Source organism: Porites lutea, chromosome 2, assembly GCF_958299795.1.
Source record: "Porites lutea chromosome 2, jaPorLute2.1, whole genome shotgun sequence".
Classification (NCBI taxonomy): Eukaryota; Metazoa; Cnidaria; class Anthozoa; order Scleractinia; family Poritidae; genus Porites; species Porites lutea.
The window spans coordinates 48,272,108-48,399,308 of record NC_133202.1 but is presented as its reverse complement, the minus strand read 5'-3'; the positions used below and the strand labels follow the sequence as shown (position 1 = coordinate 48,399,308).

Below are 127,201 nucleotides of genomic sequence, written 5' to 3'. Positions count from 1 at the left end.
TACCGGAACTAGTTAGCAAAGTGCCATCAACACAGCTGGAAAGAAAGCCTAAAAATCAGTAAGGCTGCCAAGTTTGAAGTGATATGTTGCAAATCTCCGAAAATACTAACGTTTGTATGGCGGGGGCACCACCATCATACAAACGTCTGTAACATTTCCCAACTTCATGGAACAATATCTTTTCGCTCTCTTTGGACGTATCATCTTCAGACACTTGTTAAGTTGCCTTAGGTCCTCCGTCCAGCTGCAATGTCGATGGATATTCGCTTGTACTGCTGTTTATCAAAAGTAGAAAAAGCCGTGGGAGGGTGATTAATGTAATGTTTTCCTCAGACTTCATAAGCTTATGTCAAACGTATCTCTGGGTACGAATGCATTTGAGTGGGGAATAAAGCTCTCCAGCATCTTCAAAAATCAGAAACATGTTGAAAGAACCATTTTCAAGTCTTGTTTACTTACTGGAAGCATTGCAAAACAAGATCGCAGCGACTTTGAACAGAGAAGAGCCAACAGCGTACAGCTATCACTCTCTTTCTTAACGGGGTAACTGTAAATACACACGGTCACAAAATTTATTTATTTGTTTGCTGTCAGCTTTTACGCATGGTTTTATATGTTACCCAGATTCATGTAATGGCTGAAAATCTTTGTAAGTTCGTCTTAGCTTTTCGAAAAGATCCCTTTATAGTTAAAAGTTTGTTGCTTTAATCATCATGGAAGGCTCCAAACTAACTGAAAAAAGTTAGCACACTTCTAAAAAAAATCCATCGTACATACCAAAATTATTCGCATTGGGATTAATTTTGTACAAAACCATGACTTTTGGCTACTTAAAACGAGCTGAATTCACCAAAGAACTTAATGAATTGTTCCATAATCGTGTTTACCATTGTTTCAGGGAAGATATCTTTGGTCCGACTGTATATCATAACTATATTTGTGTTGGAGGGGGGGGGGGGGGGGAGGGGAATAATGCGAACCCCTTCTCTTAACGCAGGACAAATTTGATAACTCGGCATTGTTTTTATTTAGTTATGCTTAGTAAGGCCTGCCACCGTTTCTACGGATCCGGATAATTTGTCCACTGGGAAAAGTACTTTTCGAAACCACTCGCTCTAAAATCAGACTTTTGTTTAAAGTTGGTGTGGAATTTAAAAAAAAAATGGGGACACAGAAAGGAGACTTGCAAACTTATCAGAAATGGCATTAACGTCGCTATTTCAAATCATCCATTGAATTGTGAGTATTCACGAGTGTACACAAGTTATTGGATGTTCCTGGACGTAGCAAAGACACTTGAAATAAAGCGGAAATAGATGGACATGGCACTCATACTGTCTCAGAATTCCAGTGTGGACCAGTGATTGATATAAACAAAATGCTCCCCATAGAGACTTCACTTGGCACATGATAAAATCGGGAGACTGCGGAAAGGTTAAAACCTCCGAGACGCAGGCCTCATCAAAGATGGTTATCTAGCCCCTTCTTCAAATCAAATTAATACGTCGTTATATATATAATTAGTATAGGCACGTTCTCGGATTTTCCTGAAGAAGACAAAAACATCTGGACGAAAGGATACTGATGTCTCCTTACGGATCTCCTTGGCCGTTTCTTTTTTCAATATTACTTTCAGGTAAATGTTTGGGCACAAAAGTCGAGCTTTGCTTGCAAAGAGCGCTAAAAGAAAGATACAAAACCTTGGTTTTGGTGATAAATGTTGGTCACCCAAGATGTTATATATACCCATTACGTCTAACATCGTGAAACAAAATTGAGAGAGGGTCGAACTTGCAAGCGTGTCAGGTCTGAAGACAAAGAGGACGAGCAGAAGGAACGCTGTCAACTAGCACTATTCCAACATTTATTTTTGCAGCCGGGTCCTTACCGACCGAGGGTGATAGTCAGAAGGTCATAGATTCGACTCCTATTGGAAGCACTCGGATTTTTCCTTCCGAGCCGCTTGTGTCACTAATTGAAAAATCATGTTCCTCGGGTATTCACCAGACTCAAAATTCACCATGACATCTCTATCATCGTTTATTGAATATTTAATATTTGGTGTTCATTCAAACGTTTAATTTCATGAAGTAATTGATTATTTTTTCACTTTCTTACGGGACAAAAAACCAAAAAAGCCTTACGACTAAACATCAAGTATTTATTTAAGCCAGGCCCTTTGTTCATTAGAAGAATGACATGCCAAAATTGCTTTTTAAAAACAAGTTCAGCGACAAAAATAGATGCAATTACCTATAGCTTGTGTACCAGAGTATTCAAAAGAGCCTTGGCCTCCACCTTTACCAGCAAGGTACCCAAACACACGACTTCAAGCGCTGCTCATGTGTCAACCTATGTCACGAATGGTGTCTTCATCTGTACCCTAACTAGTGTCACAGCAAGTAAATCGACTTCAGCCTCTACCAGCGTGTCAGCCACTGTGTCTACAAGTGTCCTGCCCTTTGCCTCGAATTATGAGACGCCAAGTAACTCGAACATTTCCTCTCCTAACTTTCCAATCAGTGTTTCAGGAACTACCTCTTTCTTAACACAGACAAATGCCTTAGCCAGTAAGTCAACCTCTACCGCTGCTAACTTGTTAACCAATGTGTCGCCAGCCGTCTCGCCCTATACCCCTAACAGTCTAACGCTCACTTACTCGACCTCTTCCTTGACTACCTTGTCAACTAGTGTGTCGCCAGGTTTTTTTGTCTCTACGTCAAACATCTGGACACCCCGTATTTCGACCTCTGCCTTGGCTAACGTCTCATTCCGTACATCGTTAAGTGCCTCCGCCTTTGCTACCGCTAGTGTTCCACCAAGTTCATTCACTTCCACCTCTGATAAAAGTGCTTTGCCAAGTTTCTCGGTCTTTACCCCGATCAATGCAACGCCCAGTAACTCAACCTATACATCAGTGAACTTGTCAACTGGCCCGTCGTCGTCAAGTGTCTCGGTCGCCACATTGACCAGTATTACGCGCAGTAACCCCACCTCTACCTCAGCTAAATTGTCAACCAGTGTGTCACCAGGTGTCTCCGTTTCTAGACCGACCAGTGGTACGTAGAGTAACTCGACCACTCCCTCTCCTGACTTCTCAATAAGTGCGACACCAAACGTCCTGGTATTAACCCCGACCAGTTTGACGAACAGTAACTCAAACTCTACCTCTGTCAACTTGTCAACCAGTGCGTCGCTAAGTGACTCGGGTACTTCATCGACCAGATTACTGCGCAGTAACCCGACCTCTTCATCAATAAACTTGACAACCATAGCGTCACCACTTCGCTCGGCCTCGATCCCGCCCAGTATCCCGCCAAGTAACTCCAACTCTTCCTCTACTACGTTATCAAACAGTACATCGCCAAATTTCCTGTCCCTCAATTCAACAATCGTGACGTTCAGTAACTCAACCTCCACCAGAGCTAACTTGCCGTCCACTAAATCACGAAGTGTGTTGGTCGCCACATCGATTAGTTTGACGCCTAGCAACACGACCTCTCCTTCTGCTTATATGTCAAACATTGAGTCCCCAAATGTCTTGGCATTCACACCTCCTTTCATGCCCATTACCTCGACCTCTCCCTCAACTAACTTGTCAACCAGTTCGTTACCAAGAGTCTCGGCAACAACCCCGTTCAGTCTGACGAACAGCAACTCAAACTATTCCTTTGCCAACTTGTAAACCAATTCATCAGCAAACGTCTCGGCTATTACATTGATCAATTTGACGGAAAGTAACTTGACCTCAACCTCCGTCTCGGCCGCCACTTCGACTAGTTTGACGCCCGGTTACTCGACCAGTGTCTCAGAATATACCTGGACCAGTGTGACACGCAGTTTGTCAAACAGTACCTCTTCTAAATTGCCAAACAGTACCTCCGTCCTGAGTGTGATGCCCATTGACTCGACCTCTACTACCTTGTCAGCCCCTGCTGCCCCAAGTGCACGTTTTTTTACTTCCATCAGATTGGCCTTTACGCTGACCAGGTCGACACTTAAAATCCCGACCTCTGATGATTTTTTAACCAGTGCGTCACCGAGGTTCTCATCATCAACCCCGACAAGTTTGACAGCACGTTTGACGAACGACAACTCGACCACTACATATCCTAACTTTTCAACCAGTACTTTGCTAAGTGTCTCAGCCTTTACCCTGGCCATTGCGACACCCAGTAACTCGCCCTAGACCTCAGGTCACTTGTCAACCAGAGCATCATCAAGTGTCTTAGTATCTACCCGCCTGCGTTTGATGAGCACCACCTCTACCTCTACATCTGCTACCTATTCAACCACTGGTTTTCTCGGTACCTCGGCTGTTACCCCAATCAGTGTGACACCCAAAAACTCACTCTTTGCCTCAGCAAAGAATCCCAGTACTTTTTGCAAACGTATCAAGCGATACGTCGCTAGGTGTCTCGGCCTAGAGTTTTATTCAGAGAAGCGCACCCACTTCCTCTGATAACCTGTCAACCAGTGCGTCATCAAGTATCTTGGTATCTACCCTACCACGTTTCATGACCACCATCCTTACCTCTACATCTGCAACCTATTCAACCACTGGTTTGCCAGGTATCTCGGCCATTACCTGAATCAGTGTGACAACCAAAAACTCAGCAAAGACTCTCAGTGTTTTGTCTAGTGTATTGGCCTCTAGCTTGATCAGCGTCACTCAAAGTAATTCGTCCTCCTTTTCTACTAACATTTCAATCATAGCGTCACAAAATGTCACGACATCAACTGCTACTACTGTTTTGTCCTCAACATCGCCCAGTTTGACCCCTAGCAACTTGACCTCTACCTTAACTAGCCTTTCATCGAGTGCCTCGCCAACTGTCTCGGTATTCAAAGTTACTGGTTTGGAGCCCAGGAGCTTGACTTCTGCCTCAGCTAAATTATCAACCATTGTTTTGCCAAATGTATCGGCCACCACATCGAGTACTTTGACGCCCAGAAACTTGCCCTCAGCCTCGTCCAACTTGTCAACCAGGTCGTCTCAAAGTGAATCGACATCAACCCCGATCATTTTGACAAAGGGCAACTCAACTTTTGCACCTGTTTACCCGTCAGCTACTGCGTCGCCTAGTGTCTTGAATTCCTCAAAGACGAGCTCAGCGACTAGAAACTCGACCTCCACCTGAACTAACTTGTTCCCCAGTGCGTCACTAAGTATGTCTTTCTCAACATCGTTCAGAATTACGTCCAGTAACTTCAGCTGTCCCTCTACTTTCTCGTCAAACGTTGCATTGCCAAGTGTCCCGGCATTCAAACCGACCAGTATGTTGCTTAGTCTCTCGGCCTCTACCTCAGATCGCTTTTCAACTAGTACGTCACTAGTTGCCCGGACACCATCATCAATCAGTCTCACGAATACCAACTCGAACTCTACTTTTGCAAACTTATCAACCGTTGCGTCGTCAAGTGTCTTGGCCTCCAGTCGTATGCAGAGTAACTCGACAACTTCCTCTTCTAACGTGTCAAGCAGTGCATCATCAAGTGTCTTGGTATCTACCCTCCCTCGTTTGATGAGCACCATCTCTGTGCTTACATCTGTAACAGTTGTACCTGGTGCTTTTCCAGGTGTCTCAGCTTTTACCCCGGACAGCAGTGTGGCACCCAGTAACTCGACCTTTACGTCAGGTAACTTGGTAAGTAGTGCCTCGCCAAATCTCTCGACGTTTCCATCTATCCATTTGACGCCGATTAGCTCGACCTCTATATCAGGTGACCTGTCAACTAGTGCATCACCAATTGTCTCGTCATCAACCTCGAACAGTTTCAAGAACAGCAACTCTAAGTCTATTTTTTAACTTGTTAAGCAGTGTGCTGCTAAGTGTCTCCGCTTCTACATCCATTAGTTTGACCCCTATTAGCTCTATTTCTTCCTCAGCTATTTTGTCGAACAGTTTCTCGCTTAGTGTCTCGGCCTCTTCCCCGACCAGTATGACGCCCAGTTCTTTGACTTCTACTGCTTACCTGTCAACCAGTGTGGCACGAAGTGTCCTGGCTTTCACTCTCATAAGTGTTAGGTCCAATGATTCTACCTTTACCCCTGCTACCTTGTCAACCAGTGTGTCGTTAAGTGTCTCGGGCTCTGCTCCGACAAATTCCATGCCCAGTTATTTGGCCTTTTTTCGCCTGCTTACTTATCGACAAAGGTGTCGTCAAGTGTCTCAGACTCTAACGCGACGATTATCGTACCCAGTGCCTCGATTACGTCCTCTGCTACCTTGTCAGGCAGAGATTCGTGAATCACCTCGGTCTCCACCTCGATAATTGTTGCACCCTATGAATCCACCTCCAACACCTCTAACTTGTCGACCAAGTGTTACCAAGTGTCTTGGTCTCACCGATCATTTCCACGCTTAGTGATTCAACCTTTACGTCAGCTAACTTATCAACCAGGTCGGTGCGAAGTGTCTTGGACTCTTCCGGGCCAGTGTCATGGCCAGTAACTCGATCACTAATTCTTCTAACTTTCCAACAAGTGCAATACCAAGTGTCTCGGCGTTTACCGAGGCTATTGTGACGCTCCGTTTCTCGAATTCTACTCCTGCTATCTCGCCATCAGGTGGTTTCTCTTTAAGTGTCTCGGCATTCACCCTCACAAGTTTAACGCCCAGTGACTCTACCTCGATGTCTGCTAACTTGTCAACTAGAGGGTCCACAAGTGTCACCGATGGAAAAGGTAATTTCGACAACACTTTTAAAATTAATCGAGTGTTTTCTCTGATAGCGTTGTGTAAGGAATGGGTTCATTATATCTGTTTAGGTCAAACCCAGAAGAAAGATGCCGTTTTAAATTTATCCAAATAAGTGTGTTTATGGGGCCTCGGATTTAAATGGTATATCCTAGAAATTATACCCCTTCATTCATACTTTTGTGCTGAGTTCATATTTCATTCTCAAAAAGTAAATCATAATGATTCTGGTATTTTATGTAGTACAAACAAGACCTTATCAGGTGAAACTTTACCGGGCTGTTTAAGGGTAAATAAAATTTGAGCAAAAATTATGCACCAATGACATCACAGCCAATAGCATCACGGCTTAACTGACAGAAGACCAATGACATCGCGACTTAACTGACCAATCAGGTGAATAAGCAGAGTTTAATACCATCAACTGACATGATACAACTCACTGACTCTGAAGATGACTACCTCAAGGTGTTCCAAACATCAGTCACTGTCAACGAAAGTCCTTTTAAGGATTACGTTCACCGGGATCTTATAAACGAGGAAATTGTGGGTCCTATTCCCAGTTGCCTCAGTTGCCTTTCTGTTCTGCCTTTCTTTGAAAATAGCAAAAACAAACTTTTAAACCGCAAATTTAGGAAAACGTAGCAAAAATAACAGCTGAAAATACATTTCGTTTTAGCGTAGATTGTTTTAAAAGGTGAAATGTATGTTTTCTGGTCCTTTAAAATTACTTTTAGTAAACAAGGTGTAGGGGTCTTTTAGTGCTGGCCAACTTTTAGTTGGATCATGACGAGGTCTTCTTTAACAAACTAAAATCTGATCGAAAGAGGCCAATTAATGTATCTCATTGGTAGCCAGAGTAAGAAAGTAAAAAAGAAATTGAAAATCACAAGCTTTTCAAGGAGAGCTGGAGGAAAGTAGCTAAGCACCGACAACAAGTACGACAAAGAAGAAAGCCCTTTCCTCTTTCGTAATCGTAGTTCTATTCGAAAACAGATCATGTAAAGAAATGTGTTAAAATGTTGTATTTATTTACTTACAATCGTTTTCTAAAATTCGTTTATCGAATAGCAAAAACAGTCTCAGTGTCCATCTGTACCATCGTACAAGTAATGCTTTGAGATTTCACAACGATTTCAAACTAAAGGCACTACATTTTCAAATGTATATAGCAATATAATATAGTTAAATATAATCAAGAGTATCCATGTGTTATTATGAATGTCAAGCTGTGTAGGTAACAGAAGTTCCAAAGTGGACGTTTTGCCTTACAAAATACTTGATCGAACCCCATGAAATACAAAATTATATAGGGCCAACAAAAGAAAATTACTCCCTTTTAATGTAACAGAAAGCCGCTCAACTCATACATACCTACAAACGAAATCAACACTAACTTCCTAACTTGCAAACACTTTCTAATCCAAAGAAAAACTGCCCAAAAATCATTTCAAATAAGAATGTCTTTTCACAACATGATTAATTGCCTATAATTCCTTCTATCAAATGCTACCCAGCGTGATGTCGAAATTGACACTTTCATAGTACAGCCAATGGATAGACGTAATCTTTTAGGCCTTTTAATTGACAGGAACTTGTTGTTTAGTAACCGTATATCTTCAGCTTGTAAGAAAGTGAAATTAAGAATATACAAGGCCGCCATTTTGCGATATCAGACATACTGCAGCCTCGTTTGGGACTTTTGTAGAGGCTCAGACCGGAGAAAGCTTGAGAGGGTCAATGAACGGGGTCTGCGGCTGTATTTTGCAATTGGACATGATCATATGATGAGTTACTTACGCGTGCACGGATGACTAGTCTTTACAATAGGCGCCTGCAGGATATCGCAATCCTCAGCGTGTCATTGTCAAGTCATAACTTACGAAATTCAGACTTCTTTATTCCTAGATTCAATACCGTAAAATACGGCAGACACAAGGACAGGGACCTAGCCACATTATAGGCTTTCAAAACAAGTATTGGCAAGAAAGTCTTTTCAAGTTTCATAGCTGAGAACAAATGTTGAAATTCTAACTTGTGTAGTACTCGAGACCGTTTTGATAATTTACTTTTAGATTATTTAGAATGTAGACTATTTTATCGTTATTATTATCTATTTATTTATTCACGTTTATAGAAATATGTTAACGATGTTAATGTAATTTTGTAGTGAATATTTATTGTTAATATTCTCAAATGTAATCTTAAGCTTATTAAACAGATTTTATTAACTAGGTGTCCCCGATTAGTAGGCTGCTTGTGGCCACCTAGAAAATTTTGACACGTTAATAAAGTTGTTCATTCATTCATTCCTCCACTGCTAATGTTTCAGCCAGTGCATCGACCAGTGTCTTGGCCTCCACATCATCCGATGTTTCGGCGAGTGTCTCGGCCTTCACCTCTCTTAACGTGTCAGCCAATGTGTCGAAACGTGCCTGGGCCTCCACATCACCTAATGTGTCTACAAGTGTCTCGGCCTTCACCTCTGCTACCGTGTTAGCCAGTGAGTCGACCAGTGCCTTGCCCTCCACATCACCCAATGTGTCGGCAAGTGTCTCGGCCTCAACCATTGCTAACCTGTCAGCCAAAGTGTCGCCCAGCGCCTCGACCTCCACGTCGCCCAGTGTGTCAACAAGTGTCTCGGCCGCAACCTCTCCTAACGTGTCAGCCAATGTGTCGACCAGCACCTCGACCTCCACATCGCCAAATGTGTCAGCAAGTGTCTCGGCCTTCACCTCTGCTAACGTTTCAGCATTTGAGTCGACCAGTGCCTCGGCCTCCAAATCTCCCACTGCGTCAGCAAGAGTGTCAGCCAATGGGTCGACCAGTGCGTTGGTCTCCCCATCACCCAATGTGTCGGCGAGTGTCTCGGCCTACACCTCTGCTAACGTGTCACCTAATTTGTCAACCAGTGCCTCGGCCTCCACATCGTCCACTGTGTTGGAAAGTGTCTCATCCTCCACATCTGCTAAAGTTTCAGCCAATGTGTCGACCAGTGCCTCGCCCTATACATCGCCCAGTGTTTCGGCAAGTCTTTCGTCCTTCACCTTTCTTAACGTGTCAGCTAATCTGTCGACCGGCGCCTCAGCCTTCACATCACCCAAGGTGTTGGCAAGTGTTTCACTCTCCACATCTGCTAACGTTTCAGTCAATGTGTCGACCAGTGCCTCCACCTCCAAGTCGCCCAGTGTGTCGGCAAATGTCTCGGTCTTCACCTCTGCTAACGTGTCAGCCAATGTGTCGACAAGTGCCTCGACCTCCACATCTCCCAGTGTCTCGGTAAGTGTCTTGGCCTCAACCTCTCCTAACATTTCAGCCAATGTGTCGACAAGCCGCTCGACCTCCATATCGCCCAATGTGTCAGCAAGTGTCTCATCCTTAACCTCTGCTAATGTGTTAACCAATGTTTCGCCCAGTGCCTCTGCCTCCACCTCGCCCACTGAGTCGACGAGTGCCTCGGCCTCTCCATCGCCTAATGTGTTAACAAGTGTCTCGGCCTTCTCCTCTGCTCTCGTGTCCCCATTGCCCCCTGCGTCGGCAAGTCTTTCGGCCTTCACCTCTGCTAACGAGTCAGCTAATGAGTCGACTCCTGCCTTGGCCTCCACACCACTTAGTGTGTCCGCAACTAGCTCCACCTCCACCTCTGTTAGCGTGTCAATCAATGTGTCGACCACTGTCTCGGCTTCCACGTCTGCTCAAGTGTGTCACCTAGTATGTCGATCAGCGTCCGCCTCCAAATTGCTACCCACAGCCTCCCCCTCTGCTATCGGGTCATCCAGTGTGTCTATCAGTCCCTCGACCTCCGCATCGCCCAGTGAGTCCACAAGTGTCTCCGCCTTCACCTCTGCTAGTGTGGCTTCCAGTGTATCGACCAGTGCCTCGGCCTCCACCTCTTCTCAAGTGTGTCACTTAGTGTGTGGCTCAACCTCCATATCGCAGTTTGTGTCGGCAAGTGTCCCGGCTTTCACCTCTGCTAACGTGTCAGCTTATGTGTCCACCAAAGCCTCGACCTCCACATCGCTTAGTGTGCCGGCAAATATCTCGCCTCCCACCTCTGCTGGGCTGTCAGCCAATTCGTCTATCAGTGTCTCGGTCTCCACATCGCCCAGTGTCTCGACAAATCTCTCGTCCTTCACCTTTGCTAACGTGTCAGCTAATCTGTCGACCGGCGGCTCGGCCTTCAATACACCCCCAGTGTTAACTAGTGTTTCACTCTCCACATCTGCTAACGTTTCAGCCAATGGGTCGACCAGTCCCTCGACTTCCACATCGCCCAGTCTGTCTGCAAATGTCTCGGTCTTCACCTCTGCTAACGTGTCAGCCAATGTGTCGACCAGTGCCTCTGCCGCTACATCGCTCACAGTGTCGACAAGAGTCTCGGCCTTCACTGCTGCTACAGTGTTAGCCAATGAGACGACCAGTGCCCTTGCCTCCAGACCACCCAATTTGTCTTCAAGTGTCTCGGCCTCAACTTCTGCTACCGTGTCACCCAACGTATCGACCAGTGCCTCGACCTCCACATCGCCCAGTGTGTCGGCAGGTGTCTCGGCCTTCACCTCTTCTAACCTGTCAGCCAATGCATCGACCAGTGCCTCTGCCTCCACATCACCGACCGTGTCGATAAGTGTGTCGGCCTTTATCTCTGCTAATGTGTCAGCGAACGAGTCGACCAGTGCCTTGGCCTCCCTATCACCAAATGTGTCGGCAAGTGATTTGGCCTCCACGTCTACTAACTTGTCAGCAAATGATTCGACCAGTGCCTCAGCCCCCACATCCTCCACTGTGTTGGCAAGTGTTTCACCCTCCACATCTTCTAACGTTTCAGCCAATGTGTCGACCAGTGACTCGACCATCACATCGCCCAGTGTGTCAGCAAATGTCTCGGCCTCCACCACTGCTAACGTGTCAGCTAATGTGTCCATCAGTGACTTGGCCTCTCCATCACCCAATGTGTCGACCAGTGTGTCAGCCTCCACATTGTCCACTGTGTTGGCAAGTGTTTCACCCCCCACATTTTCTAACGTTTCAGCCAATATGTCGACCAGTCAATCGACCTTCACATCGCCCAGTGTGTCGGCAAATGTCTCAGTCTTCATCTCTGCTAATGTGCCAGCCAATGTGGCGACCAGTGCCTCTGCCTCCAGATCGCTCACAGTGTCGACAAGCGTCTCAGCCTTCACCGCTGCTAACGTGTTAGCCAATGAGACGACAGGTGCCCTTGCCTCCACATTGCCCACTGCGTCTGCAAGCGTGTCGGCCTTTATCTCTGCTAATGGTTCATCCAATAAATCGACCAGTGCCTTTTCCTCCCCATCACCCAATGTCTCAGCAAGTGTCTCGGCCTCCGACTCTGCTAACGTGTCAGCCAATGCGTCGACCAGCGCCTCGGCCTCCACATCGCCCACTGTGTTGGCAAGTGGGTCACCTTCCACATCTGCTAACGTTTCAGCCAACGTGTCGCCCAGTGCGACGACCTCCACATCGCTCAGTGTGTCGGCAACTGTCTCGGCCTTCACCTCTGCTAACAACTCAGCTAAACTGTCGACTAGCGCCTCTGCCTCTACTTCGCCCACTGTGTTGGGAAGTGTTTCACTTTCCACATCTCGTAACGTTTCAGAAAATGTGTCGACCAGTGTTTCAACCTCCACATTTCTTAGTGTGTCGACACGTGCCTCGACCTCCACATCTCCCAGTGTCTCGGCAAGTGTCTTAACCTCAACCTCTCCTAACATGTTAGCCAATGTGTCGACCAGTCCTTCGACCTTCCTCTCGCCCAGTGTGTCAGCAAGTGTCTCAGCCTTCACCTCTGCTAATGTGTCAACCAATGTTTCGACTAGTGCCTCTGCCTCCACATTGCCCACTGAGTCGACAAGTGTCTCGGCCTCCAAATCGCCCACTGCGTCAGCAACTTTGTCTACCTTCACCTTTGCAAACGTGTCAGTCAATGTGTCGTCCATTGCCTCGACTTCCACATCTCCCAGTATGTCGGCAAATGTCTCAGTCTTCACCTCTGCTAACGTGTCAGCCAATGTGTCCACATCGTCCACTGTGTTGAAAAGTGTTTCATCCCCCACATCGGCTAACGTTTCAGCCAATGTATCGACCAGTGTCTCGGCCTCCATCTCTCCTAACGTGTCAGCCAATGTGTCTAGGGGTGTCTCGACCTCCAAATCGCTCCGTGTGCCGGCGAGTGTATCGGTCTTCATTTCTGCTAACATGTTATTCAATGAGTCGACCAGTGCCTTGGCCTCCCCATCACCCGATGTGTCGGCAAATGTCTTGGCCTCCATGACTGCTAACGTGTCAGCCAATGTGTCGAAACGTGCCTCGGCCTCTCCATCGCCTAATGTTTTGACAAGTGTCTCGGCCCTCTCCTCTGCTCTCGTGTCCCAATTGCCCCCTGCGTCGGCAAGTCTTTCGGCCTTCACCTCTGCTAACGAGTCAGCTAATGAGTCGACTCCTGCCTTGGCCTCCACACCACTTAGTGTGTCCGCAACTAGCTCCACCTCCACCTCTGTTAGCGTGTCAATCAATGTGTCGACCACTGTCTCGGCTTCCACGTCTGCTCAAGTGTGTCACCTAGTATGTCGATCAGCGTCCGCCTCCAAATTGCTACCCACAGCCTCCCCCTCTGCTATCGGGTCATCCAGTGTGTCTATCAGTCCCTCGACCTCCGCATCGCCCAGTGAATCCACAAGTGTCTCCGCCTTCATCTCTGCTAATGTGGCTGCCAGTGTATCGACCAGTGCCTCGGCCTCCACCTCTTCTCAAGTGTGTCACTTATTGTGTGGCTCAACCTCCATATCGCAGTTTGTGTCGGCAAGTGTCCCGGCTTTCACCTCTGCTAACGTGTCAGCTTATGTGTCCACCAAAGCCTCGACCTCCACATCGCTTAGTGTGCCGGCAAATATCTCGCCTCCCACCTCTGCTGGGCTGTCAGCCAATTCGTCTATCAGTGTCTCGGTCTCCACATCGCCCAGTGTCTCGACAAATCTCTCGTCCCTCACCTTTGCTAACGTGTCAGCTAATCTGTCGACCGGCGACTCGGCCTTCACAACACCCCCAGTGTTAACTAGTGTTTCACTCTCCACATCTGCTAACGTTTCAGCCAATGGGTCGACCAGTCCCTCGACTTCCACATCGCCCAGTCTGTCTGCAAATGTCTCGGTCTTCACCTCTGCTAACGTGTCAGCCAATGTGTCGACCAGTGCCTCTGCCGCTACATCGCTCACAGTGTCGACAAGAGTCTCGGCCTTCACTGCTGCTACCGTGTTAGCCAATGAGACAACCAGTGCCCTTGCCTCCACATCACCCAATTTGTCTTCAAGTGTCTCGGCCTCAACTTCTGCTACCGTGTCACCCAACGTATCGACCAGTGCCTCGACCTCCACATCGCCCAGTGTGTCGGCAGGTGTCTCGGCCTTCACCTCTTCTAACCTGTCAGCCAATGCATCGACCAGTGCCTCTGCCTCCACATCACCGACCGTGTCGATAAGTGTGTTGGCCTTTATCTCTGCTAATGTGTCAGCGAACGAGTCGACCAGTGCCTTGGCCTCCCTATCACCAAATGTGTCGGCAAGTGATTTGGCCTCCACGTCTACTAACGTGTCAGCCAATGATTCGACCAGTGCCTCAGCCCCCACATCCTCCACTGTGTTGGCAAGTGTTTCACCCTCCACATCTTCTAACGTTTCAGCCAATGTGTCGACCAGTGACTCGACCATCACATCGCCCAGTGTGTCAGCAAATGTCTCGGCCTCCACCACTGCTAACGTGTCAGCTAATGTGTCCATCAGTGACTTGGCCTCTCCATCACCCAATGTGTCGACCAGTGTGTCAGCCTCCACATTGTCCACTGTGTTGGCAAGTGTTTCACCCCCCTCATTTTCTAACGTTTCAGCCAATATGTCGACCAGTCAATCGACCTTCACGTCGCCCAGTGTGTCGGCAAATGTCTCAGTCTTCATCTCTGCTAATGTGCCAGCTTACGTGGCGACCAGTGCCTCTGCCTCCAGATCGCTCACAGTGTCGACAAGCGTCTCAGCCTTCACCGCTGCTAACGTGTTAGCCAATGAGACGACAGGTGCCCTTGCCTCCACATTGCCCACTGCATCTGCAAGTGTGTCGGCCGTTATCTCTGCTAATGTTTCCGCCAATAAGTCGACCAGTGCCTTTTCCTCCCCATCACCCAATGTCTCAGCAACTGTCTCGGCCTCTGCCTCTGCTAACGTGTCAGCTAATGTGTCGACCAGTGCCTCGGTCTCCACATCGCCTACTCTGTTGGCAAGTGTCTCGGGCTCTATTTCTGCAAACGTTTCAGCCAATGTGTCGACCAGTGCCTTGATCTCCAAATTGCCTAGTGTGTCGGCAAGTGTCTCATCCTTCACTTCTACTAACGTGTTAGCCAATGTCTCGACCAGTATCTCGGCCTCCACATCGCCCACTGTGTCGGCCAGTGGCTCGGCCTTGACCGCTGCTAATGTGTCAGCCAGTGGGTCCACCAGTACCCTGGCCTTGACATCACCCAATGTCTCGGCATTTGTCTCGGCCTCCACCTCTGCTAACGTGTCAGTTAATCTGTCGACCAGTACCTCGGCCTCCACAACGCCCAATGTTTTATCAGGTGTCTCGGCTTTTATCTCTGCAAACCTTTCAGTCAATGTGTCGACCGGTGCCTCGACTGCCACATCGACCAGTGTGTCGGCAAGTGTCCTAGTTTCCAACTCTGCTAATGTTTCAGCCAATGTGTCGACCAGTCCCTTGACTTCCACATCGCCTAGAGTGTCGTCGCGTGTCTCGGCCTTCACGTCTGCTAACGTGTCAGCTAATCTGTTGATCAGCGCGTCGGCCTCCACATCGCCCACTGTGTTGCCAAGTGTGTCTCTCTCCACATCTGTTAACGTTTCAGCCAATGTGTCGACCAGTGCTTCAACCTCCACATCACCCAGTTTGTCGGGAAGTGTCTCGGCCTTCAACTCTGCTAACAACTCAACTAAACTGTCGACCAGCGCCTCGGCCTCCACATCGCCCACTGTGTTCGCAAGTGTTTCACTCTCCACATCTGCTAACGTTTCAGCCAATGTGTCGGCCAGTGCTTCAACCTCCACATCACCCAGTTTGTCGGGAAGTGTCTCGGCCTTCAACTCTGCTAAAAACTCAACTAAACTGTCGACCAGCGCCTCGGCCTCCACATCGCCTACTGTGTTGGCAAGTGTGCAACCTTCCACATCTGCTAACGTTTCAGCCAGCGTGTCGCCCAGTGCTACGACCTCCACATCGCCCAGTGTCTCGGCCTTCACGTCTGCTAACAACTCAGCTAAACTGTTGACCAGCGCGTCTGCCTCTAGTTCGCCCACTGTGTTGGGAAGTGCTTCACTTTCCACATCTGCTAACGTTTCAGCCAATGTGTCGACCAATGCTTCAACCTCTACATCACCCAGTTTGTCGGCAAGTGTCTCGGCCTTCAACTCTGCTAACAACTCAACTAAACTGTCGACCAGCGCCTCGGCCTCCACATCGTCCACTGTGTTCGCAAGTGTTTCACTCTCCACATCTGGTAACGTTTCAGACAATGTGTCGACCAGTGTTTCAACCTCCAAATTTCCTAGTGTGTCGACAGGTTTCTCGGCCTTCACAGCTGCTAACGTTTTAGCCAATGAGACGACCAGTGTGCTCGCATCTGCCTCACCTAATGTGTCCGAAAGTGTCTCAGCCTCCGCCTCTGCTAACGTGTCAGCCAATGCGTCGACCAGCGCCTCGACCTCCACATCACCTACTGTGTTGGCAAGTGTGCAACCTTCCACATCTGCTAACGTTTCAGCCAGCGTGTCGCCCAGTGCTACGACCTCCACATCGCCCAGTGTGTCGGCAAGTGTCTCGGCCTTCATCTCTGCTAACAACTCAGCTAAACTGTTGACCAGCGCCTCTGCCTCTACTTCGCCCACTGTGTTGCGAAGTGTTTCACTTTCCACATCTCGTAACGTTTTAGAAAATGTGTCGACCAGTGTTTCAACCTCCACATTTCTTAGTGTGTCGACAAGTGTCTCAGACTTCACAGCTGCTAATGTTTTAGGCAATGAGAGGACCAGTGCCCTTGGTTTTACCTCACCAAATTTGTTGGAAAGTGTCTCGGCCTCCGCTTCTGCTAACGTGTCAGCAAGTGCGTCGACCAGTGCCTTGGTCTCCACATCACCCAATGTCTCGGCAAGTGTCTTGGCCTACACCTCTGCTAACGTGTCAGGCAATCTCTCGAGCAGTGCCTTAACGACAACATCTCCAGGGTTTTCGGCAAGTGTCTCAGTCTCCACTTCTGCTTACGTGTCACCCAATGAGTCGACTAGTGCCTCGGCTTTCACATCGCCCAACGTGTCTCCAAGTGTCTCGTCCTTAACCTCTTCTAACGTGTTTGCCAATGTGTCCACCAATGCCTTGGCTTTCACATCACCTAATGTGTCGGCAAGTACCTCGGCTTCAACGTCTGCTAACCTGTCAACCACATTTTCAACCAGTGCATCAACCTCCACATCGCCCAGTGTGTCGGCAGCTGCCTCGGCCTTCATCTCTGCTAACGTGTCAGCAAATGTGTCGACCAGTGCCTCGGCCTCCATATCACCCACTGTGATAGCAAGTGTCTCAGCCTCCACTGCTGCTAACGTTTCAGCCAATGTTTCCACCGGTGCCTCGATCTCCGGAACGCATAGTGTTTCGGCAAGTTTCTCAAATTTCACCTTTGCTAACGTCTCCGCTAATGTGTCAACCAGTGCCTTTGCGTCAACATCGCCCAGTTTTTCTGCACCTGTCCTGGCCTCTACCTCTGCCAACGTGTCAGCTAATGTGACCACCAGTGCCTTGGCTTCCACATCACCAAGTATTTTGGCAGGGGTCTCTTCCTCGACCTCTGCTAACTTGTCAGCGATTGTGTCGGCAATTGCCTTGGCCTCCACCTCTACTATAGTGTCATCCACATCGCCCAGTGTGTCTTCAACGGTCTCTTCCTCCACCTCTGCTAGCGTGTCACCCAGTGTGTCGACCAGTGCGTCGACCTCTATATCGCCCACTGTGTCGGAAAGTGTCTCGGCCTCCACCTCTGCTATCCTTTCAGCTACTGTGTCGACCAGTGCTTTGGCTACAACATTGTTTGGTGTGTCAGCAAGTGTTACCGCCTCCATCTCTCCTAACGTAGCAGCCAATGTGTCGACCAGTGCTTCGGCCTCAACATCGCCTAATGTGTCGGCAAGTGTCTCGTCCCCCACCTCTGCTAGCTTGTCAGCCAGTGTGTTGACAACTGCCTCGGCCTCCACATCGCCCAGGGTGTCGGCAAGTCTCTCAGAATCCACCTCTGCCCACGTTTCAGCCAATGTGTCGACCAATGCCTTGACCTCCACATCGCCCAGTGTGGCGGCAATTGTCTCGCCCTCCACCGCTGGTAGCCTGTCATCTAATGTGTTCACCAAATCCTTGACCTCAACATCGTTCATTGTTTCGGCAAGTGTCTCTGCCTCCAGCTCTGCTACCCTTTCAGCCAGTGTGGCGACCATTGCCTCGACCTCCACATCGCCTAGTGTGTCGGCAAGTGTCTTGGCGTCTTCTTCTGCCAGCGTTTCAGACAGTGTGTCGACCATTGCCCTGACCTCCACATCGCTCAGTGTGTCGGCAAGTGTCTCAGCCTCCACCTTTGCTAGCGTGTTAGCTACTGCGTCGACAATTGTGTCGGCTTTCACATCACCTAATGTGTCGACAACTTTCGTGGCCTTTACCTTTGCTAACATTTTACCCAGTGTGTCGACCAGTGCCTCGCCCTCCACACCGCCGAGTGTTTCGGCAAGTATCTCAGCTTCTTCGTTTTCTAACCTGTCAGCCGATTTGTCGACCAGTGCCTCGCCCTCCACTTCGCGCAGTGTGTCGGCAAGTGTTTTTCCGTCCACCTTTGCTAGCCTGTCAGCCAGTGTATCGACCAGTGCCTTGGCTTCCACCTCCCCCAGAGTGTCTGCAAGTGTGTCGGCTTTAACCTCTGCTAACGTCTTATTCAATGTTTCGAGTACTGCCTCGACCTCCACTTCACCAAATGTGTCGGCAAGTTTCTCGCCCTCCATCTCTGCTAGCCTTTCAGTTAATTTGTCGTCCAGCAGCTCGGCCTCCATATCGCCCAGAGTTTCTCCAAGTATCTCTGCCCTCACCTCTGTTAGCCTGCCAGCAAGTGTTTTGACCAGTGCCCCGGCCTCCACATTGCCCAGTGTGTCGACGAGTGTCTCGGCCTCTACCTCTCCTACCTTTTCAGCCAGTGTGTCGACTAGTGCCTTGGCCTCTTTATCGCCCAACGTTTCGCCAAGTGTCTCAGCTTCCTCCTTTGCTAGCGTGTCATTCAGTGTTTCGAGCAGTGCTTCGGCCTCTACATCGCCCAGTGTCTCGACGAGTGTCTCGACTTCCACCTCTGCTAGTTTGTCGGCTAGTGCGTCGACCAGTACCTCGACCTTTACATCACCCAGTGTCTCGGCAAGCTTCTCGGCCTCCGCCTTTGCTACCCAGTCAGGCGGTTTGTCTACCAGTGCTTTTGCCTCCACATCGCTTAGTGTGTCATCAAGTGTCTTGGCCTCCACCTCTGCTAGCCTGTCAGGCAGTTTGCCTACCAGTGCTTCGGCCTCTACAGCGCCCAGTGTGTCGACGAATGTCTTGACTTCCACCTCTGCTAGTTTGTCAGTCAGTGGGTCGACCAGTGCCTCGACCTTTACATCACCCAGTGTCTCGGCAAGCTTCTCGGCCTCTGCCTCTGCTAGCCTGTCAGGCGGTTTGTCTACCAGTGCTTCGGCCTCCATATCGCCTAGTGTGCCACCAAGTGTCTCGGTCTCCACCATTGCTAGCCTGTCAGGCAGTTTGTCTACCAGTGCTTCGGCCTCTACATCGCCCAGTGTGTCGACGAGTGTCTCGACTTCCACCTCTGCTAGTTTGTCGGTCAGTGCGTCGACCAGTACCTCGACATTTACATCGCCCAGTGTCTCGGCAAGCTTCTCGGCCTCTGCCTCTGCTACCCAGTCAGGCGGTTTGTCTACCAGTGCTTTTGCCTCCATATCGCCTAGTGGGTCACCAAGTGTCTTGGCCTCCACCTCTGCTAGCCTGTCAGGCAGTTTGTCTACTAGTGCTTCGGCCTCTACATCGCCCAGTGTGTCGACGCGTGTCTCCACTTCTACCTCTGCTGGTTTTTCAGTCAGTGAGTTGACCAGTGCCTCGACCTTTACATCGCCCAGTGTCTCGGCAAGCTTCTTGGCCTCCGCCTTTGCTAGCCTGTCAAGCAGTTTGTCTACCAGTGCTTTTGCCTCTACATCGCTTACTGTGTCATCAAGAGTCTTGGCCTCCACCTCTGCTAGCCTGTCAGGCAGTTTGCCTACCAGTGCTTCGGCCTCTACATCTCCCAGTGTGTCGACGAATGTCTTGACTTCCACCTCTGCTACTTTTTCAGTCAGTGGGTCGACCAGTGCCTCAACCTTTACATCACCCAGTGTCTCGGCAAGCTTCTCGGCCTCCGCCTTTGCTAGCCTGTCAAGCAGTTTGTCTACCAGTGCTTTTGCCTCCACATCGCTTAGTGTGTCACCAAGTGTCTTGGTCTCCACCATTGCTAGACTGTCAGGCAGTTTTTCTACCAGTGCTTCGGTCTCTACATCGCCCAGTGTGTCGACGAATGTCTTGACTTCCACCTCTGCTAGTTTGTCGACTAGTGCGTCGACCAGTACCTCGACCTTTACATCACCCAGTGTCTCGGCAAGCTTCACGGCCTCTGTCTCTGCTACCCAGTCAGGCGGTTTGTCTACCAGTGCTTCGGCCTCCATATCGCCTAGTGTGTCACCAAGTGTCTTGGTCTCCACCTCTGCTAGCCTGTCAGGCAGTTTGTCTACTAGTGCTTCGGCCTCTACATCGCCCAGTGTGTCGACGCGTGTCTCCACTTCTACCTCTGCTGGTTTTTCAGTCAGTGAGTTGACCAGTGCCTCGACCTTTACATCGCCCAGTGTCTCGGCAAGCTTCTTGGCCTCCGCCTTTGCTAGCCTGTCAAGCAGTTTGTCTACCAGTGCTTTTGCCTCTACATCGCTTACTGTGTCATCAAGAGTCTTGGCATCCACCTCTGCTAGCCTGTCAGGCAGTTTGCCTACCAGTGCTTCGGCCTCTACATCTCCCAGTGTGTCGACGAATGTCTTGACTTCCACCTCTGCTACTTTTTCAGTCAGTGGGTCGACCAGTGCCTCAACCTTTACATCATCCAGTGTCTCGGCAAGCTTCTCGGCCTCCGCCTTTGCTAGCCTGTCAAGCAGTTTGTCTACCAGTGCTTTTGCCTCCACATCGCTTAGTGTGTCACCAAGTGTCTTGGTCTCCACCATTGCTAGACTGTCAGGCAGTTTTTCTACCAGTGCTTCGGTCTCTACATCGCCCAGTGTGTCGACGAATGTCTTGACTTCCACCTCTGCTAGTTTGTCGACTAGTGCGTCGACCAGTACCTCGACCTTTACATCACCCAGTGTCTCGGCAAGCTTCACGGCCTCTGTCTCTGCTACCCAGTCAGGCGGTTTGTCTACCAGTGCTTCGGCCTCCATATCGCCTAGTGTGTCACCAAGTGTCTTGGTCTCCACCTCTGCTAGCCTGTCAGGCAGTTTGTCTACTAGTGCTTCGGCCTCTACATCGCCCAGTGTGTCGACGCGTGTCACCACTTCTACCTCTTCTGGTTTTTCAGTCAGTGAGTCGACCAGTGCCTCGACCTTTACATCACCCAGTGTCTCGGCAAGCTTCTCGGCCTCCCCCTTTGCTAGCCTGTCAAGCAGTTTTTCTACCAGTGCTTTTGCCTCCACATCGCTTAGTGTGACATCAAGTGTCTTGGCCTCCACCTCTGCTAGCCTGTCAGGCAGTTTGCCTACCAGTGCTTCGGCCTCTACATCTCCCAGTGTGTCGACGAATGTCTTGACTTCCACCTCTGCTACTTTGTCAGTCAGTGGGTCGACCAGTGCCTCGACCTTTACATCACCCAGTGTCTCGGCAAGCTTCTCGGCCTCCGCCTCTGCTAGCCTGTCAGGCGGTTTGTCTAACAGTGCTTCGGCCTCCATATCGCCTAGTGTGTCACCAAGTGTCTTGGTCTCCACCATTGCTAGCCTGTCAGGCAGTTTGTCTACCAGTGTTTCGGCCTCTACATCGCCCAGTGTGTCGACGAGTGTCTCGACTTCCACCTCTGCTAGTTTGTCGACTAGTGCGTCGACCAGTACCTCGACCTTTACATCACCCAGTGTCTCGGCAAGCTTCTCGGCCTCTGCCTCTGCTACCCAGTCAGGCGGTTTGTCTACCAGTGCTTCGGCCTCCATATCGCCTAGTGTGTCACCAAGTGTCTTGGCCTCCACCTCTGCTAGCCTGTCAGGCAGTTTGTCTACTAGTGCTTCGGCCTCTACATCGCCCAGTGTGTCGACGCGTGTCTCCACTTCTACCTCTGCTGGTTTTTCAGTCAGTGAGTCGACCAGTGCCTCGACCTTTACATCGCCCAGTGTCTCGGCAAGCTTCTCGGTCTCCGGCTTTGCTAGCCTGTCAAGCAGTTTGTCTACCAGTGCTTTTGCCTCCACATCGCTTAGTGTGTCACCAAGTGTCTTGGCCTCCACCTCTGCTAGCCTGTCAGGCAGTTTGCCTACCAGTTCTTCGGCCACTACATCGCCCAGTGTGTCGACGAATGTCTTGACTTCCACCTCTGCTAGTTTGTCAGTCAGTGGGTCGACCAGTGCCTCGACCTTTACATCAACCAGTATCTCGGCAAGCCTCTCGGCCTCCGCCGCTGCTAGCCTGTCAAGCAGTTTTTCTACCAGTGCTTTTGCCTCCACATCGCTTAGTGTGTCACCAAGTGTCTTGGTCTCCACCATTGCTAGACTGTCAGGCAGTTTTTCTACCAGTGCTTCGGTCTCTACATCGCCCAGTGTGTCGACGAATGTCTTGACTTCCACCTCTGCTAGTTTGTCGACTAGTGCGTCGACCAGTACCTCGACCTTTACATCACCCAGTGTCTCGGCAAGCTTCTCGGCCTCTGTCTCTGCTACCCAGTCAGGCGGTTTGTCTACCAGTGCTTCGGCCTCCATATCGCCTAGTGTGTCACCAAGTGTCTTGGCCTCCACCTCTGCTAGCCTGTCAGGCAGTTTGTCTACTAGTGCTTCGGCCTCTACATCGCCCAGTGTGTCGACGAGTGTCTCGACTTCAACCTCTGCTAGTTTGTCGGTCAGTGCGTCGACCAGTACCTCGACATTTACATCGCCCAGTGTCTCGGCAAGCTTCTCGGCCTCTGCCTCTGCTACCCAGTCAGGCGGTTTGTCTACCAGTGCTTTTGCCTCCATATCGCCTAGTGGGTCACCAAGTGTCTTGGCCTCCACCTCTGCTGGCCTGTCAGGCAGTTTGTCTACTAGTGCTTCGGCCTCTACATCGCCCAGTGTGTCGACGCGTGTCACCACTTCTACCTCTTCTGGTTTTTCAGTCAGTGAGTCGACCAGTGCCTCGACCTTTACATCGCCCAGTGTCTCGGCAAGCTTCTCGGCCTCCCCCTTTGCTAGCCTGTCAAGCAGTTTTTCTACCAGTGCTTTTGCCTCCACATCGCTTAGTGTGACATCAAGTGTCTTGGCCTCCACCTCTGCTAGCCTGTCAGGCAGTTTGCCTACCAGTGCTTCGGCCTCTACATCTCCCAGTGTGTCGACGAATGTCTTGACTTCCACCTCTGCTACTTTGTCAGTCAGTGGGTCGACCAGTGCCTCGACCTTTACATCACCCAGTGTCTCGGCAAGCTTCTCGGCCTCCGCCTCTGCTAGCCTGTCAGGCGGTTTGTCTAACAGTGCTTCGGCCTCCATATCGCCTAGGGTGTCACCAAGTGTCTTGGTCTCCACCATTGCTAGCCTGTCAGGCAGTTTGTCTACCAGTGCTTCGGCCTCTACATCGCCCAGTGTGTCGACGAGTGTCTCGACTTCCACCTCTGCTAGTTTGTCGACTAGTGCGTCGACCAGTACCTCGACCTTTACATCACCCAGTGTCTCGGCAAGCTTCTCGGCCTCTGCCTCTGCTACCCAGTCAGGCGGTTTGTCTACCAGTGCTTCGGCCTCCATATCGCCTAGTGTGTCACCAAGTGTCTTGGCCTCCACCTCTGCTAGCCTGTCAGGCAGTTTGTCTACTAGTGCTTCGGCCTCTACATCGCCCAGTGTGTCGACGCGTGTCTCCACTTCTACCTCTGCTGGTTTTTCAGTCAGTGAGTCGACCACTGCCTCGACCTTTACATCGCCCAGTGTCTCGGCAAGCTTCTCGGCCTCCGCCTTTGCTAGCCTGTCAAGCAGTTTGTGTACCAGTGCTTTTGCCTCGACATCGCTTAGTGTGTCACCAAGTGTCTTGGTCTCCACCATTGCTAGACTGGCAGGCAGTTTTTCTACCAGTGCTTCGGCCTCTACATCGCCCAGTGTGTCGACGAATGTCTTGACTTCCACCTCTGCTAGTTTGTCAGTCAGTGGGTCGACCAGTGCCTCGACCTTTACATCACCCAGTGTCTCGGCAAGCTTCTCGGCCTCTGCCTCTGCTACCCAGTCAGGAGGTTTGTCTACCAGTGCTTCGGTCTTCATATCGCCTAGTGTGTCACCGAGTGTCTTGGCCTCCACCTCTGCTAGCCTGTCAGGCAGTTTGTCTACCAGTGCTTCGGCCTCTACATCGCCCAGTGTGTCGACGAGTGTCTCGACTTCAACCTCTGCTAGTTTGTCGGTCAGTGCGTCGACCAGTACCTCGACATTTACATCGCCCAGTGTCTCGGCAAGCTTCTCGGTCTCTGCCTCTGCTACCCAGTCAGGCGGTTTGTCTACCAGTGCTTTTGCCTCCATATCGCCTAGTGGGTCACCAAGTGTCTTGGCCTCCACCTCTGCTAGCCTGTCAGGCAGTTTGTCTACTAGTGCTTCGGCCTCTACATCGCCCAGTGTGTCGACGCGTGTCTCCACTTCTACCTCTTCTGGTTTTTCAGTCAGTGAGTCGACCAGTGCCTCGACCTTTACATCGCCCAGTGTCTCGGCAAGCTTCTTGGCCTCCGCCTTTGCTAGCCTGTCAAGCAGTTTGTCTACCAGTGCTTTTGCCTCGACATCGCTTAGTGTGTCACCAAGTGTCTTGGCCTCGACCTCTGCTAGCCTGTCAGGCAGTTTGTCTACTAGTGCTTCGGCCTCTACATCGCCCAGTGTGTCGACGCGTGTCACCACTTCTACCTCTTCTGGTTTTTCAGTCAGTGAGTCGACCAGTGCCTCGACCTTTACATCGCCCAGTGTCTCGGCAAGCTTCTCGGCCTCCCCCTTTGCTAGCCTGTCAAGCAGTTTTTCTACCAGTGCTTTTGCCTCCACATCGCTTAGTGTGACATCAAGTGTCTTGGCCTCCACCTCTGCTAACCTGTCAGGCAGTTTGCCTACCAGTGCTTCGGCCTCTACATCTTCCAGTGTGTCGACGAATGTCTTGACTTCCACCTCTGCTACTTTGTCAGTCAGTGGGTCGACCAGTGCCTCGACCTTTACATCACCCAGTGTCTCGGCAAGCTTCTCGCCCTTCGCCTCTGCTAGCCTGTCAGGCGGTTTGTCTACCAGTGCTTCGGCCTCCATATCGCCTAGTGTGTCACCAAGTGTCTTGGTCTCCACCATTGCTATCCTGTCAGGCAGTTTGTCTTCCAGTGTTTCGGCCTCTACATCGCCCAGTGTGTCGACGAGTGTCTCGACTTCCACCTCTGCTAGTTTGTCGACTAGTGCGTCGACCAGTACCTCGACCTTTACATCACCCAGTGTCTCGGCAAGCTTCTCGGCCTCTGCCTCTGCTACCCAGTCAGGCGGTTTGTCTACCAGTGCTTCGGCCTCCATATCGCCTAGTGTGTCACCAAGTGTCTTGGCCTCCACCTCTGCTAGCCTGTCAGGCAGTTTGTCTACTAGTGCTTCGGCCTCTACATCGCCCAGTGTGTCGACGCGTGTCTCCACTTCTACCTCTGCTGGTTTTTCAGTCAGTGAGTCGACCAGTGCCTCGACCTTTACATCGCCCAGTGTCTCGGCAAGCTTCTCGGTCTCCGGCTTTGCTAGCCTGTCAAGCAGTTTGTCTACCAGTGCTTTTGCCTCCACATCGCTTAGTGTGTCACCAAGTGTCTTGGCCTCCACCTCTGCTAGCCTGTCAGGCAGTTTGCCTACCAGTTCTTCGGCCACTACATCGCCCAGTGTGTCGACGAATGTCTTGACTTCCACCTCTGCTAGTTTGTCAGTCAGTGGGTCGACCAGTGCCTCGACCTTTACATCACCCAGTATCTCGGCAAGCTTCTCGGCCTCCGCCGCTGCTAGCCTGTCAGGCGGTTTGTCTACCAGTGCTTCGGCCTCCATATCGCTTAGTGTGTCACCAAGTGTCTTGGTCTCCACCATTGCTAGCCTGTCAGACAGTTTGTCTACCAGTGCTTCGGCCTCTACATCGCCCAGTGTGTCGACGAGTGTCTCGACGTCTACCTCTGCTGGTTTTTCAGTGAGTGAGTCGACCAGTGCTTCGACCTTTACATCGCTTAGTGTCTCGCCAAGCTTCTCGGCCTTCGCCTCTGCTAGCCTGTCAGGCAGTTTGTCTACCAGTGCTTTGGCCTCCACATCTCTTAGTGTGTCACCAAGTGTCTTGACCTCGACCTCTGCTAGTCTGTCAGCTATTGGGTCGACCAGTGCCTCGTCCTCGAGGTCGCCCAATGTGTCGACAACTTTCTCGGCCTCCACCTTTCCTAGCGTGTTAGGCAGTGTGTTTACCATTGGCTTGGCCTCCACATCGCTCAGTGTTTCGGCAAGTATCTCTCCCCCCACCTCTGCTAGCCTGTCAGCCAGTGTTTTGACCAGTGCCTCCGCCTCCACATTGCCCAGTGTGTCGACGAGTGTCTCGGCCTTCACCTCTGCTAGCTTTTCAGCCAGTGGGTCGACTAGTGCCTCGGCCTCTTTATCGCCCAGTGTTTTGGCAAATGTCCCAGCTTCCTTCTTTGCTAGCTTGTCATTCAGTGTTTCGAGCAGTGCTTCGGCCTCTACATCGCCCAGTGTGTCGACGAGTGTCTCAACTTCCACCTCTGCTAGTTTTTTAGTCAGTGCGTCGACTAGTGCCTCGACCTCTACATCGCCCAGTGTCTCGGCAAGCTTCTCGGCCTCCGCCTCTGCTAGCCTGTCAAGCAGTTTGTCTACCAGTGCTTTTGCCTCCACATCGCCTAGTGTGTCACCAAGTGTCTTGGTCTCCACCTCTGCTAGCCTGTCAGGCAGTTTTCCTACCAGTGCTTCGGCCTCTACATCGCCCAGTGTGTCGACGAATGTCTTGACTTCCACCTCTGCTAGTTTGTCAGTCAGTGGGTCGACCAGTGCCTCGACCTTTACATCACCCAGTGTCTCGGCAAGCTTCTCGGCCTCTGCCTCTGCTAGCCTGTCAGGCGGTTTGTCTACCAGTGCTTCGGCCTCCACATCTCCTAGTGTGTCACCAAGTGTCTTGGCCTCCACCTCTGCTAGTCTGTCTGCTATTGGGTCGACCAGTGCCTCGTCCTCGAGGTCGCCCAGTGTGTCGACAACTTTCTCGGCCTCCACCTTTCCTAGCGTGTTAGGCAGTGTGTCGAGCATTGGCTTGGCCTCCACATCGCTCAGTGTTTCGGCAAGTATCTCTCCCCCCACCTCTGCTAACCTGTCAGCCAGTGTTTTGACTAGTGCCTCGGCCTCCACATTGCCCAGTGTGTCGACGAGTGTCTCGGCCTCCACCTCTGGTAGCTTGTCAGCCATTGTGTCGACCAGTGCCTTGGGCTCGTCATTGCCCAGTTTTTCGGCAATTGTCGCATCTTCCGCCTTTGCCAGCGTGTCATTCAGTGCTTCGGCCTCCACATCGCCCAGTGTGTCGGCAAGTGTCTCCACTTCCACTTCTGCCAGCCTGTTAGGCAGTGTGTCGACCAGTGCCTCGGTCGTCACATTTTCTAGTGTGTCGGCAGGTGTCTTGGCTTCCACCTCTGCTAGCGTGTCAGCTGTTGTGTCTATTAGTGCCTCGGTCTCCACATTGCCGAGTGTGTTAGCAAGTATCTCGGCCTCCACCTCCGCTAGCGTGTCAAGCCGTTTGTCGAACAGTCCCTTGGCCTCCACATCACTCAGTGTGTCGCCAACTGTGTCGGCCTCCATTTCTGCTAGCCTGTCAGCCAGTCTTTCGACCAGTGCCTCGGCATCCACATCGCCCAATGTTTCAGCGAGTGTCTCGGCACTTACCTCTGCTAGCTTTTCAGCCAGTCTGTCGACGAGTGGCTCGGCCTCTTCATCGCCCAGTTTGTCGTCGAGTGTCTCGGCCTCTACGACTGGTGGCCTGTCAGCCAATGTGTCGACCACTGCCTTGACCTTTACATCGCCCAGTGTGTCGGCAAGTGTCTCGGATTCCACTTTTTCTGGCCAGTCAGCGAGTGTTTCGACCAGTACCTCGGCCTCCACCTCTGCTAGCCTGTCAGCCAGTGTGTCGACCAGTGCCTCGGAGTCCACAATGCTCATTGTGTCGGCAGGTGTCTCAGCCACTACCTCTGCTAGCTTTTTAGCCAGTATGTCAATCAGTGCCTCGGCCTCCACATCGCTGAGTGTGTCGCCAGGTGTCTCGATTTCCACCTCTGCTAACCTGTCAGCCATTATTTCGACCAGTGCCTCGGCCTTTACATCGCCCAGTGTGTCGCCAAGTGTCGCGGACTCCATCTCTGCTAGCTTGTCAGCCAGTTTGTCGACCAGTGCCACGGCCTCCACTTTGCCCAGTGTGTCCGCTAGTGTCTTGGCCTCACCCTCTGCTAGATTGTCAGCCCGTTTTTCCTTTAGTCAGATCATTTCTATAACTGCTAGTTCAAGCATTTTACCTTCAACTCCCAGTAAGAGTTGGTATTTGTTTTTTTAAGTGTTGTGGTTTTGATGTGTTTGATTAGACACTATTGACTAGGTAATTGTCACCTATAATTTTGCCGAATTTGACCTGGTCGTAATTGCAGTCGGTCTGAAATGCAGTCGGCTGTTTTGCATCCTACCTGTTTCCTAGGATTCTTCTGTGTTGCGTTAATGGCCATCCATTTTCCCCTTGTGGAATAACTTGCGGTTTTGTTTATGTTTTTTTATTGGCTCATGACCTTTTATATGGTACATAATTTTTTTCCAAACTATTTTAAAAAGGGCACTGCTGGAATGTTTGTGGATGTCAGTAGCATCAGCTTTTTATCCACTATGATCTTAAACAACGATCGTCACTGAGGTAGTCAACGTTAACTCCTGGCTAAGAGCTAACAAGTGTAACCTAAATGTCGCTAAAGGGTACAAACCCAAGCTGGGGTTTCCATCAGTGCACATATCGTCTCTTGGACTAACAATTGACGAGTCCCTCTCCTGGTGCAAGCATATCATAAATATTTCAAAAAAGATTTTTTCAGGAATCGGCGCCTTGAAACGTGTGAGACCAAACAATCATTTACGCATTCTCAGCTGCAAAAATGAATAAGACTTTAGTTGATCCCCACTTTATGTACTGCTGCAGTGTATGGTATGGTCTGATCTACACTTTAAACGATAAACTTCAAAAATTACAAAACCGCGGACCTACGGTAATTGCCAAATCTAGATATGACGCTTGTATAGATCCCTTTCTTGCTTTGATGGGATAGGATTCAGATATCTGACCAAAACAAGGGGAGGCTATCGTGTTCAAAACGCTAAAGAAGCAAATGCCCCTCCTCCCCCCCACCCCCATGTACGATATGTTCTCTTCTCGTGACATTTTGTTTTACAATATCCTTCACTCTGGTAACATCTTGCACGTCTCCAAACCAAGCACTAACTTTCTTAAGCTCAGTTGTTTGTATTCAGGGGCTGCCCTTTGGGATGGACTGCCATCAGTCAGGACTACGTAAGCCATTATACGGCAAAAACGCAAACTAGTATTTTAGATTTTCATTACCTTCAAATACTGATTTTTAACCGTGTCTAAATAGAGTACTTCTATGTCTATGTGTATGCACCCGCAATTGGCGAGTTATATTTTAACAGAAAAGCCCTACTGTAGCAGATTAGAACGAAAAAGATAGTTGAAGTAATCTTAAAAGATAGCTCTACAACATGTTTACTTATTTATATTTACATATTTAATATTGTTGAGACGTTGTAGTTTTGCATGGTGAAAATGTTTATTAACCAGCCTAATGAAAAGTGCGGTTTAAGCCTTCATAGAAGGAAAGCTAAATTTCACACGAAGCACACTCGCTTAAAGTTAAAATTTCCTTTTTATTCTGCTTTTTCTTTCTCCTTTGAAGCAATTGCACCTGCGAGCAATCTTTTTCCGTTTGGGCCACCGGAGAATGATGCTGAGCTCATAGCGGAGCCATCTTGTAATGACGAAGTGATCTGCCAAAGTATCAGAGCGGGCCGTTTTGGATTTGAATTCTTCCAGAGGAGACGTTTCAAACTGAATGTAGGTATCGGTCTAATTGTTATTGCTGCCTAAAGGGCTGCAGGGTCTTGGAATTTGGGCCCCTCCTTCTTCTATATATCCTGCTTTAAGGTTTTTACTACGTTTCCTTCATTTGTTCAGATTGTTCTTCATATTTGTATCTAATTTTATACACAACTAAACAAGACACGTCTCTCTTAGTACCGGGAAAAAAAGCCAAACGGCATCTTCGTAGCTTTCGGTAAGCTAGGGGACTGTTAAGTGCTTTAATTGACTTGTTTCTTAAAACAGATAAAGAAACAGGCGGTCATAACTGGAGCAAAAAGCCCACTTGTCAAACTATTTACAAAGAGGATATCTTACATATCCGCGCGGAGATACGAAATTCCTTCTTGAGTCTTAAGCGAACGAGTGAAATATTCTCGATTACTCAAAGAGAATAATCGTATCTCCAAGCGGCCATGTATTGTTCTATTTTTTATACAAACACCAATGAGATACCAAACTATTTCGCTTTGATATCATTTGGCCGCGAAAGGTGCGGTTTATAATGTAACCATGACAACGGTGATCTTTACAAGGCTGAAGATCAGTATCAAGTTTTCGTGCAAAAGCTCACCTGGTATTTCATTAGTGGTTATGTAATAATTCACATTCTTTTACTTTAGATATTTAAACACAGTGATGTTAATACAATTCCTATCGACGCCCAAAAATTTCATAATAGCTTCTTCGAAAATCACATACTCTTAGACAAAACTAAACCTTATTCTATTCAAATCGACATCAATTTATATAACAATTAAATTCGACTAAAATATCACTCATGGGTATCACTTCTCCTGCTTTGCTAGATATGTTTCAATGGTAAAATCCAGTTTAACGAAAGATGGAGTGTGCGGTGGCCCCAGAAGTTCGGTATTTACAGATGGCTACGTTCAAATGCGTTCATTGCACCATTCTGGGCAAGGGTAGAACATAGAGCATTTAACACAGGAAATTCCAAGGTTTATTATCACGCTTACGAGCAAAGCAACCAGAACACGGATCAAACAAGTAACATACTCCGTCTGGCCTCACTTCATGTTCAAGATTACACTAACGATGAAAAATTTAGAAACTTTGAAGCCACTTGGGTTCTGGTCGTCACTTGGGTAAATGTCTGCCCTTACGACGAATGTACGGAACGTTGTAGTTTGGTAAGTCATGATTTTCACATTAATTACATTTTTCAGACCTTTTTCTTACGCACTGTCATTCTTTGGGACAAACGCTAGCTTTTGAGTCGGTGGTTTGACCGTTTTTCATGCCTATTTTAGATGCTCCAAACAGTAAGCTCTTTAATTCAGCAACTTTAGATTGATGATTAGTTTTCGAATACACCTTGACACGGTTTTCGTATGAGAATCTATTGTCGAATAATCTCCGTAAAACGGCTTTTCTGAAAAAAATATGAATTTTATAACTAAAGATTCACTCCTAACGGTTCTACAGATAAAAATTGAGGGTGTTATATGCAGCTGCATGCGCTAGAACAACTTTGTATTCTTTTTTGTCTGTAAACATTATTTTTTCTTCCTTTCGACTAAAATTTCCCGGGAAAAATTGCAGACAAATATATGGAAAGTCTAATACAAGCGTCTGGAGAAATTTAAGCACATTTACGACCCCAAAAATTTGTTAGTAAAATCCTTTGCTGTAGCTTTAGTTTGCAGTTTAGTTTTTTTTTCAGAACAGCTGTTTTACTCAAATTATTCGACATTACATTCTCCTCATACAAACACTGTAATTTCTCACGCGGTTGCCTACTCGTCAAGATGGCTTTCAAAACCGTGACAAGGTCTATAAAACTTCCCTCGCTGTACTACATTAATGTTCATTGATTGCTTTGTTAGTCCTGTACTAGCCCGCGAATAGGGCCGTCTCTCCTTGTTCTTTCGTCGCTGCGGATGTGTTCCGCGCACGCAGGACTAGCGTCTTCGCCATTTTTTATGCCAGGTGTTGGATCTATGTTATTAGCGGGAAAATGGTAACGTGAGAAACAAGACAAACTTAGCTCAATGGGAAGCGCTTGTTGATTGAGTGGGGATTAAGTGCACTATTTTGAAAGACATTTTTGCCACAATTTTTTTCGACCTTATGCCTTCGTTTGGTGAACATGGAGACTTCAGATTGCCATGTTTTTGGGTGGAATGATTGGCGAGATTAAAATAGCGACCACGTCTTAGAAGTTTTCTTTTTAATTTTCTAAATATCCTCAACATATTTCCAACATGATCGTGGAAACAGTGACAAGATCATTGTCCCGTTTCGCCCATAACTAGCAGGGGGAGTAGCGTTCATGCATTTGACGGCTTGTGTTAAAATTCATCGCCAGTTTCATTTCAGTTTCAAAATGGCATTTACTGAATAAATCGTCTTATAATTTGTGACTATATTACCTTCCAGTTTTGTTTTAAATAACGTATTCCGGGGGGGGGGGGGGGGAGGAGGATACTCAACAAAGATTTATACAGGAAGGCTCCGCCCTGAGGTCCAGCCCTTACCTTTCAATATTCTATTTTTGACAACAAAGGTGCCCCTTTCTAATACTATAATAACCCGCAACTAAGAACCTGTTTTTTAAGAACCTGTTAGACTAAAAGTCGTAAATTAGTCCCCCTCCATACCAGAACCTGTTTAGCCTAAATTTGAAACAGGTTTTTATTTTCTAAAATCTATATCAAAAAAAATTCTGTGCGCTTGGGAAAATAAGATAAGTCAACATTCAGGATCCTCTTTGGAGACATAAATGTCTTGATGATCGCTCCCACTACAATGTATTGGATGCAGATTTCATATAAGTAATAAGCTGAATATAAGACTAAATACTCTTAGCCTCAACGTGCTTTTTCTTCAGAAAATAAGAAGCTATTTAAGAACCTACATAGCCTAAATTTGTGCTAATTACCATTTATGTGAGAACCTGCTTATGCTAACTTGGGAAAATGCGGTTATTAGTCGTACTTGCTGTCGTTATTAGTCGTTTTTATTGTACTTGCCATTGACAAATGTTACGCCATTCACATACCTAGTTTAGAACTTTGCATCCCTTTTATCTGCTGTAAAATGCACTGAATAAGTAAATACGAATACATCACTAGACCAGGACGTTTTCTCGGGTTTTTCGCAATTATAAAACGCATCTGTTGGCCGATTTGAGCCTTTTTACAGACCGAAATGACAGACCAGTTCTATCAGTTCATATACTTCAATTGATGAAATCCCAGCCCTTTCATATGTAGCCGAAGACTGACAAAGGTACTCCTTTCGAGCGTAGCCTCCCCGTTTTAAAATAATCTTGCTTAGGCTTGCTTGTCGGCCTCCAGTCGTTTTCTGAGTGCAGAGTGACTGAATGAGTGTTTGAAAGTGTGATTTCCTATGAGTCCTTTTTAACTTGCTGGCACAGTTTAATTGAATCCAGTCAATTGAGTCTTACGAGATCATTGGTTCGAATCCCGTTGAAGTCCCGGAATTCTTTTCGGATTTATTTGCCATTACTTAAATTGCAATTACCACTGTGACAGTCATATCTTCGTTAAAAAAAATTGTATTTTCGCAGTTCACATCATCTTCATGTAAAATTTAACTTGCTACAAAGTTGTTTACAGTTTTTTAAATCTTCCCGGCTCTACATTGTTTATAGGGATGTCAAGATGTCGAAAATAGCTATGAACAGGTTAAAGATTTATCGCTGTACCACTGGCTAAAATAATGTCCTGGCTTTTATGTTTTGTAGAGGAACACTTTTCAAGCAGTCATCATAACAGACTGGGGTAATACGTTTCTGATGTACAACTACCCTTCAGGAGGAATCGAGTGGACAGTTAATGCTCCTGTGTAAGTCATACATATAAAGAATCAAAGGCCTAGGCCAAACGTCGAACGTTTCATGAGACGAACCAAACTTAGTGAAAAATTCGACGTCTGGCTCAGTTAAGTTCGTCTGAATGAGTTTGGATCGCCCAACACGTTATATCCGTCTGCTTCCTCTGGATAGAACGTCTGAAGATCATCTCCGGGACAAACGTTGATCTTCACATGCAACGAACTAGACTAGTAAAGTAAATGCTATTTAACCTCGTTCGGGAGAAAATTTATTAGAATTGCTTTTTGGTCTGATTCAGTTGATTGGTTCGAAGCGTTCTAAGTTCGAAGTGTGACCCGACAGACGATCGTCACTTAATTTAGTTCGACCCAAACTAAAATTTGGCTCGTCTCATGAAAGTTCGACGTTCTAAGCCGAACGTCGAACTTTCATGAGACGCCTTACACATTACTAGGTTATTGCTGTTAAGTGAGCTTGAAATGTTTAGAGGGAGCACTTCTTTGTTGTTGTTTTTGTGGCTTTTAGGCTGTTTTTAGTGTCTTTTTGGGACTTTTGTGCCTTTCTGCTGGGGGTTGCAAGGTTTTGTTTTAATATTAAAATACGTTTTAACTCAGTTTAAACGTTGGATCAATTCATATTCAATAGTCAAAGAAATGTAATAATATACACTTAATGTCAGATCCCGAGGGAAACAGTTTTGTTTTCCCGAGAGTCCTGATGTTGGAAAAATCAGGACTCGAGGGAAAGCAAAACTAACTGGTTTCCAGAGGGACCTGACATTAAGTGTTTTGTTAATTATTTCTAGACTTTCACTTCAACGTAGTTCAACAGCAACAAAATAATACGCTTAAGCGGAGCGAATCAAAACAGTCGACTCGGTACTTATAAGAACACACGGAATGATTTACAAAGTACTTTCCTTATATTATCTGCGTCTTTTTCCTCCACTAGCTGCTGTTTCTCTTCTAGGATAACTTTGAAAATCGTTGCTTTTTAGTTTGGGCTTCAAGTTTTTTGTTGTGTTCATTCACGAAAAAGAAGACTGGCAGCCAGTGGCAGGACCTGGCAGTGTTTTTCTCGCCTTCTGTCACGCCACTTTCCAACAAGCTTTGATCACGTGCTGTAATGTATCACGATTAGGATACATTTAAGCAATAGACCACACTTTCTATGGGTTTACCGGCGTAATAACCCACGCTCTTTTGGGAGAACATGAGAAAGGCTTGTAAATTATGAGCCGAAGGGGAGTGATTTACAAGCTTTTCGAGTGTTCTCCCAACATCCCAAGTCGGTTATCACGCTGGTAAAACCATAGAAAGTGTGGTCTATTGCGTTTATAAAATATCTTTAAGTTTTTTATGAGTTTACCGGTATAATAAAACATAGGTTTTTAACCAATCAGAACGCGCGAACTATCGTTGTTATTTTATAATTGGAAATTATCTTTCCTGCAGATCTGAATATGCTGAATGGACAGATGTGTATGGTATTCCAGTAGCCGGATGGAGCGCTGAAGGCATTCACAATCTCAACTTGGAAGGGTGAGGCGTGCTAGTTACCCTGTGGCCCGCGCCGCAGACGAAACTAAACTCTGTTTAAGTCTGTCTGTGAAACAGCGCCGAAATCCTTTTTCTGGCCACCCACCGGTGTACTGGGATTTGAGTACGCGCCATAATTAACCTGTTCAAAATTCCATCTTCGATTTGCCCATCAAGGTGAAGGAAATTCGAAACGCTCTTTAGGTAATTCGTTGATTCCGTTGGGGCCCAGAACAAGGATATCAGCGATGCTTCGCAGACGTTACTAACCGGGGACTTGAATTACGCCTGCGACACAGGCTAGTTACCCTGCAGTGAATTATTTTTCTGTAAAAGCTCAAGAGTGACAAAATGTAAGATAAAAATCAACTACAGTGTACTTGTATTTACCTGGAAGAAACTCTGTTAGAGTGGAATCCACGGAATGCTGTCTTTTCCTTCACGACTTGACAATAAGTCACGACAAGGAAATGAACGTATCTTTCAAAAGTTCTCTTAATTTGGCAAAACTTTCCTGTGGCAATCTGATTGTTTTTAAACAAAGATTTAATTTATCTTTAATTTATTGCAATACTTCTCATGCCCTATGCCCTTTTGTTCAAAATAAAGGTTCAGGTAAATGTATGTACTTTTTTATATACATGCATGTATACCTGCGCCATACCTTTTAAAAGCGGTAGAAAATACGGACTTCAACGATGTTAAAATGCTCCATCACTGGGTCTCTATTTGGCTCATTCTGTATGCAATTCTCTTCCCTTGAAATTGATGTACTATCCAGATTTTCTCCAAACTTGGCACAAGTGAAACCCATATACATGTGTATAGGACACTGCAATAAAGAGATGGGGTCACCATGCTTGTTTTCGCCCTCCGTGCTCGTAATTACCATACTAATGGTATGATGATTCCATGATCCCATACTAATGGTATGGGGTTTAAGGCCTGGGTCAAAGGTGTGTTCGAAGCATACGAATGATTGGCAATATCTCTCCCTAGAAGACCTATAAAAAAAACTAATTTTTCCCTAAAAGTAAATCTTGAGGTTTTCTTGTGCCTTCACCTTTAATTTTTGTCACCTGACATGACACGTGACCAAAAAGTGAAAATGAAGGAAATTGGCGAATATCATTGTGGCGAATTTACTTTGTTTGGATAAACAAATTTGCATTTCTGAAAGAGGATAAACATACCAAACTATTATGTTTGGAATGAATGTACACGAAGCTTAATATCAAAGTTTTAAATAATTCAAGATTAAATTTACCCTCTAATTTTTTTATTGAAGTGCAATGGACGGTCATTCCAAGCATAAAGTGTTAGAGATATTTAATAAGAATTAGAAAAATGCTATCGCTCGATTTCTATTTTTTAAACCGGTCACCATTTGGTCTAAAATTAAAGATTTTTTGGCATATGGTCACATGACATACCACGAGACATTACAAATTACTTGAAATATTGCCAAACTCAAGCATTAATGACAATAACTGCTTTATTTACCCGCAACAGCCTTTAAAGCGCAAAGTATAGTGGGGCCGAGCAATGCCTGAAATAATATCAACCAAACATAATTCGGTTAATAACGACAACTGAACGGAGGCAATTCACGCAGGTTTGTGGAGGATCTGAAGTCGGGATTACCGTAAACAATTCCAGCCAGCGATCAGGGCAAGACTTGGACTCGGGGCCTCCTTTGGGCAAACCACTCGGCCACGCTATCTCCTGTTCAATTTTTTGCTAGTTCCTGGAGTGGCTTGTTGTGTTGTGCTGTAATATTTGACTTTTTGTGATCGCTAAACATTTGATAGACACAAAATATTATACTATTGTTTTATACAGGTCAGGTACTTTGCTGGGAATGTATAACCTGGACAACGGGATTGGAAATACAGGCACGTTGGGCAGATATTTTTGGAGAATAGAAAACCAGGAAAGAGACAGTGACATAAAAAAGTGCATCGATTGGATTACTTTTCAAGACGACGTGAAGTTTAGGTCTTGGTATGCTCAGCAGTTTCGATCTCGACGTTTTAACCGGCGTCTGGCATGTCCGTGCACTATAGGGCAGGCACTTCTGGACAGGGGACGATTCTTTCTGGACTTTTCATACTCGTCTTCAAACTTTTGTTTTAGATCCAGAAGTTCCAGGTTCTTTTTTCATATCAGTGATGATCTTGGCTTTGTCTTTTTTCGGATAAGACAACTCTGCTGTTACACAAGCCCTTTCAGTGACCTTGGTTTCCTTATAACTGGTCCCCCCGACGGAGGTCACGTTATAGCGGAACGACTTTTTAGCGTGAGAGAGGTTACAACAGACAAAGACGCCGAAACATTTTGCTGTGCTGATCCAGATTTGTGCAATGAATATTACTTTTATCGCCCAAGTGATGATTGCTCTTTTTACCGACCTCGTAGGAGACGTAAGTTTTTGTTGTTGTGCTACCCCTTTCTTTAAACAAGGATGTCTTATTTAGTGCCATTAGAGGCTGAAAAGAGAGTATCGAGGTTGTTTTTTTATTCGTATCTAGAGCCTAAAAAAATTGTTTAAAATCTCTAGAAACTGATGCTTAAAAGGTTCAGTGCGATTACTATAATCGGGGCCACCTAGACAAAGTTGACAATTCGGATTACAGGAAAATAACAATATATAATTTGTTTCCGAGAAAGTTAGGCCCGGTTTAGACGGCGCTCCACTCATGTGCCGAACCTAACTGATGAATTAACTACGGCAAAAGTGCGGCGTCTGAATCTACCGAGAGACTCTGAGACATTCCTAAAGCTCTTTTATTACAAATTATATTTTTTGGAGACAATTATAATGTTCGAATTTGTGAAATGTACCAATGTATTTACATCGTCAATGTATTTTTAGCATAATTCATGCTCAAAATGCATTTCGCGTATTTCCTTCACTGCCCAAAACCAAAACGTTTACTGCCAGGAGCTGTGCAGTATCGTAAGAGGTAAAGCTTTTAAAAGGTCGAGTACTCTGTTTCTCCTCATTTAATCCCTTAATAACTTGCCATGTTGTTCCAGGTTGGTTCTGGGGTGATCCTCATTTTAAGACACTAGATGGTGGGAATTATACGTTCAACGGCCTTGGTGAATATGTAATGATCGATGCACAAGATGGGGTATTCCAATTACAAGCTAGGACACGCCTTGCCCAACAAAATTCAACTAATGCCACAATTTTCTCAGCCGGTGCTGCTAAAGAAGAAAACACAAGCATCGTTGAAGTAAAAGTCAAGAAAGGAGGTGAGACATACTGGGATACACAGGAGAAGTCAGATTGACTGAATGACCTGATTATTCTTTTCTGATCGGTCACACTGAGGCCACCAAATTCACACTTTGCTCCCTGTGTGCTCAACGATTCAGCCTTTTTGAATATCCAAAAACTTTTAAAATGTCTTTTAAACGTTTTATTTTTTTTTAGGTGGAATCGACATTTTGATTGAAGAAACGATTTACCCTAACTACGCCAGTCTGACGAATCAAACTATAGATGTCGGCGGAAACCTTTCGTTCTCGAAACCAGAAGCAAACTGTGTAGAGGTCTTTTTTCCCTCAACAACGTCCGTGCAGTTCTGCGAGAAAAGAGAAATGCTGTCCTTTGTGGTTACTCTTAGCGAAGATTACAGAAACAGCACCAGAGGGTTACTGGGTACTTGGAATGATAATCCTAATGACGACTTCACATTGCCTGATGGGACGGTATTGTCTCCATCTTCAACCTCAAGGGAAATTCACTTCGACTTTGGCGTTAAATGTGAGTTGTTGTTGTTATTATTATTATTATAATCTCTTCTGTCACAGTCTTCAGTGGTTTTCTTTATGTGCATCATCATACACTGAGCACCTTCCTGAGGATTCGTGCAGACCCCAGCATGCAGATCTTTGGAACTCTGTCACAGTAGCTCTCTCTGATAATTTTTTGATGTTTTCTACCATCCCCTTCTTTACTGTACCAAGCGCACTAACAACCACAGGGATCACCAGGTTTTCATATGCCACATTGTCTGTATTTCTAGTTCTAGGTCTTTGTACTTGCCTTTCTTTTCCATTTCCTTCAGTGCGATGTTTCCATCTGTGGAACAGTCAACGTAAATCAGTTATTATTATTTTAAGTCAGGAATGAAAACAGTTTTTAATGTTTTTATATTTGATCAAATATTTTTCTGATTGTTATTACATATTTATTTATTTATTTATTTAGATTAGCTACATGGTGATCTGTCTCACATGGAGTGTTCCACTCTTTTACAGATTATCCTTATGGCTTTGTCTGTGTGTACATTTAGATTTATTTGCCATTAAATTGTAATAAATAAATAAATAAATAAATAAATTATTGTCTCTTCTATGATAGTCTTTGCTGGTGTTCTTTTTGTGCATCAGCCGGGCGCAAATAATGCACTTGGAGCATCAGTCACTCAAGTCAATCATTCTGTTCATACACTGAGGACCTTTCTGAGGATTCGCGCAGATCCCAGCAGGCAGTTCTTTTGGATCTCTGTCACAGTAGCTCTCTCTGATACTTTCTTGATCTTTTCTACCATCCCCTTCTTTACTGTACCAAGTGCACCAACAACCACAGGGATCACTACGGTTTTCATATGCCACATTCTCTGTATTTCTAGTTCTAGGTCTTTGTACTTGCCTTTCTTTTCGATTTCCTTCAGTGCAATGTTTCTATCTGATGGAACAGTCATATCAATCAGTTTGCAGGTGGAATTCACTGAATCTTTAACAATGGTGTCTGGTCTGTTCCTGTTATAGCGGAGCTCCTTGCGCGCGCGAAGCGCGCGAGCGAAGCACCATAACTAAGAGAAACTATCCATCCGAGAAATTTTGGTTATGACGTCAGCGTACGTCCGTCCGTACGGACTTTCCGGGTAGTGGAAAGAAGTCCGCATCGACTCTTGGGGTAGGGGAAAGTAGAGATTTTTTTGGCGGGAAATCGCATGGCGCAACGTCGCGCAGTATCGCGCAACTGGTTTTGAAAAAAGAAATTTCAAAGCAACTTAGCAAAAAGATTTTTCGACAGAGCCTTTATAACTTTTTATTACAACTTACGAAAGCTATTATGTCAACAAACAACAGCAGAGAGATTTTAGCGTGTAGATGACAGGTTTTAAGCAGAGAGCAAAGAGAAGGTGAACGGCAGAGAGCAAGAGTCAACTCCCGTAGAACAAGCGAAGACGATCGCCAAAGAGAGCGCGTTAGAAGTAGAAGAAGACAACATTTTAGCGAAGAAAGTCGGCAAGTAGAAAGAGTCAGAGCGAGAAGAAGGAGAGAAAATTATAGTGAAAAACGCCGGCAAGCAGAACGAGACAGAGCTAGAATGAACAGACAAAGGCAACGCGAAAGAGAAATACAAAGGCAAAGAGAACGGCAGCAACATAATGACATGATGACAGAAAGTGTTGTGTTAATGTCACTATGGCCCCGCGTTATTAACATTTTGATTTCAAACTGATCTCGGACGCGAAAATTCAGCCAGTCATTTCAAAATACAAGCAGGGAAGACAGAGGCTTTTCACTTTTCTCACCATAGTAACGCGTTGATCACGCTTTACGGCCGTCCAATTTTTATGCTCTGATTGGTCAAAATTTGACAGGTGAGTTCATGCAGAAAATTTATACAGCATCTTAAACCTTGTTTACTTTGACAGCTGAAGCTGACAGAGTATTTTGTCAACTTGTCATGTTTTTTACTGTCTTTTCCCACTGGATGCTTAAAATGAAATACAGCTGCTATCAACAGTCTTCTTTGATTCATGGCTGGTTTGTTTATTGAATTTTTGGTTGGGAAATGCGCCGGTAGTCAAAGTTGGAAATCCGATTTAGGATGCATCGTTTTCGTTTTTCACCTTGCTGGATGCGGGGTTGAAAAGTCCCTCAAGCGATTCTGACCTTACTTGATAGCTTTCAAGAGCTGCATCTCGAATGGTAAGCCTGAGTAATTATTGTATACAGTGTATGTTTGTTTTTTTATATCTAATTTCATGAAGTCGAGCGCAGTTAATGAGGCTAATTTATGCACGTTTGTATTAAGATCTGAGACAATGATCTGATCTAGTATATATAAGCTTACAGAACTTTAAAAAGCCTTTAGTCGATATTTTCTCTCCGCATGTAGAATGAAAAAACGTTCCGAAGAGTATTTAGTTATAATTTTGACTGTAGAAAGAAAGCTTTGAGCGATTTTCTTGCCTCGAGTTCATCTCTGAAAACAGTAAACACCAGGAAGCCGGCTAAAAGCTTTAGGCTTAAGCGTAAAGACTCAGGATTTTTAGAGACGCTTTAATACTTGTATTCGTGTTCGTGAATGAAAATTGTTGTCTCTGTAAATGTTTCACCGAATTACATTTCTTTTATTGATTGTTAGTAGTCTCTTGCAATGGCTTTGCTGTTTGTTTTCAGTCGTTCACAGACAACGCTTGCAGGAGTACTCAAAATGCGCGCGTTTGTACATCGTTATAAAGCCATTAAATAAAAAAGAAATAAACAATAAATTCTTTATTATGTTGAAGCGTAACTCTTTCAATGTTCACTGAAAATTTGGTGCTTGTCAAAAGTGACAACCGGCTGGCCGTATAGGTGATTTTGGAAATTTTTTGAACGGTTTTGTTAAAAGCCCACGCGTGCTTCGTACGGTTCTGAATATTGAATGAGTGCAATTTGTCTTGAAAAATTGTGAAATACCGCATTTTGTCTGAGGTCTGTATGATAAACACAGCGCCTCATATTACTGTTTCACCTCAGATGCATGTGATGCATAAAAAGTATGAAATGTTGGTTTACACGCTCCCAGAGTTGTTGGCAAGATTTTTTTAAGTAGACTTGTCGAACGCAAAAAATTCGGCCTGATTTGCTTTTTCCATGAATTCGTTTTCCAGGCCTAATCTACTGTGATCAAGAGCTATTATGGCTCTTAAATGTGATCGACGATGATTGCTATTTTTTGGGTGTATATATACCGGCTATCAATTCGATGTAAGATTTTTTTTCACTCTAAAATCACTTAGCCTTAGCTTTCCCTAAAAAGTCACATATGTGCTATTAAGTTAACTGATTTGTGGATTACAAGTTTATTGTTTGATTTAAATTATAAATTTATTAATGGGAGCTTCGCTTTTAGCCCTGGCTAAATCTATATATTAGTTCTATCAGTATTGACTGGCATGTCCCACATGATGGTTATGTTGTTGTTGTTGTACCATCTGTCTGTAATCTCGATATCATGATCTTTACAGATGCTCCAATGGAGCAATGGATATGCTGCAGCATTATTGTACCTGGAGATGTACTCTGTTTAGGCTAATACCTCACACCCAGATACAATATGGTCTACTGTCTCTTCATGTTGCGAACACATTTGCTCTCCACTTGCTGGCTACATATTACATTCTGGTAGTTTCTGGTGTTTATTGCCTGGTCTTGAACTGCGACAAGTAGTCGCTCCGTTTTTCCTTTCAGATTACTTGAAAACCATTTGTAATTATTATTATTATTGTTATTATTATATACGATATACTAGTGTAATTGCAACTGATTTTCTCTCTCAACTTCCGAGTCCAAACCATGGACTTCAAACGTGGAATTTGTTATGAGTGCCGAGCACCTATTTTAGTCGATGAAAGTAATTAAATACGGCAGTTGATTCAGAGGTCGGATATGATGGTGCCGCATTAAACTCCAGTTGTTGTAAATATTCCCAGTCTCTGGGAATTTTTTTTTATCCAATATGGTAAAGGGTTTCTATAATTAATGCATTATATTCGGCACATGTGAAATGCGACTTCTGAATCAAGTGTTGAACCTAACTCGAATTTTCGACTGTTTCAGTCGCAGATTCGACAAAGTCGTATTTAATTTGAAACTGTCGAGTTTAGTTAATTCATACGTCCATCTCAAAGCAGTTACCTCTCGAATGAAATTAGGCACATGTGAAAATCGACGATTAACCTGGGTAATGATAACAACGTCCAGTATTACCAAACTATACCGGTAGATACGCTATGATACATACCGCATTTTCTATATTCATGTAAACTCTGTTTTTAATTTACCACATTATTTTTTATTAGCTATATGCACAACACAGGGAACAAAAGAAATTTTTAAAAAAGGAAAAAAAATAAGGTTACGAAAAATTTGCTTCAAGGTCATTCGAAATCGGACGCTCATAATCAGTTAGAATTAAAAGCTATCACCTCTATCCACTGGACCACCTCGGTAAACGCTGACAATTCAAGTTTAAAAGAGGTATATATTCCTTCTCTATGGTGATTGACAGTTTTCAAGATTGACTTTTTCGTTTTCTTTTTTTTAATTTCCGTGTAGAATTAAATCTTTTTAACTGATCGAAGCTAGAAGTAAAGCTCACAATAAACCCATTAATACTCTTTCAGGCTTGATCCATGCCAGGAACGTTTAAGAAATTTATGAACTATCGATCGCGCGGCTACCGACTCTCCCTGCTCGTAAGGTGTCTTTTCATCGGTCGCGGAAAACATTAACACAACATTGTTCATCATTATTTCCATTGTTTTAGGTTAGGGTAGAAAGCCATTTGGCTTTTAGGGTTAGAAGAGCTGCTACATGACCTCTCTCCCTGGAATGAAGAAAAACAATATGGCCGCCAAATACATCCTTTTGGTTTTTATAGTTCTCCTTTATTAACAAACGTTGAACATTTATTTCGGCAAACAAACAGTTAAGTTGAGAAAGGATTTCAAAGTCTCAAGAGTAGGTCTCCTTTTCGATTTTAATTTGCAATATCGGCCAATTTACGCAACTTTTAAACTTCTGGCTTAGTTTTTGTTTGCTTCTGCTTTGAAAGTGGAATAATAATTACTCAGGGGTAATACAGTGTAAAGATTTGTAGAGAAAAACAACAAAAACTTGCCAATTTATGGCGAAAAAAGTACTTTAAATACGAACTAAAATATTCAAAACGCTCTGATCACGTGACTGATGACGTCATGTCCCTCTTTTGGTTATGAAAAATATTATCAGGTAAAACATTAAGGTGATGTTACACGAGACGATTTTTAGCGCAACACAGTGTTACAACATTGTTGCGAATAGTTACAACGTCGTTCCAACATTGCAACGCTCTGTTGCGCTAAAAGTCGTCGGTGCGAATCGTCTCGTGTAACATCACCTTTAGTTTCCTGCAAATTTTCTCTGCCATGTGATGAAACGTCAACTATCTACAGCTCTCGGCCTGGTCTCCCGATTTTTTCGCTCATGTCCATTACCCCCTTAAATTTTAAATGCCGAACGTAAACTGGTTATTTTTAAATGCCCCACACAACCAAAACCTCAAATATGCTATTTGTTTTTAACTCAATAATGAAATCTAGTCACAGCAACAAAAAAACCTTATTCGGAAATAGTCACGTGACTGATGACGTCATCACCCTAGGTGTGACATGGGAAGATATTTTATGGCAAATGTTACCTCGTTGAGGTCTGACATTCTTCTACATATAAAATTGTCAAAGTTAAAGCTTTTAATTATAATTTACTTTTGTAATTATAATAGTAATAAAAATAATAATGATTATTACTATTATTATTATTATCATTATCATTATTATTACATAATTATATACACCTGACTGAAAAAACGTTGTCGCTTAACCTTGCCCGATGGGACCCAATTGATTTATGCGTAGAACTTTATTAGCATTGCAAATTTAAAGTTCTTTCCGGAAAAGTTTATATTATCGAAGCTTTCCGCGCCGATGCATTCCAGAAAAGGTCAAAAGGTTTCCAGTTTTCTTGGCGATAAGCTCTTAATTTCACCTGTGCAGGGCACATTAGAGATCCCCGTACAGTGGAACCTCGTTAATACGGTCACCAATCGGTCGAAAACTTTTGGCCGTATCACCTGGGCAGGCTCAAATTTGATGACTTGAGGGCCGTTATGACGAATACACCTTACATTGCATTTGCATTTCTTGAACTGTTCTCATTAATAAACAAACGGAATGTAGATATCGTGTTCTGCAATTGAAATAAACTACCTAAAATTTTCGTTCAGTACAGAAAATACTTTTTAAATCCCAACAAGTGCACTTTATGTGTTCTGTAGCCTAAAGACAGTACGAGAACAGGCTCAGAGTAGTAGGTCAATAAAATTGACATGTCACAGGCATTTTAATTTTCTAAGTTTCGAACAAGTGGCCGTATCAGCGGGGTGAAATTATAAGATTATACGTTTCTGGGAAACTGCCCACTTACCCCTCCCCTAAGCCAACATTTTACCTTAAGTGCGAAGTAAGTGTTCTTACTCAGGGTTAAATGTTGGCTTAGGGGAGGGGTAGGTGGGCAGTTTTCCAAAAACGTATAATGATTCAGAGATTCTACTGTTTGGAATTTCAAAATGTTGCGGTTGACCGTATTAATGGGTGACCGCATTTTCGGGTATTTTTTTATAAGGAAATGTATGGCCGCTTTGCCCGGCCGAAAAAAAGTGGCTGTAATAACGAGGTGGCCGTAAGGCGGGGTTCCACTGTAGTTAAAGAACGTAGCCATATCGCTAACGCACTCTAGAAAATGATAGATAGGACCTAAAAGCTTTCTTGGAAGACATATAAAAGACAACGGCATGCCTTAAACAAAGTCCTCTTAGGATTTGGATCCGCACGAGCAGCTGCTGTTGAAAGAACTTTCATTTGCTTTGCTTATGAACATATACCCGTAAATTCTTGAAGCAACATCATTCATGATTTATACTCAGTTTAAGCGACAACGTTTTTTCAAAGAGGTACATATATAAAATTATCTTCTTCTTAAAGGTTCAGCGCTACTTTCTCAATAAACTTTAAACGTTGATTAGTCCGGCAACTTTCTTTCTTGCCTCGGCCTCGTGTACTTAAGAAAAAAAATCCCATCTTTCTTGTTTAACGCTTTTATTTTCTTTTTCTCAGGGCAAATCAATCAGTCTCAGTCATTGTTTACGTATGCTCAAAATGAAAGCGTAGATACCTTTGCGAAACCGGACTTTTTGCCCATGTTCATTGAAAACATAACGTGGTTTAACGCATCTGTGGAGAGAGAGGCCAGGACTCGATGTGGAGATGACATCGAGTGCTTATTCGACGCTGCAGCCACCAACGACGTGTCCGTTGGACTGGTAACCAAAAATATAAATACTCAGTTTGAGAACGAAACAAACATTCTTGGTAAGTCACCCGTGGAATTGTGTTGCTAAGTGGTGGGGGGTGGGGGTACTACCATATATGGGCTAGATAGGAGTGTACCGCTCCATAGGGTGTGGCTTTGGAGGGTTTCCAATGTTACCTATCGACTTTTATGTTATGTTTCGATTTTTTCTAATCTTTTTAAACTAAAACAAACATTACTTCGCCAGTGGATTTTGATACAATGTTTCTAGTTAGGCGCAATTGTAACAATTGTAACATAAATGTTTTCGGGCATGTTTGGCCCTGGTTGAAGTGGTTGCCAATTTAAAAACGTCGGACGGAGAAGGGCAGGTTTTTCCTTAATGTGTTTGTGCTTTATTATTTCCTAAAAGCAAGATCTTAGTTGAATTCATCTTAATGGTGATCTACAATTGTGGCAAACAGTAGCCATCCCGATTTCTCGAACCCGGGAAGAGAAATAGAATTGTTTTGAATAATGAGGAAAAACCAAGGGTAAAAATTATAAGGGAAAAGAAAGTCAATATTTGTGGGCATCGTCGAGAAACAGACGGTTCGTGAAAACAATATTCTACAATATTTTGTTCTCTTCCTGTAGAAAATTTTCCACCGGTGATAGTAAGTGCTTCGGATGTAATAAATGCAACGCTTGATGGCAATGTTCAGTTTAATATTACTGCGGAGGACGAAGACACTGTAAAGTTTGAAGTGATTAACAAACCTGAAAGTGCCACTGAAAAACAAAGTGGAAACGTGCTCTACTTTTCTTGGAATGTAACGTCGTCACAAAAGGTACATAACTTTAAACAACAATCAGCGCAGCCTGCGAAAACATCCGTTTCTCCTCGCTCTTCGCCGCTGGGGACGTTTCGCGCGAAGGAACGTCTGCGACTCAGCAACAGAAATTCCATACTGATGACGTAAAATCTGTCCGGAATTCGGTCAGAAGCGCTGATTGGTCGACGGAGTAGTTACATTGTTTTAGCTATTGTTTACGAATGACAGAAAAAAGACAAAAGGCCACAAAGGTCAAATGTAAACTCGAAGAATCTCGAGCAAAACAGTCAATATAGTGGAATATACTCTTCTCTAGAAGAAGCGTTTGAGTTTTGCTGGAGCTCGTTGGCAGATGAACACAACACTTTATCAAAATCCACCAGAAGACACGTAAAATTGGACAAATTTGTATTTGGAACCCCATGACCACCGGCATTATTATGTAAACATTGATTTGTGTCATCAGTGTGGAATTTCTGTCGCTGAGTCGCAGACGTTCCTCCTCGCGAAACGGCTCCAGCGACGAACAGAGAGGAGAAACGGATGTTTTCGCAGGCTACAATCAGCGCGACCCAGTGTAATCTGCTTCACAAACATTCTTTGAGTTGTCATGCAACGGTCCACGGAGGAGGATCGTTGCGTGACGACCCAAAGAACAGCAGGGACTAGGGCCAGTGTTACGAAAGCTAAAGCGCGCTTAAAAGTTTGTGAGGTGCTTTGGTTTATAGCATCGCTAAGTATTCTTATTGGTTGTTTGTATTTTGGCGAGCCCGTAACACGACTCAAATAAACAACATGTAAGACACTCAACGATACAGTAAACCAAAACAACGAGTGGCGTAGATTATAGGAAAGAAGGAGGAGAGTTAACTCTAACCGCTATTCGTAGAATGTTCAGGCATGAAGGGAACTAACGAGAATAAAATTAATGGAAGTTATTTGTGGTATTAAACGAGGCGGGGGGGGGGGAGGCTATATCAGCACCACCTCAACAATCACAGACTTGTTTTTATGACCTCAGTATGAACTCCCTCAACCATAGACACAACTTATTTCCCAGGTTCTCTTTCTTAGCGGTAGGGATGGGAAGGGGAGGCCCCTGGGAACGAGGTTGCCATAGACGAAGGCAATTGCACTAGAGTCCGGGGGGGAGTACTTCCTAGTAGTAGGCTAATGGGTATGTGCTGCTGGATGGGGTCGCATTTTCACGACTGGATTGACTATTATGGGGTTACTTTTTAATAAGAGTTACTAGAATGGGGTCGCACATTTTCAGGATTTTGGGGATCAGAAAATTCAGGTAGCTAGGGATTTAAAAATAGAAAGTCTTACACCACATTAATATCAAATGTGTCAGTTCATTTCAGGCTTTATAAGGTACATGTGGATGCATAAACAGAAGGTTGGGATTGCGAAAACTCCTTTTTTTCCCAAAGTGACTGAGATCGGGGTCTGTAATATGGCCGCAGAATTGACCATAAAGGGGTAGGGACACTGAGAGGGTTTTTCAAGCTTATCGAGTTTGTATGAAGGTGTTTACTATGACAATCCGGAATAATCTGCATATTTGACGATGATATTACCAATAAAAGATTTTTTTTCCAAGTAATTTATACTTTAAAGCTCGTAGTTAACGAAAATGATAATCTTTATTCAAACTGCTGTGACAACCTAGCCAAAAAATGAAATTCAGATTTTTAATTTTTGTTTTTGTTGTTGCTTTTCTCTGGTCAGTTCAATCTATCAATCGTTGCTACTGATGACAAAGGTGCCAGCGCACTTTGGAATCCAACAATTAGGATGTGCGCCTGCAACAACGATGGACAGTGCATAGAGCCAGAAGAGGGTGATTCCATCAACACCGACATCAAGTTTATTTACATGGGATGTGCATGCCAAGGAGGTTATACGGGAAGGTTCTGCGAAAGTGAAATTGATGCCTGCGAATTGAATGGTCAACCGTGTTACGAAGGAGTTGGATGTATTGATCTTCCCCCACCAGCAAATGTCAGTGGATATACTTGTGGGCCCTGTCCAACAGGATTTACCGGAGATGGCGCTCAATGTTTAGGTGGGTATGGCTATTATAAATCAAATTTATCCTCGGTTAAAATTTTATTTTCCTTTGATTTTGATTATGTGCATGTACGGTAAAGCGTTTAAAGAGAGAGAAAAAAATAGAGAAATTAAACCAGGACCACATAGCCGTGAAAATTTATTAAGCGTGCCAGTATTACTTCAAGAGACCTCTTTAGAACGAAATAAAGCCTAGTAATGCATCAAACAATTCCACCTGCGCCCAGCCTCCCCCCCCCCCCCCCCCAAGGCTACTGCGGGGCATTTGCCCGCCTTGTCAGTCCCGGGGATGGAGCATTTGCAAATTTTGCACTGCCCGGGGGCCGGGCATTTGCCAACCCCCGGGCCATTCCCGAGCTTTTGACACGCACGCGGTTTCCTATCAGAATATAACTACACCGAAGGTTTTACTGGAAAAAAAGCAGATTGGTTCATCTGTCAAAGATAGGAATGAATTGTAGAGGGTTGTAAAAGCATGTTCTCGATTTTACATGTATTTACGCATTTCGTCATTGTTTTCCGAGGCAGAATTACATTCGAATTACATAGTGAAATTGGAGCTATCGATGTGAATCAACGTTTTTTGGTTATTGAATCAAATTTCTGTTGATATTATTTGAAGAACATCCTTTCATATTTATAAAACTATTCATAACATATAAGTTTACAGCACTCTATTAACCTTAATGTCAATAATTTTATATCAATACTAAAACCATAAACTGGTGCATGTCGTCGCGGCGTGAAGTCTTAATTAGAATCCTCGCGCTATTACAAAGGAAGACGTTAATTGCAAAAAAAATCTCACATTAAAATGCTTAAAATGGCACTCTTTGACTGTGCGATCAATGAAAAATGTTGAATTGTTGACGGAGGACGGGGCATTTGCCCTCTTTTTTCGTCCCCACCCTGGGGATTTGACAGCTCAAGACTCCCCACCCCCGGGAATTTGCCATCCAAGGCAAAGAAAATGCAATGCTAGGGGGTCAGCCGGGGGGGGGGCTGGGCGCAGGTGGAATTGACTGATGCATAAATGCCCATCTTAAAAGAAAAAACAGAGCCAGAGAAGAGAAAGAAGAAGGGAGGAGAGAAGCCGAAAATTTGCGTTGTGCGTAATGAATACTTAAATTTAGCATCAGGGGCTGAAGGCAGCGCAGACCCGAAAACGGCTTGATTAACTGCAAAAGGCGTTACTTAATTCTGGCAAAGAGATGAATTCCGAGCAGCTAATGAGTTGAAAGAATTAAAACATTTGAGTCCTTTCAGAAGGAATAAACACTTACCATGTTGGGAGATGCTGTAACAACATATTAAAACGGTATGCATATTAAAAGACTTTTAGTTAATAGTCCACTTAAGGAAACTTCTCTAGTATACAACCTGTTAGCGTTTACATTATTGGACTTTTTCCTTAGACATTGACGAATGTCAGACAAGCAACTGCGAGCAAATCTGTGTCAATACACCGGGATCCTACTATTGTACTTGTCCCAATGGATTCACCATTAAAGCGGATAGACGAAGCTGTGAAGGTATGGGACTTCCTACTAAGATAACTTTGTTAGCACATTCTTTTCACAAAATGACCAAACATTATCCAATTAAAATTGGCCTTACAAACTTGCAAAAGATTGCAATGGATTGCACTGATTGTAGTTTTTGAAAAGCTGTCAGCCTAACGGGCTTTTCAGATTTCAATTTTGTGGTTTTTAGCATTGATGTAATGCTTCGGAAACATATTTGGGACTTTTTTGGAATATTTGTTTACCAAGAAGCTGTGACTGCGTTATTTAAAAGTAATTTCTTCGCTAACGTTTGGTTTCATCGCGAATGAAGACGCGTAATTTTTGACGTTGCCCCCTTCGTTTATCTGGGGATGAAAGCCTGTTAATGTTTCTCTTTGTTTAGAAACTGTAACGGACTCATGTGGATACACCCTAAAAATGCGGACTATGCAATCAATTACATTGCCGGTAAACTATTTGTGTTCTCATTGGAATGTCTTTATTTACTGTATAGATATCAATGAATGCGAGCCATCAAATGACTGCATGCACCAGTGTGATAACACGCCGGGAAGCTTTAACTGTTCATGTAATCAGTTTTTCGTGGTAGATCCAATAGACTGGAGAAAGTGCGTGGGTATGAATCGTACTTCTTTGTTTGTAATAGAACCTATTTATTAATTTGCCATGAGAGCTTTTCTGCTAATAGCAAAATTGAAAGGGTGAATATGTAACCGTTGAACCAATGACGAGTGATAAAATCAACGAGATGATCACAATAGTTTTGTTTTTCTTACTTTTTAGCAACGAACCCCTGTTCTCCAGATTTTGGCTGTGACCATGTGTGTTTCAAGGATGCTAATAATCAGCCAAACTGTGACTGTTTTGCAAACTTCGAACTTCAAACGGATGGAAAGACATGCACAGGTACTCGATATTATAGGGATTCTGCTTTTCTGAGTAATTGAGGCGCGAATCAAAGTCGACTTGGCAGAGGTTTCAATCATGTTTCTTTACTAAGCACCCCTAATATTATGCATAGCAAAGAATTTGAATTATTCAGCATAAAAGTGGCAAAACAGTTATTCAAGTAGTAAGGAGGGATAAATTCAAGGTACGTGTAAGTATTGTCTTTAATACCGACGAGAGAGGATAGAGCTTTGTCGTCTCTTTTTGCCGAACCACCACCGTAACAACATGCTACTCGCAATCGAATAATTGTATCAAATTCTTTCAACCTCTCTCGTATTTGTATCAGGCTATGCAAACACGGAAAACTTTTCGTATTCCTAAAACATATAACTGGATATCCCGCTTTGACTAAGGGCTGTTGCAAGCAATGCCCAGGGCCCGCGGAGCAGTTTTTAAAGTGCGGGGGCTGGTGGTCAAACAACCACCTACTTTGAGGTGGGGGTGGGAGGAGCAAATTTGTCTGTTCTCTCTTTGTGGCTGTTTCGAACTGTCAGATTACTGAACCTTTCTTTTGTCATTGTTGAGCGGAGTCATGTTTATAAATTTCAAGCCGCTGAAAAGTACCTTTCTCCTGCTGAGCGTGATTGCACATGATGGATCCTCCACTAGAAGTTCGCAGATCATGATATTACACTGTAGGTTCCCGTAAACCCTTCATTTTGTCTAGTATGTTATGGAAATGCGTCAGAGACCACTTCATCAGCCGGTATAATTCGGTTTAAGAAACCGTAGTTCGTGGAGTAGACTTCAGATTTAATCAAGAACCTTCGTCAAAAAAGACTATTCCGCATCGCTGCAAATGCTACATAGCCTTGCTGATTTTAGTTGAAAATGCAGAGCTCTTGGACTAAGTGCAGTTTCTTGAAGTTAGGCATTTTGAGGCTTACTACGCATCAGACTGATGGGATCAAAACGGACCAATAATAAATATAGATGCTGGAAGATTCTTATTCCAACAAAAATACCATTTTTATGAAAATTTATATTACAGTAGAACCTCTATAACAAAGTCCTCGATCTAACGAGCTATTTTATTATTATTTTTTTTTGACTCCAGTAATATTAAAATATAAGGCAATATGAAAAAGAACCTCGTTATAACGAACATATTTTGCCAGCCCCTTGGCGCTTCTTTATATAAAGGTTCCACTGTACTTAATTTTATTTATTTATGTTTCAAAAAGTCGGGGGGGGGGGGGGGGGGGGCTGGCCCGCCAGCTCCTCCCCCTGCGCGGGCCCTGATGCCCCCTCCCTCCTATCACCCAAATAACCTATCCTGAACAGGTTTCCGAATGCTCTTTCTCGTCTATACTAGATTTTTCCTTACCCAAAATCCAACTTTACGTAGAGACCAGACGGTGTATCATTCAAAGCACGATAACCCATTTCAGTGCGTAGCTTGTAGGTACGTTGGTCTCAGGGAACTCACTTTTTCACCACAAAAAATCCAGAATCGATTTTCTGCAGCTTGTAAATGTAGCTCATTTTCACTCACCCACACGTCGCCAAGGCTTAAACACTAAGGGACGTGTTCTGTGCATGTTAGCCCTTTAGATGGGATATACTTATATTAAGCATTTTTTTCTCAGACATCAACGAGTGTGATCCGGATAAGCGTCTCCATCGATGTAGCCATATCTGTAAAAACATCCCTGGGGGATATGATTGCTCTTGTCCAGCAGGATATCGATTATCCGGCGATGGGTACACTTGTGATGGTAATATTTTGGTCTTTTTTTCCAATAACAAAGTAACAAATTCAGTTCTAAGGAAGCGTTAAGGATCACGGTTTTAGAGAGCATATCTACCTTTTTGTCTATTTAACAATTATACCACGAGTGCGCGTTGGATATTAGATGGGAGATAGCCAACGAGGCGCCTAGCGCCGAGTTGGCTATAATCATCTCAGTCACATCCAAAAAGCGCGAGTAGAATAATTGTGTTATTAAAAACGCCCACAAAATATCGAGAATCAGGCTTCCCGACTTTATTTGTGAAAAAGAACCGATTTTCAGTTTGTTGTTAATTTTGAGCAGACGCGTACAGTTACCCTGTTTTGAGAGCATGGTATAATGGCTTATATATCAAGATAGCTAAGCCAATCAGAGCTCTAGAATTGCATTATCCAATGATTCAGTTTTTAATAAGTCCAAATCTCCCATAATGCGCTTTATTTATTCCGCCTGCCCCCAAATTATGCACAACCTTTTTTTTTCAAATGTTCCAGGTAAAACTGCATATTCCGTAGACTACTAAAAAAAAAAACTTTATGCAGCCTTTTGCGAGGGGGGGGGGGGGGGGGGGGGCGGTGGGGTAAACAGAGTGCAATATGGGGGATTCCAAAATAGTCAATAAAGATGTCCCTTAAGTTAGTGTTCAATTAGCAAAAAACTGAAGCATTCTACCGATTTTTTTTTACTTTGCAGATATTAATGAGTGTGTAGATGACAGGTTGTTTAACTGCACGAACACTCAAAGGTGCATCAATGACATCGGTACTTACAGATGTGACTGTGGACAGAACCTTTTTTTTATTGATGGACGATGCAGAGGTAATGTTGTAATGGGGACACATATGGCCAATTACTTGACCTACAGTATCTGTATTAGACTAAAATAACAAACGTTCGATTAAAAAAATTCCAAGAAGCCTTCTTAAGATTGGAAAAAAATATTTTATCCTACGAAGAACTACTACAGTCACTTTCAGTAAAATGTTTGTCGCTAGAGACGGGTGAAGAAAATCCTCGACCGAAATCGAAGCGATGATCTTCAGAACTCTAGTAATCGTTAGCATGAGCTAGATCTGACTGGGAAAAATCGTAAAAAGCTTTCAAATAATGAGTGTCCTTGAATTGCCGGGTATAGAGATTTTTGCTATTTAAGATTTTATGGCCACGGCCCGAAACCTTTTGAACAGTCGAAAGGGGCTTCACTGAACGAAGAAGGTAAGAAAGTTAAAACCCGCGACGTGATATTCAGCTTATTCCTTATATGATATCTGCATTCTATTACATTGCAGTTGGAATGATAAGACATCTATGTCTCCAAATAGGATTCTGAATGTTGACTTATCTTATTTCCTCAAGTGTACAGAATTTTTTCATAGATTTTAGAAAATGAGAACCTGTTTCAAATTTAAAGCTAAACAGGTTCTTGTATTTAAGGGTCCTAACTGGCAAATTGTAGCCTAACAGGTTCCTAAAAACCAGGTTCTTAGCCGTGCGTGTTTATAACAGCGATAATTGTTATTACGTCATAGTTCTGGAGATAAACGAGACAGCCCCCACCCCTACGCTTGCTGAGCCGCGAACGCCATCAGCAGAAGAACAACTGGAGGCGGTGCAGATAACCATTCTTTATAATAGCACTGTAAGTATTTTTTTTCTTGTATTAATTGTTAGTAATTGTGTGTCTTTCTTCAAACGATTTAATGCGAGAAAAAATATACATATGCCAGTCAGATTGCAGGGATCACCAGTGATTTGAAAATGGATACACGCTGGGAAAAAAAGTGCTAAAAATCGGCCACAAAATGTGTCCAAAGTTTGTTTAAAAATATGCGTGGAATGTCACAAATATCTCTTAAACTATAGAAGATAATGAGTTGAGACTTTCACTTTCTATTTGTCTTAAGTTTTTCTTTCAAATTCTACATTTTTTGGGTTAGTACTGCGCATGACCAAAAAGTCAATTTTGTGACGTCATCAGTTGTGACGTCACAAAAATGAAATTTGAGATTCCAAATCGGACAAGTTCTTTAATTTTATGTGCACTATATTTGTGCAAAGTATCACACTTTCAGGTTTAATTCTCTTGGAGGAGAAGTCTTTGGGAGTTTTGATTTTTTAATTGGCCACTAGAGGGTCACGTGACTCTCTACCAACAAAACGCCTATTCCAAAATTTTCCTGGAGTGAAGTATTGTTGCCTGTGTTAATTTCAGTGTCATGCCCTTAAAGGAAAGAAAGTTATAGCCCCAAGAACTCCAAAAATGTTTTGTGCCTATCACGCCCCCACTCAATCTTTTGGGCGATTTTTACCACTTTTTTTCCCAGCGTGATATAATAAATCGCTGATATAATGTAATTATTGTAGCACGAAAGTAATATGGCGGTGTCCAAGTTGTGTACCTTTCAGAGTTACTTATCGGGACACTAATTATCTTTTTACTCTCTGTTTACTTGTTGTTTGATAGTTCAAATGGGATTATACAACAGACCAGGCTTTTAAAGAAATAATGGCGTCCGTTGCGTCCGAATATTGTAATGTGAACAGGACAGAATGTGCATTAACCGTTACACGGCAAGGAAGGTAACTTAGTAATTAACGGATCACGAAAGCTGTTGTAGTTTATTTTCAAGATCTAGGTTGCAAAAGTTTTCCTGATAATTTGGTAAAACTATCACTCAAAAAGCAAAATGGACAAGTTTGTTATCCCACACATTTTTTCTTTAGATTAATATTTGTGTGTTTGATTACGGCCTCGAAAAGTTACGGGCGGGACTTTTTGAGACACGGGCCTCCCGCGTTTCTTCACCTAGTTTACCTCTGAACGCCGGCTTTTGCTTATTAACACGAGAGAGCGTGTTTCAAACGATATCTAAACACAAATAATTGGGTGGAGTAATATCGACGTTTTCTAAGTCGACTTTTTAAAGTTAATTGTTATTTAAGAAATTAACTGCGATAATTTATTAGTCCCCACGCAGCTGTTTTAGTGTTTTCATCGTAGAACACTTCGGGAGGAACATTACGCGACGACACAAAACGGCTACGAGTAATACTAATAATTCATTTATTTATTATTTACTTATTCAGTGGATTATGACAATATTGATTGATTGATTGATTGATTGATTAAGTCATTAATACGTCTTTTTGTTGTTTTTTGTCGGTTTTTTTTTATTTTTTTTATTTTTTTTTATCTCATCAGAATCGACCTCTATTTATCTTTGCGAGTTCATCTTCTCCCTGGTTATCCTAAAAACGCTTCGGGTACTTTTCTCGTCGCTTTTTACGTTCAGCAGCCAGCGGGACTTTTTATTGGAAACCAATCAGTACTCCCTAGCAGAGCACTGGTTGAAATTATTCAACTTTATGAACGACAGATTGAAGCCGCTATTGGCGCCAATATAACTGGTGTGGAAGCTCTTTTCAAGCCTACATCCACACCTACAGAAATGCCTGTCGGACCAACCAGCAGTAGTGATGACACCGTGTGGATTATAATTGGTGTTCTTGGTGGATTGGTCCTTCTACTTTTGATAATTTTAATTGTCATGTTTGTGCATAGAAGGTAAGATATGTTGACATATAGGAAATAAGAAATATTGGTAATCAGTTTTTCATATCGTGCAGTTTAAAATGACAGTTGAAACTCAATTAAGTGGCCACCCTTAATTAAGCGGCTAGGAATCATAGCCCCGAAGTAATTGTAGAAAAGAATGAGAAATTAAACCACTATTAAGCGGCCACCTTTTGTGCCAACGAGAGTTCTCCCCATCAAGCGCGTGATACACTTAGTTAAGCTTCAATTTAGAATATGATGAAAGAAAATACAGTCTGAGATAGAAGGTGACGACCGATTGTTGACCAGTAATGTTTCTCCCGTCGCGCGTTTGTGTCAAAATAAACTGATGTTTCTGCCAACGATTATGCTACAGTCGAATCTCTCGACTAACGGCCGCTTTCTTCTGGCCCCAGGGTGTCCGTTGTGGAGAGGTTCAACTGTAATTTACGATGAACCACCTCCATCGAGAGACCAACCTCCAATAAGCGGCCACTTGCCGGTACCCCGAGGGTGGCCGCTTCAAGATATAGAGGTTCAACTCACTGTTTGAAGTTCCCTGGAATCATTCATGCCTGCTCAAAGCTGTACTACAAAGGAAGCTCACTTAACGTAACAAAAAAAAAAACTTACTATACAGCCTACTTTAGGTCATTCGTCTGAAATAGAAACTACAGTGAGATTTTTGTCAAAGTTTGCCGATTGATTTCTTTGAACACCAAATTTTATATGACTATAATTATTTGCGAATAGACGTTTTGAACACGTTTCTGACGATTTTTTTTCTGCTCTGAGAATTAGTCTACATTTTAGAGAGGAAAGTCACTGTTCATTTTCAAAGAAGAGAAAAAAATCATCGGTCACTAAACTTATTTAAAAGAAGATGAAGATTTACCTCTGTTAGGATTGGGAGCCCAGCCTTAAAGCAAAAGTCGCTGAGAGATGTTTTTGTTGTTCTTGCTGTCTTTTGTTTTGCTTGTTTGTTTGTTTGTTTGTTTGTTTTTTTTTTTGCGCACTTATAACGCTTGAAATGGAGATCATCGGACTTAGCGATAAGTGGCAAATTCCAGCTTAACCTCATGTAAGTTAATCCGGATTCTGGAATCTGGGAAATGTTTGCTCGTGGATAGGCCTGTCCAGATTGTGCTCGGCAACTTTCGGGAAACTTCTGGCTTTTGGAGCAACTTTTTGAGCTTCTAACAACCTCGAGCAATCTTTTTCCTTTCTGAGCAATTTTTGAGCAAAACATAAGTTTAGAGCACGTATCAATCACGAAATAGTCAACGATTTCATACAAAAATTTTATTTATGCGAATTGTATTCTCTTGTAAATGATTATCCATCTTTGAACACATAACAAAGTTTTGCAGGCCTAAAAAGGCAATTGTTGCCGTATGAATTTAATTACTTAGTACCCTTAAAATTTCTCCTATAATTACGAGCTAACTTCAAGCTATTTTTCTGGACCGATGTTAGTAATTATTGTGGAGAACAAAAAACTAAAGCAGAAAAAATTTCAAAAAATAGATAAAATATGCAGAATTTCGGTAGCAACGTTTTGCGTTTTTGGCAATTTTGCAGCAACTTTTTGGCATTCCAGTAAGCAAGTTTCCAGCATTTTACGAGCACCATCGGGACAGGCCTGCTTGTGGAATCAGGATTGCATCAAATTTTTGCTGTGCAATCTGGAATCCTGGCCACTGGAATCCCGAATACAGCTCAAGGAATTCGGAATCAAACTAATGAGTGGAATCCGGAATACAAGTTCCAATGATTAAAAATCCAAAATCCAGTACCTAGAATCCTGGATCCACATCGAATCCAGAATCCAAGACTGTCTTGGATTCCTTTGAATGGGGCGACCAACCATTAATATCTAGATTTAGCCAGGGCTAAAAGCAAGCTCTGGTTAATAATACTTATAAACAAAAAAAATAAATCGTGCAATGCTTAACGGGGACGGCAATAGAAATGGCATCAAGATCAATAGATCTAATTAACAAAAAAATAAATAAATCTGCACGTGCAGGACACCTTTTTTTTCTAATTAGCAAAAGAACAAATTTGCATGCTTTCTTGTCTTTCTTTGCCTTTGTTTTGCAAGACTACAATACCATTTTATGCGACTAAAACTTACACATCATTTTTATGGAAGAATTGTCGTATGTGCTTACCAAAGATTTTGTTTACCGTGTTCTTGTTCGCTTTTATTTTTTCACTGCCGCTCATTTTTACCTTGCTGGCGCTCGCATTTCTCATTTTCTCACAGCCTCACCGCTATGAAATGTTCATGTTTTTCGCTATAACGACTTGTTTATTATTATACGCATAATTATATCCTACGGTGTAATATTCAGTTCACTTTCTGACGATTAACTAAACATCATTAGTAAAAACAGCTTTTAACCCCTTTCATTGGTTCTGTTTTTATCAGGAGAAAAGAAACGACCTTAAAAAGAGACTGGCGAAGATCAAACTGGAGTCGCGATCTTGGAGGAGAAGGGCTTGAGGAAATTTTTGAAATCTTTTATAACAACTGATTCTCTTGACGAGATAACAACATAGAAGACTTAGGAGTACTCTGAATAATTCTGTTCAGGCTATTTATAAATTTTGCTGTTTCAAAGAAACAATTTTCTTAAGTCCCGTTTTCGAAGGACTATTAGTGTAAAAGTTGCTTATAAGAAAAAGTTATTTACGTGTGCGCTTGTTGATAACGATTGCTCTGCTAAGAAGTTAAAGCACCTTTTTAGACTATTGAATATAACTTAAATTAGGGTGCGTCTGTCTCTTTCTTATGTTTGGCCTAACTTTGTTAACGAAAGAGACGATCCTCAATTAACAGTATTTAAACGAGTCAAGAAATTCTGTCTTGAATGAGTATATTCAATTTGTTTTTGGTTCTCAAGAGACTAGTCTTTTTCGTCAAGAGAGCCTGCTATAACATCCTAGTACTGGACGAGAGATACAAATGAATTTAGAAGTAAAAATAAATTATACAGTAAGTTAGAGCTATTTTATGTTAGAATTATTAGCTACGCATAGCGGGGAATTAGTTCTGACTGGCACTCAAGTAATTAGTGTGAGAAACATCATAACCGTGCAGGACGTTTTCTTGTTTCACCTAGAATGATGCAAAACATGAAAATCTCTATCTAATTAACATCGAGATGTGTACAAAAAGTAGGATTTACAGATACGATCAAGAGACTTTAAGATTGCTATTTCAGGCATTGTCGGCAAGTATAGGTATTTACTATAACCCTGCACGTCGCTTAACCCTTTAAACCCTAATATCAAAAGTGAAATTCTCATTCATTGCCCCCGAACGTTTCCCATAAATGTGGAGGGGAATACTTTTTGCAGAATCAGCCAGATTCATCTTGTGTGATGAAGTCCTTAATTCTTGTCACCGATCTGTTTTATAAAGCATTAATATTACTAGGAGTATGTTGATACTGAACTCTTTAAGGGCTTACAGAGTTAAATGCTGCATTAATAATATATTTTTTATCCTTGGCATAAACTACGCTTATGTATTTTGAAAGCTATACCTGGAATATACTGTCTGTATGAGCTGTAATCAGGTGAAAATATACTGGCTATCCTTCTGAGCGTCGTTTGGGTTTATTTGTCTGTTCAATTGCTATGGCGTAGAATCCAAGTTTGCTCTGTACCCTGCTTCGAGCTTCTGCCCTCTCAGGGTCCCCCCATTGGGGAGGGGGTTTTAAGGGTGGGGTGAGGATTTACAATTTCCATTTTTCCAGGCTAACCTATCATGTAGCTCCAAGAGCCCCCGTCCCATATAACGTTTGCCTCAAATCCCATTCCTAGTGGCAATTTAAAGTAGTAGCACTAAGTGAGAATTCTCTCTTGGTAGCACCGAACAAGTATTTTGCCAAGAGCCCTTAAGGGTAAACAGTGGTTTTGAGTCGTGACGGTCCTGGAATTATTTTTTTGAAAAAATATACCATTTGCGTCTTTTTTTGAACAGGGCGTGCCCTTTCTTAAACGATAGCCGTAACATGTGATCTTTAATCTCCAGCCAATGTACAGTAGAAGCTTTGCGCAAATTGGCAGTGAAGCGTTCCCTCGTCGTAACATAACAATACATTGCCGGAAACTGTAGATATCCGAGCTTGCAACGTTGTTATTGTGGGAATTAATTTTATGGACCCGCCTATGTTGTTGGAAATATTCTGAATTGTTAGATTAATGCAAGGCCTCTAGCGTCTCTTCATCAAACTCAAACCATAAACCTTGGGCACTAGACTTAAGCTCAATATGGAGCTTTTTTCACATGACGTCACGGCGGCCATATTGGTGTCTTAAAACAATGAAACGGCGGCCATGTTGGTGTTCCAAACACTGATCCGTTGGGAGTTGAACTCTTTTCTCATGTAAACAATTTCTTTTGTTCCCATAAATTTGCATAGATCCTGGCCACGTGAGTGTAAACTCTCTATTGAGTCTATTCAATGACACTGACCTCCCTTAAAATATGCTCTGTTCCAAGGAGTGCTGTTTTGGTTTTTTTTTAAAGCTTGATACTACCTGGAATGTAGGTGGTAGACTTATCGGTGCCTTTCTTAATTCCCAGTAGTCCTGATAGTTTTGCATTGGCGTATGACTACATGGATTAATTGCGTTCTAATTTAGTGCTTTCGGGCAATCTCTAGTTCCAGCTTAATATCACGAGACAATTTTTCTGACACCTTGATGGAAGTATTTCTGTCGCAAAGTAAAGCCACGTTAACGAGAATGCATTGGTTTTCTTGTTTAGTCTACCATAACTCTAGCAAAGGTTCGGTTACAACTCGGGGGGTACTCAACAAAAATTTATACGGAGAGGCTCCTAGCTTAATCTCCTTCAGCCGTTATTAGGGTCGTCACGCAACGCTCCTCCCACTAGTGGGGAGGAGCGTTGCGTGACGATCCTAATAACGGCTGCAAAGGAGACTATTCCTACCCTAAAAGTCCAACCCTTACCCTTTATTTCTAACAGAAAAGGGACTCTTTTGTATACCTCTATTGAAAAATGGTACCCTTTCACATACTGATTTTGAACTTGGCTTCCATTTTTCATGCTGTAAATGCACCGTCTTTTAAATTTGATTATTATTCATTCAAAATATTTTCCCGATTCTGATTGGCTAAAAGCACACGTTTAATTCACCATAACCAGTTACTGATGACCAAATTTGGAAGAATTTTGTGTTTAACGAGGAAATGACGTCAAAAATGCAGCGTTTTCGCAGGTTAAGGCACCGTTAACCGAGAAGACCCGGCGACGACGTTGAGTTGTTTTTGTTGTGAACTTGAAAAATGGCGGATATTTCACTCGTTTCAAGTGTAAGAACTAGGCGAAAAAATAGCTAAAAACATGGCAAGAACAGCAAGAAGACAACTCGAAGGGCGGCATCTGCTATTTGGAGAATATTTGCGGAGCTGGACAAACCTAAACGTGTACTATCGAAGATGAACTTAACATCGATGGATCGATGGAGGTAAGCAAGTTTTAGCCATGTTTTTAAACTAGGAACTATTTTGAATGAATAATAAAACAATTATTGAATTCGGCTTTCGTATCATATGAAGAATTATGGAGATCTCGGAGGGTGTTATCCGCCTCGGCCTACGACCTCGACGGATAACACTCTCCTCGATCTCCATAATTCTTCATAAGATACTCAGCCTCATTCATTAATTGTTAAATAAATCACTAAATCAGGTATTTAATTTATTCGTTTTGACATCATGCCAGTCAAAGCAAAAAAAGGGGCACATTGACCCTAATCATGAATGTCACAACGACACTGACGTCCTCTTGTATAGTTGCTACAGAACTCTACTGATCCTCGCTGCAATTGTTAACAGCAAACTCTTCGTTTCTTCATTTGGAGTTCGTTTCTAAAAAACTGGTATGTCGGAAGAGTGAAATAGATGTTCCTCTAAACAGCTTTCCAAGCTTTGTAGAAAACATAGCTGAAAAGTCGATTAGATCAGGAAAATAATCTCTGTAGACTACCGACTAAACAATCTTTCAACATCAAAGCATCCAGATCAATTTTCCAATGAGAAGAATATTAATGATCGTCCTAGCTTTTGGTGCTAGAGACGGCGATATGCTCCTCCGGACATCTGAAGGAGAGATACTTGAAGAATCTCGTTCAGAAAGTGGGCCAACACCGATCACAGACATGGAAACAGCCACAGAAACTGAAGTTGACGTTGGCGGTGTGATAGCTGAAGGCCAAAAACTGCTTGACGGTGAAATCCCCAAGGTAAAACTGCGGGACATGCTTGCACTGCCTTGAAACAAAGAGTTCAATATTAGAACACCGAAATTTCTCAGTTAAACTCTTTGCCAAAAAAGCTATTTTCAAGTTGTTTGTTTTGGTTGTAATTGCAAACTGTAAGGCGGGCTATTTCCAAAAACGGAGTTTTTTTTTCCTCTGTTTTGGGAAAATACGCACCCACACGTCTATTTTCTAACTTTTGAACCCTACTCCTGTCTCCTCTAAACAGAAAAAGGAAGCCTCCTCCCCACCCCCTATTCAAAGTTGTCTTGGTCTAAAAACCAACGTGTATAATTGCCATACTATCCTAAACAACTTTGAATAAGGGGAGGGAGGAAATCGGGCATTCATTTGGCGGAGGTTTCAGTTTTTGTCAGGATGATAGGAAAAAATGGGCGTTTTCGCGATTTGTCTTAACAGGTTTTGTCCGGGGTTGTACCTTTGAAATAACAGTAAAATTGTTGAGCGATGATAGCCCCATTTGCACGATGATGTCTTTTTACTACTAAGACCAGAATTCATTTCAATTTTTGTTGCATATTCAAGTTTGGTAATCCCAGTAAGGTTTAAATAAAAAACTTTAGCCTTGTTATGTACAAGAAAGCAAAAACTTGAAGGATTCCGGTCTGAAAATGACGCCACCGTCCAAGCGGCCTATTTCCCCTTTTTCCCGTTGGTCACACGGGCTAGCCTCCGACACAGACGTTCTTACGGGGTTCGTCTCGCGTTCCTGCCCGAGGGGCAAACCCCAACGAACGTCTGCGTGGGAGGCTACACAGGCACGCGAGCTCGTCAGAATTAGTTGAAAAAATGTTATGTTAATGTCATTGAATAAATAACAGTTATACCCTGAAGTGGAGGTAGTTGGCGGTTACCTAGCAGCGAAGCGGCAAGGTAAATGTACTAAAACAGTGGGATAATTGAGCACTAAAATAATGGTTTTTAAGTCATTTATTGCTGCCGACGATTGCAATATGTCACGCAAATGATAGAACAGCCGCAACTTTTTTTTCCCGAGAAAACAATGAAGCCATTTGCTTAGTTCTTAGGAGGGCATTTCTTCAAAAAGAGTTGTGAATTCTTTTTGCATTTGAAACCATCCAGTAAAAAAAGTGGTCTTAAGCTTATTTCTGAAAACAAGACTTAATTTGCATTTGTAAAAGGAAATTTCTCACCGGTTTCATCGATTCATTAATTCAGGTTAAACGGACAAAGCATTACGTGTTAAAACCTGCCAAACCGAATTTCATCGCCTCTTCGATTCGTTTACTTGTGAAATTTCCTCGTTTGTTACGGCTGCAAACCGGAAGGACATTTTGCTCGTAATTGTCGCTCGGTGATGAATAGCACTGCAATTCCCAAATTTGAGAAGCCAATCAGAACCCGCGAAAAACACTATCCACTGTTTTAGTATATACTTAAAACTAATGACGCATTTCTCCACTGCATACTCGAACAGATAAAAAAAAATAATTCCGTAAGATGTTCAAAGTTTTCAATCTACGGTGGCTCTAGGTTCCACTTTATTTTCAGCATTTTCATCATTTTTTGGGATTTTTTTTGAGTGTATGTAGACAGTTAAGGGTTGTGGGTGAGGTTTTTTGTTTTGAAAAAAAAAAAAACGTCTATTTTCGCGTTTTTATCAGTCACACTGTCTACTTACCTAAAAGTGTCGCAGAGATCCTGCTTGCTGCTACTGATCTGTTAGTGCGGTTGATATTAACATTAATCCATGGCAAAAGGACGCGAACATTTGCATATACCCCGTAAGTGTTCGGAGCTGCACACCCTCTTCCCCAGCTAATGATTCCTTCAAGAAACCACCTGCCGCTAAACTCACAGACCAACGGTCCGCCACTGTCACCTTGACAGGCGTCTACGCCACCGAACCTGGTACCTGCGCAGAGCATAGTGTCATCAAGTTGGTTCGGGTAGGCTAGCAGGCAAACTTGTTTGGAAACAACGGGTACTTGAGCTTGCATCAAGGTGTTTGGTTGAATTCCTCCTGAATACAGTGTACCCCAGCCAGTGATCCAACATGTTTTGCCAACAAGGGATAGATTCATATCCGGCAGACAAGCGGCTCCTACTTGATTGTTGAGGTTAACTGCTTTTGCCAGTTTTAGAAGAGCGATATCGTTGCTGTAGAAGAGTTGCCTGCCGTATTCCTGGTGTACGATAATTTCTAAAACATTTATATCCTGTTCTGAACCCACAGTACCATTTACTCTAAAGTGGGCTCCCATTCTAGTAAAAAAGAAAAAAAAAAAAGGTCATAAAGACATGCATTATAATAATTATGATGATACTTAATTCCTCGCGAAGCGCCGAGCCGCGAGGTTTATAATCTCGTCGCGCGCGAAGCGCGCGTGTATAACACGAGCATCGCAAGGTCGCATCGCATCGCAATGGACGAAACTAAACTCTAGTTAAGTCCGTCTGCGAAACAGAGCCGAAATCCTTGTTCTGGGCCCCCACCTATGTACCAGGATTTGAGTACGCGCCATGATTGGCTTGTTGGAAAAACCATTGTTGTTTGTCCAATCAGGATGAAAGAAAATTCGAAACGCACTTCCAGTAATTCTTTGAGTCCGTTGGAGGGGGGAGGGGGGGCAAAACAAGGATCTCGGTGCTGCTTCGCAGACGTTACTTATCGAGGATAAATTATGTCTAGGACGCAGGCTAGGAGAAGCTATAATTATGATTGCTTGGTATAGTAAGTTTCAATTCGCCGCGGGTAAGGGCACTCAAGACATTCTTGGATTCAGGATTCCAGGTACTGGATTGCAGTCTTTGACATTGGAACTTGGATTCTGGAATTCAAAGCCCAGGATTCTGGATTTCAAAAGCAAGACTTTCCCAGATTCCAGTTTCCACAAGTAAACATTTTCCGGATTCCGGAATCCGAGTTCCCTTACATCATGTTACATGGGGCCATTCCAGGCATGTATTTCAATTTTTCCTTGGATGAATAAACTAATAAACTGTTTACCAGGCATCTGTAGTCCAGGCCACGGGCCCGGTCCTGCGGCCTAATTGGTGTAATTTAGTCGTACTCACATATAAGGAAAAATATTTGCAAGAGGACTATAAAGAGATAAAAAATGCCATATGAGGTTAAAAAAGAAGATGCTAAGGGACTGGTAGAATATGTTCACTATAGCATAGGCTCAGTACTTTTAGATCTCATCTCGGGATAGCAGTTATCTGTAAATAGGCAAAGTGGTTTGTTAGTTTTGCCTTGGTGTCCTGTACGAAGGAGTTCGTTACATGGGTTTTCAATTGTTATAATTACCAAGTCGATGTCGTTCTTTGAGTTCATTTATTAAGAGTAGTTTTATGATAGCTTTAAGGTCCCTGACATTACTGAAGAACTACTAAATGGTAGTACTGGGTTTCGACAAACGAGTCGTAGTGGACTGGTCACCTTTCAATCATATACACGTATGAATAGCACAACGGACACCGTTTTAGGGGTTGGTTGACAGGGGTGAGGCCTGGTTTCTTTTGATATCTTCCGTTTCCTTTGCAGGGAGAGCGTCCCTTCAGGTCACGCGGGACACAATTTTCGACACTGATTGACTAGTGGAAGAATAGACCCCCTTTACTACTATAATAATGTTCTCACCTGACAAACATGTCTGACGGCCTAAGGACTACAACGCAGTGAGCAGCTGTTACAACCCACAAAGGATCGACCAAAGTGCCTCCGCAAAACTGCGTACGGCCTCGGTGTGTCAGTAGCATCGCCTGCCATGGCCATGAGTTCACAGCTGCTTCTGTACCGCCGACGATACGTGCTTGAGTCAATGGGCGTGAGCCACAATCACCTAAGTGAGTGAGGAATCCAAGTACAAGTAATACAAAGGAAGACATAAAATCAATTTTTAGCTCATACAAAATTATGACAGAATACAATCGGCTAGTTGTTTTTTATTTTCTTATTTATTTGTTTATCTTTCACAAGTGCGTGTACAGTTAAAAAAAATTATATTACCTGCGCCGACAAAGATCTGTGACTTTTTTTGACAACGTTCCTGCTCGTTTTAAAAAGCGTTCTTGTCGAGTCTTTTACACTATACTAGCGACATCTGCCACTAAAAATTTTCTCTTGATAAATCTTCTTACTCAAAAGCTATTACCATGTTTTTTTAAGGAGAATGTAGGGTATTTGTAACGAAGCAGTAAGAGGGATGCTAAGTTTATCCTGTGTTACATGACCAGGAACATTGCTATCTCTCACGAAGCTTATGCTTAGTGCTAGAGTTAGAGTTGCGCGTTTCCGGAAAGGCTATTCCTCCAACGGGCCTGTCGACGAATTTCAGGGTTAGAGGAGGCGTTTAGCAAATAGAGCACATAGAGCGCAAGAATAGTAATAACGGGGTTAATGGGGAATAAAGTAGATGGCCTGGACCCAGTTTAAACAATTTACGTGGTCATTACACCAAGTACACAGTTCAGATTATTGCTATTATACCCGGGATACAGACCTGTTTTGTTTTGTTTTGTTTTGTTTTTTCAAAAGCATTTTCTCCATTATATTTAATTAGTCATTTAGGGGCATTCGAACATGGAATTATTAATAGGCACAGATACATGTAATAAACATAAAAAAATTCTGTCGGCCAGGAAAAAAATTAGTTAGGCTGCAAAACACTTGTTCACACCCTCGCTCCAGACCTATCGTTTGACCGATCGCGCGAAAACCCGCGCCTTGAAACTAACTCGGAGGAAAAAAACACGACTGTCTTGCAGTCTAGAAAAAAGTGCGAAACCATGTGGGCTTGATTTTCTTGTTTTACTAGGCAGTCTATAATGCGAGAATAACTGGTGCATAAATAGTAATTGCTTAACTCTTCGGAGCTTTTTTGTAACAGTAATGCTATCATTGAAAAGCTTCTGGAAATCTTTGATATCAATTTGCATTAACTTTGCGATTCTATTGTTACTTTGGTACTTGTCAATTACGAAAGTGTAGAGTTTTTTATTCTCCACAAGTTAAGCGACAGGTTATCGACAGGATATGAGACCATATGAGATGGACAGTTCTCACGGTCAGCTAGCCCAAGCACGTCTACAATTTGGTTATTTAATTCGCTGGTGATGGGCTTGCTAGTAAAAGAAGCATTGCAATAGTTGAGAAAGAGTTGTTATAGCGGTAGAACGCCGAGAAGAATAAAGTCACAGAAGTACAACAGTAGAAGAACCGAGTCTCGGTTCCCTCGTTAACCAGCCAAGTGAGAACCATTCAGCCCCCAACACCATTAAAATTAACGGAATGTGAAGGCGCCAAATTGAAAAGTATTATTAGAGACTTGTTGGATAACTTATAACTTAGAAATGTCAGCTGGTTGCTGCAAATTGGATGCATTTTCTCCATAGCGTTATTCGTACATTTGCTATAGTACACATGGTGAGAATTTCTTAAACATTTTTATTTTGCAGCTGTCTAAGACCACGCGCGGTTAGCAAACTGTGCGCGCGCTTCGCGCGCGACGAGATTATAAAGTCGCTACGCTCGGAAAACAGTAATTAAAAATTATTCTAAGAAATCGTGATGAATAGTGGGAGAATATCTACCGAGCTACGTTTAATTATATTGCACTGGTATCCAATATCGCCTATAGTTCATCACAAGGAAACATAACCAAAGAAGGAAAATTCTCCTTTTTCCTCACAACTTTTGTATTTGATTGGGCTGGTTAACCACAAGAAAAAGATTTATTTTGATCACTCTCAAGGGGTTAACTATGACAATTCCAAAGAAAGCCGTGAAAGCCAACAAAGATGTTTATTCAAGTCAGTGTGATGGGCATGAATTGAAATATCATTGATATTTCACATTTTAGGTTACGATATGTTAAGAGACTTATTTCGTCATTTGTCATGATATTCGATCACTTTCCAAAAGTAGTTTTGAAAAGCCTGAAAGTGAAAAAGAAACAAACAAACAACACCTCCCTGAAAGTGGCCTGTGAATACAGCCATTTCTGAAAGTACTTGCTATAGAACTGTGTCAAAATAATTTGCCGACACTTATGATTCAGACCCAATCCGTGAATTCACTTATTTGGTGAAAAAGTTCAATATTACTTGTCACAAACCGCATATTACCAAGTGCTACCTAATCCCACGACCCTAGCGAAATCAGAAACAATGATGAGTCATTCTGACATCTTATCGTAATCGTATCAGGAACCGAATGGAGAAACGTAGTACCGTCAAATTGTACTTTATCAGAAATTACTTAAAGTCAAAAGGATTGATTGATTCTTGATCAGTTTCGCCACTCTTCAGTTAATAGGTCTGTAATTATGTGGGAAAACGTCCTAGAAAATAAAATCTTCGAATCGTTCTTATTAAGTTTGCAGCACTCAAGTTACTAAAAATCACGCGCCTTTGATACTGGGACGCATCTGATTATTGGCGTGCTAAGGTTCAGTTCAATCCGGAAATATGAAGGAGTGTAGCGCGGTTTTTATGATTACATTCATCTCCATTATTTCGAATACTCCTGGGACTAGCCAAGTACGACAAAGAATTTCATGAAATTAAAAGATTTACATTTGTTGATTTCAACAGGCATTTACATTAACTTTACAGACAAAACCAGCCTCACGGGCACTCGCTTAATATGGACACCTCATAACAACGGATAGTTTGCTTTGTCCCTAGGGAAAGAAAGCCCTTATATCTGCTCTAAATTCAACCCTCTTTATAATACGGACATTTTCTCTGCCCCCCTCATTGTCTGTATTAAAGTGGTTTGACCCCAGTAAAAATTCAAGCCCAAGTAAATATTTTGACAGACGGAACGGACTTTCATATCCATGGCAGCCGCACGTACAATGGAAAAGCTAAAGAATTTCGATTGATTTGCAACAGAAAGAGCGTAATCTAAGCAAAGGTGTCAAAAAAAATAATGTAACAAAGAAATGACCAGCTTGTAGTTGTTTAAGCCGTGCATTCAAAGTTTGCTTAATTTAATCTTTAATTATAGTAACTGGAATAAGAAAAAATTTTGAAGTTGGAACCAAAACATGTGACTGTCCGGTAACTTAACGTCAGTGTAATTATCCGAGATTCAAATGCTGTTTTCAACAAGGCAAAAGTACCAGTTGACTTTAGACGAGTTCGACACAAAGACACTTACCTTGTACAGCAACAGGTACAAGTCGTAGAAGAAAGACCAAACACAATGCCCCCAGTCTGTTTTGTTTGGCCATAATTTCGGTGTGGACCATAATTTCTTCACCTGCGGACTTTGTCTGTATATGAAGTCATCGGTGACACTTGGATGACTTCTGTTGATTTGCCTCGATTGACTGAAAATTGAGTCATGACGACATTTCCAAATGCACTGCTTCAGTTACAGTGACGTGTGTTTTCTTTTCACTTCTTTAAATGTTCAGGGTAACAACTGAACATTTATCAGTGACCATCAATTTTAAGCAGTGAGCGTAAGGAGTACACAGTTGTTTTCCCACGGGAACAGTTACACTGTATATCTGATGTAAATATCGAGTACCTCTAATAAGGACGTCAATTAATGAAAATGGAATAAATTAGTGACAATACTTGAAAAGTCACAAAAGATGAACATTTTTGGGATTTTGTTACCTTACGCACAGATTCGCAAAAATGGCAAATCGACACAAAAACAAAAAAAATGCTTGTGCTCTTTTGAGAATAGTTGTGACATATGGACTGATAAGCATAGGCTTGTTCTTGTTTTGATACTTTACGCAGCTAATTCAAGCCAGATACATGCACAACAAAAAAGACGTAATCACAAAGATCGTCACGTAATCCTCTCAATTTCCTGCCGTGTTGGATTAAAAGGATAACGCTAACATTTTCCACGACTACGCTGTGCTGGTCCGTTTTTTACAGCTGATTTGAGAAAGATTTATTACAGTGTAATAACTACAAAGAAGATCATAGCAGTTAAAGATTGACGCAATGATTAAACTGTAGTCAGAAAACGCGAAACCGTACGCGAATGCCGGTTATTTCGACCAGCGGTCAATCTACCGTTACAGAGAAGAAAGCGAAGACAGAATTGAGGAAAAAATGGAACCTTAATTGAAAAAGACCGAAGGTCTTCACTGGAAGGTCTATACATCAAGACCGTAAGAGGATCTAAGAGTATCCCGTAAGATTTATAATATATATGCTTATCTTATGCTTACGAGAAGACAAGGTTTAAGTTCTCAATTATGAGTTTGTTAAAAGGTTTCTCCAAGCTACACCGTCGCGACATCACTATAATTATACTTACTAAAATAGCCATAGTTTGTCAAAGACAACAGTTGTGGTTTTGACGGTTGAATCGGCAGCAATCGAGCAACCTCAGCAAACCGATACAGATAGACTTAATTGAAAACAGGTGAAGCAAAATTAAAGATCTATATTTTATTTCACTACAACATTAGGAAAAAAAATATCAACAGGTTATGTACATGAAATGAAGAAAATCCAATAGATTTTTTAGTTACCGTTGTCTTTGCCGAAAAGAGAAAAATAACCCGGTGAAAAAAAAATTCCCGACCCGTCCCGGCTAGTAGTGAAGCTTCTATGGTGCATCTTTTCATGAACGTTAACAATTTCTTAAATCACTTAGGCAACTTTTTTAGGCCTGTTTCAAACGTCGTGCTTCTGCCGTGCTAAGCTGGCTCGACTGTAGCTCGACTGCAGCACGACATTAGCACGCCTTGATTTCAAACATCGCGCTACTGCCGTGCTAAAGTCGAATTTAATTCGATCAATTTAGTTCGGCACGGCAGCCAGCACGACGTTTGAAACAGGCCTTATAGGCAATCCTTTAGATCCACCTCAAAGGTGAACTGGAATCAAACCATATATTATTCAACTATCATAACTGACTGCTGTATTAGTTGTCTTTTCGTTCAAGGCTGCGCTGTTGGAAATGATTTCAACATTCATGTTGTTTTCCGTTATTGCGTCTTCCTCAAGATAGTAATTCCAGACTGGCCGTTTCCTTGAATGTCGTTGTGGTAATACCTTTTTCCTGCTGAAATAAGATCAGTGGCAGTGTGAGGTGACTGATTTACTAATAAGAGAAACCCAGTATTTCCCCGGTAAACCACAGTCAGTTGATTTAACATTAGAACTCTTCGTTTACTTTTTAAATCATCTCACCACCAAATCTTATTGGTCCATATAGTGAACTCTTATTAATACTAAGTAACTGCAGTAAACTCCGGTAACTCGGACTCTGAAGGGAAAAGAAAAAAAGTTCGAGTGATCTGGATCGATTGTGTATTCGATTGCCACAATTATTAACACTTTGATACTTACTGCCGTTTTAGAACTTCAGTGTATTATGAGCACAGTGCAATTTTCACTGTTTCATCAGAAAAGGTAACATGATTTTGCATTTAAATGATAAAACGACACTAGATGGTTGCACCAATTAAAATCAAATTTCTGTAGCGTCAGTTTTAGTAGTTTTACCAGTTACACAACAAGAAGAGCCACTGGGATGGTATCCGAGTGGAGATACAAGAACCAGAATTCGAGTTATAGGAGTAAATTTCAGTGAACTTTTGATCAAGGGAATGGAAATTTAGTTCGGTTTAGCGGGAAATTCGAGTTATCAAAGTTTGAGTTAACCGAGTGAAAATGACTAACCCAAAGGGATGGGGATTTGTTTGAGTTATCGGGGTTGTACTGTAGCAATAATGGATCGCTTTCTCAGGATTCTGCTCCTAAGTAAAAGTTTTTTCCCTGGGCTCGATTACCAGCCGCTGTTCGGGAAATTAGCCCGCGTTCCTCCCCTGAACAGACTCTTCTCTTCTCTTCTCGGGGAGGGCCGAGAGAGCGGTGGAAAACGAGCCTACTATTTCCCTTATTCTCCTATTTCTCCTTGGACTTCCACTCCCACCCCCCCCCCACCCGCCCCCCTCCAGCCTTTTTCCTACTGTTCCCTCTTACTCAATCACGACCTGATAAAAACCTAAACAATACATGTCTTACCTGCTAAGCTTAATGATAACAATAGTCACAACAGGTAATAACAAGACTAATCCTCCACCAAGAACACCGACAATAATCCATTTCCAATCGTCTTTGTCGCTGGTTAGTTGTACGGGTCTCAAAGTATCAGCGCGTGGCGTTGAAGGCGGCCCGGACAGAGCTTCCACTTTGGATATATTTGCCCCAATGGCGGAGCCGATCTCTGATTTGTGCTTCAGAACAATGTCCAGTAATGTGCTGCTAGGCAATGCTGATTGATTTCCGACGAACAGTCCCAATGGCTGCTGTATGTAAAAAGCAACCAAAATGGTATCTGACGCATTGTTGGGGTAACCAGGAAGCAGATGAACTCGCTGAGACGAGTAAAGGGCGAATCTGATAAGAGGACATGCGAATGAACCATCAGATAAATAACTAAAACAGATCGCCCTTATTATTTAGTTTGGTATACACCTTATTCCAAAATTGTGGTAATCAATTTGATCTGCGGAATTCAAAAGAACCTTTACCTGGAAACGAGGCGTTGAGGGTCAATTATCATAAAAACAGAAGAACAACTAAATTTACAACACCATTTCAGTATGAGGTGCATTTGTATAGTAACTACGATTAACAATAGTAATCAGTGGCCACTGAACTGTTAGCTTTTCTTTCAAGAAAAAATTCTAAAACTGTAACATTTAAAGCAACGCGATACCGAAAGCATCTATCTTTATTCGACACTTATAAGGTCAAAATAGCCACCTTAATTTATAATATATACAACCGCATAACTCCATCATGCTTGGAACATATAATCCAAAGGAAAGAGTCTAAGTATGACCTCCGTCATCAACATCGTGTTAGCGTACAACGTTTTGAAACTTATTATATGAAAAACTCTATTTCTTACAGAGGATCCATTGTTTGGAATCTTTTAGAGCCATCCGCTGTCAGCGCCAGGGACTTTGCCAAAAGGGCAAAAAAGTCTCACGCCTTCAGAAACTTGAACTTTAATGAAGAGTCACCGCAAATGGGTCGTCCCCAAATTGACAGTGATTTCGTCTTTTATCAATTCTATTCATATCTTTTATTGTACATATTTCACCTTTTAATGACTACATTCAATTTAATAATTTTTATCATTTTATTTTATTAACATTTTTTACACGGCCCCATAAGCTATATTAGCTTTAAAACCCACCGTGTTTAAATAAAAGATGTTGTCATTTTTTATTTATTTTGTTCATCATTTGTGGAACCCGTCCAGTGAGGAAGGGAAAATAGGGGACACACAGGTCCCATGTGAGGTGTCGTCCCTACTCAATCCCTCCCTCAGATACCAGAAAGAAGGGGTATGGGGAGTCGTAGGCAACGTTTTGGCACCTAGTGGTTCATTTACGTCCCACTCATCAGTGAAAGTATCTATTTACCTTCCTTGTCCTGTAATTTTTAATGCGCATGATGTACTGTTAAAATTGCAGTACTTTGTTGCAACAGACGCCATTCCAACTTTGAAAGAATTGTCCGTCGTATAATCCCATTTAAACTGATAAAGAAAGAAACAAAGTAGACAGTTAGGAAATCAAGAAACATATGAAATTGTCCTCTCCTTGTTTTAAACAGTCAATTAACGGTTACACAACGAATAATTCGTTTGACCTTTATGTTTGGATTTTTCGAAACTCCGGATCAGAAGCAACTTTTAATGAAAGTACATGTGCCGAGTGACTATCATGATTTCGGTTGAGCAAAATTTGTCTTTGAAATTGTGAAAAAAAAAACAGCCCGGTTTTCCTATCGAATTAGACCATCAGAGAGTTTGGGAATAATGACAAAGATATAGATTGTTTACCATTTACAAAAGTTTTCCGGGAATTCCGGTTGGAAAGTGAATGAAACACGACTTTTTGGTTCTTCCCAACAGAAAATTCCCAGGAGCAACGGAACATCTAAAAAATAGTCCTGTTTTTCCGAATGGAATATTCCAAACGGAAATTTGTGTTCCATTTTTTCAAACCCATCTTTGATACCAGTTTCAGGCCTTCGCGGCCGTTTTCCGGTAAAATAATGGAACTGATTTGTACAAATGGTAAACGCGATTCCGGGACCAAATTCACCAGTCCTGAACTTTGCGAACAATTTGCCCACACTATGAACCGACCGTAATAAATGGTAAACAACCATAGTACAATTACGGGTTACGTCCTCTTACAGTGCTGTGTTGCAGAATGGATATCCGCACTGCGTGATCTCTTTCTTCCACTGATGGGTTTCGTGGTTTTGGTAGCTCAGGAATAGGAACTGTCTCATTCTTCGCCAGCCCTACATTATGACAGACATCAGAGAAAGAAACTGAAATGTGGCGTGGATAGCATAGAGGTCTGAGAAAAAGTTAAGTTTACATGCATAACAATATCCATCATTTGCTTTAAAAAAGGACCAAAAAAAAATTGGATTCGGGTAACTGTAGCGGCCACGAACGCAGGCCCTGCGTTCGTAGCCGCTACAATATTTCGGGTCGTGGCATCTCTCCAGCCGATATATTCCTTTTTGGGTGGAGAGAAGCAACGACCGGAAATAGGTCTGCGTTCGCAGGCTAAAGCCACTTTAAAAAGAGACAGCATCATGCAAATTCCCTTCCAACTAATGACGAGTGGCCAGCTACGAAAGAAGGTAGTATCGAGCGACCCCTTGTCGTTTGTAGGGAAGCCAAGGTTTACGAGAACGAGTCGCTTCTTTCTCTCTTAATCTCTATTCCTTCTAGGGTAGAGAAATCTGGCAGTAAGAAGAGGGGAACTGAAAACAGTATTGAAACCTAAACTGTTGTGTTTTCGCGGACGCGCAGACAAAGTACCTCTGCATTTTCCATCAATGAAGTAAAGATTCGGTCCACATTCACATCTGTAAGTACCAAGATCGTTGACGCACTCGTGAAATTCGTCCGGGCAGCTGTACAAGGCTTCATCTACACATTCATTAATATCTAGCAACACAAAAATATAAATGGGTCGGATCTAAGATTTTATACAATATAACTCTCTATCGAGAAAAGGTTTTTCTTTGTCAATCCTTGCTATCAAGGGATCACAGTATATACATGCAGTGCTTAAGAATCCAGAACGTTTTTCTCGATAATAAGTAACCTTGACAAAAGGTCTTTGCACAAGCCAGTTATAGGCCTTTAAAGTGAACTGAACGAAAGGCAATTAATTAATTATATATCAACAAATACCTTCGCAGCTGTATCCGTTTTTGCTCAGTTTGAATCCTTTTGGACACAAACAAGTATATCCTCCAGGGGTATTTTTGCAAACATGGCTGCATTGATGATCATCTTTTTCCGGATCACACTCATCGATATCTGTGACAAAACAAAACAGTCATGGGAATGTTGTTTGTATCAAATTATCAAAATTATGTCTTCAGATTCAGTACTTAACTAGCTGATACTCACAGAGTTTTTTAGCAAAAATACTGTCTTATAAAACCTTAAAACGTGTATGGTTTTGCAATTTATGTATTAGGTAAGACTTGTCCTGGTCGAAATTCCCGACTTATTAGCAAATTGCAAGTTTCAAAACAATATCTGAATCTTTCCACAGGGGATAAAGCAGTTACTTACTAACTCAGCCACAAAGCGTTTCGTGCATTTATAATAACTAACTAAGGTTTTTAGGGTCCAGGAAAAGGTTAGCTTTTGGGCACACTGAACCCTTTCATACCGACTTTTACATAAACTGTTGCTGCACTTCAAACCTTTGCACGTCTTTCCATCACTCTGTAACTCGTATTTAGCCGAACAGTCGCAAGTTGATTGGTTGTTGGCTCCTGTGAAACAAATTTGGTCACAGCCAGGATCTGAAGAACAAGGAATCGTTGCTGACGAGAGAAGACATAGTGAGCAAATTAGCTGTATATATACTCCCTCCATTACAGACCTAAAAATCAAATACACTGGAGACTAAGGATTAGCCAAGCCCGAATATAAATTATTGATACACATACACCGCAGACAACAATACGAGTGCTTCATGTCCGGACACCTTCCTACTTCGCCAACTTATAACATCACAAAATAAATCCCAGAACCGGCATCTGACAAAGAACCCGCAACTGAAATTAAATCTACAGCGGTTCTGCCATACATCAAAGGTTTATCTGAACCACTTCGTCGTTTCCTACAACAGCAGAGCAACCTAAGGATCCTGTGGATCCACGAAAATAAGATGGAGTAGTGTGTAAGATTCCATGTAAATGCGGCAAAGTATATTGGCGGAACAGGAAGGTGCATGCATGAACGGATTAAGGAGCACGATAGGAGTATACGGCTTTCACGAGCTCAGGCTGAGCTCAAACGTCGGCCGTTTCTGAACACGCAAATAAGACCGGTCATTATCCGGTCTAGGACGAAGTTAAGTTAATTGACCGAGACCCTCACTGGTATTCCCGTAGAGTTAAGGAGGCTATCCACATAAGACTTCACTCTAACAACATCAACAAGATCAGTGGAATTGAGATTCCTGAAGCTTGGATGCCTGCAATCAGACAACATGACAACCGACCTCTACCACTGTGGACCGCCGGGAGATCAGTTTCTTCCCCTCACAATACCAACAATGCTTTGGATCGAAACCCACTAACCATGAGCGAGGTTTGTGATACACCAATCACTAACAACCACGGTGGTACAAATAGTTCGACTCAGTAAATTGACAGTATCGCCTGACGAAAACCTGCAGTGTGCGGTCGAAACGTCGCGATCAATATCAAAGTGACAATCGTGAGACAAACGATAAAACTAATCCTTTTATTATCATGATCGTTTTTGTTTCGCATTTACAACTTACAATGAATCAGCTATTCATCCTCAATGAGTATCAAATGCACGCATGCAGTCGTTGTAAACCTGAATCATATTTGGAAGATACATTTACCCTTGAAAAGTATGTGAAATACAGTTTAGTGAGCTCTTCAGGAATAAAAATGTCATGTTGATTTAAAATATTCTCTCCTGGCTCCTAAAAAACTAGATGAAAAATAGTCAGAAAGTGCCAGGTAAATCAGACCTACCTACGCAGTTCGTCCAGTCAGATGGATCTGTTGTAAAATACTGGTCGCATGAACAATTATAGCTTCCTGGAGTATTGATGCACTGTTGCGTGCAGTTGGCAATTAAAGGCTTGCATTCATTGATATCTGTGCATAATTGAATAATCAATGACAAACTAAGTAAAAGGGGGTATATCAAATATAGTCTTCCAGGTGGGTGTAATCCTAAATAGTACTGTTGCTGAGTGTTTGATCACGTTTCGAAAACTTTTGCGGTAGTCTACTTCAAAGTCATAGTAATGTAAGTTGTATCTTGTCAGTTGATTGTATTAAACTGTGGTTATTGACCTGATTGGTCAATAAACTCGCGTTGTTACTGGTCATTAGGGCTTAAAAGCCCTGATGTTATTGGATATGAAAACATTTAATGTAAGTGGTGTGTTTAAATCTGTCTTTTTCTTATTAATAACGGTCGTTATTTTTAGTTGAATCGTCTGTTTGTCAGGTAACTTCATTTTTGTCTGTTTGCTTGAGTTCATTTGTGAACTGGATGCCCAGCTGACTTCGATTCAGTGGATTTGTTAGAAACATGAAAGATTTCTGAATCGACAGGTTCAATATTAATTGCACGTTCAAAAATTAAATTACTCACCTTCGCAACTGTAGCCATCAGCATTAATGTTGTACCCATCACGACAGCCACAATAGAATGATCCCGGTATGTTTATGCATTGCTGTTCGCAAATGTTGTTTTGAATGCTCTGACACTCATTGACGTCTGGGAAAAGTTCAGTAATGTTAATAAGTTAAAAACTAAACTGTTTCTCGATGCTAACCTTTAATTTTCAAGAAACATGCTCCTCTCCTGTTTTGTCTATTTTTGGTTTATTTTCATGGAACTTGTTATTCCGATAATCGCGATACGGTCGGACACTGATACTACTTTACGAACTTAAAAAGATATCTAGTTAATCATTCAATTGCTACACCCACCAACACACTGCGCTCCATTTCCAGTGTAACCAGTTGGACACGGTCCACACGTGTATCCACTGACATTGGCCGGCGGGGGAAGATCAGTGCACGCTACGCCTGCGTAACACGGCTGACCATTGAACTCGCAGGCGTCAATTTCGCTATCACAGAATCTTCCCGTGTATCCTCCCTGACATGCGCATCCCATGTAAATAAATTTGATGTCTGAGTTGGCCGTATCACCCTCTTCTGGCTCCACACAGAGTCCACTGTGCTTGCAGGCACACATTTTAATAGTTGGACTCCATGTCGTGCTCGCCCCCTTTTCATCAGCAGCAACGAATGACAAATTAAACTGAAAGGCAAATTAAGGAAACCATAATAATAACCCTCATTTAAAATTTCTCCTTCGATATTATTTAAGACACTTCTGTTTCATTGATGCATTTTGTCCGTTTAGATGCGTGGCCACTCACACGAAATTAAAACATATGCACAAAAAGAGATTAGATTACTAAACAAGGGTTAAAGATGGTTAATACCGCGTCTGCATCCTAATTTACAGGAGGATCTAAATTAGAGGGGGAATGCCGCATTTATCATCTTCGCCCCTGATTCCTTAGTTTGCGTTTTCTTTTTTTGCATTATACAATGTGTTATTTACCGTCCAATCTTTCGTTAAAAGTGTTAGTATTATTAAATGTGTTATTAGTCGGTCAATTAGGGAGGATGAGACAAATTCTTTACACAACTCACGAGGATATGACGTACCGTGAAACACTTGTTCAACCCATGTTTTGAGTTATGTTCTATTCACTCTTTAAATAGGTATATTATATGTCTTCTATTGATCTTCAAACAGTAAGCATTTGTCTAGGACTCCAATCAAAAAGTGCTAGTTTTTAGCAGTGATAGAAATTTTTCTCTGACCGGCTACCTTTTGTGAAGATGTAACATGCCAAGTAAAATAGAGTACGTTTCCAATTTGCTTGACAGTGGCACCTGCTGGACGGTTGATGATATGAAAGCTAATGGTGTCGTTGTCTTCGGCTGTGACGTTCAGGTGTACGGTTTCGTGAAGTGTTGCATTGATTTCACTTGGAGCATTAACTATCTTGGGCGGAAAATTGTCTGAGGGAAAACAACGATAACACGGGATACCAGTTATAATAGTATTCTAGATATAAGGTCAAAATACTAACTGGAAACACACATGCACACACACAAAAAAAAATTACAAAACAAAAACAGACAATTGTAATAAAAAAAACAAAGAAAACACCAATACACAGCTGATTCGAGAGAGTTTGTCCTTATAGAGTGTTAAAGTGTAGACGAAAGGAACAGTGGACAAGTGGACAGTGTTTACTCGAAAAGTTATTTGTCCCTCCTAGAATATGCTACAGCCAATCAAACTTACTTCCTAATTCAGAGACTTTCCTGAAAAACTGTTATGGTTGCTGCCAATAGACTTGATGAAAGCCTCTGGTTATTATTATAAGCCTCTGTTATTATTATTAATAATATTATTAAGCCTCTGTTTTTATTATCAATATTATTTTATTATTATTACTTATAATGCATTTAATGTAGACATATATTTTTATATTATTTTCATGTAGTGTCAGCTCGAAGATATTAGCTTGTTAGCTACTCTAAAATTCGAGTATAAATAAAGTTTATGATAAAGTTTATGTTAGGGTTGTTGTCGTTGTTCTTTCACATTTTCAATAACTTACCAAGAGTATTTGACTCGTTCACTAACTGAATATTTATGTCTTTGGTTACTATTCCAATGGACACGTCATTCGTAGCTGCAGCATCAAACAGGCACTCAATATCATTTCCGCACTGGGCCTCAGCCAATTCCCTCACACTGTTGTTATACCACGTGATATCTTCCACGAACATGGGTGTGAAATCAGACTTTGCAAAGGTCTCCACGCTTTCATTTTGAGCGTAAGTGAACAAAGATTGTGTTTGGTTGATTTGCCCTGAAAAAATGCGTTAAATAACCTAAGAATTCTTCTACATACAGGTACATGATGATGCATTTTTGCCATCTTAACTAATTGGTTAATTTCAGCAAACAAAAGTTTGTTTCTTCAAAAAACCCGACAAAGATACTGAAGGTACGATTTCGGAGGGGGGAATGTCTGCGCTAAGGAGAAACCAGGAAGAGAAAACCAGCACGCCAGCGAACCTAAGAGAACACACCTCTTAACGACAACAATTTCCTGATATCACAGACAACCTCAGTGCTACATGTAAATGAATTGCCTAGTAGTAGAGTCCAAATTTCAGTTGAACAACGTAAGACGACTTATGATAAACACTGCATTTCTTTACACAATACTTACACTTAAGGCCAAATCCAAAGTGAATCTCTCTTGAGGATAAAGTGGGAGACAATGTTGTCCCATCAGGTAATGTGTAGTCGTCATCGGGGTTTTCGTTCCAAGTTCCCAACAGCCCTTTGGTAGCATTTTTGTAATCGTTCGTGAGTGTTACGACTATGGACAGCATTCCCTTTTTTTCACAGAACAACACGGAAGTAGTTGAAGGGAAATAAACTTCCATACAGTTTTCCTCCGGTTTGGAGACAGAGATGTTTCCACCAACGTCTACAGTTTGGTCTGTCAGGCTTTCGTAGTTGTTGTACATTTTTTGTCCAAAACGTATATTCATCCCACCTGAAGATAAAAATTGTGTAAGTGAATCATTCAGTGTTTGGCAAGCAATTAACACCACTTCGAGGAGAATGGTTCACAAGGAAAGAGATGGGTCTAAAACACTGTTCCTTCAATTGCTGTCAAGTTGTTCACATTTCATATACGTAGATTTTGCCAGCATGGATGGTAGAGGGATTGTTGTCTTGTTGCCCTTTGCGTCATCGTGGACAAAAAAGAAATTTGACCTTGATTCTGGTAAATTTAATAATTTGTTTGTTCGTTACTTGACACAATGTGGTGTTATACAAGTTGTCAAGACAATATTGTCTACCTGTTTCTAATCTGAGAAAAGAGAAGACATTTCGTGACCCCACCACTGGTTTCCCTCGAAATAACGACCGAAGGACGATTGCAAAAATTCCATACTGATGACGTGTCACTACCTAGATCTGGGTAGTGTTTCTGATTGATCGTGCCTTGAAGGAAATTTGCTTCAACCAATCAGAATCACTACCCAAACCTGGGTAGTGAACCTCAACAGTATGGAATTTCTGCATTCATTCGTCAGACACCCTTTCGTGGAGAAAAAACAATGTGGTGTCGCGAAATGTTGGCTATTTTCTTAGGCTAAACGGTTCTGCCTATTTTACCAGTCCAAACTAAGTTGTTACCTCCTCTCTTTACTTTAACTTCAACGGTCCAAGTTTCTTTTTCTTTAGCCGCTGCAGCACTAAAAATTGTTGCAGTTGTTGAATTTCCTTGTGCAAGGCCTGTCCTGGCTTGTAGTTGAAATGTTCCACTTTGTGCATCGATCATCACATATTCACCAAGGCCATTGAAGGTGTAATTCCGACCGTCCAAAGTTCTAAAATGAGGATCACCCCAAAACCAACCTACAACACAATTAAAATTCAAAGATAAACTTTTAAAGCAATTGTACGATCAATAATTGAAAAAAATCGTTGTATACTTGCTGTTACCGGTTTTATTTTGTTTCGGTTATTAAAACACTATTGAAAATTCTGCACAACGAAGTTATGAATATAAAAGGGGGAAAAGCTCATGTCTTGAAATCTGAAATGAGTAACCTAAAAAGGTACATTTGCCAAGAAAGCCATGTTTACCAACAGTAGTTCAATAACCAAACAATAGCCCAATAAACACACCACAGGCTTCGATAACCACACGAGTAGTTCAATGACCACTCGTCAATTCAATGACCAAAGACCACAACTGCGGGAGAAATAGTTACAAGTATATTAGATTTTTAATATAAATGTGCTGAATGATTTAATGCTCATTTAGCAATCACATAAAAACTAAATCTAGTCTAGCCCGGTGATCCTTCTTGTGTTAAACAATAAAAAACAAGAACAGTCTCTTACGTCTCTGTGGCGATCTATAAAAACTGCAGTCATCGGTTGGTCGATAAAGGTAAAACAGATCACAAAACTTTGTGTCAACGCAGCAAAATTTATAAGCTTGACTGTCAGCATAAAATGCTCTATAGTCATTGCTCCCATTGTAATACAGATAAATTGGATCAGCTATGACCCTGCTTCCGTCTGGAGGTCCAATTTTAAGAGAGCCAAAGTCGTCCCTCATCGCAGAGTAGCAACACAGCTTGCTCGTCCTAAGGCCAACTAAATCGTCAAGGTCGCCATCGTCATAAGGGAAGTATTTAGAGATTCTGGACCTAAAGCACACATTCGGCCAAGGATAGTTCCAGTCCCGAACGAATCGTCCCCTGTCCAGAAATGCTTGAAATAGGGTACAGGGACACGCCATACGCTGATCTGCATCAATGGCTCCATTATACCAGAATCTAACGTCCATGTCATGTTGGAGAGAAACCCAACTAAAGCACTTTTCAGTTTCATCCTTTTGTTCTCTATTCTCTATTCTCCAAAAATGTCTTCCAAACAAATCCGTGTTTCCTTTCCTTTTGTCGAGGTTGTACATTCCAAGCACAGTACCTGAGCTGTATTAAACAACAGTAACAGTGCTTGTTAATACTCATATCTCAATATATAATATTCTTGTGAATGGAAATGATCACAAGATTTGAATCTTACCCTTTCATGTTCAGCTTCTCGCTGTCTCTTGCGATCCAGCCTGCTACTGGGAGACCATACGCGCCTGTCCAGTAATCATATTCGGACCTGCAGAAAATACGTGCAACAATCCAAGAACTGGTAAAATGATGTCAAAAGAGTATCATCTATAGAGTATCCTTAGTGTTCCACTACCATCTCATGGAAATAATAAAAAGAGCAAGGCTCTGATGAAAATGTTAGTATGTGAAATTCAAATCGTTACAATACTATTTTGAAACACAGAATAGTTTTATCCGTTACAAAGCATTCATCGATGCCTTTGAAAAAGCGAAAAGCGAAGAGAGATGAAAAAGCCTTCGTTTAGGATTAAAATGAAATCGCCGCTAAATGACGGATTTCCTTCCCAAAATGTTATCCTTGCAAAAATTGTTTCAAAAAACACTTACGGCGGAGCTGGAACCGTCCACTGGATTCCTCCAGAGGGATAGTTGTACATTAAGAAGGTATTAAACCAGTTGGTGATGATGACCGCTTGAAAAGTGTTAGTCTGTTAAAAAAAGAGTTCAATCAGATTCCAGAACTTGCTGTTGCATTTAAAGGTAGACCTGTAAAACTAGCAAGTGTTAAGATTGACTGGCTAATGTGTTGTCTTTAGTCCAGCTAGGTTTTCAGTTCCATTTCTTTTAAAGCTCTGTTAACTTAGCCTGCGTGCAGACGATAACTAAACTCTGATTAGTACCGTCTGCGAAGCAGCGCAGAGATCCTTGTTCTGAACCCCCAACGGACTCAACGAATTACCGGAAGTGCGTTTCGAATTTCCCTTCAACTTGATTGGCGATCACGACAAACAAAACGAAGGCCTTTTTTAACTGGCCAATCGTCGCGCGTACTCAAATCTGGGTACACAGCTGGAAGTCCAGAACAAGGATTTCGACGCTGTTTCGTAGACGGAGTTAACCAGAGTATAATTTCGTCTGCGCGCAGGCTATGTTAACTTCGATCCTCTTACTTTTCGAAAAGTTAATAATCACCTATCAAAATAACATTTATTAATAGCAATAAACGTGAGGTCAAATTTCTTTACTAATGTAACACTTTTGGGCCAAATGGGATTCAATGTATTTATTTATTTATTTACAGATTAGTATAATAAACCTGTAAGAATCATAATAAAAGGCAAAAAAAACCATAGACCACGAACTTCCAATCAAGGTTATGCTTCCAGATGAACAGCATTGTAGGCAACGAAACGACTGTTCAAAATCAGCCCGCAGAAACAAAGAAGAAAATCCCCCATGACCGTGGTAAAAACTCGGCTCATATTACAACAAACCAGTTGTATGTGCGCCTTATTTTCTAAATCCAAATATTTCCGACACCAGTCAGAAAGACACACACAAGAGAGTAGATACCGGAGACCAAAAAATAGGAAAATAGCTATTTCTGCCTGTTCTGCAATGCTTTTCTGCCAGAAATACCATTTTCAAAAGGTAAAAAAATAAAACAGAATTATAGGCTTACCCAGGGACACAACAGCTCTGTACAACTAACGTAAGGACAGAGGTTGACCCAAGTAACAACAAGAACCCATGTAGCTGTAAAGTTCTTAAATTTTTCTTCGGTGGTGTAACGTTGAACATGCTGGGAAGCCAAGCTGAGGATCATTTCTTTTCGAGGATGACCTTGACTGCTCTGTTCGTACGCTTGATAATAAACCTTTGAATTTCCATTTTTAAAGGCAAGATCCTCATCAACCCTGGCCCAGAATGGTGCGATAATCGCTTTACCGCTCAACCATCGGAAAGGACCAAACTTCTGAGGCCAGCGCACACTCCATCTATCGTTCAGTTGTATTTTGCCATTTATGCATATCTACGATAGAATAAGAACTTTTTGAATTTTTACTGAAATAACCCAGCCATAAGCTCGTCTATTTCCAAACAGAGAAACTATTTAAGCCTTCGTCCTCCCAGACAATATAGGCCTGTGTGTAAAAAAAATATAACTGTGCGCTTTTCGGAATATAAAAAAATACCTGTCGTTATCAGCTTGTTTCTAAAATATATTTTTTAAATATTATGTTACGTATAAACTTCCCTGGATGTAAGACCATCCAAAACCAATTAAGAAATTGTAGAAGCCTAGTACTTAGAACCGGTACTCGTTTCGAAACTTGGAGCCATCGGGTATATCGCAACAATCTGCCTTTATAGGAAAGTTTTATTCTTAGAAGTCACCAATGGACCTTAAACAAAATGTGTTTCAACGATTGAAGGATGGAAATAACCCATAACGAAAAAACAATAAACGTTCCCTGATCTTCTCCTCAGTCTTGCAAGACGGAATCCACCATGAAATTGAGTAATTTAAAACAAATGCCAAACTGGACTATAACTTTTCTGTTCTCGAAGACGGCAAATGAAGGCTGTACATTGATACTTACATGTAACTTGAAATGCCTCGCCTGGAAGAATGGAAATCCAAAACGACCTGCACTTATCCTGTGACAGCGGTTGTCGATACTGCAAGATGATTCGGTACTCAATTCGTCATCATTCTGCCCCTTTCCATAAGGATAAAGATTGTCGTCAAATGGAGTTTCTTCAAGTAAAAAAATGGGAAAGAAAAGAAAAAAGGAAGTAATTTTATTATCATTAACTAAATTAAATTTCCTGCTCGCTACTAGGTTAAATTATCACTATTCATGCTATGATTAAATCTATGGACTGTAACGCGTTACCAAACACTTTTCTGCACGTTGGTGCAGTTTTATGTAGATTCAAATTATGGTTTTTAAATTCTACGTTTATATCTTCGCTGAAAGGTCAACAAAAATAGCGATGTGTGATAATTGAGTAACTACCTCTCAATACTGATTGATGCAAAGAAACTATCTGACAAAACAATACGGCACGGTTGACAAGTGGAGTAAAAGAAATGAAATCTAGCCAAAGAATAAAGAATGTTCTACCTGTTACTGGATGTATAACACTTGCGCTGAAAGTAGCTGAGACTCTCGATTTTGAAAGGCTGGAATGACCGGGCTGCAATAAGCGTAGAGATGCAGTGGTATACTCTCGAAAGTTTGAATCAACAGACGGTGAAATGGTGGCTGGTGCGCTTGTTTTAAATTGTGTAAGCCTTACAGGCGTAAGCTTGGAGGTACCCTCGAATGACCTTGAAAACGGTGGAATACTCAAACTGGGAGTTGGCAAGACGCTGGAAGACACCCTTGATAAGGCACTGGCTGTTATCGACGGCAAATGGATTGTAGATTCGCTCGAGTTTCGTGAAACAGTCGGACGCACAAACAGTGGCATACCGGTATTTGAAGAAATAATTGTGGGTGCTGAGATACTACCACTGGTGGACTCATTACCCGTATCATCATCACCGCTATCATCATCCCTATCATCACCACTTCCATCACCACTATCATTACCGCTGCCATCACCGCTATCATCACCGCCATCATTACCACTTCCATCACCGCCATCATTACCACTTCCATCACCGCCATCATTACCGCTTCCATCACCGCTATCATCACCGCTGCCATCACCGCTAATATTACCACTTCCACCACCACTATCATCACCGCTGCCATCACCGCTATCATCACCGCTGCCATCACCGCTATCATTACCACTTCCATCACCACTATCACTACCGCTGCCATCACCACTATCATTACCACTGCCATCACCGCTATCATAACCACTGCCATCAGTGTTGCCATCGCCACGACCATCAGCGCTGCCATCACCACTGTCATCACCACTGCCATCACCACTATCATCACCGCTGCCATCACCACTATCGTCACCACTTCCGTCACCAATGATAGACGCTAAGACACTTGCGGCCACACGTGTAGATGGTGAGTCGCTCACACTAATAGAGAATGAGGAACCTCTTGAGACACTTGGTGAAGCTGACACGCTGAGGCTAAAAGAGTTCGAGACACCTAAAGACACAGTGGACGAAGGAGAAACACTTGGAGATTGACTTCCAGACTGTAAGACAATCAAACTGAAAGACCCTGAGTTACTAAGAGAAACACTTCTTGAAGGTGTAACGCTGACGCTAATGGATTGGCTTGTAGATTGTGAAACACTTACCGAAGCTGAGACACTCAGGGTCACACTTGTGGAAAATGAGCCACTGCGTCTGACTGACTGTGAGGCGCTTGCAGAGTAACTTATTGATGATGAAACGCTGTTACTGAATGACAGCGACAGACTTGCTGAAAGACTTGAAGCTGACAGGCTAATGCTGACAGAGTGGGGGATACTATGGAAAACACTTACTGAAGGTGAAGTACTGATGCTGACAGAATCCGAGACACTAGGAGACAAACTTGTTGAAAGGGAAACGCTGATGTTCACAGAGTCCGAGACACTAATAGACAAGCTTGTTGAAGGTGAAACACTAATGCTGACAGAGTCCGAAACACTAGGAGATGCACTTGTTGAAGGTGAGACGCTAATGCTAACAGAGTCCGAGACACTAGGGGACAAACTTGTTGAAGGTGAAAAGCTGATGCTTGCAGATTCGGAGACGCTAATAGACAAGCTTGTTGAAGGTGAAACACTAATGCTGACAGAGTCCGAAACACTAGGAGATGCACTTGTTGAAGGTGAAACGCTAATGCTCACAGAATCCGAAACACTAGGAGACAAAATTGTCGAAGGTGAAACGCTGATGCTCACAGAGTCCGAGACACTACCAGACAAGCTTGTTGCAGGTGAAAAGCTGATGCTCACAGAGTCCGAGATACTAGGCGACACACTTGTTGAAGGTGAAAAGCTGATGCTTACAGATTCCGAGGAACTAATAGACAAGCTTGTTGAAGGTGAAATACTAAGGCTGACAGAGTTCGAGACACTAGGAGACACACTTGTTGTAAGTGAAACGCTGATGCTCAAAGAGTCCGAAACACTAGGAGACACACTTGTTGAAGGTGAAACGCTGATGCTCAGAGAGTCCGAGACACTAGGAGACACACTTGTTGAAGGCGAAACGGTGATGCTCACAGAGTCCGAGACACTAGGAGACACGCTTGCTGAGGGTGAAACGCTGATGCTCACAGAGTCCGAGATACTTGGAGACACACTTGTTGAAGGCGAAACGCTGATGCTCACAGAGTCCGAGATACTAGGCGACACGCTTGTTGAGGGTGAAATGCTGATGATCACAGAGTCGGAGACACTAGGAGACACACTGGTTGAAGATGAAAGGCCGATACTCACAGAGTCCGAGACACTAGGAGACACACTTGTTGAAGGCGAAACGGTGATGCTCACAGAGTCCGAAACACTAGGAGACACACTTGTTGAGGGTGAAACGCTGATGCTCACAGAGTCCGAGACACTAGGAGACACACTTGTGGAAGGCGAAACGGTAATGCTGACAGAGTCCGAGACACTACGCGACACGCTTGTTGAGGGTGAAACGCTGATGCTCACAGAGTCCGAAACACTAGGAGACACACTTGTTGACGGTGAAACGCTGATGCTCAGAGAGTCCGAGATACTTGGAGACACACTTGTTGAAGGCGAAACGCTGATGCTCACAGAGTCCGAGATACTAGGCGACACGCTTGTTGAGGGTGAAATGCTGATGATCACAGAGTCGGAGACACTAGGAGACACGCTGGTTGAAGATGAAAGGCTGATACTCACAGAGTCCGAGACACTAGGAGACACACTTGTTGAAGGCGGAACGGTGATGCTCACAGAGTCCGAGACACTAGGAGACACACTTGTTGAAGGCGAAACACTGATGCTCACAGAGTCCGAGATACTAGGAGACACACTTGGTGAGGGTGAAACACTGATGCTCAGAGAGTTTGATACACTAGGAGACACACTTGTAGAGGATGAAACGCTAATGCTCAAAGAGTCCGAGACACTAGGAGACACGCTTGTTGAGGGTGAAACGCTGATGCTAACAGAGTCCGAGACACTAATAGACAAGCTTGTTGAAGTCGAAACACTGATGCTCACAGAGTCCGAGATACTAGGAGACACACTTGTTGAAGGTGAAACGCTGATGCTCAAAGAGTCCGAGATACTAGGAGACACACTTGTTGAAGGTGAAACACTGATGCTCACAGAGTCCGAGATACTAGGAGACACACTTGTTGAAGGTGAAACGCTGATGCTCACAGAGTCCGAGATACTAGGAGACACACTTGTTGAAGGTGAAACGCTGATGCTCACAGAGTCCGAGATACTAGGAGACACACTTGTTGAAGGTGAAACGCTGATGCTCACAGAGTCCGAGATACTAGGCGACACACTTGTTGAAGGTGAAACGCTGATGCTCACAGAGTCCGAGATACTAGGAGACACACTTGTTGAGGGTGAAACGCTAATGCTAACAGAGTCCGAGACACTAATAGACAAGCTTGTTGAAGGCGAAACACTGATGCTCACAGAGTCCGAGATACTAGGAGACACACTTGTTGAAGGTGAAACGCTGATGCTCACAGAGTCCGAGATACTAGGAGACACACTTGGTGAGGGTGAAACGCTGATGCTCAGAGAGTTTGATACACTAGGAGACACACTTGTAGAGGATGAAACGCTAATGCTCAAAGAGTCCGAGACACTAGGAGACACGCTTGTTGAGGGTGAAACGGTGATGCTAACAGAGTCCGAGACACTAATAGACAAGCTTGTTGAAGTCGAAACACTGATGCTCACAGAGTCCGAGATACTAGGAGACACACTTGTTGAAGGTGAAACGCTGATGCTCAAAGAGTCCGAGATACTAGGAGACACACTTGTTGAAGGTGAAACACTGATGCTCACAGAGTCCGAGATACTAGGAGACACACTTGTTGAAGGTGAAACGCTGATGCTCACAGAGTCCGAGATACTAGGAGACACACTTGTTGAAGGTGAAACGCTGATGCTCACAGAGTCCGAGATACTAGGAGACACACTTGTTGAGGGTGAAACGCTAATGCTAACAGAGTCCGAGACACTAATAGACAAGCTTGTTGAAGGCGAAACACTGATGCTCACATAGTCCGAGATACTAGGAGACACACTTGTTGAAGGTGAAACGCTGATGCTCACAGAGTCCGAGATACTTGGAGACACACTTGTAGAAGGCGAAACGCTGATGCTCACAGAGTCCGAGACACTACGCGACACGCTTGTTGAAGGCGAAAAGCTGATGCTCACAGAGTCCGAGACACTAGGAGACACACTTGTTGAAGGCGAAACACTGATGCTCACAGAGTCTGAGACACTAGGAGACACACTTGTGGAAGGCGAAATGGTGATGCTCACAGAGTCCGAGATACTAGGAGACACACTTGTTGAAGATGACACGCTGATGCTAACAGAGTCAGAGATACTAGGCGACACTCTTGTTGAGGGTGAAAGGCTGATGCTCACAGAGGCCGAGACACTAGGAGACACACTTGGTGAAGGGGAAATGCTGATGCTCAGAGAGTTTGAGACACTAGGAGACACACTGGTTGAAGATGAAAGGCTGATACTCACAGAGTCCGAGACACTAGGAGACACACTTGTTGAAGGCGAAACGGTGATGCTCACAGAGTCCGAGACACTAGGAGACACACTTGTTGAGGGTGAAACGCTAATGCTGAAAGAGTCCGAGACAATAGGAGACACACTTGTTGAAGGCGAAACGGTGATGCTAACAGAGTCGGAGACACTAGGAGACACACCTGTTGAAGGCGAAAGGCTGATGCTCACAGAGTCCGAGATACTAGGAGACACACTTATTGAAGGTGAAATGCTCACGCTAATGGACTGGAAGATACTTGTAGATTGACTGGCAGAAGGCGAAACGCTGGGACTAGTCGACGGTGACACACTTACAGACACACTTGAGGAAGTTGATGCGCTGAAGCTGGCTGATTGTGAGGCACTAACAGATTGACTTGTTGAACTTGAAACAGTAGAACTAACTGACACCGACAAACTCTTGGTCGGTGGTGTGTCATCATTATTGTCATCACCACTTTCGTCACCGCTATCGTCACCACTGCCATCACCACTTTTACCACCACTGCCGTCACCACTTTCATCACCACCGCCATCGCCACTTTTACCACCACTGCCATCGCCACTTTTACCACCACTGCCACTACCACTGCCATCACCACTGCCGTCACCACTTTCATCACCACTTTTACCACCACTGCCATCACCACTCTTATCACCACTGCCATCACCACTCTTATCACCACTGCCATCGCCACTTTTACCACCACTGCCATCACCACTTTTCTTTCCACGTTTGCCTTTTCCACCGTCAGCGCTTTCATCACCACTATCCTCACCACTATAATCAGCATTATCATCATCGTCATCACTTTCTCCCCAAATGTACGAAGGTAACACAGTGGAAGACGTCCTAGTTGATGATGGCGTGGTAAGACTAATGGAAGACGATACAGTGACAAGTACCCCTGCTGATGGTGAAAACCTTACACTGGAGGCCATTAAGAAACTGACATATTCACTAGTTGACAATGACACGCTTGAGCTGATAAACCCCGAAGTTTTGCTTTGCGACATTTTATAATCGTCGTCGGTATCATCACCGCTTCCGTCGCCACTTTCGCCACCTTCATATGCACTTATGGAATGTGCCACGCTTAAACTATCTGATACAGTTATATTTGGAGAAACACTTGAAGACGGATCTTTAACGATCAGAGTGACTAAAAACAAAAAGATATAGCATTGGATACTAAAATTTATTTTAAAAGATAATCACACTTAGTACTAGAAGACTATACAATACATCATCCAAGTTCCGTTCAGCCAAACCCGTTATTAAGCGAAATGCCTACTGTCTGTTTAATACAAACTCACAGTTAAACATAGGCTACTCGCGCCTTAAATCAAATAACAAAATTGATCTTTTAGCGTTTTCTACTTTTTCTTGTATCAAAATAAAAAAAGAATAAAATTACAGAGCATTTTATGGTCACAACCAAATGTATTTAATGCTGACTGGTATTATAACTTAAAGTTTGCAATGCCTCTGTGTAGTACTTTATTGGTAAAGAAAATCTTTGAGGCCTGTTGAGTGTGACCACGGCCGCTTTATAAATAAGGGAAATGAGCCTTTGGCCTTTAACTATTGAACGTCAACGAAAGATAAAATTTCCACAAGCCTCGATCTTTTCTAGGTTTAGAGGCGCTGACATTGCTACCCTCTGTCACGATTTTGGCTGGCCCAACAACAACTGCACAGAGATTTAACTTCAATTCTTGGTAATATTGTCTCTAAATTCGACGCATTCTTGCTTGATTACGTCAAATAATAGCGTTCAAGGGCGTAATAGAAAGAGCTTGTAAACAGCTTCTTTTCTAATTTCTACCTCTGCCAATTATTTTGATAGCTTTTGCTTTCCGCACGCACGCGCCTGTCAAGCGGAGATAGTTCCTTGTTAACTCTTTACATCACAAGAATATGCTTATACAAATTCTCCATACTATCTATATACAATTGCTTGAAAAATTAGTTGAGAGAATTTGATAAAAGATCAAAGCATTTTTCTTTGGGGATCATAACTTTCTCTTTTGATGATGTGTTCATATTGCGAATTTCCTTATATATAGTCCGTATAGTGGCTATTGGCAAGCTGGGGGGCAGTTTCCTTCTGCATGTAAGGAATATACACGTAAGCACAATATTGGATACTTAGTAGCTAGGTTACACGAGACTGATTAAAACCCGGATCAGGTCGCACATACTACAGACAAGAGCGAGGATTTTATGAAATTGAGAAGCAATTATACATGACCGGTGACACTTGAAATCACTCTCCAAAAAGAGCCCCAAAATAAATCATAAACTTTGCTAATTTTTGGGTGATATCCCAGACCGGAAGCTAAAGCGGAAGAAATGACTTTTTAAAATAATTTAGGTAAAAAAATCAGCAAAGTTTCTAAATAAAAAACAAAAAAGTTCCTTAATAAAAACGAGGGCAAAGATTCATATCTGTAAATCCAAAGGCGTGCCAATCAGCTTTAGTTTACACCGTTCTCATGATATTGCCTCTATTAGACTGGTCGCATGCAGACGTTCTCGTGCCGATGTAAGTTATCCGGGGATAGCTTACTGTTGAAGATGCAGCCAGTTTCTATTCAAGTCTATATCAGAAAGTCTCTATCAGATATATTCGACAGAATCCTTAAGCTGTTTACCATGCCTGGTTACCATCCTGAACTTAAGAAGATGTAAGCCATTATCCTGTCTCTCTGTTCTGCTCCTAAATTTGTCAGGTAGGACGTCTTAATCTGAGAGACCATTTGCAAAGTGACTGATCGGAAGTTGACACTACTCCAGTTTAAAAACACATGGTCTTAGATAACAGGGATAACCGTGGCCAAACACTCTAGTCAACCTAGGCCATTTTTGAACATTAGTGGAGGAATTAGTATCAGCATTTCAATTAACTAATGCAGAGGGTCCAAAAATAAAGAGTAGGTTATTCTACAGCTGATAAGTCTTGAGTATATCAATCATGTTTAACAAACATAATCAAGTGAACGAAAAACTCCTTTTTATCAATTTTCGTTGACAATCAAGACACCGGAGTTTTACTAAGAATTGATACAGCAGGAATGCTGAATAATAAGTATGCACTAACGATATAAGACTTGAAAATGGAGACACCTTTCTATACCTAAAAAAGAATAAGTCTTAAACTATAAAGAAAATATGAAAAGATTTCTTACAATTCAAAGCCTGAACTGGTACACACAGTACAAACGCAATCCAGAAACCTCGCATGGTGTTTTGTTGGGCCTTGACTGTAGCGCCTTGGTGGCCTTATGATTTTGTCATAAATCAGTAACTCTTCACTGATCACCACCAATTTTTGTAACATTCCAAAGTCGTCAAAAACGCATTGATAAATTACTGCTTTAACATTGCCAGTGATTATCTTGAACCGAACCGAAGACTGTGAAAACCCAAAAGAGAAGAGCGCTGCAATTCAAACCCTTCTCAATACTCGACACCATTTTAACGAAACAGAGATGATGGCTCAATCACAACATAACTTTCTTTAATTTTGCTTTTTTCATTCTGATATAATTACACCACAAAAAATTCTTCAAATTTGGATAAACCAGGCTTTTCTATACGTCACAGTGTTGCCCCAATGTTGTTCAACACTGCTTGAATGACTGAAAATGTTATATCCGTCCCATTGTTTGGTGATATTGTTTCTTCAAGAATTGAATCAGAGTTAAAAACTTCTTATCAATTAACCCCTTTGCCTCTTTTGTTCTTGCAGACGATTGACCATAAAGCAACATAATGAATGTACGTGTGTGGAAATGCTTTAGTTGTTTGTGTTCAACACGCTATATATTTACGACAACAAAATGATAGGTGTGGGATCGTGGCTAGCTATGGTTGAAGGGTTTTTCTTCGGATTTCGTCTTAACGTGCCCTAAAAGAATACATCTAATGGTTTCAAAAATTGCTAAATCATAAGGCAAAAATCCTTTTCTTCACCTGAAGCAATGACGTGAGAAATTATGAGCGGTAAGGATAAACAATATAATTTAATAGAAGCTAATAGAATCGCCTTAGAGCATGATTGCATTACACTGCAATTTACTTTTGTTAGTTTTTACGAATGTTCTCGGAAGCTAAAGGGGCTTACCCAAAGTTTTTAAGCTCTTCTGATCTGTTTTCTAAGTTTATACAAAAATTTGTATTCTTATTTTTCTTTCAATAATTTACATAATTTTAGACTCCCGCACTTTTCTCAAAGTCGACGCTTCTCTATATTAGGTCGCCGTATTAGACACCATATTAACATGAACTTTACTTGCGATATACCTCACGCAAATTGGGATTTTAAGAGAACAAACTAAGATGACTCGAGCCTAATACCAGCATTAAGGTAAAGTTTATTGAAGGAACCTTCCTCTCTAACCGGGGTCGGCCTTACTGGTACTCCCATAGTATAGGCTATTCAGAGTATCAATATACTACCGGAACTACATTACCGAAACTGAGACTTCCAGAAGCATTAATGCCTACATCAGACAACACAGCAACCAATGGTTACCATAACAGACCCCTTACGGAACAGTTTCATAAAATGCTTCGAAGCGAAACCCGCCAAACATAAGTGGGGTTAGTGATACACCGAACACTAGCAGCCAAGGTGGTCAGTACTAATAGGCTCAGTAAATCGACATTATCGCCTGATGAAGACCAACAATACGTACGCGGAAGAAACGCGTCGATCAATAGCTTGCGTAGCTGGTGGTGTTGTTTGCCGAGCGCGCGCGTTTATGCAGTTTTTTCCGCTCTCGCCAAACAAACCGGCAGCTACGCAGGCCATGCCATCAATGGGTAATTGACTATCGTAACACAGACGATAAACGAGGCTATCGTACACATTCCACTATGTCATGATTCATGTATTTTTCATGGTATAAACCGTCATGTGTTCCTAAAATCATGCTCAGGCTCTTCGATATAGAGACAATTAGTTTGATTTTAATCCTTATAAACAATGTGCATGCATAAATTACACCATAATGGTCTGTCAGAACTTTATTTGAGTTTGTTTTTAACTCTAATACAACAATCCTTTGAATTACACCAAAGATTATTCGCCTCAATTCAATAACTAACAACGTTGACTGTCTTAAAAACTGTTACTCTCATCTTTGGGTATGGTATGTGTTGGAAGAGATAAACTAAATTAATTAGTAACTCAAGCAAATGAACATCACACAAAATATCACTTAAATAATTTTTTAACGTAAAGTGATTACTTGATAAACAGTCCACATAGACAAACAGGGTCAACAAAGTGCGTCCTGCTCTTTTAAAAATAAGGACTTCATTCTGGGCCTTGATTTTTTACAGTGTAGTTAGTGAAACATTGAACACAGTTTGTTCAAGCGTGCATTGATGGTAAAGGCGTAAAGAGAGCTTATGGGGCGCACATTGCCGAGGCTGTTCCCAGTTTCTATAGCATGAAGCCTTCGGAGTATTTCTCAGTTGTGAATGTAGTGTTTTCTTGATCTTACCAAAGCTAAGCAATGCAGCAATAGCAGCTGCCACAGAAAAAGAGACAGGGGCAGCCCAGATTAGTGTCGTGTTCATTGTCAGCGGGTCCCTCGTTGTTTTCAACCTACAAAATAACGCTCATCAGTAAAAAATAATGATAAATCAATTTAAACCTGAGGCAGACCACGCAAATTGATTGATATGTTCCCCCACAAAAAGGGAATGTGCATAGTACCAGTTTAATTCGAAAAATAGAAATGCTTGTCTCGCAGAACCTTACGAAGTTAGGGGAGAGAGGTAAACGGTGGAAATCAAGATGAAAAAAGTGGCAACACGGAACTCTTAACATGAAGGACGTCAGCCTCGCCACTGGGCTCAGGGAAGCTACATACTTAATATATGCTAGTGGTGTGAACAAATTTCAACTCAACCCACCGTTTAAAAAACAACATTTTTAAACGATTTAAATTAAAATGTGGAGAAACAAACCTAGGATGCTCGTAGGAAAGCGTCAAGTTCGAGTTTTGTCGCTAGGCAACCCGCGGACACCAAATGGCAGCAAGGGATTCGACCGACCTATAAGGTGATCTAAGCGAGACGCGAATTCCAACAAATTTATAGACCTCACTTCGAGAGGAATTGTTTTATAAATTTAATCAGTTCTATTGAGCATGTGACTGACTAAGGCTTATTCTATTCTTTGATGATCTGGATGAAAACAAGATGATCATTACTTTCTTGCTAAAATCAAAAAAGGCTGTTTCAATTTTGGCTGTCTAAAACTTTTTTTGGAAATTCTGGCACATGTTCCATATTTTCGGACCAGCCCATAAAAAATTATGCATTTTCTTTTGGTAGACGAATGGATCGAATATCTATCTACATATCTGTACTCTACGAAAAAAAGCATTTGATATTATCAGCAACCCAATTATAATCTTTAGCTACCACGCACACGATACTGAACATGTGGTCAAAACACGTGAAGGAGATAAGAATGTTGACCTTAATAAACCTGTGACAGTATGCTTCCTGTAGGTTACAAGCCTTCGAGCTATGCCAAGTATCTAATATACCACAGCCTTAGTGAAGGCCTCCACCCTCCCCCCCGGGTATTCGGACATTTGTTATATATTTCTCCAAAAGCTACAATGCTTTGCGTCGGGGCCAGTGACTCAAGACATACAACTGTCCTAACCTCTTTATTTTGCATGTAGTTCAATAAACCAGCTTCATTTTCTTCCTTGTGATCTGATAAACCCGGCTCAAATTCGTCTTCGTCATCAGACAAACCCGGTTCATCGTTTTCGTCATCTAATAAACCCAGCTTATTTTCGTCTTCGTCGTTCAATAACCCATATTCTTCGGCGAGAGAGTTCGGATCTTCCTGGGCGAGATTCTTATTTAGTGTGAATGCCACTGCCACGGAAAACAAAAAGAAAACTGCGACAACGACCCCCATCCTGACTGTTGTTTGGTCCTTTCTGTGCAAAATAAAAGGAATAAATATACCTTATGGTGATCGCAGTTTTCTAAGACGACAGCTAACTTTCTCCTCAGCGTTCAAAGAAGACGGGTCTCCAGTAAGGCTTAAAAGTCTCATAAGCCGTTTATTCCACCTCAATGTTCGATATTTTACTTCCAAGAGGAGTGGGAGGGGGGGAGGGGTGGGCGCCGGATGTAAACAGACGGGGGTGATGGAAGTTTTGGGGGAGGGGAGTGGTGGGCCTCGAAAGTTTCCATTTCGGGGTTTTTTTTAGTTGATCAAGGATAATCTGATGAAGATTCGTGTAAATATAAAGCCGCGTATGTCAGCCTTTTCTGAGTTCTGACAAAATGGCACACTGAAACTTGATTGTTGATGAAACTTGTTGTTTCGCCTTCCGTTTCAACCCATGGTCCCAGTGTCTCGGGTTGTATCCATGAAGACCTTCGTGGATTGTATATTAAAAAAAGAAATACAGCAATTCATTTTCCCAGAGAGGTTTGATTTTTTTCCCAATGCAACTCAATCATCCCCGCTGCTTTAAATCCGGAGTACTGCCCACCACTCCTGCACTTCTACGTAGTTAGATTTATGCATTTTCTAATCATTTGGTCATTTTAGTCCTTCAGGAAGAAAGAAAGCTTCTCTTTTTCAAGGCCTACATAAGGAGCTTTAGCAACGATGATGGCGACAGCAACGAGGACACCAATAAGATGATAGCTATTATAAGCAAAAGGACAATTCTACACGTGCGGAACACTTTTGGTACAATTCTTTGCCGTCACTGCAAGACGACGTAAAATTTCTGTAATTTTCTATGTGACGTTTTATGAAGGACGTTAACACACGATGACGAATTTTTCTTTCACTTTCTCGTCCATTCAACTTCGGGAAAATTCACTATATATTTCTATATATATTAAACAATTATTGTATTAGGCTGAGTATCATCTGGAAAATTATGGAGATCGAGAAGGGTGTTATCCGCCGAAAACGATTCCTAGTTTAAAACAAGCGAAAACATGCTTACCTTCGTCGATGTTAGAATGCAAGTTCATCATCGATAGTGCATGTTTAACGGCAAATTTATGATAGGAAGGGTTGTACAGTTCTGCAAATATTCTCCAAATAGGAGATGTCGTCCGTCGAGTTGTCTTCTTGCTGTTTATGCTGTGCTTTTAACCAAAAGTTCGCCTTTTCCTTCCTTTTGAAAAGAGTAAAAAGTTCCGCCATTTTGTATCACTACCAAAACAACTCAACCTCGTCCCCAGGTTTTCTCGGTTAACGGTTCAATAATCTGGCAATTTTGCTGCACGATTGACGTCATCACTTAAATATCGCAAAATTCTTTCAAATTTGGTCAACAGTAGCTGGTTATGATAAATTATGCGAGTGAATCTAGCCAATCAGAAACGGAGAAATATTTTGAATTAATTATTATAATTAATTATATATATATACCGTCGATTTACTTCGATTTGATGGTATATTTGATTAGAAACGAGGTTGATCGATGGTATATTTGATTAGAAAAAAGGCTGCATGGGCAATAGACCATCGAATAACCTCTTTTTCAGACACAGCCACGTTGCTGTTTACGGTACAAGTGAACTAAATCAGATGGCATTCACGGTTATTCAATTGAGACAGCTGAAATTCAATATTAAGCAAAACATATTACTCGATGGATGTTATCTGCTTTTTGAGGAGTTCTGCAAGAAAAACATCAGTTTATATCCTGAACTGTGCCGAAAAACAGGTCAAAGTTTAGAAGAATTAGTTTTGAATGAATAATAAGAGAACAATTGTAGAATTCGGCGTTCGTTTTGCCTCGGTGAATAAGTGATCCTCAACGATCTGCATAATTCTTCACATCCTACTCTGCCTCATTCAATAGTTGCTGAATATAAAAAGAGTAACTTTTTTTAGCCTTTGGGGATGTTAAATTGTAGGACTTTGACGAGTTGAAGTACATGAGGTGATACGACCGTCGGGTTTCGTTAAGAATTTAAGAGGGCCTATTATAACATTTTTCGAACAGACACAGCTAATGACTATGTTATTTTACTTTATTTTACTTCATTGTATTAAAAGCAACGTGAAAATGACGAGGAGGCTTCTTGATTCAGCGATTTACTCATTTGAAATGGGTACGTGAAAGATGTACCATTTCTCCATGAAAGGCATACAAAAGGTAATCGTTTCTGTCAAAAATAGTAACTATCAGCTAACTATATAAAAAGGGAAAGGTATTGGAGATTGGGGCGGGGCCTCTCCGATGGCATTAATAAACGTTGGGAAAATTGTATCTGGAAACATTCAGTACGCACATTCAGCGTCCCAGAACATTTCGATGAGAAAAATTTTTTAATTTTGTACCACCCGGAAGGTATTGCAATCATGCATGGGCTCCGAAAATTGTGTTTTCGCAAATTAAGATCTCTTGAGTCAGTGACTTTCTGGCATTAGAAAAGTCCAATTTGGTGAATTCATAATGGCGGCCCTGCCACCGCTTGTATCTTGACACTGACTCGCGCAAAAGTGAGCAAGGAGGAAAGACTGGACAAAAAATGGAAATGTCAGGCGCCAGAATTGTGTAAAGGGTTTTTACCCTTTCACCTTGAATATCATACAATAAGCCCCGCGGCTCATTTCTGTCTTCGTCTTCAAGTAAAACCTGGTTCATCTATTACGCTGTCCAAAAAGACTCAGCTGATTGTCATTTTCGTCGTCAAATAAACCCGTTTTTTTGTTCTTCTTCGGTAAAAGCGTCCTTTGCCCTATTGCGTGTAATAAATACGACATACCTAAGTAGCAAAAAGCGAGCGCCCTAGATGAAAATTTAACAAGTCTTTGACCATTTTCCCTGTTTTGTATATTTTACTGTACGTATTTGTATATTATACAATTTTTAAAACGATGAGTTCGAAGAACAATAAAAAACGAAAGCTTCATGTTTAATATCGAACGTGAAAATAAAAGAAAATTAGTTCACTGTTGTGGTCCCGAATTTTTCCTTTCTTCCTTTTCTTTTCCCAGGTAAAAAAAAAATGAAATATAAAATGATATAACTGTACAGATATTTTTGATACAAATCTTATAATAAAGTACCGTTTCACTTACCGATGAACAAATGTCACAAACCTCGACTTGAAAAATTGTCTGTCCTCTCATTTGATTATTCACAAATCTAAAAACATCTTTTAAAAAAATAAGCGTTTCCTAAGAAACGCTCAGACTTCAAAAAATTGTAAATAATAAACAGAATTCAATTATAATGAATTTCATGCAGAAACCAATTATTGTCAAAAATTCATCTATCAAACCTTCTCTCACCTTTATAATGAGTCTTATAATGAGAGAGGGATCAAACAGGTGAAGTGGATTTCTGTTATGAATATTTCGTTACTAACAAATCTTATAACGACTGAAAAAAGACTTTTTACCGTATTTGATGCAGAAAACATATTGTCAAAATTCGCCCGCGACTTAAAACTATCATTATTTAGATACCAACAACTCTGATAACTTTGGACAAGAAGTTTTGCATCTTGTAAAATTTCATTACCTAAATCTCTTTTCACGTAAGAAGAAGTACGTTGCTCGGAAACTATTTGGCTAAAAAACTTGTGTTTCGATTCGTCGCGGCTGCTGAATAGAAGCAATAAAGACTCATTTATACAGGGTTAGCCTCGACCCAAGATAAAATATTCAGAAATACCGGCGAGAAGGTGCCTAAATTTGAGTTTAAAATAGCAGGCAGCTGTACACAGGTCTTCTTCTGACTGGATTTGTGAATATGTTTATACCTTAGGTTGGTTTTACCAACATATGGAATTTTTTAAAGTCAAAAGCACATTCAATCATAAAGGAGGCGAATAATTATATAACTCTGCTGAGCAAACTGAATTTTGGCCTGAGTTTGTTCAACCTAGATCCCAACAAGGGCACCAGAACGTTCAAAAGAAATGCGGAGGCCATGGATTCGAATCCCGTTGAAGCCCCAAATGTTTTTCGGATTAATTTGCAATTTCTTAAATTTGAACTGAAGATTCAATTTGTATTCCAGCAATTAAAATTGTCAACTTTGTTCTATGTTTCATTCCTTCGACTAGTTACGATTAACTCATTCACGACAATTTGGCTGCTTCAAATTTATGGGTCTTTGCTTAGTAACGCATTGCAGCGCTAATGCGGAGGCCATGGATTAGAATCCCGTTGAAGCCCCAAATGTTTTTCGGATTAATTTGCAATTTCTTAAATTTTTCACTACAACTTAACTGCAATGATTATATTATCATTTTCATTCTATGGCTGGAGTGTGTACGTTTAACAAGTTGTGAGAACAACCACGTTCGTTTCTCGGTTGTAGACCTCGGCGCTTCCTTCTCCCCCCTTCCCTCGTCCCCTGATTACTGCTTGACTTCACTTAAATTAAGCCTCAATTTAAAGAAGTAAATAAAGGAAGGACCTCGTAGTCTCTAAGAAACTGGTAGGAACTCAATTAATACGGACACGGGCCAAGGGGACATGCACCGTTGGATCTCTCTGAGTTTCACACTTATCTTAACTTTACCATTGGGTATCTACAAACCATGATTGTCAATTTTCATATACCTTACAGGGGCTTTTCATAGCAAAATTAAACATTGTTGAGCAAGGGAATACACGACGAGTCAACGAAACCAGAAAAGGAAAAAGGAAAACAAAACACAACTCAAGCGTTAAGATGTATCATCTCGGCATGATTGCCTTTTTTTATTCGTCTTCGACATATGGTACACCCGGCTCGTCGTCAAGAAATCCAGGTTCATTTTCGTCTTCGTCGTCAAATAATCCCGCTGCATTGTCTTCTTCGTCAACTGCTACACCCAGCTCATCTTCTTCGTCATCAAATGATCTCGGCTCATGTTCGTCTTCGTCGTCAAATAACCCCGGTTCGTTGTTTTCTTCGTCAAAAGGTTTGAAGTCCTCTTGCTCAACTGTAAGATAATCCTCTGGCTCTTCCTGCTCAGGGAGAGTGAATGCCAACGTCACGGAAATGAGACACAAGAAGGCGACTATGACACGCATCTTGACTGTTGTTTTTGCTTTTCTGTAAAAAATATTATAACTTTCTGTCATAAACATATTGTATTTCCATTATTAGTGAGAATATGCTAAATGAACGAAACTTATTGTAATAAAATGGAAACAAGAAGTGTATTGTGGACTCAGGTTATTAGTGCAATATCTGTCTTTCGTATATGAATAGTAAATTGCTTCAACAACAACTGAAGGCCGTACTGGTATAAAGAAAACAGTGAAGCAGCAGCCATTCATTAACTGCACTATACCAATTCTCAGTGGAGGCTTAACACTTTTCTCGTGTTCACACGAGAGCAAACTAACATAGCTGAGTTTTCACGCCAGTGAACATACTCTGTAGATCAAATTTTCGGAGCAGCAATAATGGTGCATAAGATCGTTTGGTTGTTACTCCTTCTCCCGGCGGAAGAATGAAAACTTTCTTTTCTACTGACCTACATGTACACATCTCCTAACACTTCTTCATAATATTTTGCCAACAGCACAAGACTAATTTCCTGACTGCGGACAAAACCTCAGCAGTGTTCAGTGCTGTTGAGTAATTATTGCTATAATATATACTGAAGTGGTCGACTGTAAAAAGATTAAAACAGCTGAAATGAATGTAGTGCTCACATTCCAAGTTATGTCAAATTATCACTTTCTACACGACTTATCCTTAAAGCAAGAAACCTTCTACTATACCTCAACTTTCCCTTGGTTGTGAGGAGGCAAAATGAAGTAGAGATAGTGAGGGCTGCTAATTTAACCAATAATCGGTGTATAATATCAAGGGCTGTTTACTCACGAAAGGCAACGGCAATGTGGCTGTTAAGCACGTTTTACCTCTCTGTTATCTTGGGCAATATTAACTGAGAATGACCCTTAATATTTTGATTAAAGGTTAATGAGTTGCACGATAGGCGTTGCCATTGTGGGATTTCAGAGCTTTTTGGCAAAGAACTTCCCGAAAAACCAGGTCTTCATTAAAACTCATTACTTTTAACGCGTTCATGTCCTTCATAAATACAAACTAAACAAGGAAGAATAGGACAGATTTCTTCACTTTTGATCTTTGTTCAGAGGCTCATGGAAAATACGTGCCTAAGTCGAGCAGTCACAATACAAGCTGACACTCATCAAGGGTTTGCTTTGTAAGTATGCAAGATTTAATGTTCTTTTTTTTTATCGCGAGTTAACATTTCAGCACGTTGAAAAGAAGATAACTGAGTTTTTTGTCCAGATTTATGGGAAAGGCACTTATCGGTAATATTAAACTATTTGATATTAACACTGCGGCTTGTTTCGACCAAAAAATCAGAACAGAGTTTTCAATATTATATTTATCAGTTTTGTTTACGATTAGAAAATTGATCTACAATAGAAAACTAGGTTTTGAGAACAAAATAACCGTAGATTCATCCTAGTTCTAGGAAATCAAATTTTTGGCACTTTGAAGTGTTACAAAGTCGAAAAAAAAAACACTTAAAAGAAGCGCATAAAATCAGCAATAAGAGTTCGTGCTTATACTATACACTTAAAACGAAAAAAGAACGAATCTTGGTCTGCTCTTCCCGTTTTTTTTTTTTTTTGAGATCTAAAGAATTGTTAGCCTGCACATTTAAGTGCATACCTTTTTCCAACCTTATTGTTTTAAGATTCTAAATCAACCCCATTTCCCCCCAAAATACAACCAGACTTGCCCCTTAATAAGGAAAAGTTTATTTTTGCCTTTTTCTATCCTAATACATAAGTCTTATGGGTTGAAGCAGCTTGACTTCATTGTTAACTTTCGCAGGAGGGTGTCACTTTGAGTATTTCTTACTTAAAATTCCTGGATATAATGATTTTTATTTGTTTTTATACATTTTTAATCTTTTTAAATTATTTTTATTGTCATGCTTTTCACACATGAGCATCCGGCTCAGACACTCGGGGTAGCCCCATCCCACGTCATAACAATCCTACAAATTGATTGATTTAATTTGATGCAGGTTTCTATGTGGTTAAAAGCGCACTGCTTAAATCTTATTCGATCAAGTCAACAGAACCAGTTGGTAGGAGTATGTGACTACCCGCTTTAATTGAAGTATCAAAAGAGTTTTCAACAATTTTTGTTGAAATTTAATTGATATTTAATTGTGTTATATGATATCTGCATTCGACCACTTCCGTGGAAGATGAACTCGGTCTTTTCTAAAGTTATTACAGTAACTCCAATTTTGTTTCAAGAAACTAGTAAAACTGCTGTCACGCCGTTGAACATACCTTAAAGCGATGGAGTGATGGAGTAAAAAAAACGACCTTTGTGTCAATACTCTATTCTCCAGCCGTAAAGTTTAGCCAACAACGAAGGGCTAATCTCCTGACTCCGGAAAAGATCCATTCAAAGTGTAATCGACAAGTTCAGAGTAAATTTTGCTTAAGATATAAATCTAAACAGATAGATTAAAACAGCAGTCAAATTAATAAGGAGCTAGTTGCTAATTAAAAGAAACTCACCTGAGGTGTAACCCCTGAATAGATTTGATATTATGCTGATGAAGCCAATTTTCCAACGTAAAAAAAATTGGTTGTTTCATTATCATTAGCTGCAGATTTATCGTTTTAGCATTAAAGAAAGAAACATTCTACTTTACCTTAACGGGAATGTTTTTTCGCAGCTGCACGGAGGCAAAGAGTTTCCGAAGTACTGAAGGGATGCCAGTGCTAACTCAACCTCGTTAATAATTATGGAGTGTAATATCAAAAAAGATTTTTATTTTATCTAAAAATGCGAGAGCAGTGTGGCTGTTCTGCACGTTCTACTGCACTTTCATCTTGGGCAATATCAATTTTTAGATCAAAGGTCAAAAAAGGTGATTGAATTGTTCGAAAGGCGTTGTCATTGTGGGAGTTCAGAGCTTTTTAGCAGGAAATTAAAAATCTTCAGTAAAATCATTTCAATCAATGCCTTATCTGTCAAAGTAAGAAATAGTACAGATATTTTCTTTACATGCGATCTTTGTTAGGCACATGGAAAAACACGCTCGTAAGTCGAGAAGTCACATACAAGCTGACTTTCATCGAACTTAGTTAATCTAAAGGGGCATTAATGTCCCGGACGGCACTCAAAAGGCATTTGCAACCAAAATTGTCCAAGTTTTAACTCATTTTTGATCTTGAAGTTTTAGGTATACTTTTTTTTATCCGTTTCGGTAAGAACCAAAAATTAGATAGAAACAAGTAGGGTAAGGCTCTGTGCTATAAGGAAACAGGGTCTTGAATTGGCTAAGAAGTTTTTTTCTTCAATCGGCTATCTCTTGGGAAAAAAAGATTTTGGTGCCAAATTGGGTAGGGAAGATCACATATTTTGGATTGAAATAGGTTCAGGGTTTTAGAAAGCATATCGCACTTCCCATACAAGTTTCCTAAGTTTCCCCTGGGGTGTTCTGCCGACAAGGTCTCTTCCCGCCGTTGTTTACCACGAGCGGCCAAAAATGAGTTAGTCGATGACCATTCCCATGTTGAATATGTACATACAAAGTTTTATGATGTAAGCCAAGGTACACCTTTATATCTCCCTCGAACATCTCTCTTTCATGTGGTTTTTTGTTTTTGTGTGCTTGTCGTTGATTTTTGAAATTATATAGTTCTTAACCTAAAAAACACAGTAACTGTTGGCCAGTAGAGTGAGTTTAGTTTGTGATGTTTTTATAACACGGTATTTTTCTGCAGCACTGCTAAGGGGCAGGTGCGATGAACTGATTGAATGAATGAATGATTTATTTAATGTCGAAGACGTAGGAAGTGTGTACACAATGTTCCGAGCCAGAGGCTCATGTTAAAAACGCTCGACGAACTAAAAAATACAAAACAGGATAAAAAGGAAATTATGTGTACACAAATATTAAGAACAACCTAAAAACATCGTAATTTTGGGAAACTTTTTTGAGAAACTATTTTCTGAAAAAAAAAAACACTAAAAAAAACCTAAGAACATGCATTAAAAATAGTTTAAAACGGACTAATCATTATAAACTGATTAAAATATTTAAAAATATAATTATATCAGTATAATTATACATGTATATAAACTAGCCCAAGAGTATGTAAAAATGTAAAAATAGACAAAGTTATATACATTTCTGATGCGCATTCCCTCAGGTACACGATGACCGGCAAGTCAGGGCTCAGTTTTTGGTGCGATCTTGCTGAATAAAATGCTCCCCACCTCGTCATCTTAAATAAAGTCTGAGTAGTGAACTGTTGTGACAAGAAAGGTGTTCTACTCAAGTGCGCAAGATCTTGGCTGATGAGACTTCATAGGCTCTGTTAATCTGTTCTGGGCCTGAAAATGGGCGCATTTTCCAAATAAGCGGAAAGTCCCTCGAACGTCAGACTTAACGGCTGGCCAGAAAACAAAGCCAAATTCACGATTGTAAGGGTACCCCTAGTAGCCGTTGGTAAGCACTCGCCCATAAGCAGGATTCGCCTTCTTTAAGGCTAGGCTATAGATATCTTTTCGTACCAAAACGTGACTCTCCACTTTTGTGATCGGCGTGGCGCAGCCTCGCTCCGTTACAGAAATCGGGTCGAAATTACCGTTCTTATGTGTGAATAGAAACCCTATTCAGTATTGTTTCCGTACTCGCACAAAAGCTATGCGGTATAGCGTGAACATAGCCTAGGAAAGCCAATCTACACAGGTTCGCTAATTTACATCTTATGCTATGCTGCTTTACATACGTAATTTAAAGGTTAATAAAACATGGATTTGAATACTACAGACTTCCTTAATTCTAATTAATTCATAGCAGTATTACTTTATTCAGGATATAAGCTTACTTTGGAGGCGCGTGAGTTTGATTCAATGTCAGATCTTCAATCATTTTTAAGCTTCTTGAAACTCTTCATGGGAAAGGCCGGCACTTATTGATTCAAAAACCTAGCATTCTATTATAATGACTCTGTGGATTGTTCTGGCAAAAAACTTAGAACTGAATTTTCATTAGTTTTGTTTCCTATTCTTGAAATACGGAATAAACAAGGTTCTGAGGACCAAACAGCCACATGCATGTAGATTTATTCTAATTATACGAAATAAACTTTTTGTTCAATGAAATACCTATAACTTCTAGATCCGAATTCCGTTAATTCTGACTATTTCAAGTTAACTTATATTTTTTCGCTTTAAGAAACTGCTTTCACGCTTGGAAAACTTTCCACTTTAGTTTATTGGGCTATTCTAGGCGTACGAGCTCAAAGTACCTTTGCACCTTTCTATAAGTTACAACCAATCTGCCTACACTGTATATTTGTAAGATAGTAAACATTGAACAGCATTCTAGTGTTATTATATTTGTTGTTCCTGTTAGTTTCTGTAAATAAAATGTAAGGTTTACTTCTTAAGTTTTCCGCTTCTTCACATCCAATATTTTGTTAATGATATTTCCCACACAGCGTCAAGTGAACAAAATGCTAATCGATCATTCATAGAGCCGCTTGCACATAAAAAGCAGCAGCGGTCGAGACGTTATTCTGTTATTACTATGGAGAACTGACTCACATCCTGACCATCTATGTCCTGTTAGAAACCATAGTACAACGCCTAAATTATTTCGTTACAGCAAAATCTCAAATGACATGATTTCATCCATGGATTGCTACTTTCTCGATTTCACTGGAAACTCAACACAATTTCAGGACTCTTTGAAAATAATCACCTGCGTCGTTAACTCTTTACTCATTGTACCCACTATTTTATCAAATGGATTAGTTATAGCCACAATATGGAGAAACCCGTCACTTCACTCATCGCCTTCCAACATACTTCTCCTGTGCCTTGCTTGTTCCGACTTCCTGAACGGGCTGATAACTCAACCAATGGAAGTTATTCACGTGGTTGGAGAGCTTACTTTGAATGAACACTTGTTCTGTGTACCAGGAGTCGTGATGGAATCGACCGCTTGGTTCGCAAGCGGAATATCAGGAACAACCGTTCTCGCTCTAAGCGTGGATAGATTCCTCGCTGTTACGATGCATTTGCGTTACAGTCATTTCGTAACAGTTTTCCGTACCTCGATGTTTGTGATTGCGATATGGCCTTTATTTTCTGTCAATGCATTTGCGCGTGTTATAGGAGTCACCAACTACACTTTTTTATTAACTAACGTCATCATCATACTTCTCTGTCTTGTAACAATATTGTTGATTTACTATAAAATATTTCGAGTTATTAACCGTCATAGGGTGCAAATTCAAACTCAAATGTCTTCTGTGGCACAGTTCAGTGGTTCTTCAACAACCACCGAGGAGCTGAAGTCGAACAAGTCACTTTTGACTGTAGTGTACATAGTTGGACTGTTCTGGTTATGTTATCTCCCTTTTGCATGTGTCATTGTGATCTATCTTGTTACTGGCATATCGTCTTCTCTAAGAACAGCTTATGCAGTAACAGGAACACTTGTTTTTGCAAATTCAATTATTAACCCTGGACTCTACTGCTGGAGAATAAGCGAAATTCGTCAAGCATTCATGAAATATATTGGGCACACTAAAGTAAACATATCCTTGTCTTGTCGAATAAACTCGAAGAACAAATGAATTTTAAAATGTGCTACGTATAGCAAGAATAAAAAAAGCTGAGATGCGACCACAGTCCCTGTAATGACAGTTAACGAATAAACCCAGCACAGAGTGTGTTTAATTTTTTCTCTCAGCGCGCGTGCTAAGTATTGGAAAGGTCAACTCAGCCCTAACGTTACTTTGCCTCTTTGATAATTGTCAACTGTACAAGCCCTCTTCAGAATAGAAGTATTGGACCGGATCCGACCTTCACGCCGGATTAGGATATACATCTTCTCAGTATTAAGAGAGTCAGATATGATCTCAATATTTAAAAAGGCAAAGGTCAAGTGTTTTCAGAGATAAAATAATGCGCGATTTACGCTAATAAAACTCGTTATGAGATGGCCACTCTGGTTAATGCTAGATTTTGTTAATTGAATATAGAAAGTGCCAAAAACGTTTTCAAACAAAACTGATACAATTTTCGTTCAAAACGAACGAATTAATAATCAGACGAAGATAAAACAACTTACTACAGCTGCTCTGCAATTGCTTTCTCGCCAATTGTTTAATTTAAGACCGGACTTTGTATAACATGAAAATTAGATGACCAAAACATTGTATATGAAAGTGAACACGATTTTCGCAATAGAATAAACCTAAGCGGTTGAAAAATCCAGTCTTGAACCTGGAAACGCATTCTGACCTTTGCGATGACCAGATGCAACGCTCTGGATATTTTTAGGTTCTTTTTCAACCTTTTCAGTTGTTCATTACAACTGCGAAAATCATGTTCACTTTTCATCCGCAGTTTAAATTATGATTCATTTCATACATTTCAATTCACAAAAATAAATAGCTTCCGCTGTACGTGGAAAAAAGAAGCGAAGTAAGGCTGAGCTTTGTTTTTGCCTGATTTTATTCGCATTTTATTCACTTAAAACTGTGATAGTGTTTCGTTTCGGGAATAAATTACGAAAATGTGTAAGGGCCCATCGAGCAGGTGGCAATGTCATTAAATAATAGAGCACGTTCGATATATTAAATTCTAACATGACTCCGAGGCTTCACGACTCCATGGACTCGGAATTCCCAGAAGAGACTTGAACTCAAAGAAAACCAAACCAAATATCGACCACAAAGCCTCGGAGTCATGTTAGAATTTTAATACAACGAACGTGGGCTATTTGCAGGTCGGTAGTTTTGCATTTGGTACAGCGAATCTGGTTTCGATTCGCAAACAAAACACAGTCAACATATTAATTTCATAAGAATTTTGAGTATACATGTAAAGTGTAAATTTATAAATTACCACATTCATAAGGTGACGGCGACAGAACCAAAAGTGGAAGAAAAATTCACTTCAACCCAATTTATTCAACGGACTGCAAACTTTGTAACGACCTGGCCTTTAAAACTGCAGTAAATTTTTTTTTAGGTATACCAAAACAACGGCAAAGCGTAAAAATAGTAAGTGAAAAATGTTCTGTGTGTATTGTCTAATGGGTCGTGCAGGAATCACCAAGAGGCATTGCGTTATGCCACATTTAACCCCACAAGTATAGAGAACAATAGATGGGTGCATGTAACTTATTTAAGCTAAGAATTGATAGATGGCGTTACGAATATCAGCTTTCGGTCTTCGTGGAGCACACAAGTCGTAGCTACAGCCGTACATTTTCATGGTGATGACAATCAATTGACTCGATTCTGCATAGAAAATTCACAAAGAAACGCAACATTATAGCTTTTTTCGCATCGCAATCAATACCCCTACAAAAATGTTTTTCTAGCACTTCATTTGAAATCCAAATTCGCACAAATTTGTTCCCGCAAAACGCAACAGCATATTATTGGATGCCTACTGACTTTTATTCTTACTGAGTTGTTGATTTAATGCTAACAACGGCTCCCAAACATAAAATTTCATTCAAAACTTGGGCGTTCCTTTCCTGGAAGTGCAAGGATCTTAAGTCTTAAATAACAAGTAGAGCTTCGTTTTGTTTCTAATCAAGCACTTTCAACACCTTTAGCCCGAACAAATGTATAAATAAATAACTAATTTTTTGAATATGTAACAACAATTTAAAATGAAGAATAAATATAGTATTATACACCCTATTCCTAACTACACCTCCCTTTAAAAATGTAGACCGTGATGCACGCTTGTCTAAAAAGATATTACACTGCCTTGCTCTGAACAAAAATGAAAACATTTATAAAAAAAATATAATATTTTCTCGATACAACGACGAAGAAATTGTCATACTTGGCATCTAATATTATAACAGCGATCGGAAAGGGGTATATCTTGAGGTCTCAAGACCCTGAAATACATTTTCGTGATCATTTGTCCATGGAGATACTTCAACATAGCTTGCGTTGCTGGCAAGATCCCCAGGTATGTCAACATGGCTGTTCACCATGAGCGAATTCACTTTTGGTTCGTAACCGAGCTCAAGCAGATAAGCCTGGCCAGACTTGTGTACTAGCATTATGGTCGTTTTAGAGAGATACTCGTGAGTTATTCGATTAAACTGCGAGAAGTGGGATCATCAACGTTCTGAATAACTCATGCATAACACTGTCCTCACAGATTTTAGAAATTCAACACGCGATTGAAACCTAGATTCAACGAAGCTCCTCATTAAAAATTCGTAGTCAGCTTCTCCACAGGCTCCAGTTATGAAGGTAGAGGAAGCAGGTCCCGACAGATCTTTCCATCGCCCTTCTTCTTATCAAGCCACTGGCCGCAAGAAAAAGTCACTTTCTCTTGACTCGTCAAATTAGTGACCACAACTTTATCAAGCATCCATCCAGCTCCGAAGCCTTTATTATCATGTTCAATGCGCAAGCGAGTCAGCTGACCAAGATCCAACGCTTCGATCTTGAAATCGTCAGTCTGTCCTCTCTCGAACAAGTTGACAAACTTCTTAGTAAGCTGTCTTTGTCCAGTGTCGCCGTTTGCGCCATATAAGGTAATGGACACGTTTGCATCTGTGCCTGCATGTGATACGTCGGCTGTGAAGACCTCCACTAGATATTGAACAGGTTGAAGGTCTGAAACAAGGTGACAAGAGCAAAAGTATATGAGTAACAAACAGTCAACACCCACAACACCTGTTCAGACCTTTTGCTGTTGATGTTGTTGAATCGAGGGGGCTCGCGGCCGTATTTCAGAAATTTGTGCAAATCCCGAACGACATTTACTAGTCCTATGTTTTTTTGCAACCACTTGCCCAAAACAGAATCTCGTCCCGCTTCTGGTAGCTAAGGGGGGATTTCGACACAAAAAACGCCACACACTGTCTTAGTCACGCATGTGCTGTTTTTATAGTCGATTGTTGCTGTAGGTTACGTAAACACTGTAATGAGCAAACACTATACCTCTAATGGCTGCCGCTCTCGGTTTCTCAGATGTTTTACATTCCAGCCGAACAGCGTCATTTTTATCGGAGCTGAGAGGAATCCACTGACGACAGGGAAACACGTATCTGCAAAAGCCAATAAAGCGTTAAGTGACTGACAGGTTTAATTGGATAACTTAGAATAGGACAGCCGGTTTCCAGGCGTTCGAGTTACGACAAGAGAATAGGCAGCAACCACGACGGGGACGACTTAAAAAGTGGAAAAAAAGGGCAGTTCTCGTTGTCCTCACTGTCGAGGTCTCGTAAGCTACCTACACAGAACTCAAACAAATCACTGTTCGTCTAGACGGCAAGACAGGCGTTACCTTTACACGCTTTACAGGTAAGCAAAGGCAAGAGAGACCTGACTCGCACATGCCATTACTCGCGTGAAAAACGGTTTAAAAAGTAAGCCTTTTCTGCCGGTCATTGCTGGTTAAACCTTTTTGCTTCCCCTATTGAAAAAGTACATAGCCTCTTAAATTGTAGTAAACCCCCAGCCACATTCATCCAATTCAATAATGAAATTCCGAGAGTTACCAGGAGTACCGGTATATAAGAAAGATAATTTTCAGAAAAAAAAGATAATTTTTTTCCAGCACTCTGGAGGAGCAAAAAGTTTCAAAGAATTTCAGGAACACTGTGAACCCTGATAGAAACCCTTTTTCCACACATACCCTTTATTTAAAAGGTTTTACGAGAGCAGATTTTTCCTCGCTTACTTTTCTCCAGACTGTTGTGCAGAGACAATCAATTCATGTAAGAACCATCCAGTTTCTTTCCCAGTTCCCTTGACCGTGGAGCCCTCTCGTCTCCTGTGTCCTATGGTCACGTGAGTAAGACTTCCCAACCGTTTGGTGACAAATTTAAAGGTGTCAGTCTGCCCACGTCGCAGTACTTTGTTCTTGGCGCTGTTTTCTATCACGTATTCTTGGGACTTTCTTTCTTCTCCTTCTAGGACGATCCAGGCGTTTTGCGTCGTTCCAGCGTTTTGCTTGTCGCTTGTGAGAAAGGTCAGTTCAAACGCTATGAAAAAAAAAAAAGGAAATCAGTGTTGAACCTCAACCATCTTTTACTTTTACTATTACGGTAATTTTCTTAGGGCTGTGTAAGGTAGTAAATTTTTGCACTGGACAAACTTATGTTTCAACGGTCATTTATCTTTGCTATTCTAACCAAACTTCAGGGACTTTAACAAGTGTAATTTACAAGTGTGGCTATTATTTTCCGACTCTAAGAGAAGAGCTACGTTACACTTGTAAAAGTTCTATTGATTTTGAACCCAGCATTGACGACCTAACATGATACGTTCACCCGCAAAACTGACTGTTTCAGTTACCGTATTCATCGAGACAAAGGCAAATTATCCCAGCGAACTAATTTCCTTGTTTCTCTTTCTTTCTTACACTTTTAATCTCAGTCAACTCCTACCTAGCCCTATCTTAATTTGCCCACAGTAAAACGAACACTTTTGTTCTGAAAGGAAGAAAAGAGACATTTCGAGACAACAATTTTTGATTTGACAGTTCACGTTAACTATGCGTGTGAAATCTCTCGCCACCTTCATTGTCTAGATTTTCAGACATACTGGAGCAAGATTTATTTTGTTTGAGCTATCAATACAGATTGATACAGCCCTTCACATGGCATAACTACATAAGCACAATGCGTGACTTACATGTAGGTGTTCTTGAATCAGCGCTCTTCTTTGGATTTGCGCATGTTAGCTCTCGTACCAGACTCCCATCATCTTTGTCCTTAGCGAGCCAGCGGTTGCACGGAAAGAGAAATTTTTCGTCAGTTGACTCGTCCACAATTTCCACGCTTTCAAGATACCAGTTTGCACCAAGAAATTTATTGTCATGCCAAATGCGTACTTTCGTAAGGTCGCCTAAAGAGAAAGAGGAAAACAGAAAAATGAATGAAAATGAAAAAGCCTGATGCATCTCGCACTTCTTACATTTCATCACAGGATTTGGTTGCTCCCTGGAAACATCTACAAGGTAATAGCTATGTTGCACTGAATGGCTTTCGCACAGATCATATTGAAAAGACAACCCGTTTGTCCTGTACACAGTCAAACCATCTTTGTAGGAACAAGGGATCGTAACTCTGGAAGTAAGAGAAATGTGAGTGTTTTGAGAGGTGTCCGTATTATGGAGGTGTCTGAAGGCGCAGGTTCGACTGTATTTCTGTTCTTAGTTGATTACAAAAAGGACTGAAACGCTGACCCTACAAATACACTTCACTACACTGAACAGTTCGAGTTCTAGTTACTGACCTAAAAAAGCTACACTTCGTTACCTACAGCAAAGACCAAAAAAAACGCGGATCGAAAGATATCTATAAATTTTATAACTTTGATTTGAGAGGTTTAAGAAAACGGAGAAAGAACACAAGCGGGCCGTACAATAAATACGAATGTGACCAATCAATGAGCATACATACCTAACAGGTTTTAACAAGGAACTCACTGACGGCTCTATAAATGCTGCATGAAAACGCCGACATGAAAACCGCTTTCTTTTCATCGTACTGTTCAATGTAGCTATAACTTTTTTGCCTCAAAATTCCACCTTCTTTCCCAAATTTCTATTAAGAAATGCTTGCTCGCAATTGTTTACTATTGCTGAATGATTTCATTCATCTGTTAGGGAATGCACAATTTAAACCGCACCTAAAGTTAGTAAATTATTGAAGGTAAACACATCGGTGTGGTTTCTTTCGAACTTGTCTCTATACGTTTCCGAGTTCTTCAAAGCCAGCTCTCCACTGTCCCCATTTTCACCAAACATGACCATGAACACGTTGGCGTCTGTTCCTGCACCCATGACATCACCGGTCTTCACGTTTATCTTGTATGTGGTTTCTAGTAATGGGAAAGAGGGAATTGAGTCATCAAAGTATTCTTACAGATGGCGATTTCGAATACAATCTAAACCAAAAGCAAACCTGTTTGGGCTCTGCTAACAAGCTTGCCCAACAACTAATCAACGAAGGGAAAAGCGATGTTAGTTGCTCTATAATAAACAATGGCGACAAGCAAACGAAATAAAAATTTTCGTTAGCTTTTTCTAAGCGACGGGAGAAGGAGCAGGAGATCGTTCAGCTCTTATTGCAGTTCGCTACGCAGTTTCGTATTGCGCTTCTAATCCGACTTGTCGCACGTAACAGAGTTATCTGCAAGTAGTCTTGCAAGGGCTCTAGACAGCTTCACGTTGCAACTTGTATAGGAGGGTCTTATCAGGTGTTTTCCAAAGCTTGCTTCGCATGAAACATTTCCCGCCATAAACGGAAAACCGGCATGACTACAAAGCGGTTAATTTTTAAGCGGTGAAAGGTACTGTTGGATAATTGAAAAAAGTATACGATGGTGGAGCGAGGCAGTAACCGTCTTTTCCTTGATAACACTTCGCCATCTTTACAAACGCAGTGGCCTTCAAAATGCAGAGCTGCGCGCTCTGCACCGGGTTTTGAAACTCGTCAAATATATTGTTTGAACGACTTTTATTCAGGGTCTCTTAAATACAGTCTTAAGTGCAGTCACGTGACTTACGAATATTTAAATTAAAATCAATTATTGAGTAAACCACGTGTTATCACGTCAGTAAATACACATAAGTCACATGACAACGCTGAGAGCAGTATTTGCAGATGAAGACTCTTAAAGACAGCGCACATTATTCGAAGGTCAAGAATGAACATTCACGGCATTAAGGTCAAATACCGGCTGTTTAAACAACTGGTTAATAACTAGTCAGGTTATTAATGTTAAAAGTTAATAGACCTCTTTAGCTTGTATGTTTTGTTTTCACGATGACGGTTCCAAGGGAATTTGACCTAGTTTTGTCTTCATAAATTATGCGTACTTATCCACGTGAATAAAACGAAATTTGAAAGAAACAGTTCTCTAGAGTACTACCATAAGACCTGCATTGAGAAAACCGCAAAACATACAAACTAAAGAGGTCTATTGTGTAGTAATTCACCAAGGGATTCATAAAATAGTTTACCAAAAATTTAGCACCAACAGATGGTTCTTTTTTAATGTACTGCCATTGAACAAAGCAGAAAACAACTTACTCTTCAGCATCTCCTCGCCATCCGTCTCAGCTGGAATCTCTTTTACTAGTTTCCCTTCTGTTTTGGAAAACCAGTCATTGCATTTAAACACGCTAGCGGAGTGCGTCTCCATGTTCCTAATAATCATCTGTAAAACAAAAGACAAACAAACTTCTATTGAAGAAAAAGCAAGAAAAAGACATGACTCTGCACCGAGTCTTTAAAACTCCTGTGGTTTGAGCTATTGGAAGAACGGGTAACTATCCAATTATCTACGATGAAAACAACTTCCAAACGATCTCAACGCCTTTCAGTCTCTAACTTTACTGTAACTGTAGCAATAATTAAACGTTCTTTGCTCATAGATAGACGTTTGGTGACGGTCCATAAGGACTTCACCTTACAAAGAGAACACTGTTTAATTACTCCACTCAGGTTGTATGCGAGTTCCCAGGAGAATTTTCGTAATTTGTACTGACAAGTGATAGTCTACAAATTTGAACATCGTCCTTTAGTTTTTTTATTTGAAAATCCTCCTTTAAGGTTCTTGTCTAGCAAGCATAACAGGAGTTTACAGAACTCTTGCTGTTAATGGTAAATTCAAACACTATGGCCAATCCTTTGTAAAAAAAAGTAAAAAAAAAAAAAAAAAATTAAGCACACAATTACTTATGTGGCGCACCTTTTCCAAGAACCAATCTGGTCGGGTTCCTTTACCGTCGACTGCAATCCTGACTTTCAGCAGTTTGCCCACATCATCCAGGTCCATTCTAATAAGATCAACGCATGCGCGTTCAAACCGGGATTCATCTTTGTCTAAAACAAACTCAGGAGTGGTGCCCTCAGTGCCGAACATCGTCATGGAGATGGCAGAGTCTGTTCCAGCTGATTTTACATCACCTGTGTAGACTGTCATCTCGTATGGCACATCTATAAGGCAACAAGTTACTCCCATTACTCGTACATAAAAGCACAATACGGCAGGAGCATTTTAAACAAAAGATTGATAGAGATTGACGCGTAAGGGAGAAAATTATTAAAGTGGATTTGAACACTTGTTCTTTATGACGCCAGATGAAGAGCTTCTCAAACAAGTAAACTGGGACGTCGGCAAGCAGAATGGGCCATATGATAAGGTGAATCGCCAGTTGAAAATACTTTGCGAGCCTCATGACTGCGCAAACAAAGTTCACCACAGCAAGGACCCAGGATTATGAATTAAACATAGAAAACATGGACTAACTACGCACGATTTAGAGATATCCCTGCTCTTCTTCAGTGTGGATTTTGGGAGCCTGTGCCGAGGTCTGTTTTATCGTTAACGTCATCACCGCGCAAAAACACCATCCTTAGGGTTCGTATTCTCCAAGAAAACAAAACAACTTACGTGGTTTGTATGTGACCAGCTGATTATCAGCGGCAGAAAGGACCCTGACCACTTTTCCATCTTCCTTGTTCTCTGATAACCACCTGTTGCACGGGAAAAAGTACTTCTTACCGCTGGTCGGTACATCCACCTCTACTTCCTTCACAAACCAGCCACTATCAGCGCCATAAGCGTTGTTCGACAGCTCAATTTTCTTCACCTCTCCGACGTCGACTGCCTCGACTGAGAACGTCTCAGTTAACCCTGGAGTGAAACTCTCTTTCTGTATCAACACGAGCGGGATCTTTTCAGTGGCTGCTTCGGTGCCAATCAACACAATATGCGCCTGCGCTTGACAGCCTGCATCTGATTGGTCACCGGTGGTCACGCGGATCGTATAAGCTATGGCTGTGAGGAGAAAAACACGTTACCCTGTAAAAACTGTTTACTAGAGTTATCATCTTCTTCCTTTTCTTAACCTTCGGTAGGAAAACTGGACTCCAGCAATGAAACCTTACCTTCTGAGTTATATTAACTTCGCTCAAGAAGTACAACAACTATAGTCTCTTCCCCGAAAATTAAGCCAAAAATATATTTGCAATGAGTTGATTAATAATTACAATGCAATTTCCGTCCGCTAGAAGGCGCCGAGCCATCAGATTTTGATTGACGTCGTAGAAAAACCCAAAATCCAAATACGTTTCTGACATCGCAGGTCGCGTGTTATCCGAAACAGCTGTAAAGTCAGGGTCTTTTAATGCCAACAGGAATCAAAAGATATCATGATTCGCTAAGATCCTTTTATGCTAAAGGGATAAGACAGAGACGAGTGTACCATTTGCAAACAGGGCTACCATCGGTTTCATTAAACAACAAATAATGGACCCACAACAATTCCTTTAACACTGATAGCAATTGCAGCTAGAAGTTATAGGGAACAGTACATAGAGGCAGAGAAGAGGTTTAGACAAACCCGACAAGACGAACCCTTTATTCAGCAACTATTTTTATCAAAACCCTGAGACAATATACGTAGTTAGCAAACCAATTTTATTTACAAACATGAAAGGTTTCCTTTTAAAAATACTGACCTTCACCAGCTGCTGCCGCTTCTTTTTTACCCTCACTAAATTCCTTCATAAAGATAGCATCGGCGGACGCACTTCGGCTAGCAGTCGGCAAACTTTCGTTGCTACGATGCAGTGAAGATCGACTACTTCCGAGGCTGCTCCGACTGCTTCTTCGTGCACCAAGGCTACCTCCCAAAGACGCCATACTCATGGTTCCAAGTGTGGAACGTTCTCCCTGGAATGTAAACAAGAGAAAAAAAGAGTCAAAATTATTCATTACTTCGTACCATATCTTAGTAACATATTGGTGCGTTTTTCTTTCATAACGTAACTCTGTAAGGACAATAAAAGGGAATAAAAGGCCAAAAACTCTGTATAAGTATTGATTGAAATTACAAGCCTAAAACGTTTCAAAGAGGGTATTACACGATATTATGGGCCAATGTTTCGACCTCCAGAACCAACTTTAAATAAAAAAAATAACAGATGTAATAAGAAAATGGGAAGAATTGAGGTATATTAAAGACGGTGGTTAAATGATCAACTATTGCAGACGACGAGCTTGAGAAAATAAAAATTAGAATCATATTTTCAAAACAAACGATGCGAACATTCAAGGGAAGGTGTATTTTTGAAAATGGGCCAAATTCCCTCTAAACTGTTAACAGTCCCCTCTTTTTTAGTGAAATCGTCATGCAGGATCGAGCGCTTACCGGAAGGGTGCGGGCGTCGCGATTCCTCAAAAAGGGCATTTAGTGGTAGTTATGAGAAACCGTACGCACTTTCCAATATTTTAATATCAGTGAGGGTTTATTCCTATTTTGTTCATTTTTATACCTCGTAACCCTTCACGTAAAGTGTTCGTTGGATTTTTCCTTCCTCCTTCTTCTTAGAAAGCCACCTCTCGCAGATAAACGGATACAGTTTATCGGTTTCAACATCCCTTATATCCACACGGTCCACAAACCAGGAAGGGCTTATGTTAGAATTATCGTGTCGAAGCTTCAACTTGTAAATATTTCCAAGTTCAGCCGCTTCCAGAGTAAAAACATCTTCCTGTCAAGAAGGAAACATAAACTGTTTAATACTGAGATTAGACAACGGTAAACAGAACAATACTTTCAATTATTTCAACTCAATTCTTCTGCAAAAAGTCTCTTTGCAATTTATGTTCATTAGGATACTCGTAGAGCCAACATGTAGCTACACTCGATGTCCTCCTCAATTTATGCATAAGTAAGCAGAAAGCAGCATCCAACTCGTAAGCTTTATCTCCTTTTTTGGCCGCTGCACACTGATTCATATCTATACCTCTTTTCTTTCTATGCAACCTATTTTGCTTTGCCCTATTCATTATTTGTTTCTCCTTTTTTATGTCACTACTTCTCTCTTGTCATGCTCAAGTAAGTAGCTGCCAAATTGAAAGCTTTCGCTACTTTGGCTGTTGCTCACTAATTCATCTGTTCTTATTCATGTGTATAACTGCAGTCTTTTTATACAACCTATATTTTTTTCCTTGCTATCTTTGTTACAATTTCTTTAAATTATATCTATTGTAGTAGTATGTCCTGAGTAGTGAACTTCAGTAAAGTCATGAAAAATATTAAGTGAAAACATCATAAATGGCGGAGGAACGTTCAGGCGTTAGCGTCGTACATAAGTCTGACTACTGATTCGCTTGCCAGTGAAGCTTTAATTAATGACGCCACTTGTACCTATTACTATGAAACTCGGTTGTACGAGCAAGTTTTGAAAACAGTGAGTTTACGCAACAGGACGGCAAAACGCTTGTGTGTGGCAAACGTGACAGGGCTGTTACTTAGGTGTTTTGATGTGATCTTCACTTCGGTTAATGTTTTCTGGAATTTTACAAAAAGACCTGTTTAAAGGAGGTGAAGATATTATTGTCATGCTTGTCACACAGAGTTTGCTGTCTTCTTTCCTCTGAAATGGTGAAACCTGATACACAGAGAACTTAAACACTCACGTTTCTTCTTTCAAACTTATTACTGTGCGTTTCTGATTTGCCAAGCTGTCTCTCTCCAGTGTCACCATACTCTCCATATATGGTAATAAACACGTTGGCGTCTGTCCCGGCACCTTTGACGTCACCAGTGAAAACGTGAACTTTGTACTTTCGAACTGTAAATAAAAATGAGGCTGTTAAACCATAACCTGGGACCTTGAAGAGCTCAATATTCCTTGAAGAGACTGTTTAAACGTACAGCATAAATCTGACATCTACCGCTTAACAATTGATTTATCACAGTATTCCACACTAATACCTTACACAGACTACTTATGCAGTAACTGGTATAAGTTGCAAACGTGGACATCATTAATTCCTTTTCCACGAAATAGGGAATCAGACTGCGAATACAATACAGTGCAGGGTTCTATCTAGGATTTATCGTTGAGAGAGCAGTCCCGAGTTGCCGAAGGCCACGAGCCTCCTAGCGGGGGTTCCCTCGGAAATTTTTTGAAATGAATATGCGCAGAGATGCAATCTGGTGCACTTTGAGACATAATTTTGAGAAATGTTACTGTGTGTGCACTGACCTCGTCGGGTCTGGATGATTTTTTCCGAAAAAGTTACTAATATACTGTAATGATAACAATATTTTTTTAGGGGAACCTGAGAAATTGGGGGGGGGGGGGGAGATTCTACCCCTCAAATACCCTAGATAGAACCCTGCAGTGAACGCTCGATTGATCATATTCAGGAAGAATAATCCGCAAAGTTTTGCTGCAAATCTCTGGTGACGTGATTTTTGGACCACCATCGGGACATTTCATTTCCAGCAGATTTCTAGGTATTGCAGTGCAATGAACGCCAAAATATGTAATTTATAGAGTTTATTCCATTTTTTCTTCTTCCGCAATATAATCAATGGAACACGCTTAAATTGCCGAGCAGCAATTCGCCGCAAGGATCGTTCCTATGGAAGTCACATGGTACAACTCGAGTATTGTATGAGCAACTTTAATGTCATGGAGTGTTTTTAGGCCAACTGTAATATGCGTCAATGTTATGTTGATCAGATCTTTCGCCCCGGTACTCTATGTCACTACAGTTCACACTTCACAAAACTCACGTTCCAATGTTTCCTGATTGACCTCTCTAGTTTTAAACTCGCCATCTTCTGTTACAGACTCCTCTACCACCCTCTGCGGAATCAGCTCCCGAACAACAGAGCCGTCATCTTCGTCCTTAGCCAGCCACCGCTTACAAGGAAACGTGTAAGTTGTGGATGTTTCTCCGTCTTCTTGCAGACGCCGTACTTCCACTTTATCTAGATGCCAGCCAGGGGTAATACCTTTGTTGTCGTGACCGATTCGAATCTTCTCGATCAAATCACCGACATTGTCCAGCTGGAATAAGCAAGAGCGAAAAAATACAAGAAAATATCAACATGGGTTCTTCTTCATAGTAATTGATTGGTTTTATTTTGAAGGCACCCAAAGGAAAACCGCTTTCAATTAACAAAGATTACCTAGCAAAAACAAATCTTAAGCCTTTATACCGGAAATACATCAACAAGCGCGCTAACCTCCTTGACAAACTGATCAACAGAGCCTCTCTTGAAGGAATCTTTCTTCTTCTTTGACGTGTCTGCTAATACAACTTCTTCGGTGGCAGCATCAGAGCCATGCAACACTAAGTACACATTAGCTGAGGTGCCTGCTCCCATCATATCACTCGTGTATACTGTTATCTCATAAGGAACGTCTGCAAGAACGTCGATCAAACTTAAGCCATTAAGCATTTCATTAAAACATTTTCCACTTCTCCTTATATGCAATATCCTGCTAAATATCTAACTTCATGAGAGTAAAGTGAAAAAGTTCTCGCCGGATTGTTAAACAATATCTCATCAGCACCATAAGAAATAGATCAAAACAGTATGGAGAAGATGTTTGATGATACAAGTGTTAAAAGGATTCCCTGAATTTACTGAAAACAGTGAGAAAGTGAATTCATTAGCTGTTAAAACAAACCAAAATAAATAGATTCTATCATTTTTTCCCCTTGCGCAGAATTTGAAGCTCAAAAAATTAGAAAAAAAAATTCGAGTGAAACATAAACGTTTTAAAATAAAAAAAATCTGTCGAAGGGCGAAAAAAAATTCTTTCAGTTTTATTGCATTATCGAACTTAATGTCGGACTCATTATTCGTCTTTTATACAAGCTTGTCCAGTCGAAATCTTCTGTTTCTATGAATGATCACAAAGCCAGGAAACTAATAATCCTCGTTTACAAATTGAAAAAGGAGTGATACAGTCAACTCTCTCTTAACGGACACCTCTATAAGACGGACACCTAGAGTTGGTCCCTGCCTTTTTTGCTCCCTCTATTTGACTCTCTATAAGACGGACACCTCTCTAAGACGGACAGCTAACGCCGGTCCCAAAGGTGTCCGTCTTAGAGAGAGTTGACTGTATTAGCCCCAGTAGGCCGTAAGATCGTTTGACTTACATGGTGTATAGCTTTCTTCTGCGTCCACACCAGGGACGAGCTCTCTTTCCAGTTGTCCGTCATCTTTGCCCTTATCCAGCCAGCGGCCACACGGGAAAACAAGCCGCTGACCAAGAGACGGGACGTCGATGATTACCTTGTCGAGAAACCAGCCAGCAAATCCACCCTTGTTATCATGGCCAATTCTACAAAAATGGTGTTAAGGAGATCATGATTAATACTCTCTTTTGCACTATCTTGTTCACTTATGAAAAACTTGAATAACCGCCGTCCGGTTAGCTCAATGGGATAAGCGCCGGTCTGCTGAGAGGGAGGCCGTAGGTTCAAACACCGGCCAGACCAACACTCAGGGTCTTTAAATAACTGAGGAGAAAGTCCTGCCTTTGTAATAACATCTGCAAACGGTTTGACTTTCTAGTCTTCTCGGATAAGGACGATAAACCGTAGGCCCCGTCTCACAAGCCCTTGCACATGTAATAAAAATCTGTGTGACGTTAAAGAACCCACACACTCTTCGTAAAGAGTAGGCCAGGGCAGCTAGTGCCCGGTGTAGTGGTCTATCTCACTTTCACACTCATGTAAGGGGGAATCATTACTCATTCCTTCATTACTTGTAAACTGCACCTTAAGCAGTCTGGCAAAGTCCCCCAACCCGTGTTGTAAATTATCCCTGAAAAGCCCTGGGGAGTGGATAATATGATATTTACATTTACATTTACACACTTTCAATAGATCACTGCAAAAGGAGGAAAAAGTAATTTGAAAAATATCCGACGACGATTTTAAATCTAATACATGTTTCTATAATTGCTATTTGCCTACTGCTGTCTGGAACTTTTGAAGACAAGGTACTAAAAAATCATTCTTCATTCCCATTTTGGCTTACCACAACATTGCAACAGCTCAAAACCCGATTCTTTTAAATTCTAGCAGACCATTTTATTAAGTATATACGTTAACAGGTTATTTGACTAGTACTCTCTCCCTCGCCAGAAGAAATACAAGATTTTTCCCCCACAAGTTTCAGCCATTGCAACTTAAATCATAGTTCTCTGAGCCCATCCTTTGATCAAGGAAACGACTCCTTATCCCGCTAAATAAAGTAGCGAGACTCCAGTTCACGAAAATAATCTCCAAACTCGAAATTATTACCTGATCTTTTGTACTTCTCCAACTAAGGCGTCGATTGTGAACACATCTGTTTGTCCACGCTCAAACTTATTCTTGAACGTACGTGACGTTTTCAAAGGGACTTTACCTGCAAAAGAAAGGTTCATCTCATTACAAGACGCATACAACAAACCAAGGGAAACTCTAAACGCAAAACTATTTACTTTAAAAACTAACCAGTATCGTCCTCTTCTCCAAATAAGATGATATACACATTTGCGTTGGTCCCCGCTCCTCTGACGTCACCAGTGACAACTGATACTTCATACGTGTTCATGCGGGCTGTAAAGCATTTGAAAAAAAAAGCACCATTAGAACTAAATAAGTACGAAGCGCTTGCATGAAGTTGTGCTCAGAACAAAATAGGGAAATACAAATCAACCAGTTGTTTGGTGTACTTAAAACGAAAAGCGCCTTGTTAAGAAACGCTGCAGTTGTTCATGGTCTACCAGAAACACTACCCAGATATCGGTAGTGGCACGTCATCAGTATGGAATTTCTGCGCTCGCTCATGAAACGTCATGTCGCGTGGAAACCGTTGGTGGCATCCCGAAATAACGGCTGTTTTCTCAGCCTAATCATGGCGATACTGCAAAGTCAGGGTCGAACGCATGTACGATACAATGTATAGAGTTTAAATAAAGCAGTAAAACGTGAATAAGAAAAACCTGGTATAGGCAGTTTATAAATTGAAGATGATCACAGCAGGTGGTTGTTTCGATCATCAAAACTGCTGTTTGGGATTCACGCCAGCGAATGCTGGGAAAAAGAAGCGTCGCGTCGATTTTAACTGCAGTTGTTAACTCATCACATTAAAGGAATATCATATGAAGAAACAAGCCCGGAGACAGTGCGCAAAAATGCATTCAACCAAACATGTCAGCCGTATTCCCTTGTAACAAATGCTAACCAACCTTTTGCCTCCAGATCAACTCCATCAACATTAGATACAACGCTGGCTTTCCTGGACAGAGATCTCTTTCTTTGTAACTGCATAGCTCGATCGTCAACTGCGCCAAGCTCACGGCAGATCTGCCCGTCATCTTCACTGGTTGCAAGCCAACGATTACACGGAAACACATAATTCTCTTCTGCTAGTTTGTCGTTTATCTCAATTCTGTCCAG

At 41.9% G+C, this 127,201-nt stretch overlaps 6 protein-coding genes and 1 long non-coding RNA gene across 9 annotated transcripts in view; 2 read left to right on the top strand and 5 right to left on the bottom strand.

Annotated features, from left to right (window-relative positions):
- Positions 1-28,496: 28,496 nt before the first annotated feature.
- On the top strand, positions 28,497-60,959 carry LOC140928897 (mucin-like protein). Its single transcript, XM_073378700.1, has 20 exons — positions 28,497-28,572; positions 29,998-30,155; positions 30,989-31,333; positions 33,913-34,013; positions 35,457-35,543; positions 37,383-37,963; positions 38,580-38,801; positions 38,983-39,315; positions 46,493-46,747; positions 47,325-47,518; positions 49,238-49,574; positions 50,995-51,111; positions 51,599-51,721; positions 51,889-52,011; positions 53,646-53,774; positions 54,483-54,608; positions 55,319-55,428; positions 56,254-56,369; positions 56,992-57,354; positions 59,780-60,959. The coding sequence occupies exons 4-20, from the start codon at positions 33,964-33,966 to the stop codon at positions 59,883-59,885; spliced, it is 3,372 nt and encodes a 1,123-aa protein (XP_073234801.1). The 5' UTR covers positions 28,497-28,572; positions 29,998-30,155; positions 30,989-31,333; positions 33,913-33,963; the 3' UTR covers positions 59,886-60,959.
- Positions 60,960-63,035: 2,076 nt separating this feature from the next.
- On the bottom strand, positions 63,036-71,157 carry LOC140928898 (chymotrypsinogen A-like). Its single transcript, XM_073378701.1, has 4 exons — positions 70,798-71,157; positions 67,273-67,474; positions 65,308-65,891; positions 63,036-63,657 (listed from the first exon to the last, which is right to left on the bottom strand). The coding sequence occupies exons 1-4, from the start codon at positions 70,886-70,888 to the stop codon at positions 63,395-63,397; spliced, it is 1,140 nt and encodes a 379-aa protein (XP_073234802.1). The 5' UTR covers positions 70,889-71,157; the 3' UTR covers positions 63,036-63,394.
- A 1,355-nt stretch (positions 71,158-72,512) lies between these two features.
- Positions 72,513-84,296, bottom strand: LOC140926324 (mucin-like protein). Its single transcript, XM_073376078.1, has 15 exons — positions 83,707-84,296; positions 82,993-83,214; positions 82,010-82,342; positions 81,389-81,643; positions 80,587-80,780; positions 79,668-80,004; positions 79,327-79,452; positions 78,696-78,821; positions 77,382-77,504; positions 76,858-76,986; positions 76,480-76,608; positions 75,838-75,947; positions 75,056-75,171; positions 73,644-74,018; positions 72,513-72,675 (listed from the first exon to the last, which is right to left on the bottom strand). Exons 1-15 carry the CDS (start codon positions 84,281-84,283, stop codon positions 72,513-72,515), a joined length of 3,315 nt encoding a protein of 1,104 aa, XP_073232179.1. The 5' UTR covers positions 84,284-84,296.
- Positions 84,297-85,937: 1,641 nt separating this feature from the next.
- LOC140927127 (uncharacterized) lies at positions 85,938-87,538 on the bottom strand. Its single transcript, XR_012164532.1, has 3 exons — positions 87,350-87,538; positions 86,822-86,979; positions 85,938-86,250 (listed from the first exon to the last, which is right to left on the bottom strand). It is a non-coding gene; the product is annotated as an uncharacterized lncRNA (long non-coding RNA).
- Positions 87,539-103,632: 16,094 nt separating this feature from the next.
- On the bottom strand, positions 103,633-106,839 carry LOC140928891 (uncharacterized). Of its 3 annotated transcripts, none has more exons than XR_012164677.1 (2): positions 106,615-106,839; positions 103,633-104,003 (listed from the first exon to the last, which is right to left on the bottom strand). XR_012164677.1 is itself a non-coding variant. In XM_073378695.1 (2 exons), exons 1-2 carry the CDS (start codon positions 106,561-106,563, stop codon positions 103,667-103,669), a joined length of 423 nt encoding a protein of 140 aa, XP_073234796.1. In that variant the 5' UTR covers positions 106,564-106,615; the 3' UTR covers positions 103,633-103,666. The 3 variants fall into 3 exon arrangements, 1 of the variants encoding a protein (XP_073234796.1); XR_012164676.1 differs by lacking the exon at positions 106,615-106,839 and adding an exon at positions 104,681-105,325; XM_073378695.1 differs by having other exon boundaries at positions 106,478-106,615.
- Positions 106,840-109,192: 2,353 nt separating this feature from the next.
- LOC140928890 (beta-2 adrenergic receptor-like) lies at positions 109,193-111,402 on the top strand. The gene has a single exon (XM_073378694.1). The coding sequence runs from the start codon at positions 109,601-109,603 to the stop codon at positions 110,558-110,560; it is 960 nt and encodes a 319-aa protein (XP_073234795.1). The 5' UTR covers positions 109,193-109,600; the 3' UTR covers positions 110,561-111,402.
- Positions 111,403-112,306: 904 nt separating this feature from the next.
- LOC140928888 (lipoxygenase homology domain-containing protein 1-like) overlaps positions 112,307-127,201 on the bottom strand; it is a 43,661-nt gene continuing 28,766 nt past the window's right edge. The window contains exons 25-41 of the mRNA XM_073378692.1: positions 126,991-127,201; positions 126,254-126,358; positions 126,059-126,164; positions 124,907-125,091; positions 123,981-124,159; positions 123,525-123,801; positions 122,417-122,571; positions 121,267-121,485; positions 120,451-120,664; positions 119,381-119,767; positions 118,676-118,923; positions 118,015-118,141; positions 116,609-116,800; positions 115,610-115,822; positions 114,654-114,957; positions 113,912-114,018; positions 112,307-113,584 (exon numbers count right to left, since the gene is read on the bottom strand). The exon at positions 126,991-127,201 is cut by the window's right edge and continues 93 nt beyond it. Coding sequence (XP_073234793.1) covers positions 113,208-113,584; positions 113,912-114,018; positions 114,654-114,957; positions 115,610-115,822; positions 116,609-116,800; positions 118,015-118,141; positions 118,676-118,923; positions 119,381-119,767; positions 120,451-120,664; positions 121,267-121,485; positions 122,417-122,571; positions 123,525-123,801; positions 123,981-124,159; positions 124,907-125,091; positions 126,059-126,164; positions 126,254-126,358; positions 126,991-127,201 — 3,606 coding nt within the window. The 3' untranslated portion in view covers positions 112,307-113,207. The remainder of the gene's footprint in view (positions 113,585-113,911; positions 114,019-114,653; positions 114,958-115,609; positions 115,823-116,608; positions 116,801-118,014; positions 118,142-118,675; positions 118,924-119,380; positions 119,768-120,450; positions 120,665-121,266; positions 121,486-122,416; positions 122,572-123,524; positions 123,802-123,980; positions 124,160-124,906; positions 125,092-126,058; positions 126,165-126,253; positions 126,359-126,990) is intronic.

Bases quoted from the DNA above. Each gene is read 5' to 3' on its own strand.
- LOC140928897 (XM_073378700.1), top strand. From the start codon at position 33,964: ATGTACAACTACCCTTCAGGAGGAATCGAGTGGACAGTTAATGCTCCT. The intron at 53,775-54,482 runs GTAATATTTTGG...TTTACTTTGCAG, and splicing joins CGATGGGTACACTTGTGATG to ATATTAATGAGTGTGTAGAT. The intron at 54,609-55,318 runs GTAATGTTGTAA...ATTACGTCATAG, and splicing joins TATTGATGGACGATGCAGAG to TTCTGGAGATAAACGAGACA.
- LOC140928898 (XM_073378701.1), bottom strand. From the start codon at position 70,888: ATGGTCCACACCGAAATTATGGCCAAACAAAACAGACTGGGGGCATTG. The intron at 67,475-70,797 runs GTAAGTGTCTTT...TCACTCACTTAG, and splicing joins TGTACCTGTTGCTGTACAAG to GTGATTGTGGCTCACGCCCA. The intron at 63,658-65,307 runs GTAAGTAGACAG...CTTTGTTTCAAG, and splicing joins GATCTCTGCGACACTTTTAG to GCAGTGCAAGCATGTCCCGC.
- LOC140926324 (XM_073376078.1), bottom strand. From the start codon at position 84,283: ATGTACAACCTCGACAAAAGGAAAGGAAACACGGATTTGTTTGGAAGA. The intron at 80,005-80,586 runs GTAGCCGGTCAG...TTTGCCTTTCAG, and splicing joins ATGTTACATCTTCACAAAAG to TTTAATTTGTCATTCGTTGC. The intron at 74,019-75,055 runs GTAAATAGATAC...TCCTCTTATCAG, and splicing joins AAAATTACAGGACAAGGAAG to ATTCGCCCTTTACTCGTCTC.
- LOC140928891 (XM_073378695.1), bottom strand. From the start codon at position 106,563: ATGATAATGAAACAACCAATTTTTTTTACGTTGGAAAATTGGCTTCAT. The intron at 104,004-106,477 runs GTGAGTTTCTTT...TATTTTTTACAG, and splicing joins ATTCAGGGGTTACACCTCAG to AAAAGCAAAAACAACAGTCA.
- LOC140928890 (XM_073378694.1), top strand. From the start codon at position 109,601: ATGATTTCATCCATGGATTGCTACTTTCTCGATTTCACTGGAAACTCA.